Source organism: Strix uralensis, chromosome 1 (assembly GCF_047716275.1).
Source record: "Strix uralensis isolate ZFMK-TIS-50842 chromosome 1, bStrUra1, whole genome shotgun sequence".
NCBI classification, from domain to species: Eukaryota; Metazoa; Chordata; class Aves; order Strigiformes; family Strigidae; genus Strix; species Strix uralensis.
Genome location: NC_133972.1, coordinates 148,440,274 through 148,584,040, shown reverse-complemented (window position 1 = coordinate 148,584,040; position 143,767 = coordinate 148,440,274). Strand labels below are relative to the sequence as shown.

Below are 143,767 nucleotides of genomic sequence, written 5' to 3'. Positions count from 1 at the left end.
TTGCAGGTTTGTCACCTACTAATGTCTCTTACCTTTCCAGAGGTCTGTGATGGTTCAGGAGAGGGAGACCCTGGGGACAGCAGGACCTAAATGACCCCAAATTAGGGCATGTTACAATGTCCCTTCCCTGTGTCTCTTCTGTGTTGGTCACTTGTTTGCTTCACAGACACCAGCCCATGTGCTTGTCTCATTTTTTTTTAAAGCGTAGCTCCTGAAAGCTGTAAGCTGTAGTTACAAAAGCGATGTCTTCTCTGCCAGGTGCATGCCTCATCTGCAAAAGTCAGACCTGCTGAGAAATGCCTTTCAAGTCAACTCGTGGAATTTCATCACCTGCGCAGGGCTGTGGGCATCCCCTGGAGAGCTCTCTCTGGGTTGCCAGCTTGCTGGTGCTGCCACGACGCTGCCAGCTCAGGCAGACCCTGCCTCCTGCTCACTTGCAGGGCTGAAGCCACTAGCATCTCCTTTCATGCTGTTCACGTGGATGACGTAGCCAGCTCTGACAGCAAAAACAACTCTGTACAGATTAAGAGAATGCCTGAAATAAGTAGCAACAAGCAAAAGTGGCAGTGCGGTGGACCAGGGTGGGGTGGCCACCCCAGCAGAGCACCCTGGAGCAGCAAGGAGCCCTGTCTGGGAAAGCATTGATGCTGGAGAGGGAGGGAGCGTGGCCAGAGCCACCAAGACACCGAACAACTCACTGGGTGACACGCAAAATGTGTTCCATTTGCAGGGATGTGGAAAGAGCTGTTTTCCCAGGGTCTCGGGAAGGTGTTATCACAGCAGAGCTGTGACGATAGCCACTTTCCCAGAATATTTGGAGTGAAAGATATCCTGGACATTTAAATATTATTGATAATAGTAGTCTTCTTGCAAAGGCCTATCACACAGCCTCAGTCTGCCTTTGATGTGCATTCCTGCATACGCACAAAGCACATTCATTTCCTTTTGCAGTGTTTTCATTTGCTGCTAGAAAGCCTCTTAGCCTCTCAGACAAGTCTGTGGCTATTCAGACAGTGTCAGTAGTTTTCATATCACTGAGAGTCTTAAACAAACTAGTTTTCTGCTGCACTGCATACCAACGTTTTACCATGGTCCAGGGAGTTTTAAATTCTCACAGTAAGACCTATGGTTTCTCATCAGAAGTTACCCACTATCACCACCGCAATTGCCCAAAATGTTTGCCTGAAAATTGAGTTCTTGCCAACATCCCCTGTAGAGTCCACTTTCTAACACTATTGTATAAAACATGGCTTCCCTCTACAAAAGATGTATTGAAAGATGTCACCAGAACACACGACAGGAGGAATAAAATAAGGTACAACTCAATGATGCTCTTAAACTGTGCAGATTTGCATGTGACAGTGTTAGCTGTAGGTAGTCTTAAAAAAGAAGTGTTTCCATAAAACACTTCCACAAGAAACATCCCCATAAAACTTAACATATATGAGAGACAAAGCAGTTCTCCATCATCATGCTGTTCCCCATGCTGCTTCTACTTGTGCCATTTTTTGCTGTTATACTGTGCTCACAGCAGAATGACTATAATCAACCTGACATGGCATTAATTTTTCTCAGGATGCACCACTATGCCTTCAGAAGGTGGTGACATGAAAAGACAGGCAAACATGTTGCAACTGATGTACATTACCAAGGATGTAGGGTGGAGCAGTTGAAACTGGAGGAAAGCAGAAGTAATGGAAGTAGACAGTAGGGTTTTCACCAAAACAGGTTGGGACCAATGCCAGGGTGGAATTGTGGACAAGGCAGGACCATGGTTGAGGGCCAGGTCATGATTCAAAACATCAATGAGCCTTCAGCATGGTGCATCAAATGGGAATGCAGGGGTGCAGTCTGGAGTCACAAAAATGTCAGGAAACCTATAAAACAAGGAGGGTGAGGAAGACAGTGACTGGACCAGGTGTTTAGGAGATCAGACTGGACCAGACTGATCAGGAGCAGTCACCAATAAGCCTTAAGCCTGTGGTCAAGTCTTCTTCTGAGGAGCACTTGTGTATCTTGCCTGGCCTACAGATGCTGGACCAGGAGGGTACAGGTGTCCCACAGATCCTGGGTCATATCTGCAAGGTCCAGGCAGATGGCAATGGCATAACCCTTCCTAGCCTGTGAATATGGGAGCTTCTGGCATTGAAGAATGGGGTTCAAGATGGTTTTGATTACAGAGCTGTTATGACCACACATAATGGCTAATGGAGTGGAAAATGAGGATGATGTGAACAAACACAGAAGGCTTGAGCAGTGAAACATAAGAGTCTTTCCTGGACTCTTGCAGCATTGGCCAAGAAAACACAGCATGCATCAGTGCTTCAGCTGAAAATAGGTTCAGATAACAGTGACAAGTCACTGTTATCTGAACCTGTGGTTTGTGATTTGAGGACTTCTAATACTTAGCTGTCAGCTGAAAAATTAAGGGCTTTCAAGAAGAAGCAATGCAGATGTTCTTTCCAAACTTTCTTGACTGTGGTTGATCAGCTTTGCTGCACTGGAGATTCAAGCAGGCCCAGTAAGTGGAGAGTGGAAGCAGGGAGGTAACCCCCAGCTGACAAAGAAGCACCCTGGAAAGTGAAGGTATGGAGGGCATCATCCTGAGCAAGCGTGGGCAAGGGCCAAGGGTCAAGGTGTACACCACATCACTTCAACGAAGTTTGAGAAAGCAACAGTGTTAACTAACACTGATTTCCATTGCAGGGGACTAATTGACAGAGTGATGTAGAGGTATTTGAAAATTATGTTTAGAAGAGGGTCACTGACATCTGAAAGGAATGAAATACTGTGGGCCTCTGTGCATTGGTGTGATCTTAGGCACTATATGAGTTAATAGATATTCAGATCTTGGGTTCATATCTGGCCACCAGAACTTGTCCATGTTACAGTATTTCCAACCCAATTTGTACCTCCAGGATGAAATCTAAACTTTTTATGACAGAGCAGCCTTCAAATCTTAAGTTAAATCCAAAGTAGATGTTTTTGTCTGTCAAGGTAGGGCAGATCTGTATTAGGATTTTTACTGGAACTATCTTACTAGGATAATTCCAGGCAGAACAACCTCTATAAATTGCACATTTTTTCACTGTTGTAGCTGGGAAGTCTCAGAACAGTATAACTTGCATTTGCCCTTTCCTGGGTGTCTGCCTTGCTGTTTTGATTACTTGGCTGATAAATAAGTTACAGAAATCTAAACACTGAGGACAACAGGGACCATGCTGCCCATTGCTTCAATAGCACAGCCTTAACTACAGACTTAGAGGCATCTGCCTCCACAAAGTGGAGCTCTGCTGGGTTTCAGTGTGTACATGTAGGGATGAGGTGATCATCTGTTTCAGCTGCTCCAAAGCAAAATGGACTTCACTTGGACATTTAGTCTCTGTTTTGGAGAGTACAACTAGAGGGGCCACTCAATTGAAAAGCCTTTGATGAACCTGTAACATACAGCAACAAGGGAGCGTGCATTTTTTAATTAGTTGGAGCAGCCAAGCTCCCAGTGTTAAAACAACGATCCAGAAATGGGACACCTATGGTCTCTTGGAAGATGTTATGCAGAAATACCATGACTGTCACTTTGTTCTAGTTAGATAGACAGATTATCTTGACAGAGATGTCCCAGGGCAAAGGAAATATAAGGTTACTCTTACATTTCCTTTGCCCTGGGTAATTATTGAAAAGAGGTGATTATTGTATTGTGTCATTATACATCAATCCAGTGCTAAAACACTATGGATAAAATTCTGGAACATCATGGGAACATTTAAACACATTTGGGTATTTCAAGATCCCAAAGTATCCTTCTCAGCTGTAGAATATGGTCTTCCATTCACTGCTCTGATAGATGCAAGTGGGTTCCCTGAAAGTCAACTTAAATTTAAGATCAGTTCTTCCTGCTAACCTTGAAATTCTTAATTCCTGAAGAGTGGGGGATATAAATCTCCAGATTTGACTTGATTCAGAATCCTGTTGTCTACATTAATGACAAAAGGCTGGACTTGCACTTAGTATGAACTTCACCTTTCACTGGCAAGTTCCAGAGCATCACTAGATACACCAGCAAAGAGTTTTATGAGCTTGTTCATAGACAGAGGGGAAGAAAAATATACCTTTAGTGTTGCTAACTCAGTAGAACCACATGATGCTGTATACGGCAATGCATCAACTAGTAAAAGATTTGGCAGAATATGCTTCCCCACCCCTAAAAGAATGTTTTGGTTTGTGTTTCTAACTTTCTAAACCCAGGGCCAGGAGCATCCTAGATCAGTTACTGTATCAGGTGTCTTGACTATGACAGTGATATGGCAATAAATAATAACAGCAACAACTGTATCAGGAGAGGCTGCAAGGATGAAACTCCTCACATTTCAGGATCCATTTCTACCTGTAGGACATCTGAGGACACTGAGGGCAGTTCTAGGATCACACCACTTAACTACTGTACACGAGGAGTGGAAAGGATTTTTCCTTGGCTGACTAACCAGGCATAACAAAAACAAGAGGAAACCAATGAATAAAAGGCTATAAAAAGGGAGCTTAGAGTTCTCCACAACAACTATGAAGAAAAATGTCAAGGATGATGAAATTCAATGATGGCAATTTAAATTCGTTCTTTAGGCAGAAGTGGAAATATCTCCAGGAACGGATGTGATGACAAAGATGACAGAAGTTGCAAGGGGGGTTACCTGACAACAGCTATTTATGCATGAAGCCTCACCTGATGTGGTTGATAGAGCAGAATGTCCATGGGCAAGCGGTAGCACTGAAGGTGGACAAGACACACAAAAAAAGGCAGATTCTAGTGTGAGAAGGGGAGCAGGAAAAGTGTGTTATCAAGAGAAGGAGACAAACAGTGAGGAAGAAAGAGTAAAAGAAAAAGTTTATACAGGAGTTCAAAGAAGAAAAAAAGCCATAAAGAGGATGTGGTTGCACTGAAGAATAGAGGAACAACTATCTCCACCAAAAAAAAGAGTAGGATAGAAAAGATATGATCTCAAGAAATTAAGCTGAGAACTGGTAGCAGACCATTAGTGTATGTCTTAGTCATCAAACTGAAGCAGAACCTAAATATTTAGGATGTAGAGACCCAAATGGATGCAATCATGTGGAGATACTCTAACTTTCCAAGTTCAGTTTGAAGTAAAAACTCTAGTGGAGCTTAGGTGTTTCTAGATGTACTAGCCAGAAGATGCTTTCAAAAAGTTACTGAACAAGCAAAAGCTGTTTTAGATTTGACTTCAGTAAGTGGGAGGGAATTATAGAACACTTGATTATAAAATATAACTTCAGCAATAATATTAAAAACTTATATTTTCTGGAAAGACTGCCAAAGATAGGTCTATAAACAAAAATTACAAGTCCTAAAACATGAGCTTAGGTAAAATAAAGAAAAATGGTGAATCTGTCTGAACTGAAAAACTCAGGGAACTGAATGCAGAGTAATCTTGGTACTTCTTTAAGTCAAAGATACAAAAACTACTTGTAGGGAGAGGCAAACTTACAGAGAAGCACTCCAGACTTAATTGACTGAGTATCCTCTCAAACATGTTAGGAATAGCCCTTAAAGAATACAAACAAACCTTATGAGAATATAAAGCTATGGTCCTTAAAAAATACAAACAAATTCTCATGAGCAAATAAAACGATGTTTTGTACATCAAGATATGCAGAGATAAAGTAAGAATAAGCCAAAAATCAGATTAGTTTTAGATTCTGAGATGGAAATTAAAAATAAACATTTTTTCATCAGTATAATAAAGAAAAAGAACAACAGGGAAAGAAGTGGAGCCACAACAGAGCAAGGACTAAACAGCTGAAATGTTCAGTTCATACTTTGTCTTAGTTTACAATAAGAAAAATGAAATAAAGCATGGAAACAAACAAGGCAACTAAAGGAAATTATTGCATTTGAGGCATAAACAAAACTTCAGGTACTCTAATAATGAGCTTATATCTCCTAAATTCTAGAAGAACGAGTTACATGCAACCACAATTTGGGTAACCACAGTTTTGGTAGCAAGTTAAAAATAGTAAAATTCTGAGTAGACAATAGCAAATATGATGCCTCTGTGTCTGGAAGCAAAAACCAGTGTTCTGGCTATGACTTCAGGAGTAGGCATAGATTTAAAGAACAAGCATGACTGAGAAGAAATAATGATTAAAGACATTAAATAATTGCTGAATGGAATAAAAGGCACATGGGTTTACAAAGTTTAATTATCCCGGACTGACAGGAGAATGTATTTCCCCTGAAAAAGAAATACAACAGATCTAATCCCACTGAGTGTCAGCTGATATTTTGATACGCTGTCAAATGGGAAATGGTTAATATAACTGAGGAAGGTAGAGAATAGAAGTGGGATCAAAAATCATACCAGGGTTTCACAAAGAAAAGTCAAAACTAGACCATGTTGGAAAGGAAACTACTGGACTGAAGTACATTGTTAGAGTTTGTCAAAGACCAGCCTTGGTTTCATCTAATTAAATATTTTCCTTTGGGACATCAGCAAAAAAAGTAATTTTTCCAATGACATTTGCTAGAGACACAAGTAGTCTGCAATAGTCAACACAACGCAGAACCAGAGTACCACAAAGGAATAAAAGGTGACCTTGAGAAATAAGTAATAGTAATGGGCTGAAAGTTAATAATATGAAGGGCACCATCACTTGGGGATAAAAAATAATTTCTGATGTATCTGAAACAGATGGGAATGGCTGGGGGAGAAATCTACTATACTAGTGTGGTGTTGGACAAGCATAAACCACTGCTGTGACACAGTCATGAGAAAAGCAAATATATGCCTAGTGTCTATCAAAGGAAATAACTTCCACTGCAGACAGCAAATTATGAATATTGGTTTCCAAGACACTGTGAGACCTCATCTGAAACACTGTGGACACTCCTGGTCATCCCTGTCAAGAAGGATTAATTGAAATGGGAGCAGATGCAGACAATGATCAAACTGATGAACACTATCCTACAGGAGGAACCAAAGCCTGCTTAGCAGGGAAGAGAAAAGGAATACAAAGGATTTCTAGAAATACATCAGGAAAGAATAAATATCAGGGGAAGAAAAATAGCTATATAAGGGAGCATGGCATAAGATGGAAATCTAAACTACTTACAAACAGCATCAGTGTAGATGAGAGAATTTGGGTTTTATGACTCAGAAGAGCAAGACTGTGGCACATCCTCCCAGTAGAAGCAGTGAAACAAGAAATTTGCCTGGTATCAACATGCAGAAAGATCCCTGCATAGAAGGATTGTGCCCAACAGGGTTGCCTGAGAAGCACAGGACTGCACTTGGTGGTCCCATGTGCTCCTGAAGGAGGAGGAGGCAGGCCCCTGTTTCTGGTGGTATGGCTACCCACGGTTCCCTCATCTGAGCTGTCAGCTTGATTTGACCAGATCTCTGCAGTTCTCCCTAGTCCCTGAATTAAATTTTGTATGTGTGGAAATCTAAAAGTGCTCATCTTCTGCAGCCAGCAGTGCCTCTCACGCCTGTTCTGCTTTAGCAGTACAATTCATTCTTCCCATTTGAACAAGAAGCTCTCCACATCAATCTTGCTGTTAAGCTTTATGCATTATTATATATATTGTGTGATTATGCTATATCACTGCCAGATGTGCACCACTAACACCACTCCACAGTGGAGGAACACATACTGTGCTCCCTTTTCGGGACTGATATTTCTCTTGATTGCCAGGAACATGTATTCCCTTATAGACTATAGAGTACCAACTTCTTGTGGTGGAGGTTCTTTCTATTTAAGTTACAGAAAAACCATATTTCCACAAGCCATGCATTATATAATAAAACTATAAGCTGTGCATAGTTTTTCAACATATTTTACTTGTAACAGGAAATGTCTTCAGTAGTACAGTGAGTGAAGTATAACAAAAACAGCCTACAGTTAGTGTCTAAATGAAACAAAGCATAAAGCGGATTAAGTGCTACCATCATTTTATCATAGTCATGTGATTAGAACTGCTTTGTTTAAAAGTTGCAAAATCTTTTTGAAGCCTAAGCTTGGATGAAGCTCATCTGCACAGGAAGCAATCATTTTTCTTTCTTTGTATGTCACTGTTGTTCTTTCATTTCAGCTCCCTTAGAGTTTGTGCTGTTTTAAGCAAATACACTGCTTGGCTGCAGGGAACTGGGTAGCTGTATATCCCTTATCTTTCATAGTGATGGATGTGTCCAAAAGCCTCAGCTTTGCTCCAGTGCCCAGTCCAGAGCACAGGAGTTCAAGAGTCAGAAGTTCATATTTCGTGTTCACTGCAAGTGTGTGAATAACTTGGGATTCACTGGGCCCAGGATTTAGAATAAAAGAAGAGAAAATCAATGCTTGTGACAGAGAATATAGGACATGAGAGGAAGCAGGTGATTTGTAACTAGCAAGGAAAGCTTGGATAGCAACAGAAGGAAAAATAGCTGAAGATGCAGAGAGGAAGGGAAAACAGAGCGAGAAAGGCACATGGATACAGGAGGAGCTGGTGTAGTTATTCAAGGAGAAAAGCACTCACCCCCAGGAGCTGGATGGGAAGGGAAGCAAGAAGGCACAAAATTACAGAAATTTTCGGAAGTGGTTTGCAGACTGTGCGAAGCAGGTGCTAAACTTAAAGCATATAGGTGCATTCAGGATCACAGCATCATAGAATTGTTTAAGTTGAAAAAGATCTTTAAGATCATTGAGTCCAAGTGTTAACCTAGCACTGCGAAGTCCACCACTAAACCATGTCCCCAAGCACCGCATCTACATGTCTCTTAAATATCTCCAGGAATGGTGACTCCACCACTTCCCTGGGCAGACTGCTCCAATGCTTGACAACCCTTATCCAATCTAAAATTCCCCTGGTGCAACTTGAGGCCATTTCCTCTTGTTCTATCACTTGTTACTTGGGAGAAGAGATCCGCACCCATCTCACTACAACCTCCTAGTTGTAGAGAGTGATGAGGTCTCCCCTGAGCCTCCTCTTCTCCAGACTAAACAACCCCAGTTCCCTCAGCTGCTCCTCGTACGACATGTGCTCCAGACCCTTCACCAGCTTCGTTGCCCTTCTCTGGACACACTGGAGTAATTCAATGTCCTTTCTCTAGTGAGGGGCCCAAAACTGAACACAGTATTTGAGGTGTGGCCTCACCAGTGCCAAGTACAACAGGACAATCACTTCCTTAGTCCTGCTGGCCACACTACTTCTGATACAACCCAGGATGCTATTGGTCTTCTTGGTCACCTGGGCACAATGCTGGATAATAGATTAAAATTAAGGACAAATGTAATTTCTTTTATGATTCCAATCTTGGAACAGAAGGAAGATTAAGAACAGGAAAAGGTTATTACACCTTGAACACCCAGATGACCATCTGGTTTACAATGGAGTTTGTAACAGCAAACATCTTCAGAGTGGGAGCTCATTTACTCACTCCTCCACCTTTTCCCTTTCCATGAGCTCAGAAGGAAAAGGCAGTGTCAGGAGAAGGTACTCAGAGATGTCTGGTGTCCAGGGGCTAAGCAGGCACTTCAGGCATTCTGAGGATGTGACTCATGCTGATGCCTTTACTGCATTTTGTGATTTTCTCCTTCTCTGTGTTTTGATACTGGTCCTAGAGCAGTGTGGGAACCAGGATATCTGTTTTGGGGAATTTCTTTCTTTTTCTAGTTGGAACAGAGCACCAGGAAATTTTCACACAGCAAATGATACTGGTGAAAACCCACCATTTTCTGTCTGTAAGAATACTTCACATTGACTTTTCAATTTCCAATAAGAAAAAACCCAAATATTTTGAAAAATATTATCCTGAAATAAAAGAAAAAACATTGCATTTTCAAAACTGACTGTTGAAATTTTGAAATAATAATAAAAAACCAGACTGAAATATTCCATCCTCCTTAAAGGCTTCTGGAGATTTTCCTTTTCCAAAATAAAATGCTCTTGACATACCCATGTTTCCATGGAAAGTTTCAGTTTTGACATGAATGTCATTGTTTGACTGAAAACCCAGTCTTCCACTGGAAAAAATTTGACTAGTTCTTGTGTGGCCATCCACACCCTTTTCTTTCTCCTCAATATCTTTTTCCAGTCTTGATCAGTTAGTCGCCTTCTGAAAAAGCTCCACCTGCTAGAAAAAGGAGCAGGGAGAACGTTTGGTGCTTTTCTGATCATTGCTGTGTGTACCTTCTGCTTTTTCACATCAACCCTTTCCCCACCAATACCCTGCAGATAGCAGGTTTTCAGGGCAGCCACTGCCTCCCTCTCTGCAGGACTAGTATCGTGGGGCAGGATCAAACCACAGACTCCATCCTAACACCCTGTCAGAGAAGACACCCTGCTGCTGGCAATGGGAGTACCCTAGCTGGGGCAGGCAGGTTCTGGTCCTCAATAAACACAGTATGTTTTGTTGCGCTGGACATTTGCTCTCTTGTTCCCTCAGCTGCCTTAGAGTTCAGTAATATTGAATAAGTGCTGATTGCTGACAATTGAAGGAGTTCTGTGTGCAAGCAGCACTGATAATGCAGGTCTGAGGCAGGTGCTGGCATTTTTTTTAACTGCTTCTGCACCACATAAGCAGGATTTCTAGCCAAGGTGATTGAGTGCAAGCTCTGCACACTGGTATGTCAAGGAAAAGAGGTATTGCTCATAGTAGGTCTTGGTTTCCAGCACTCTGAGTGCATCATTAATTCCACATCGTCGCAAGACAGGTGGGTTCACAGCTCCGGTGGCACTGGTACAGGGCCCGAGAAAGATTTATTGCTGTTACTTGAGTTTCTTAACAGAGCACTTGGGCAGTGGTGGAGGATGGGGCCATTCCAGTAAACGCAGTGGAATAATTGCCCATAGCGCAGAGCCATGAGTGTCCCAAGGAGCTGAGTGATGGACAGGGGAGCGTGCCAGCCAGGTGCCCCTGTGTGACCCTTGAACCACGTTCAACTCTGCACTAAAAACAGGCACTTGTTTTAAAATGTCTATTATGGAAAAGTTAAACACAGCTAAACATCACTCAGAGCCCACCTACCATTTGGCTTCAGGTTATGATAACATTAAGAGGGGGATCAGGATTGGGGTGGGATGTCTCGCTGCAGTACCCAGATCAGCTCAGTGAGCCATCCCACAAACAGCCCCAGTTCCAGCATGGGATGGATGGTGGGTAGCCGCCCCAATGAGAGGACTGCTCTGCAGTGGGAGGAAGAAGCAGCAAGCTGTAAATCTCACTGAGTGGAAAGAGTAAACACTGTGACGTAGCTCCTTACTGGAGCTTGTCTGGAAGACGTAAACGCTGCCCTCACGAACCCTTGTGGAACTACTGCTAGTACAGTTGAACAGGGGCTAGAACTGCTGTGGAGATGACAAGCCTTGGCAGAAATATTTATGGATCTGTAGCTGCTTAAAAACAAAAAAAGCTGTTCAGCAATCGACTTGTGGGTGTATCTAAAAATATGATCAGAAGAGTCTCTTATCCCTCAAATATTTTAAAATTAGCAGATGTTAACTATGCCAAAATAAATCTTAAAAGCTTTATAATATTTATTCCTCATAATTTGAGTCTTTGATGTGGCATCTGTCCGTGTTTTGAAGACATGTCCAAGAAACATGTCTGAACAAAGCAAAGCTTCATAAAACACCATGTCATGCCAAGCAGTGTCACCACTCAAGGACCACTGTCACACCACAGGCACTCCTTTGAGGCATCGCTGTCCCTCCTCCAAGCACCAGAGGTACCATTCCCACCAGAGCTTTTGATTTCTGCAGAGGTCCCAGGGTCACCTTCCCTGAAAGTGTCCCTGGTCTGCACCCCAAGGATGCTACAACCCAACTATAGTGAGTGCGATCTTTCTTTGTCATTGATGGCCTCCTCCAAGAAGTGCTGGGCACTTGCACTGTGGGAAGTAGCTCAGTAGTTTTCCTTAACCATCCTCAAGACCTGGAAGGAGAAAAAGTTGTTGTTAGGACCTAAATGTGGCTGCTTAAGAGGTGGTATTCCTCTAGCTCCTGAGAGGCAATAATCAGAATCCATGAAAGGGACATCATCAACACCACAGAAGCAGAGCTCGAGGTGTTACAGACTGCTAGGGACACCTCAGCAGATGACACCGGATGTCTGAATCAGATTTCAAGCCTGAACCACGTGTGTCTGTCCCCATCACTTGTAATGACACAGAAGCAGCACAGCATGGAGGTAAAGCCTATAGGGTTTCTTTGCACTTGAAGCTGCTGGCAGGAACATTCAGCAGAGGAGAGGCAAGAAGCCTGCTGTGCAAATTGTTCTCTTTACACAAGTGTTACTTTCCTTGTGTCAATGGAAATGTCCATCACCGTTTATCCTGGCACTGGACAGCAACAGCAGCAAAGCCAGAGGTCTCTTTTGTTTGTAATCTCTGCTGAACAGATGAATCATTGTTGTGCATCATTGGATCATTTCTGTTTTATAACACCCTGTTCATTTAATTACAAAAACCCAGCTTTGAGTGAATTAATTTGTCTTTTTCTTGTCCTCACATTCCTTTTGATATTTAGAATGTGATTTCCATGGAAAAACAGAAATACTGATCTGTGCCTGGGGCCAGCTAACATCAGGCCATAGGCTGTGTCCAGCACAGCACTTTTCGGGCACCAGCCACCATTTTGTAGATGGGCTCCTTTGAAACAGACCCCTCTTAATTATCCAGTTCACATCTGTCATTACCAACTTGCTGTTTCATCCTTCTACAAAAACAAAATAGTTCTGAAAAGTTTATTAAGCCGAATCCTGTCTGTCTAATGTAAAGTTTAAAGCTTTCCTGGTTTTTTTTTGTGAGATTACCTGGGTACACCCTACCCAAACTAGCTCAGGCAGCTCAGCAGCTGCCTTCAAACCAGGAGATGACTATGTATCAGTAGTGCTGTGCTTCAAGTGTTCACCATACAAAAATCTCCAGAGAATACATTAAAATGAAAAGCATGTATTATCCATTGTATTGTCTAACTATACCAAACCCAAAAAGAGCAAAGAACCTCAGGCTCACCAAGATCAACAGGGATCCTCCCCAGACTTTGCAATGAGGCTGAAATTGTACCCATCCACCATGTGTGCAGTGTGTACAGTGGAAAGTATTCTCCATAAGAGCTGCAAACAAAGGGAAACTGTGGCTGGGATAAACCCAACGACCATGAAATAGCTCATCCTCAGTTGTGAGTCTTTGAAGATATTGCACTGCAGTATCTGCTGTCTTTCTAGTTTGCTTTTTTATTCATGGAACTTCTTGTATCAGCTGTGAATTTCTTTGGCTTAATGTAGTAGTAAGGAGTAATCCTCAACATGCAGCTGGTGAAAAAATAACAGTGGTAATGATGGCCTGGACAGAACTATAGAGTTGTAAAGCTAAACAGAAAGTAGCCAGTGGGGTAGAAAACTTCACTGATGCCCAAATATACATACTGATATTGGAACTAAGATGGTATTTTGTGTCCCTGCTCTGAGCTCCCAGGGACCAACACAGCATGTGCTCCTGCTACACTGGTGGATGCAGGTTATTGCACTACATCTCCCTCCCCTCCAAGCCTCCCTCTGAGCCATGACCCAGGCTCTCGCAACAGCAAAAGGGGAAGCAAGGACCATGGTGAGCTGCACTGCACCAGCTAGCCTGGGTTTTAGGAAGAACTCCTAACTGTCAGGGTGGCACTGAAGCTGTACACTTTGAGTACTGATTTCTGTGAGTGACATACACATGAAAAGAAGTATCTTCCAGCTGCTTCCCCACTGACTGCAATGTCCTGTGTTATCTACCAGGTCTGGGTTTCTTTGGGACTGATGTAGAGACCTTTCTGCTAAACTTCTGCAAAGCAGATCATCTCACTGACCAGCCCCATGGCCTCTATTCACAGGGCATTGCAGCTTAGAGAGGTTTGCTTGCTGATCCCCAGCCAGGGTTGGGACTCTACATTTTTCCATTAAAGAGAAAAAAATATTTTGAGTGTGGCTGATTTTTAACAGAGAAAACAAAACCCCAAGAAAATGTTGTATGTAAAAACTTTTGTAAACAAAATGTGTTTTGGAGTTTAATTGAGGCTTTGCATGCACATACTAATGTCAAGCTTAATTTACTGTGCTTTGTTGCTTGAAAAAACATGGGAGAAGCATCCTTCTGCATGTTAGCTATTATTTTAAACGGGGACTCTGTTAGTAGGGCATTGAACCTTAGCTCATTGCAGGCCAGGGGAAAATAAATCCCTTCACCTGTGTGTCTCTATTTTTATTCCTACCTTTGCAGGTCTACTTAAAGCAGGAGGTCCTGGGTCAGGCAGTGCCTAACTGCATGTCTGTACAGTACTTAAGTGTTTTATAATAACATGATTGATAACTCTATACATTTCAGAAGGAGCAATCAAGGTTGTTGAGTTCGTCTTTATGATTCAGCCACTGCCTTAACATTATTAACCAAAGTCATGCCTACCCCTGCACCAGGCAGTGGTGGAACAGCAACAAGGGAGTTCTCTCCTCTGGCTCTCCAGGACCGCGGTGGGGCTCCTCCTTTCCTGTGTCTCAAACAGCAGAAGATATTCATCTTGGGAAGTGATGTATCCTTCTGGATCCCATAACCAGGTGCCAGACCTTTCATGCTGTTTAGTGGGAAGTTTTGATTGCATGTTGCAAGAAATCACAAGGCAAGCTAGAAACGTCAGATCGTACAAGTCACCTTTACAGCTTTCCAGAACTTCGTACCACAGTGTGCCTCCAAGGAAAGACCAGAAGCGTAGTCAGACTAGTGAAGGACTTTATCTTTCATTCAAAGACAAACACCCAACTCTCTGAAATATGAACAGGTTTACACAGTCTTGCAAAAACCAAAACTGTAGGAAAAAAATGTCTAGCTTCATTGAGCCCTGTGGCCAATTTGCTGCTCTGGAGGAGGCTTTCCTGACCTCTTGAACCAGGTCATGCCTCATCCCACAGCAAATTGTACAGAGCTCCCTTGTACCTTGTGCCTGGGATGTGTCCCATCACTCTCCTTCACCCTGCCCATCATGACCCATGCTGGGCTCTGCACCGTGGAGAGGAGCCAGTGGTAAAGAAGTTGCTGTCTGTGGCCAAAACAGCCTTAGCCCTTGCAGTGTCTCTTTGCTTGCTTCTCTCCATCTCGGTCTCTTTTCATTTATCAACTCCTTTCTCGGAGTGTGGTAGGGAATCCCAGGGCAGCACCCTTGTCTGGGTAGCTCACTCCGACCTGCCTCCCCAGCCCCTCCATCACTCTGTTCCCTTTCTCCCAGGGGATGTGCTGTGGCTGAGGTGAAAAGTGCAAACGAAATCTTTGTTAACATTTTGGGAGCACATTACTCTATATGTTTGTACATAAACTCTTGGAGTTTCACCAAGTTAACTCTGTGTCCTGATTAACACAACCACTGCTGGGACTATTGCTTCATTTCACAGATAAGATCACTATTTACTAGTGAGTCTTCTTCTGATTTGTTTTTTGTTACATGTACTTATTCTGGATCAGTTTGTAATGTTACTTTATTTTTCCTTGTCAGGAGGTAAACACAGCTACAGACTCCAATTATGTGTGTCCTTGCCTACAGTCCAGGGACACTGTCATAAATGATACCCCACAGCTGGGGCAGGTCAGAATCCATAGCTCTGGATTTTGAGATTGCTCAACCACACAGATTTGGCAATGTGTTGTGGGAAGAGACCCCTTTTCTTAAGTCAATAAATACCATCAAACATGTATTGAGCTATGGCATTGAAAAAAATGCAAAGAAATGTGCCCGAGACCTCTGTGAACAGCAGCAAAACAGATCACTATCTCCCATGGAGAGAACAACAGCCATCTCCATACCTACCTGAATGTGTGGAAAGCACAATAGCAAGAAGTTTATTGAAAAAGCAGGCACTCGTAAGTACATTCTGCCTGATTTTGTGCTTTTGCCAATCCAACTAGTCAGTTCTTCAGTCATTTCTCATCTCTTCACATAGGACAATAAGGAAACAATGGTTTCTCTGTCTAGTCAGAAAATTTAATCTAATTAAGCATCTAGCATGCTCTGTCTTCAAAGGAGAGGTTTTCTGTCATTCAGATGTCCTTGGCCATATAAAGGAAAGATTTGACAGTGTACACCATAATACTGGCTGAATGTTATCAACCAGCTATTGTGGTGTCTAACATAAATCCATAGTGTTCCCCATTACCCATTAGGCACTCCCATTTAAAATGTTTGGCCACACTAGAGAGAACTGAAAGCCAGCAGGAGGTGTGTCTTCTTAAACATCATGCTTTCAGGCTGTAATAGCTAAGAAGTAGAGTCTGAAGTGCTGTGGAAAGGAGGCAGGAGCAGCCATGAAATGCTGAGTTCTCCCTACTATATTAGGTAACATGGAAGTGGAGAAAGCTGTGCAGGATTACTAGTAGGATGAAGAATGGTATGTTTCTCTCTTGCCTGCTTTGCTATATTTCTCTGTTGTACATATCCCAAGCAATTTATGACCAAGTTTTAAATTCTGTGTGGAAAGTGGTTAGCTCAAGGCTGATGACAAGATATAACACATCTGACCTCCACATCAATGGTTCTCTTACAGTTCAGGCTGGTGCTGAACAGAAGGTGTCGACCTGTGGTCTGTGCAGAGGAATTAGTGAACTGAGATGTGGCACCCTGAATATACTTTTTACAATACAGATGTCTACAGCTCAAAATCACTGCCCTCATCAAAGCCAACAAATCTGTAGGAAGAGATGCCAAAGAATAAATGAGAATGGGAAATTAATTATCCTCTAACCCTTAGAAACTAGTCTTGCTTCAAATAAATTACAGTACAGGCAAAGTTGGAGGTACTATGGTTCCCCATAGAATTCTCATAGAAAAACTGGCTGCTCATGGCCTGGACGAGTGAACGGTCCACTGGGTCAAGCACTGGCTGGATGGACGGTCCCAGAGAGTGGTGGTCAATGGAGCTAAACCCAGCTGGCGGCTGGTCACAAGTGGTGTTCCTCAGGGCTTGGTGTTGGGACCATTTCTGTTTAACATCTTTATTGATGATCTTGATAAGGACATAGAGTGTATCATCAGTAAGTTCACAGATGACACCAAGTTAAGCAGGAGTGTCGATCTGCATGAGGATAGGGAGGCTCTACAGAGAGACTTGGATAGATTGGATCAGTGGGCCAACGTTAACGGGCTGAGCTTCAACAAGGCCAAGTGCCAGGTCCTGCACTTGGGCCACAACAACCCCATGCATTGCTACAGGCTTGGGGAGGTGTGGCTGGAGAGCTGTGTGGAAGAGAAGGATCTGGGGGTTCTAACTGACAAGCAGCTGAACATGAGCCAGCAGTGTGCCCAGGTGGCCAAGAAAGCCAACGGCATCCTGGTTTGTATTAGAAATAGTGTGACCAGCAGAAGTAGGGAGGTGATAGTCCCCCTGTACTCTGCACTGGTGAGGCCACACCTGGAGTATTGTGTCCAGTTTTGGGCACCTCAATATGAGAGAGATATCGAGGTGCTGGAGCGAGTGCAGAGGAGGGCAATGAAGCTGGTGAAGGGCCTGGAGAATAAATCCTATGAGGAGAGATTGAAGGAGCTGGGACTGTTCAGTTTGAGGAAGAGAAGGCTGAGGGGAAACCTCATCACTCTCTAGAGCTACCTGGAAGGACATTGTAGAGAGGTTGGTGCTGATCTCTTCTCACAGGTGATTAGTGACAGAACAAGAGGGAATGGCTTTAAACTCCAACAGGGGAGGTTCAGACTGGACATTAGGAAAAAAATTTTCACAGAAGGAGTGGTCAAACAGTGGAATAGGCTGCCCAGGGAGGTGGTGGAGTCACCATCCCTGGATGTGTTTAAGGGTCGTTTAGATGAGATGTTGGGGGATATGGTGTAGGGGAGAACTTGTAGAGTAGGGCTGATGGCTGGACTCGATGATCCCAAGGGTCTTTTCCAACCTGAATGTTTCTATGATTCTATGATACTACAGCACCCTGAAAAGAATGATGACTGGATCTTGTTGCTGTCAGCCTCATCCTTATCTTGTAATCTGCCTGAAATCAGCATCACACCAACTATGAGAAGTAGCTTGTTAGTATGTCATTGATCACCATTTTCAATGGTGCTTTAACAGCTGCTGTGGAGAGGAACATAGCATGTGAAGGTACATTATCTGCTCATTATTAACACCAGGCAAATGAGCACTGTTTTCCTGCACGTGTAAATGCAAGGAGGTTCTCAGTGCTCTTCAACATGTAATATGTCTCTCTGCTGTCTCCAAATCCAGTGAGGCATATCTTTCCAGTGCCTCCAGCTGAATCAGAAAAAATGAGCAATAAAGTGTTGCTACAAAAGGTAGCAACAAGTAGCCCTTATTGCAGCTGTTGCCAACTGACGAGTCTTTAGAGACTGGCAATCCAGTGCTGTATCTTCAGTGTGCATTAGTCACTTGGCATGGCAGAAGTCTTGGACACTCTCCTTTTTTCTGAATGGTGCAAAAAAGATGGAGCTCCCCAGTTAGAAATTTTCAGCTCACTAGCATTAGGAAATGCCTCATCGTGTCCTTGACAGTGTTTGAATAAATAGCTGTTAATGTATGTTGGTGCCAGGATGAAATTTGGTCAGATGAGGAAAGAGACTGTATGTTTTGGTTGCTTGAAATATGAGGAAGCTGGATTAGGGTGAACTCAGGCAGACAAACCCAATCTTTCTGACAAAGCAGATCCACCCCATCAGGAGTCGAGATTTGCTTCCTTTGCCTGACTGGTTGAACAAAAATTTTTGTAAGATGACCTGAAGCACATATGTGGACCTCTGTGAAGAGAGTCCATTCAGCACACTGTCTCATGCTCTGTCATGTATGTAGTCATTCATGTATGCTGACATCTCAAAAGTGCTCACGAATGACTAAGGCAGGGAATGGACAGAGGCATTGCTCTAGCATAGATTTGTTTCAGTTCCCTAAATCTAGGCTTAATTGATGTGGGTTCATCTTTTCCTCCCAGCTGAGTTACACACACATGGCTACTCAGATACCTGCTGAAATACAAAGCCCCTTAAAATGTTCTTCTCACCATGGACTCACAAACTAACATGAAAAGTCCCCTCTTTACCAGTCTCTCCTTCCTTCTGACACTACCAAAACATAGAGTATGCTACCCATGTCTCTGGACAGTGGCAGTGTTGTGATGGAAAAACACTGGGAGGAAACATAGATCATCTTTCTCATACAGTAGGTCACTTTTCAAATAAGTTATATTTTCCTGAGGTCTCTTATGTTTGGAACAATAATTGTTTTTGTCTACACACAACGTTAAAATGAGCAGTAATATTCTCAAGTCATCAGCTGCATCAAAGCTTCCAAGTTGCGATTTTGGAATTGTCATTTATCTTACTTGTCCCATTAATCTTATTGCATGTATCTCTCTAGCAAGACATTTAACTTCGAAACTTGTTCATACATTAGTTATTTTAATAAATCAACTTATTTAACATATATCAAGCTGTGATATAGTTATTTCAATAACAATTCATTTAATGACACAATTTGCAGTTTCAACAGGAAATTAATAGCAAAACTGCTAAAAGTAAAAACAGAATCCTCATTACAAAATACCAGAACTGACAATAAATAAGTAGCTGGATGAAGAAAATATTGTGAAAGGGCAGGGCAATCCAAACCAGCTTTTTCCTTGATAAAATGTGTTGTGTCAAATTTGAGGAGATCATTGTGTCTAATCTTGTTCAGTGCTTTTCTGTATTAATGAACTTTTTCCAATGTGCAACACAAATTGTCGAGTCTTTGAGGATATTAAATTCTAATTGTCACAGGCTATTGTGCACTGCAGATTCAAAGCTGGACTCAAAAGTATCTGGTTATAGTAGTAACTTTTGTAAAGATCTTTTAGATCATTAACATTAACTTTCCAAAATACATAATGCATACAAAACAGGCAAGCACTACAGATGTGGCTGTGCTTTTACATAGTCCTAATAGGCAGAATTCCCTGTAATTTCATTAAATTTACACTGCAGAACTGAAGACAATGAGAATTTTGAGTGAAATGAAACTATGGGATGTGGACCATGGTAATTAGATAGAGGAATACCTCTTGGCCTTTTGATCATGCCTTTTATCTATCTGTTTTTTCCAAAATGATGAAAACCACCAAGCAGCATGCAATATTTCATAGTCAGGATATCTGAAATGTAGATATCTTTTCCTAGCATCAGTATTGTTTTTTTAAATTCTACTTTCTTAGCTATAGTTTGATCTACAAAGTACAATGAAATAATCACAGATTACAGATGTAACATTGAATTCTGTCAATACACCTCAACAACATGTTCAATGGCTTTATAAATTTTTCCTACATCAATGAATGACATTTTGTTAGCTAAAATTGTGTATTCAAGGAAAACATTGTGAATAGTCAGCATATATACAGCTGTGCATGAGTACTTGGGCATATTGTCAACAAAGTTACGCAGGTAGATGTCTTTGACGTCTCCTGTTTTGATGCCTTTGAGTTTACAGCATCAGACATCACGTGGATGTGCTTAAAGTTAAGTGTTGTCTGAGACTTACAGTTTCTATGATCTAATGATAAAGGAGTCTATCACAGAATCACAGAATCATCTAGGTTGGAAGGGACCTTGAAGATCATCTAGTCCAACCATTAACCTAGCACTGACAGTTCCCAACTACACCATATCCCTAAGCGCTATGTCGACCCGACTCTTAAACACCTCCAGGGATGGGGACTCCACCACCTCCCTGGGCAGCCCATTCCAACGCCTAACAACCCATTCTGTAAAGAAATACTTCCTAATATCTAGTCTAAACCTTCCCTGGCCTTGCAAAAATATTGAGTGGTCTAAAAAACCAACAATACTTTCAAAATAACAAATTTTGTGAGAGAAACAGCACACATGGATATAGCCCTTTTATAACTTATTTTTAGCACAAGCATTTTCTAACTTCTAGGCTTTAAAGGAAATTTCTGTTAGGAAGAAAAAGACATTTCCAATGAGCAGACGTTTGACCCATCCTCATGTTTGTAAATACAGAGATTACCATAAAATGTTCTTGTTTATCAAACAGTCACATCTTCCTGAGAGCTGTTTGACTTGCTTTTAATTCTGCAATGGCTCAGTGTTCACAAGCTGGGAAGAGTTTACTCCCTTGTCTTCTGTTTTACAGAACCTGAGGAGCCAAGTCATGTCAGGTGGTGACAGAAACCTTCTCCAGACCTCCTCACACAAACGACATCCATCCAGCTCCCTCACTTCCACCTCTTGATTTTTCATATTGTGTAGAGCAGTAACAGGGAATATGAAAATGAGAAACAATGCCAAATCCCCATCCCCAACCTTGCAGTCTGAAGAGGAATTTTTCCAAACCACCAGCCACACCTAGCATAGATCTGCCTGGCCCTGGTGGACCTGCACCCCTGTACCATCCACAGTGCAAATCAACCAATTTTACTGGTAAAATCCTCAGGCAGTTACAGTGTCCCTGATCTGTGATCCCATGAGGTGCACACCATGGCCATGACCCACATGGGAGCTCTCCAGTGCCTTTGGAAAAGTCACCACCACCCTCCTTCCGTCACACCATACTCAAGAGGGTCCAACTGTAAAAAACCTACATCTTCTTTTTGCCTGTTTCTAGTCACCTGTAGACCAGAATGTGCCGCCTATATTTAATGAAAAAATAAAACTGTCCTCATTATGCTACATTTAAAGTCCATGGGGAGCTTTGCTGCTGTAACATAGAAAGGACAGTGTTGCTTCTTTTCCTCTGTGTTGGAGTTGCCACCACTGCACTGCTGCCCTTGAAACCACAGCACTAAGTCAAAGCCTTTAAATCAGAAGGGTCTGTGCACTAGCAAACAAATACCAATGGGCACTAAAGGAAACACTTCTGAGCAGTCACAAGACCAAGGAAAATAAAGATAATATTGCAGATGAAAGGGAGGGCATCATTATGCTGCTGGGTGTTTTTTGGTGCCGATTTATATTTAGCCTACTTAAATAAACTGCAATGGTTGTTCTGCGAATGCAGAAATGGATTGAAAGTTTCCATCTGATTAAATAAGGAGAAGAAATTACCCTGTGGCTAGTCTGTACATTCACTGATCAACAATGAAATCTCAATGGAAACTAGTGACCTGCCACTGTCAACACAGAACCAATTTGAATTGAGCTTGAAGGGGGCAGTCATGCAAGCACCACTTTGGACATTTATTTAACACCACTTTAAACAGCTCTCTGTCCAGCTCGCACTGTTTTCTGTGTAGTTTTGGGTGTGTGGTGGTTTGACCTTGGCTAAATGCCAGGTACCCACCAAGTTGCTCTATCACTTCCCCCCCCTTCCCCTTTTTTCTCAACAGAGCAAAGAGGGGAAAGAATATAAGATAGCCAACCCTTGTGGGTAAAACAAAAGCAGTTTTAATATAAGCAAAGCGAAGCAAAGGTCCACGCATGGAAGCAAAAAAAAAAAGAAAGCAGATTTATTCTCTACTTCCCATTAACAGGCGATGTCGGGCCTTCTCAGGAAGCAGGGCTCCGATACCCGTAGTGGTTGCCTCGGAGGATCAAGGGTGACCCCACCCCCTTCCTCCTTTCTCCCAGCTTTATACTGAGCAGACGTCATATGGTATGGAATATCCCTTTGGTCAGTTCGGGTCAGCTGTCCTGGTTGTGTCCCCTCCCAAGATCTTGCCCACCCCGTCCCACTGTGGGGGGGGAAATGTCAGAAAGAGCCTTGGTGCTGTGTGAGCACTACTCAGCAGTAGCCACAACACCAGTGTGCTATCAACACCCTGCCAGCTCCCAACATAAAACACAGCACCATGAGGGCTGCTACAGGGGAAAACCAATTCCGGCTCAGCCAGACCCAGTACAGGGTGACACATGTTTGCTTTGGCTATATGTGTAGGTTGAACAGGACCAGTTTATGCTCAAACTGTTGTACAGCCAGGTGGATGCCCTGTGCCCTGGAGCTTGGATGAATAATCCCCCAAGGGGACATCAGGCAGGTTGGGAGATGGTATGGTTAGGGGGCATTTCCAGATTCAGGCAACCTGGATCTGGAGAGAAAAGGGGTTGGTAATGTGGACACCAGCCACTCCAGGCTAGCAGGCTCCAGCCTGGGAAAGCAGCCTGAGAAGCATGTCCTCTGGGTGCAAACACTCGCAACCACCTTGTGAGGCAGAGCCCAGCTCTGTGATGTTCTTCAGTCCCAGCTCAGTGCCAGCCACAACAGAACAGGGTAGGCTACTTCCACAGCCACCCCTGTGTCCAGCTGCTATCTCCCCTTGAAACCATTCACCTCTTTTTTTTCCCATCCAAGCACCTTGGGAAATGTGAAGCTGACAGCACTTCACCCACCTTAGGAAGACCCAGGGGACTTCTGTGTTTATCAGTGGGGCTCTTGGCATAAAAAGATAAGCTTCAGTCTAAGCCCTTCCAAGCTGGAATTCCTGACATGTGTTGTCTTGCATGTTGGGTTAAAAAGAGAGTTGAAAAAAATTAGGTAACTGCAGATTTAACATCTTGCTAAATTTTGCCCTCTTTTGCAACTTCTTTCCCTAAACAGAGCATTGGTAATGCTGAAAATACAGTCCCAGAAGAATTTACAGTATAATATTCCGCTCTCTGCTTCCCTCCAGGCAGAAACTGGACGGAGGGAGATGTATTTAACCCATACAAAAAATTTTAACATAAACAATATAAACAGCCAACTATCCTCCCACTGGTTGCTCAGAAACCATGAATTATCCCTTATTTCAAGATTCATTAACATGTGAAAAATGTTCAATACTGCTCGCTTAGTTTAGGAGGAAGTTTTTGTTGGTTCTGTCTTTTCTGGAAATGTAAGAATACTTTGTTTTCTCCTCCCAACATTTATTGGCTCTTTGAATTCCATTACTAGATTCAAAGGAAGACAGAAAAGCAAGGCTGCTCGGAGGTAACTTTTCCATGCCTTTTTGCAGGATCTGCATATTTTCCATGCTCTTAAATCTCTACATTTTCTCGTTAGAAACACAAAATCTTTCTCCTTTGGAGGTGATTGGCTGAAGAAGTCTCTGAGATCTCTCTCAGGCTGTTTCCTGCCTGATTAGGAACTGTGATTAAAAAAACCTAACAATCTCTTTGGTTCCAGATTTTCTTATTTAAGTTTCTTTACTTAAGATTTACTTTTTAAATTTCGTTATTTTGGTTGCCTTTTTTGGCCATCATTTTTATCAGCTTTGTAAACTCTCTGGACCATTTGAATCTCCTGACTTTTACAGTCATCTCCATCTCAGCTCAGTATCTGCATTATTTTTTGTATTTTTATCTGCATTTTTTCTACATTTACTGTTTGCAGGTGCAGAGCCTGGAGGTGCAGGGCTCTTGCTTCTAACCCTACTTTCTGCCATCAGCTGCTGGTGGCAGTACCAGCGCAGCTCCCTGTGCTTTGATATCTTCAAAATAAAGTCTGGTGCAGGGGTAATGCTGGATGTCACAAAATCAGAACTGTAGTAGCCATGTATGCAGCCAACACCCAGAGACCAAGGAAGGGAAAAAAAAAAAAAAATCAGCCTTTTTCTTCCTTTGTAGTATTGTGTGACAGTAGGAGTTGATTTACAAAATCTTTGGTTGCTCTGCCTCTGCCTTTCCCTAGCTGGAGAAGAGATGAGTGACAACCGGTGAGGGTACAAGGGAGGAGGGAGGAGAAGGCTTCTCTTCTTCACTATGACATCTGATTACTTCCGTTCACAAACACAAGTTTAGGGGAAAGCATGCTGAAGTTTGGGGAGCCTTAAATGTATCTTGGTTTGTGAATGCCGCTAAAGCTGGCATTATAGGTACAACATCTCCAGGAATCAGTGTGCATCAGATTCCTCTGGAGTTGCTTTTAATGCTGGATGAGTTTCAGGAGAAATTAGCATGTTTTATTCTACATCAGCAAGCTAAGACTGATGTTTTAACCACTGCAATTGCAAGTACTGTGGCAAAAGAAAAGCATCAAGTAAGAATATGCATTTATAGATCCTGTTTAGCAGCAAGGCTCCTCCTTAGTTGCTCTGGTGCTTTATTTAGCTTGCAGAAGCTAGGCTCAAACTTCTCCTTTCCCCTGCAATTTCCAGTGTTACTTAGAGACCCCGGGTTTTTTATGTCCTTTCCTCTGTTAAAGGTGGAGCTCCTTTGCCTTGGTTCTTTGATTCACTCTTCAAAGCCTTTCTTGTTTTTAGTTTCTTTCCATCGCTGACAACTGGGGAGAGGAGGATTGCTCCCCCCACTTTGGGGACTTCTCTGAATCTGCAGTTCCTGTGGATTTCTTAATTAGAACATTTCTGCCAGTCTGAGAAATTCACAAACCTTTCTAAATCATCATGTTATTTTAGAACTCATTAGACAGTGACAATACTTACATATTTTTAACTCATGCCTCCCAGTTTGGTATTAGCTTTACAGTGCCCACACGTGACAAACTAGTAGTAAAGATTATAGAAAATAACTGTCACAACCGAGATGGCTTTGAGAACTTTTTTTCTAAATTACCTTCTTCATCGTGGGAAAAACATTAAGCTACTTTGAGAGACTGGGTAATAACTCATAAATTGGCCTGTACATTGTCTGAAGAAGCTTTTGAGACAACGTCAAAGCATACGAGGTAGGAACAGTCTGTTCACTTCGAAAAAAAGCAGAGCTCTTTTTGCTAGCAGGTGAAGTGGAAATAGCTTCATACCATGGAAAATGAGGCCCTGACACTGTTGCGTTCCTGGAGTAAACTGCACTGTTATACTCATAAAAAAAAGGAACACAGGCTGTGAGTACAAGGAGCATGCTGACCTCATGGAATGCAACCCAGTTTGGCTGGGAGAGCTTGAAGAAATTATTAACTAAAACAAGAATGTTTTATTAGACTTTTTCTAACATCATCTGAAAAGACTGGATGAGGAGGCGTGTGGATTTACATTTCTGGGAGGCACCCATCCTCAGCAATGATGGGTTTAGTCCCAGTCCTTGGTAGGTTTTTTGCTTTTTTCTCTCATGTCCCACATTTTCTATGAAGTTTTTGTTACTAACATCATTTATTGTGCTTAGTACAACACTTTGTCCTCTCAGGGAATGTTGAAAAATGATCTGAAGCATGCCTTTGGTGCTCAGGGCTATAGATAACTAATATCTGATTATTGGTGTTCAAAACACAGGGCAACACTCAATAGACCAAATGGACAAGCTCAGAAGAAAAAAATTGAGGATGGTGCTGGTACTAAAGGAAAAGTAGTAACTTGTGGATTAAAGCTACTTGTTTGAGTTGCTTCCATGGGATTCAGCCCTCAAAGTATTACTATTCTACATGGAGCTATAAATCCACTTGTAAAATGGCCTCGGGACATTTTCACTGAGAAAAGATTATTGCCAATGGACTGAGTTTTTGGGAGGTGACTGAACACAGAGACCCTCCCAGATGCAGGGGTTTGAATTGCCCCATCCTTCTTTTTGTGGTTTTGAGTCATCAACATGTGGTAACGCAACTACCGTATTAAGGACAGCCTTGGGCAGCTGAACTTTGTTTTCCCATTGGTAACATGTTAGGTTGTTAGACTGGCTTGTGTCATGCCAATTACAGATATAGCGAGCTACAATAATGTTACAGCCCCAGATGTAATAACTAAGATCACCAAAGGGAATGTCTTACAAGACTCACCCACAGAAAGATCACTTAAGGCTGATGCTCCAAGTTTTGATTTAAAACGCAAGGGCTGAGGTCTGCAAGCATTAGCATTTGCGTGGAGTTACTCATATGTCTAACTTCAGGCCTGCACAGATTAGGGGCTGGCAAGACTCAGATCTCAGAAACAAAATACTGAAAAGAATACAGAAGAGATGGAGATATGAATATGATACTAATTTATGTCAAAATTAGAGATTTCTAGGTCAGCACAGACGTTTTTTGAGGACATAGTCTTTTCCCATAAGTATGAGGGTAAAATATAAGAGACAAGAAAATCAATGCCAACACCTCTGAAGTATCCACTGTAAAGGACTCCCACTGAAAATTGTTTAAACTCAGAACAGGAGAAAGAATGCAGCCATAAACTGTAAAAAGTGGGAGTTTCACAACCTTTGAGAAATACTGTGTAAAGTCCAGCTTCATGTCTTTTCTTTTAGTTAACTTCAGTTAGAACAAGTAGGCGAGGGTTTTGCACTGAACCTGTGCCTCTGTGTCATGTCCCCAGCGACCTTGCTTCTTCCCTTCTTCACTTGTATCTTCTGCAAGAAAATAGTTAGACAGAGAAGTAGGAAGAGTGGAAATTGAGTGAGACGTGTATCTCAACAAGACAGCTCTATGAAAGGGAATTACTCAGCAGCATTGGGAATACATCAGAAAAAAACAAATCCAGGATTTACTGCCTCTGTCAGCTGTAATCAGATCCAAAACCAAATCTGAGCTCTCGTGTCTGGAAGAAAGAACAGTACTTAGACATGTACCTTGGGACAGTAATGCTTTGGGCTGGGATGGTAGTGTGCCTCAACTACCTCCTTCTTTTGTGATCAGACCCTGTGCCAAGTCTATATATATTAAAGAAACACATTACCCTCAGTTGTTTGTTTTTTAGGGCCCATTCTACAGGGTTGCTGACCCTGGCTGGCCACCTGGGTTCCTGTAGCAGCAGAGAGGCAGCCACATGGCTCTGCAGTCACTGCCCTCCCTGAACACAAGGCTCTTATGATTCACGGACCATTTACGGTGGTCTTGATAATCACCACTGAGCTACATCATTGGGAATTCCTGCTGGGGGTGTCTGTGGTTTAATACTCACCAACACAGCATCCAGGTGGGTAACTTGAATAGAAACAGTCAGTAAGCACACTGTCATGTTCAGCCTTCATGCCATGCTGCAGAATAGCGGTATTTCCATCTAAATGCCAGGCAGGAAAGCAGTGTATTGAGCAGAGTACAGGATATGAGCCAATCATCTAGTTTGTTCAGTATTCTTGAGAGTTATTGTGGGCTAGGCAGAAAGAAAAATAGCCTACAGTTTCCAGTACTGTTCTCTTCCTAAATGATCCTGAAAGATTTTATTGATGTAAGCTACTCCCTCCATTTAGGCTGAGCTATGAATTCTTATGAACCCAGATGATGTGTCATGGTATGCATTCAACAATATCATGACATTTTGCAGTTGTGCATGATTTGTGAAGATGGTCTACTTGAACTAAATGTGTATCATTGCAACTGCAAGCTGAGGTCTAGCTAGTGTTTTCTCTTTCCTTGCACACACACCAAAGCCCCATTTCTAATTTAATGTCTAGATTAAATTCAACAATAAATCCATGCACCCATTTTAGGGACCAAGATCACTTGCAAGCTGAGTCAGCAAAGTAATACTGATAGCTAGTACCAGCCAGGTCACGAGAAATTTGCAACTTGGGGAAACCCAACTGACTAGCAGGAATCTTGAACAACAGGTTTCCTACGCAGGTAATATGTAGAGAGACGGTCACCTTCAGAGGGGAATTGAGCACCAGAGCCTGCTTAGGCATCCCAAATTACCCTCTGCAAGTGTCATCTTTCTCTAGTGACTAAACTCAAAGGGGTTTAGTTTCCCCTAAGAAAAACAGCTTTTATCTCCGGAGCCTTAGTTAGAAACTGAAATGCAGGCAGTCTGATTGCCACTGAAGAGAACAGCAGGATCAGCGGAACAGCAGAAACACACATTGATGTGCTGTGCCTGCTGCCAGGTCACCAGGGTAAAAGGAGACTTTTCAAGGTCAGAGACAGTTTATAGGTATTTTCTGGCTCCTCTGGTTCAACTGCAGGGAAAGTAGGATCAGGAGAGGCTCTGGGCAAAAGGGCAAGGGAATTGAGTAGAGTGTGAGTGAAAAAACTTGACCCACTCCTGGATTATAGCCTCTGATCCTGGATTCAGAGGCTTGTTGTACATGAAAGCACCATTTTTCAAATGTGCTTTGTCATGAAAAGGCTGTTACAGGAAGCTGGGAGAAAAAAACCCTGCAGTGAGTGGGACGCTGACTCCAGTCCAAAGATGGTCACACAGTCCCTCAGGTGCACACGTACAAACAACCTTGCCCAAAACAGAGAGAGGCAGTGGATGTGCAGCCGGCACTCGCTGCCTCCAGCTTCACTCATCCCAGCCTCCTGTTAACAACTGTTTTGGAACAGTTGCTTAGATACCGCAAGAGCCTGGCTTCAACTCCAGGCAAGTTAATTTGACTTTAAAACTTGACAATACCAAACGTATTCCAGGGTTGAGACACACTTGCAGCTGAAAACCACAACATTGGTAGGCATCAGTATTAAATCTAACTCGAATGAACAAACCTCATGTCAGAGATCTGGTCAAACCCCTCCTTTCCTTCTCCTCAGGCTCTCAAGGATAGTTGCAATAAGACCCACATGTGAAATTTCACATGCCCTCAGCTTGCTGGAGCTAGGCTGAGTGCCAGCTCCATCCATCCTTGGCCTCAACTCCTTGATGGGGGCTCCAGGTGCAACTTTACATTTGCCAGTCCTTGTAGTGACGAGGCCCTACAATTTAAATGCCATGGCTACAGATCTAATGACATCTCACCCCTGGTTCTTGCATCTTTTTTAGGAAGCCACCTGAGATGCAAGCTTTCTGGCTCAAGGTTTATTTCTGCAAGGACTTAGGTTAATGAAGGTACCACTATCAGACAGATACCACTTGAGGATATTCTGACTTAATTGCCTAAGGAAAAAAACCAAACCAAACAAAAATGGAATTGCATGAGGGAACCCCCCTTCCACTCTCTCTCCCATCCCATTTGGGGTCTGCTTCTGTCCAAGTTGTCAGGGTCCCTTGAATCTACAGATAATGGCCCTCTTAGCATCAAGCAGGTGAAAATGACTGAAAGATCAAGAATAAAACATTTCTTATTCTTTTGTAGCTTTCAGGGTTTTTTTGACAATTGGTCAACAATAATAAGCAGTCTCAGACCCCAATTATGCTGGATAAAAGGGCATTTATTTCTCATACTACTTACTCGTGCATCCAGAAATGAGTTCTATCATTTAGAAATTAATGGGACCTGGTCACTGTGCTGTTCTGAAGTGCTTTTGTGACTGATAACTCAGAAATGCTTCTGTGATTTTTCCCTTATCACTAATATATTGATGGTTGTGTAGGACTCTGCTGCAGCAACATTCCTTGCTGTAGCATGCTGACTTAATGACCATCTGGGGCTAGCACATATGGGCTGTTTGGATCCCTGTCAGAGCAGCCATGCAACGCTGGGCTACTCCTCCCATTAACTGGTTACATCCATGATTTGATACAGTCAGAAACGCAGATTTGAGTAGATTTCACTTTCTGTGGGAGCATTCATTAAATGGAAGTTGACTGGACTGAATCTTGCAGTCCTTAATCAAATATTATTCTCAAGAAGAATGAGGGAAGGGGGCCTTAGACCAATGAAAATCAAACCACTCTTTCATTGTTTTCTTATTAATATATCTCCCTTCATTTGGAATGCAATAGATTGTCTCTCTCAGCCCAACAGCTGAAAAACAGGGCCCTTATTTCCCTTGGGAATAATTTAAAGTGGTGTAACATGCCACTGAGAACAAATAACCTAAGAAAAGTGCTGTAGACAACATTTTAATGAGCTTTATCAGATGATGAAAAATATAATGTTTTCCTGTGCAGCCATGGGAGGAGCCATGAACCTGGATCTTGACAGTGGCCATGCAAGAGAATAAAGGCAAAACCGAGAAAGGATAAGGTTTTCCAGTGTCAGTTTTCACCCTTGAAAACCAGAATCTCTCTCTTATTTGGTCTGTATAAAAACTGTCTATGTCTACAGATATTTCTGATGCTCTTCTGTGTAATATCTCATTCTATAAGAAGTTGTAGTTTTGAGCCATATTACCATACTGAAGCAGCAATTTTTGCTGCCATATACTTCATAAGGAAATAACTTTTAATGAAATCTTGTCCAGAAATGTGTCCTAAAAAACAGTTGTAAAGAAGAATAAAATCCCTTTGCTAATTAAAAAAAAAATGCATTTTCTCTCTTAGGCATATTCAATTATCTTAATCAAAGGTATAAAGGACCTAAAGGGAGGTCTTAAACTGAAATTGAGAGTATTTCTTACTTGATATCTCTAAGCAAAGGGCGGATCATTAAAGCAGCTGGAAGAAGCGTGGGTTGGATCTCAGGAGGCTGCCTTACGGCTCTTTGCGTTTCCAGAGGCTCACTGGATCCAGTGAGGCATCTCCCCCCAGTTGGTAAGCCTTCCCCTGTGCATTCATGCTTGGCCAGTTTTACTGCCCACTCTTTTTTCAAGCTACCTCCTGTGCCATTGTGAAACATTGTGCAGTTAATGGACTCTGGAAAAACCTTTAGAAGAAAAAACAGGTAAAGCAAATTGATGAACTTGTGTGGGTTAATCATCATCACATACAGTTAAAAAAACCTGGTTGTTTTTCTAGATGAAAAACATATGGAAATGAAAATCTGCCATTTTATGTCCACCTCACACAAGATGTGTCTCTTAGCTTGACTCTGCCCCTCTTATCATGAGAAAAACCACAAAGTAGTTACTGTAAAAAGAAGATAAATTACCTTAAATGGACAGCAGATTTCCCTGCTGGTAATTCCCAAATGGAATAAAGCCAAGCAGTGTTGACAGTCCTGTGGTGGGGAAGGGAAGGGAAGGGAAGGGAAGGGAAGGGAAGGGAAGGGAAGGGAAGGGAAGGGAAGGGAAGGGAAGGGAAGGGAAGGGAAGGGAAGGGAAGGGAAGGGAAGGGAAGGGAAGGGAAGGGAAGGGAAGGGAAGGGAAGTCAGTATTTTAAGTGGAAATTCTATAACTGCAGTTTCCAAAAGTAAATTGAACAAGCAATGTGTATTTTATATATATTATACTGCTTCAACTGAATTTTTTTCTATTCTAGGGTGCCCTCAGTAGGGTATCAAAAAATCAATATGCTACAAGGGAAAATAAACAGAAGTTATAATTTTTTATCTAATATCAGAACAATGAACCTCAGGTAAGGATAAAATAAACAGACCATTTATAAGTTACTGTAAGAAGATTTGGAAAGACAAACTCATTGTTTATTAACTAGCAATAGTAAAGTCTGCATCTGTCAGGATACCTGCTGACAGATTTATTTCTGAGTGTAACTGGGAGAATATATTTTTAGACAAGGGTAGTATATTTTTCTTGTAATATGAAAGTTCAGCAGGAAGAAATAACTCAGTCTTGCAAAAAGTTCCTAGGGCAGTGCTGTATTTTTATGAGCACTAGATTTTACCAAGATTAGTGTCCATCAAAAGTTAAAAAAAGAGTGGTTTGCTTTTTAAAGAAAGGAATTGCTTAAAAAAAATGTTATTCTACTAAAGTTCCTGCAATCAGACTAGCAAAACAGGAGGTCTAGAGGCATACTGGGAGGGGAGTATTTTGTTCCCAGAGGAGAAAAGATTTTTAGTATCATTCAGACATCTGCATTCTTCTGTGATGTTAAAATCCCTTATCTAAAATGTGTTTCAGTTTTGTGTGGTGATCAGCAAATACAGAAAGGTCCAAACTCAAACTTTTAATTTAAAAATGTCTTTTTTATAGTGAGGATATGAGATACTGGCCCATGGATGAACACCGAGGCTGACTGGCTGGTAGCTCCATGGTAGAGCTAGAGTCCATGGTAGAGCTAGAGGATGACTGTGTCTAACCAGCAGCCCATGGTCTATGTCACAGTATTTGTGCTGAGTGGTTGTGAGAGAAGAAATCTGGTGGGAATATGGCAGCCCTCACCCAACCAATGAAGTAAATTCAAAATTTGATGGCCAAATATCTCATCCTTAAATTTAAGAAAGAGAACAAATGCGGTTCATAGTAAACAAATACAGCACGGTTAGGAATTTGTCTCCCACCTCCAAAAAAATACTGAGAATATTAGTGTTTTGTGTAAACAGATTTCTTCACAAAAAAATAGGTGACCACTGTGGAAACTGTTCATGCCATTAAACAAACAACAAAAACACATTTTGACCATAAATATTTTCTATTTTGAAATATCATTACAATATACCATTAGTTGCAGGAGCTGAAATTCAGTTGTTTTCCATACAGGCTCCTCTGTGGTCTGGCCTTCTTCATCACAGCACATCACCCTGAACGCACCTGAGAGCTCAGCGAGGGGAGAGGTACCACACCGCACAAGACAGGATGTGGCAAGAGACTCTGCCCATGAGAGGAGTGGGATGGGGAAGCAAGGATCCTGCTCTGTCTAGTGGGCATTAAGCAGAGGCAATTCAGAATTTATGATCTGGCTAGAAAGGTATTGATTGACTAGTAAAGTTTTTGAAACACCCCCAAGGTCTCCTTCTCTTTAACAGAAGTGGCTGATAAAGCCTCAAAACAGAATTGCTTTGCTGGAATAGCAGGCGGCTGAGAGACCATGCAGTGTTTGGGACTTAGGGGCGGGATGGGGGAGCACATCTGGAAAAGCACTGTAACTAGCCTTCAACTTCTCTAATGGTCTGCATCTTGAAACAGAGCTAAGAGTGTGGTCTGGCAGACAGGCAAGCTGGGAAACTTGGGATATCATGACCTCGTGTTGCTATTTGCAACAATGGTTATATGTGTTGCAAGATGCTCTGAAAACTAGCAATAATCAGGTGTGCTATTTCCTTATGTTGGATGCTTATTTTCTATTTCAGACAGGCAGAGAACAGGCAGAGGCAGCTGGGATTAGGAGTGGCATTACAATGCTCTTCGTGTTTATGTTATAAATGAATTTTTCAAACTGAGATTTAACAAGCAGGATTGTGCTTTAATCCTAAAAACAAAGAACAAAATTGTGTTTTGAATGTTTCCATATTTTCAAGGAGAGTAACAAACATTTCTATTGAAATGAAGACATTAAACTGGGAGGGAGAAAGGGCCTAAATTAAAATTGAGATATAGCAAAACATTGCATAATTCTCATCTACATGATTTAGGCACTCTAATGTATCTCTTACCTATCTGTAACACAAATCCTATGAACCTAAAGCAATCCTGAAATAAATTTACTTCTCAGGAGAATGTCAAGTATATTTCTTACAGGTTATAGTTTAAGTGGCTTTAATTACTACCCAGTGAAAAATCCTATGGATTTAAAATAACATTTTTTTCCTTTAAAAAAATGTACTGCACTGTAGTAAAGAACTCAATGTATCTGCCCAACAACATGAGCCATCCAATTGCGCTAAGGTCACTGATGTTGCAGAAAAGCTCACTTGTTCTTGTTCCCTCTCTCTTTGTCTCCTCATTATCCATCTTCTCCTATGTCAGATTTGGACCTTCAAGCAATGAAACCGTATTTCAGTTCTTTGACAGCAATTTTCTCCTTCTGTAGAGTCCATAGTTACCTGAGATTTCTGCTCAGTCCCTGAAATTCAAAAGGCTCTATGTGTTTGAGAAAGGCAAATTCAAACATAATCTTTGGCTCAGTTTAATTCAGGAGCTGCAAATTTACTACAAATTATATTGATACTCCTAAAAAACCTTTTTTTTTTTTTTTTTGTGAAAAATACTCACCAAATGTTCTGCTTTATACTGCTTGTCTATGTATGAATGAGCTGCTTACACCTTACTTGTCCTGATTATGGAAATGTTGTTGTTTGTCACAACTAAACCATATATCCCACCTCCAAACAGATTTGGGAGGAAGAGGAAGGGGTTCTTTGCTGAAGGGACTGCTGGTTGCAGCAGTTAGTTATTGGAAAGGCAGAAAGAAAAGAGGAGAAGGAAAGAATAGAGCAGAAGCAGAATAAAGTGAAGGGAAATAAATAAAAGAGAAGGAAAACATTTATGCCCAGTGCTGCAGCTCTATAACCTGGCCTAAGTGTCAGCCTTCAGAGTGGCATTTGAGGATTATTCATCCCTACTGAGAGCTGGAAGGACGATAAAACAATAGGAAAATAACAAGCAGATGCTTGCCAGAGAAATTTTTTCTATTTGTAGTGAGGTTAGAAACAAATAATCAAAACAAGATCCACTGCAACTTTTGCTTTTTCCACAAAGTTTTCCCTGCCAAAGACCTAACGTCACAAGGATCTGTTAAAGCTGCTGGCCTGGAGCAGCTACAGGGCTGCCGTGACAGCTCCCACCAGAAGAGACCTGTGCTATGAGCACACAGGGGCTGCATCATGGTGTCTTCTCCTGGGCTTCCTGTTGCCCCCCACCTCTGCCGTGAAGCCACTTTCCCTATCTAGTGCAAGACCTTGCTGTCACCACCTGCCACTGCTTTCAGGGTCCCCAGACCTCAAACCTAGGCTGTGTTCAGTCCTGCACCCACCCATTAAGAATCAGCCCACCCACAGCAACTCCCTAAACACCTCCATTAAGGAACTTTACAAGGGTTATAAACCTTTAAGGTGGCACAAGACGAGTACAGATCTAGGGAAAAGAGGAACTGCCTACATGCCATTCTCTGCTCCCTGGAACACAGCAGATGCCCCATCTACCTGCCACAATTGCCATGTCCTCCTGAATGGAGAGGGCATGTTCCTAACAGAGAAGAGTTATCCCTATGGCTTTGGTGTAACCGCCGGATTAAAGAACAAATCTGGGGTTTGGTAAGAAAACATAGAGAAAGTAACCTTTAAAACCACAGTATTTACATTGTAAAATTGCTTGTATATGTCACAAGACAAACAACTCAGAGCAGAGGCATGATCCTGATTGCAGAGCAAAAACTAAACAGACCACAGCTTAATTCTGGGTACCTTACAGGCTGCAGAGTCCATCGTGCTCCATTGTGTAGGCAGAAAAATTTTGCAAAAGGCATAATCTGGGACAGTTTGAATCTGGAGGTGATCATATAGTGGATCAGGGTGTTTAACCACATGAAGAACACAGCTATGGCTTAGGTTGTGGAAAGAAACCACTCCATGACAGTGGTGCTTAGACACCACAGCATACAAAACTGCAGCCCCGATCCTGCAGTGCATTAAGTGTAATCTGGGTGTCCCCAAGTTGTGGATTTCCACAATTCAGTTGCACTCTCAGAGGTAAATTGAGAGAGAGAAGCAGAGGGTAAAGGTCTCTATAAGAGATTGGAGACATCTTCATCAGCAACATTATGGTGAAAAAGATAATTATCATAATAGAAAGTATATCTTGAAGTTGGATTTTTGTTTTAACAGGTGAAGTTAACATTAACTCTTCCTGGGTATTCGACCTAAGTAAACTCAAGTGCTCAAAAGCTATTGTAAATGAAATGAAACAATTGCAAATGTGGTTCAGTCAACGTCCTATTTCAAATCAGATGAACATGTTTGCAGTGTTTGTTGCCCAATTACTAATCTAGAAAAAAACAGAGATAATCCTTCAAAAAGTACATGTGCATACCATGAATTTATCTTGATATAGTTTCCCATGGAATATTCTGCAGTATGAAATTATTATGAATAATCTTCATGTTTGCAGCTCTCTTTGTCTTATTAATGTCTGCATTGAACACAACTAGATTTCAGAAGACTTTCCCACCAGAGAATATGAAAAAAAGGTAAGTTGGTTTGATTGATTGCTCTGGTCATTGTGCTTAAAGATGTAGAACTGAGTTTGCTTAACAACTTTGATAAGCAAGATTTCACACTGAAAGTTTTTTCCTTCATAACTGGTATGAAATCAAAGAGACAACAAAGATATTAATAAGAATATGCAACATAATCCACACAAGATTTTTTCTTTCCTATTCTCCTGCAGGAGAGCATGGTGTGTCTCCAGCCTAGGAGTTTCTGTAAATCAAATGATCCTTGTAACTCGGAGCAATCCTTTTGCTTAAATTGTTGTCAACGTGATCTGCAAGGTGTAGGATGGAAAGCAGAAATGTAGCTGTACTGTATTTGCACTGCACTCCAAATTGAGAGAGAATGGAAAAATTAAGAGCAGACTGGAAAAATAAAATCCCTGTTTCTAAACAATAAGAGCTGTGAGATATCCACTGTTTTGGTTAATATTTTTTCCATGTTAAAAAAGCCTATTTATTTTAAGGTGTATTTATAGAAGGCATTCTCTTCCTTTGCATTTTACTATGCCTCTAATTTTAATTGATGCACTCCTGTGGCTATAGGCAGGGAGAAGCAGCAATTCAGAGGAGGGTTTGTGCTGAAGGGTGTTGGGTAGGTGACCAGCCCATTTCTTATGTAGACATCTGAGGCATGGCAGAGCTGGAGACTGGCTGTGCATGGGTGTCTCCAGTTGCTCTGTCCTGGAATTGCAGACTGCTTCTCTCTGGAAATCTGTACATTAAAGCCTGAACTTTCATTGAGCAGGAATAGCCCCCAGCTATAGATTGAGAGAGTCTCTTGACTTTGTGAAATGTCACACATTCATTGCCTCAAAAATTTGCACCAATAGATGGAAAATGTGGGAAATCTTCCCAACCTAATGAGCCCCTTCTTACTTCTTGTCCAGGAAAGCTGGCTATTTCCTCGCAGAGAGGACTGAGGATATAACACTCCAGCTATAAAAGACCATCTTTTTCCATCTTCAGAATGATTGAACTCCCATGAGGCCTTGGGATGTTTTCATAATCATTTCCAGTTTCTAAAACTTCTTGTAAATACAGACTCCTCAGCCCCACTGATATGAATAGACTAAACAGGACTTGAACACTGACACACAACTGGCACACATCTGTTTCCCTGACCAGCTCATCTGCCTGGTTCGATTTTGGGCCCAGCCATGAGGTCCCCTCATGGGCAATGCCTGGGTACCTTTGGGGGACTATACCCGGGATAACATGCATGGATAACACCGCTCCACTTGAGGGGGACAGTTGAGCTGCGAGGGCTTTGGCTGTGCCTGCCGTGCTGCGCAGACTGCCCTCGGGCTGGAAGGGCAATGCCTGGGGATTTCACTTACCAGCCCAGACACAGACCATTGAGCCACTGTAGTTCCCAATGACTGAATTTGGGCTTTGTTATTTCAGTTTAAAATGGCTGTGCTGCGGTCCAGCAATATGTTGAGTGTTTTTACAGCATGTAATGAAGGATAGATTTTGCATGTCCTGGGCTGCACAGGAGAGCAAGTGAGGCTGCTTGAGGGTGCAAAAGCTGACAGGCTACTGCCAGAGGGCTATGCCAGGTGGGGCAGCCAAACTGCATGAGCAGCATCCTTCCTGGCTACTGGGAAGGGTCTCAAGAGGGAGGAGAGACCTCCGGAACCACATGCACACTGTGTTTCAGAGGGAACCAGTTCCCTCAAAACAGGTGTAAGGGGTGAGTTCAAACTGGTGTCACGTGAACAGGCAGGAAACAAGGAGATAGACGTGAACTGCAGAGCTAAGCTTTTTGAAGTGTAGATGCCATCCTAAAGTGCAAGAGGTGATACTGCTGACTGATATTAGTAATATTATTTAATCCCTTGAATATTCAATAAAAATGCTGAATTCATACTGATTAATTGAATGCTCTCTATAAAACTGCCTACTTACACAGCCTCCCACAACCTCTCTTCCACATCTTCATTTAAAGAAAAGCCTCATTATCCTTGTGTGGCAGGGACTGGGTGTTAGATAAAAATGTGTGTGTGACACAAATATCTTTTGATTACACTATAAAAACTAGGAAAAAGATCCAGAGAGAGCTAGATGATTGGGTAAGGGGTTTTTCAAAGAAAGGGGAAGCAGTTTGAAAACAAAGAAACTAGGAAAAAATGGAGAAGCTAAGGCAAATCCGTTCTGCACAAAGCTGACCATCTGGAACATGTTACTGAAGAAAAGATGTGGGATCACATAGACTGTTTCTGGAAAAGGAGGGGCTTGAGGGGCATGGAAAAAAAAAAAACAAACTCCAACATGGTTGAATTTAGAGCCAGCCACAAACACTGAGCCAGATGGCTTTTTCTCTTCTTACAATGATGTATGTTCTCATCTTTCTATATCTTTGCTAATCACTTTAACACAGGAGAAGTACATGGAGCAACATGTTAAGGAGGAAGCAGAGGGACCTGGGTAAGATGGAAAGAACTTTAATTCTATTGTATGCCTTTCTGTACTATAAACTGAAATTCAAAACAGGGATGTCTCTCTTATGCAACAGTACATCTGCTGCTGTTCTGAAGTCTTTGGGCTCAGAAACCCTTTCCAGACAGTGCAGAGCAATCATTTGGGTGTTTTGACAGGTTTCCAGCTGTAAGCCATATATTTGTTTTATAGCAAATTTTAGGTTAGTTCCTAGGATTTAAAACATATTCAATCTGCTTTTGTTTTACAATCTGTAAACACTTTTAGAGCTCTATTCTTTATTTAATGATAGATAGGCACAACACAGCTGTTCTCCAGTGGCCTGTATTTTCAGTATAACCTTATTCTTTCCTACACGCACTGTTCAGAGTTTCAAACATGCTAGAAGAATATGGGCCAAAACATCAGCAGGCCAAAAGTGGTCTGAAATGAACAGAGGAGGTGAATGATTTAAATTCATATCTGCAAGATGGTGACACTGACCATCTCTCACAGTGCCCAGGGCCATAGAAGATGGGTTGGGTACAGCTGGTACAGGAATATGGTTCTATGGCTCAGCAGAAAATACTCAAGGTAATGTGAGGGGTACAAACAAAATAGGCATGTCAGCACAGAGCCTGTTGGACAACTGCACGTAGTTCTCAGAAAGGTCAATTGATGCAGGTCAAGCGTTGCATCAACACGATTATAACTGCTCCTAGTAGCCAAGGCAGCTTATTCAGAACTGATGTGTCGGCATGACACTGCCCCATGTCACATAATCCCACTGTGAGAAGAGCTGAGGGAGCAAGAGCCCTGAGCAGCACAGCGATTGTATGGAAAGCATCAGTGCAATTGCCCAGCTGAAGCTAAGTTTTGCTGCCTGCACAGCCATGTCAGAGGGCTGGATCTGTACCTCTGTTTAATGATGCCCTCAGCTGTGCCCTGAACTCTCGTTCGGCAGGGTACATTATGATCTCCCCATTAGCAATAAAAAAACATGTTTCTACTTTGGCTTCAGTTTATACTTCAGATGATCTCCCAGCACTAAGGAATGCAATGTGCCATTATAATGAACACCACAGGCCCCCAGAATTAGGCTGGCACCTATGCTACATTACAAATGCTTGCATATAATCTTCCTTTTAGAGAAACTATACTGACAAACTGTAACTCTCCTCTTTGGACGTGCCCAGCTCATGTTCCCCCTGTAAACACTGCACATTCACAAATCAGCCCCACGCTCCAGCAGGATAAGCAACAGCAATGAGTTCAAATTTACCTTCTGACACGTCAGTGCAAACACAGTGAATTTTTTCCTTGGTGTGAAGTTGCTCTTCAAGGAAAATAATTGTTTCCAGAAAGTCTTCTCCCCCCTTACTTACAAAGCTTTAAGACAGGAAATCCAATGAGTGGTGGACTTGACAAGCGTTTCTTTTTTATATACTCACATTAATAACTTTATCCTTCTCAGAAACTACTTGGCTGTTCAAAACATTCTGCCCACAAGGGACAGCTCTGCAGATGCTGGAGGGACCTTTCCCTTCTTCCTCTCAGGAATCCTGAATTCCTACCCCCAGACCTAAATCAGGTGGCTCAGCCTTTTGTGGACTTCAGTTAGGAAAGAAATGGCCAGATACACCATTTTAGGTGCCTCCCCTCCTGCTGTCAACTTTCCTTACCCTTTTGACACCTTCCATTTAACTCCTTTGGGACATACAGTGCTGGGAACAGCCACCCTGTTAGCTGTTTTGCAGCTGGAAAACCACCTGAGACAGGGTTACCAGAGCACTACCGGGTGGAGGGGGTGGTGGGCAGAGTAGTAGGAAACTGGGAGCATTGTGGCTTTTTAAAAAATTGTTTTTATTGTTGCTGTTGTTGCTATTGTCATTACGGTGGACCAAGAGACCACTGATGTGTAAACACAGAACACAAAATGGTCACTTCCCCCAGAAGTTTGCAATGTAAATATAAATATTCAGCATAGATGGAGTCTGAGCAGGAGACAATAAGTAGGGAAACAGTCACTCATGGGAGATGCTGTGAGTGAGGATCTAATTTATACTTGAAGAGAAGGCAAGAAAACTACACAACTACATGGTCAAACAACAGCAGCATTGTGGACAGGCATAAGAGTGCATTTGTCGACACAGATGATTTTGAAAGAAGATTCTGGTGCTAGAAGCAAGAGCATTGTAACCTTCTTGATCCCAGCTGTGCTCTGGGGAAAAAAGAGCTATTTACATTCTTCACAAATAAACACGGCTGCATCAAAGAAGATACTGGACCTACCACCGGTTTCTTCTCCTAACCTCCAAGACCCCAGATTTTAGCTCAACAGGGTGACCTTATTCCTCCAGCTAATCCTAGAAAAACTGAAATAAAGAATAGCATTATATCAAAACATGTCCTAGTAAGTTATAAGAACTGTAGGCATTATTAGGCTGCTCAAGGCAAGCTGGGATTTATAAAATAGCTTCCCACAGGCACTGATCCAAGGCCTGTTGAAGTTAATGGGAGCCCTTCCTCTGACTTCAGTGGGATTAGGAGGAGGCCTCCCACCCATCCCACCAAGGCTCCTATATAACTGACAACAAGTTTAAAAATTCCACCCTGCACAGATGGTCAACTTGCACCACAGAGGAGGTTCCATCAGAAACTCCCTTCAAAGAAAGGCCTGGAGAAAAGGGCTGATGTATTAGATGTGTGGCATATGTAAACACAGGAGGCCACCTACTTAAATATAAAATCTCAGAAGAGAAAGTTTTTTATGCATCTCACAGGATATTTCTAGCACTCCAAGAGTTAAAGAGTTCCTATAAATTTGCATGAAACTCACTTTGACACCTTGACAAAGGGGTCACCCTTGCAGAAAAAGCTGCCACTTACTGAACTTATTTCTGTATGTTGTATTCGAGACACTTGCACTAATAAAAGGTGACTTCTCTCACGTCTCCTCCTCCTCCCTGCAGAATGCCCCTCAGCCACACGGAAGTTCTTGCAGACTTTGGTGCTGTCTGCACTCTAGCAAGTCATGCTGGCAAAAACAACCAGGCAGAATTAATGAGAGGAGTTAGCTTGCAAAACAGCACAGCATATCAGCATCAACCAAGGAAGAAGAGCCATCCAGATAGCCCTGCACACAAGATTAATTGAGAAAAATAAAACTGATCTTCTGGTGAAGCAGTTTACAGTGAAGTGTTTAACTTTTACCATGGTAATAGTCCAATTTGTAAATGAACTGGGAAAAGATACAACAATCATGGTAGCAAGGAATTATTCTAGAGCAGAGGACTCTTGCACTGATCAGGAAGAGCTCGAAGTAGAAGGACACAGGACTGTGTTCTGTTCTCTGGAATTGCAACATCTTCTTCTGGTACATGCTTAGAAAAATGAATAAATTCTGTAAATTCTCTTAAAGATCAAGAAAAACCGTACATTACTGTCTTAGGTTGCCAACAAAACACTCCTATAAATATTGGAGCAAAAGATAATCCTGCAGCTCACTCCACTGCACGAGGCAATGACCGTACCAGAGACCATGGTGAAGGCAGTCTGTCCTTTCTGAACAGTTTCAATTCACTTACACTGACATGCACACTTTTTTTTATTAATGCAAAGCATCATTGTATATCATGCGTGTGACCACTTTAGGAATGTGGATAGAAGAAATTCTGATTTAAGAACCCATGTTGGGCAATGGCTGATGACATTCTTCTGGGCAGACGGGCACAGGATGGCATGTACCCAACTGTGCAATGGAGACACCCCCAGAGCTAATTTAGGGTCATTAATTCCCTTTTAGCAATTGTGGGTGGGAAGCGGCAGTCTTCTTCTAGTATGCACTTTCATGGCAGGGAAAGAGTCCTCCCTGTCTTTTTTTGTCTAAATCCCCATGTTGCACCTGGGTAAGAAATCAGAGAGATACCAAATATTTCACTTCAGTTGTTCACTTACATACCTACTAGCTAGAAAATTGCCATGCCTGAATGAGACCCATGTGTGTGTTTGTTTGTTTGTTTGTTTTACTAAGTAACAAAGACAACTTTGTTTTCTGAGGAGTATATTTGTATATTACTAATTATCTTTTCCATGAGTACACCAGTTAAAATTTGCATGGAAAAACAGACAAAAGGATGTCATTAAAATGGGTCCCAAGAACCTTTCAAATGATTCACAGTGGTCTTGTCTTAATTAAAATTGAATGTGAAAACAAACATGCCTGCAATTTGCTAATATCATATTGGGTATTTATGAATTTTGTCAACCTGGCCTGTATGTGAAAAATGAAGCACATGTAGTTGAAGTTTAAGATCCTAATCATGCAGTGTAAGCCACTTGAATTGAATTAACTTTGTAGAGAATGATATAAGCATTTGATTGTACAAATCCTTACTTACAGTAGCTTGTTAATTCACTGGAAAAAAATCTATTTGAGAATTTCACTGTGCCCCCATTACTGGAATAGATAAGCATCTAATGCACGTAAACTTCAGCCCTGAGTAACTCATAATGCTGCTTTGGGTTCCACTCTGCCTGCTCTCAGTGCTACTATGAACACTTTCAAATGTATGCAAGGAAAATAACAGGAAAGAGATATTTCTTTTTAATGTAATACATTTTCTTTCTATTTGAACATGAGCGTGGACTAACTGGAGGCCACCGAAAAGCTAGAGATAGGTGATGGGCCAGGAGGATGGCTGGAGAAACTGAGACATTGTATCTCTGTTACAAAACCATTGGCTTCACTTGGCTTAACCCTGTAAGATGTTTAGAACAGCTGCAGACTGGGTCTACAACCAACTAACAGTTTAAAACAGATAACCTATGAAAAAAATAAAATACATACAAATACTAACACAAACATCCAAATCCCTAGGAAACCAGTGAGGAATTTAGGCAATACTGAACTTGTTGAGTAGAACACAGGATTCCCTGTTACAAATTGGATGTCCATACACCACATGGGATGGGCCCAGGCAGTTCTGAGTGGGGGTTTCTGGATATTTCTTTGGAGATGTCTGACCCTATCCCACAAAGTGTATGGACATCTAACTTTTATTAATAAAAACCAAGGTGGAGGAAGGAGGCTACAATTCTGAGGATCTGACGAGATCAATTCAGGACTGCAGGTAGGTGCTTGCAACCCTGGGGGACGCAAATCCAGGAATCCTTCAGAGAAAAGGTACCTACATCACTTCTTTCAAAGAATGGAACAAGATTCACAGATTTCTTTCCAAGTGGCACCCACTTTTTACCTGTTTGACTTGTGATGAGTACTCCTTTGGGAAGCAAAAAGCCAGAGCTCAAAATACCTGTCAGCTTCCAGGAAGCTGCAATAACTGCTGAAGTGTGGGAGGGGAGAAGAGGAGACACAGGGACAAAGAGTCTCAGAGTTAGATGGGAGAGATATGGGACTTCAGAGAGAAAGGGACTGAGAAGACTCAGAGAAAACAAATGGTTTTGGTAAGGACATTTGACAAGGATGAGAGAACACTGTAGCTCCCTCTTGTGAGACTATAGCTGTTGTTTATATTAAGCAGTCACAGATAAGAGGCAGAAACAGTCCTGCAGCAGCAAGAAGGCAGCAGCAGCCCTGACAGCACTTTGTGCTGTCGTGTCCTTTGCCACAAACATGTATATTCTGTGTCCTCTGGGCTGGGTGCCTCAGTGAACTCAGCACCACTTCAGCTAATTCCCCTAATCTCACCTGGCTGTGAGGGAAGCCCTGTACCTGCTGTCCTGGACTGAGAATATCTCAGCAGGCAGCATAAGAGCTCAAGGGAAGTGTCTAGAAAGAGTAAGTAGTAAATTACTTCTGGACTAGATACCTTCAGTCTGTCTAAATTCATTTCTGAATATAGCCCTCAAGGACAAATCTCATTCTAATTTCAAGGAATGACAAACCTCCCCTGCTCCTCCAGTGGGCTATGGAAGGGACAATATCAGTTGTCCAACCCTGGCTGAGGAAACAGCTGGGCTGTAATGGTGTATTACATTATGAATCCCAGTGTGCTAACACAGGGGAAGAGGCACTAGTGGGCACAAGGCCATCATCTTAAAAAATTGCCGGAGAGCACCGCACTGTCCCTGCTGCAAGTCCATCAACGCCAGCCTAGCAGCCTGCCCTGGCTTCCCGGGAATCCCCTGTCCCTCCTTCTGAAGGTGTCCATGGCATAGACCAGGACCACAACACACCACACAAAGACGGAGACAGCAGCTGACACCTCTCTTCATTCTGGCACAGTGCAGACCATCCTGCAGCAGGCAATTGCTTTAACGCTGCAGGCAGCAACTTGCCAGGTTTCTCGACACCTGGCAGCCAGACGGATGAAGGTGTGCCCAAAGGCCCAGGGGCTGGCAAGGGAGGGTAGAGAGCTCACCTGGGTTCAAGGCTCCAGGTCTCTAGCCAGTGCTCATCTCTGCCACAGTCCCTCTTCCAGGAAGATGCAGGTAGTTCAGAGCTAGTACCTAACTTCACCCCAGTAAAAAGGCCACAGTAGACATACCCTGCACCTCTAACTCACCCGTAAGGAAAGCTGGGGCCTTAGAACTGATGGTGCTCATGGTCTAAAAAGGAGCTGTCGCTGTTTCCTTTTGTATAGTACTTATTATAGGAGGCTTAAGAATTGACTGAATTCTTTTTGCAATTCAAACCTTAATCTATGGCTTCCAGTGTCAGCAGCGGAAGAAAATAACTATATGGGCATTCAGTTACTCAGATTGTCACAGCAATCTGCAACTTTTTGTGTCCTTACATAAACAACTCTGTCTATAACCAGGAAAAAAAGGCCTATACATATATATAGGAAGAGGTAACTGTTGGATTAGCAGTAAACTGGACTAGCTGTTACTCTTTGATCTGCTTCAACTGAAATCAGCGCTCTAGATAATACGTGGTACTTACAAAGCCCACAGTCACATGTTCCATTTATTGTCCCCACTTCTTTTTTTAACAACTCGTTTTCTAGCCATGAACGCTACACCAATTATGCAGAGGTAGGTTTCATTCCACAGAACACTTTGATGTCTACATAAATATCTTCACCAGTGGGGCTGCCGTTACTTTGAACTGCCGCCATCACCGAAGCTACTGCAGTTTACGGAAAAGAATCAAACTTTCTTTCCTTTGCTTGCAAAACTGCCCAGGAAAACACAGCTGATGTTCTTACTCTGCAGGCTCCCCCACCCCAGCCGGAGGGCGGCCGCTCGCCGCTGGCTGAGCAGATGCTGCCCTCTGTCTGGCTTCTCCTTTCCTGGCCCCAGCCGAGCTCTAGTCAAGGCAAGGGAAATCGCACACAGTTTTTGCCTCTCCTTGCAGGATCACAACTCCCAAGCTGGCAGGTATGCCACAGGAGGACCTCCAACAATAAGCTAGTGGTGAAGGACAGGGGGGGAAAAAAAAAAGTTATTTCTCTGGGAAAATAATTTTCACAGGCACCAGATAGCCACTTTGAGTAAACAGTTGTCCAAATTGCTCAGCATCATTTACAAAAGGAGAGGAAGGACCTAAGTCCCTGTCACAAGACAGTGGTAACTTCAGATTATCCCAGATCTTTTGGGGCTGCACTACAGTGACTTTATAATACTTTTCTCATTTTTTGCATGTGTTGTTTTGAACGACAACCTTTCCAAAGTCTGTAGCATCTGTAGTCCCTTCCAACCTGGGCTGTTCTATGATTCCATGATTTATACGCCCATGTGCCCCACTGGGATATGGATAACAAGTCCAACACATCCCAGAAAATGTTAGGTACCCTATTTTCTTAGCACCTTGCTATGAAATAGCTCTTCACACAGGAACAAAGAACATTGTTCTTCAGGACTTCAGGAGATCAGGTAAGTCCCAGGAGAAATCTGCTGAAGTCAGTGGTGAGGGTTTTACTGCATGTGGCAGACAAGGGCTGTCCCTTTGCCCTCCCCAGCACAGCTTTCAGGGGCTGACCAGGGATGTGAGGAGACCACCGGGAAAAATATCTAAACCTCAGACAACCCCAGGGTTGTGGAGAGTCTGCTCAGTACTCCTGCACCGTGCTGGGACTGTGCAGGGCAGTAGCTCTGAATTGATGGGGACATGCAGGAGAGGATTAGGTCTGACTGTTTACAACAAGTGGTGACAGATTTTGCAGGAAGGATGGACCCAATCACTAAAACATGAATTAATGTAAATTAATGAAATTCGATACAATATAAGGTTTCAGAAAGTGCCAAATACTCACAAAAACAGGTCAATATACTGGGATAGGCCAATCCTAATATTAGCCTTTTAACATTTTAATAGTATTACCTTAAAACTGCTGCAAACAAATGGCTCTTCAAATAAATCATAAAAAAATATTCCTGCTTATTAAATAATGAAGGTATCGCTAACAGCATCTGCAGAACATCCTCTTCAGTCACAATTAACAACATCCAAGGCTACACTGGTGAAGTGACTTCTCTTACTCAGGGCTTGAGCCAAGCTGTGGCACGCTAAGGAAGGCTGACAGCAGATTAGGGGGCAGATGTGTACTGCAATATAACATCCACTTTAAATGTATAATTAAAAACAGAAGAAAAAAAATCTTGAGAGGACTCTTCCCTTTACAAGTGCTAATTTAAAATTATTAAGGCTATATTGATGCCACACCGAAGGATGCTCGAGCATATTAGCGTACCAAGCAAGTGCTTTGTTTTTGATATAAAAATTGCCTGTTTGAAACAAATTTCCTTACCCAAAGCTTGCAGTTTTCATTGTGGCATACCCTTCATCCTTCTCCCACCCTTTATTTTTTGTCATAGCTTATGTTATTCTTTTGTTCTTTATTTTATTTTGCTTCACTACATTTTTTTGTCCTTTGGAACTGCTTTCACTATAGAGAAAGAAGACACTTTTGGAGATTGAGGCCCGTACATCCTAGCTGCTAGCTGGTACACTTATTGGGATTTCCCTACTATAATTGAAAAAGTAATTTAGAATTTGTTTTGAACTTTTCATGTGCTGAGAAGGATGGAAGAACTAACAAAAGTTATCAGAGCTGCCAGCCCCTATGAGATCTGCTGCCCACCTAAGCTGCTGGGAGGTAGAAAATGAGAAAAAAATTAAGGTCTCACTTGTAAAGGCACAAGCCTTGGTCCTAGCAAAACGGCAATATTTACATTCAATACTGAGTAACAAGGTTTCCAATAATTCCCTCCAGAAAGATGTTTTAAAACATAACAAAGAATCCATCTTTTTAAGAGCATTTGTCTGCTTAAGTAAAGAGAGAAAAGGCCAATTAATGGAAGGAGGGACTTGAGAAGGACATGGCTGTTCAATGTGCGCCATGTAAGGAAAAACTTTTCTGGACACAAAATACTGTATTTGTTGCTCTGTGAAATGGAAACATGTGAGAATTCCAGTTTAAACAGAGGAAAATGCCTGGAGACAAAACCCCATCTATTTTAACACTCTTTGATGTCAGCTGAAAAGCAAAGGCCGAGTAATCTCAAGCTATAAAGCTAAACTGAATCTGGAGAGAGGCGTTCTTGACACATGAGTCATTTGGCTTGTGCCAGCCAGAGCACATCCACACTCAGGCTTGCAAGCTGGGTAAGCTTTTCCAGATAGTCCCTGCTAGTAACTGGGCCAAACATTATGACAGATGTAAGAAATAACAAGCAGAAATGCTTCAAGCAGTCACATGAAGTAAATTCAAATATCGCAGACGCTTTTTAAAAATTCAAAGCAGAATTCAAATGCTGCAACATGGCTCCCCCGTGACTTCAGTAGCTCAGCCCCTACCCCTTCCTTCCAGGAGCCAAGGACCTGAAGGGCAGCACACCAGGCATCACAGAAACCAATGTATTTTTTGTTCCAGAGAATGATGATGTGCATTTTGTTGCCAGCAAGAGGCTGAGTTTAGGTCTGTTCAGAAGGTACAGCAGCAAAACAAAGTGCTTCCTACGTGGTGGTATCTCTCTGGCCCTACATTTAGCACCTAGCATATGTATAAGGAAAAGCTGTGGCACCTCTGCTAAAACTGCAGTTATTGCTGATAGGCAGCTGGGTTTTTCAGGAACATAAACACTGCAAAATTAAGGTTTCGAAAAATTCAGGATGTGCTGGCTTATTTCCAAATTTGTGAACTCACATACAGTTTCGAAGATTTGAGATTTTTTTCAGTCTTGAAATAATTTAATTTCCTAGGCTACAGCAGTCTTGCCTTTCAGAGCCAGACTCTGTTGTTGAGGTGAAACTCTCCACACAAAACCTGGAAAGCACCCACCCCCCCAGGAACTCGATTCTGTACCTGGCAGGCAGTAGAGCACGCCATCAGTAAATTAAACACATTATTTGGCTTTCTTACAGGTGAACCTGATTCCCATAAGGCACCCAGAGGAAGGCTGACTTTTACTGACCGTATTTAGCAACATAATTTTTAGATAGCTCGGGTCAGAAGACCATTTAGTGCAGAACACTAGGGTAACCATCACTATCTGATTTACCAGAGGCACTAACAGTGCCTCTGCCCAGTTGTAGCCATCGCAATAAATTCCCTTTCCAAAGTCTGCCCCTATCACAGAGGAGCAGTATTTCTTTCTAGGCTGAGATCTGGGTTACAGACTGTGCCATTCACTTGAGCAGCTCTGACTGAATTTAGCACCAGCAGTTCTGTTCTTTTCAGGACAATGATGGAATTAGTGTTTCATAAATGTCAGGATCAAGCTCTCATGAAACACAGGACTAGTCACAGAGACAAAACCTAAACTATAAGAGAACATCTATGCATGTCTTGCCATGAAGTGCGTGTTCATTGTCTACATGGAGAAATGGGCAAGTTGGTCATAATTTCATGTTTATCCATTCAAATATCAGTATTTCTCTCCTAAATCAGATCTGTCAGTTCACATATTTTCCAATTCTTTATCTTGTTAGTTCTTTTCAAACATCTTACTCCCTAGTGTGCTCAAAATAGCTGTTATCTTAAAGGTATGGAAGTCATTCTAATTTCCAAATGCATTTATAAAATCCTGCAAGTACTTCAGCTGTTTATGACCTCCATTATTGTCGTAAAAAAAACCCCATTTAATATGAAAGAGGGGGAGATTTTTTCATAATCTCTATAAAGAATGTGTCAGTTTCCTTTTCAAGAGTGTGTGCCTTTCACAAATACTCAATTTTAAATTTAAAAAAACACACCTCCAAAAGGGTTGTATTGAGAAAAATCTCAGTTTTTATTTCAGGTGGACCTAATTTTATTTTGACCTTTCACATTTAGGTAGAGAACAGATGTTTTGTGACTGGAAATAAATATAAGGAGATAGAACTTCAAAGATAAACTGCATATAAGAAGGATCTATAATATTATATTAAGGTAAAAAATTGAATTTTTCAGACTTGAATGGACAGGGTTTCCACTTCAACGGGATCTTTCATTTCAGTATAACATTCAGATATGATATTTTAAGGGTTGAAAACACAGCACATTATTTCAGCTTTAGTGAAAATCTTTGACTGAAAAATCACCATGAAATAAACCTGTGGGAAGATTGGGTCACCGCCATTTCGCATTGATTCAGGACGCAGAGAAGTGTTTCCTCTCAGGGTTCTTGCTGCTGCCATGCCTGCTGCTGTTAGGAGAATCTCCAGCTAATGTAAAATTAATTCAAAATTGAAGGTTGGTGGGCAAACTTGCTCATATCAGCCATTGTGTTTTACAGCCACTGAAGCTTTGGCTGCTGCTTATTTTCTAACACCACAGCTATGAATAAAAGTCTTCCTGCTTTCTTCAAGAGAGCATCTCCTTTCACAGTACCTTGGTCTGGCTCTTTACAAAAACACCTGCGGAGCACATAACCTGCCTCTTGGGCTTGCACATGAACCTCAGGTGTGAAGTGGGTGTTGACACGTGACTGAAATTCTTTTTGTGTATTAATCGTTAATGATTTGCTGTTTCTAAATCTAGGCACCCTGCACAGATCACCCCGCGTTTGCTCAGCGGTGTGCTACAAACATTACCCACAAGGAGGAGCCCAATTTACAAGTAATTCATTATGAAAAAAGACTGCAGTTCCTGGCTAGCCCCTACCCAGGCTAAACAGATCAGTGAATAATTACTGCTTGATAAAAGAAACAGTGTTTCTTTCAGCTAAACTCCCACCAGGAAAGAGATTCACCAGCTAGGGGATGTTTGCCTAATTACATATCCCATCTTTTCCCAATTTACATAGAGAACAGATGTTTTGTGACTGGAAACGAACCCAAAGAGAGGGAACATCAAAGACCAACTGCCTACAACAAGTGCCTATAAAATCAAATAAAAGCACCTAACTAATTAAACAGGCCACTCACTGTATTATTGTAGTCTGGTTTGGCTTTTTCTTAAATGCAATTAGTTATGACACCAAACACGTGTTGCCCAGACAGGAGTGTGTGATTAAGCAAAACAGGTTCCCTGGGGACTACAGAATGATGCTGAAAGAAAACAGCAAATGTTAGTAGTAAGTTTTGCACAGTAAAATAAAGTTACTGTATGAATGCATGCACTGTATTAATGCAGTTCACATTTTGAATTTACTGTGCTAATTTCAGTATAACCTACAAAGCTTAATTTAACTTTATTTAACTTTGTAAATAGCCTCATCAGAATTTTACGGCTATAAAGATCTGTCAAGAGTAGAACTGGCACACTGAGGAAGAAGGGCAAGCAAAAGTGCTTGTTTGGTTGTGAGTCCTCTTGCTTGATTTTTAGATGTGCTGAGTCTTCAGACAGCCATTTGAAGTCAAAAGGGTGCGTGTGAACTCTGACTCTGTATGGGCATGGGCTTTGAAACTGTAATCCAAACCCTGAGGTTTGCAAATTAAGTGGCCATGTTCCTAAACTTGATCTTGGGCAACTTGCCTACAGTTACGCAGTCACGCCTGGCAGAATAAGGAACAAAATCTGTATCTGTCAAAGATGAGTAAAATGCTGCCAGATGTCTCATGAGAACCGGCAAGGATTTCTCTCAGATTCACTTGAGCTGGGATTTCATTCAAGATTTTTCATGTAAATGGGTGTTAGTTCAATTCTCAGCAGACTCACTTTCTCTAAAAGCAGCATGGCTTTTCCTTCTTGTTTAAACATTTATTTTACATTTCACTTACCTAGAATTCGGAGTAAGGTAAGTGGTTTCTCTCTTTTTATGTCTGTTGCTATCCTGATTACTCTTCTGTTTTCTTAATTTGCTGCCCACACTGCAAAATAAAATTACCTGAGCTGTTGGTTAAGACTTCAGAAAAAAAAAATCTCATGGCTATACTTCTTTTTTTTTTCTCTCTTTGCATTATTCAGAAACAAGTATTCACAAGAGCCAAGACTGTTTCAATAAAGTTGATTAAATGCTGAATTTTTACATTCTAACAAATCTCTACCTCACCATAATATTGGCTGGTAGGTCAACCCAGAAGGGCACAAGCAATCTGGCGGTTATTGGAGTGCATTGATGAGAACTTCCTAACAAAGGTGATCCCAGAGCCAACAAGGGCAAGCACTCCGCCGGACCCCACACTTACAACCAAGGAAGAACTCATCAGCGTGAAGGTCAGGGGCAGCCTTGGCTGCAGTGACCATGAAATGGTGGAGGATCCTGCAATGAGGGAACAAGGTAAATAGCAGGATCAAGCCCTGGACTTCACAGAGCAGATTGTGGCCTCTTAAAGTATCTACTTGGAAAAATCCTGTGGAATGCATCTCTAGAAAGACGAGGGGACCAGGAGAGCTAGTTGGTTTTCAATATCACCTCCTCTAGCTCCAGAATGTTCCATCTCAATGTGCAGGAAATCAAGCAAAGGCAGCAGGTGGCTGCAAGGATGAGCGATGAGACCCTGACAAAGCTCAAATATAAAAAAAGGAAACATACAAGAGGTAAAAGCAAGGACAGGTGACCTGTGAGGAATATAGAGAGACTATCTAAGCATGTAGGGACAGGGCTAGGAAAACCAAAACCCATCTGGAGTTGAATCTGGCAAGGGATGTGGAGGGCAGCAAGAAGGACTTCTACAAGTATATCAGCTGCAAAAAAAAGACCAGGGAAAATATGGGTCTGCTGCTAAATGTGGTAGGAAACCTGGTAACAAAGGATATGAAGAAAGCTGAGGTAGTGCCTTATTTGCTTTGTTTTTTACTGGCAATACCAGCCTTCAGGAATCCCACGCTCCTGAAACCTGTGAGAAAGTCTGGAGCAAGAGAAGTGGAGAAAGATCAAGTTAAGGAGCATGTTAAAAAAAAAAAAAAAAGGGACATAAAGTCTATGGGGCTTCATAGGATACATCCATGCCTCCTGAGAGTGCTGGTTGATGTCACTGTGAGGCCACTATCAATTATCTTTGAAAGGTTATGGTGACCAGGAGAGGTTCCTGAATAGTAGAAAAGAGCAAATGTCATGTCTGTCTTCAAGAAGGACAAGCAGGAGGACACAGGGAACTACAGGCTGGTCAGCCTCATTTCTTGTCCCCTGGGGGGTGATGGAGCAAGTATTCCTGGAGACCGCCTCCAAACATCTGAAGAACAAGGTGACTTGGAGGAGCCAGCATGGACTTTGTAACCATGCAGCCCTGTAATACAGCATACCCATTGCTAGTAACAGGCTGTAAGCTTTGTAGTGAGTTTGCAAGGCCTCAGGACTGAGGTTTGTCAGGCTTGTTCTGTCCAAACTTCTCTTGACCAGCCTGAAGCTTTGTTTCATTTGGTTTAGCTGTGACAGCAATTTCTCTAACTGACCAGGGGGGGTTGAGCAGGAGTTGGACTAGATGATCTCCAGAGGTGCCTGCCAACCTCAACCATCCTGCAATTCTATGAAAATAAAGTCTGATGAAATTCACCCAGAATTTGCCTCGCATTTAAGAACAGCACAGCCCTTTTTTTAATCATTTAAGAACATTTCAAACCACAATTTCCTCCTTATTCTAAGTCTCTTTTCTTTTACTCGACTAATTACAGATCATGAAGGAATAAATAGTAAACAGCTAATGTAAAGTGTTTGGGAGGAGTTTACAGATATAGAACGTTTTATTCAAATTCTTAAGTGACAAAATACTGGTTTAGTTTGACTGAAATTTTAAGGAAAAATGTAGCAACTAAAGAACTTGTACTATTGCTCTTCACTGCTTCTCTGAAGTAATTCAGAAAATTCATTTGTGTGAATGCTTGCAAATGGAATTAAGCATATGAAAATTAATACACATCTTGAATCCAGAATGCTTTTTGCAGCCATTGTAACTTACACTGCTTCTTTTTTTCTCCTACAAATACATCTGCAAAGACCTGTATCTTGGGTAGGTCTATTGGTTTTTAAAATCAGTAGATCAAAACTAGTATCAATTTGATCAAACATTTTCTCTGCCTTATTATTAACCATTATTTTTTTGTTTTACACCTCTTAGAAGAAAACTTTGAACTTACAATGGAAAAGATATTTTGTTGGGTTTTTTTCAGCTGGAACGGGATATTTTACTTCACATTTTACAAACTTGCATCCAGACCAATAATGTTTTTATTGTCATAGTATATATAGGATTGTCCATTAAATTATTATGCCTAAGATCTGAGTCCAGTTTTTTATTGTCTTTGGATTTTGCATTCCTGTCCTGCTTTGTTATCAGGTATGGATGTGTTATTGTCCCTGCTAATCTAATATTCTAGAATGTCATTTTTTCCTTAGCGCGGTCAATAATTGAACAATTCACTAATGCAAAGTCCAAATGTATGTTGGACTTATGTTCCTGGCAGGTTCTGCCCAAACAATCACATCATCAACACAGGCTTATTCACTGCTCTACCAAATTCCAACCAGCGGAATATTCTGGGAACTAAACATCTCAGAGGAAGTTTCTGAAAATCAAGTATGCCCAAAAGCCATCTTAAGACAAAAATTTTAGTTGCCTGTGAAGCTGTAGCTGCCAGGCATCACATGATGCTCTCAGTTTTGCAAACAACTCCATCATCTGATTATTTACTCACCTCTTGGTAGTAGTTGTCCCAGTTGTCTGATGGACTGGCAGGATCTCTGAGTGCCCTGAGCACATTTCATTTAAGGAATGCACATGGACACCATGCTTGTAGCATGCTCTTTTCTTGGGTGAGGTCAAGTTAAGATAGACAAAATGAATGTTGTCTTCAGGATAGCTGCATTCACCAGAGGTATGGAGAACTAGAAAAACTTGTTGAACAAATGAATGCTACAATGATTAGTACTCATTTGGGCAGCAACTGGTGGAATGCATGAGAGCAAAACTTCTGGTTTTGCATTTTAACAACCATGAAAACATCAGCATATAGCTGCTTTTAACTACATCATAAACCAAACATAACTTTTCATGGTCTACAAGCATTGCCTTAGGGCCCAAAAATCTCTGAAAAAACATACAGCCATCATTCAAATTAGAAGACTTTGATAGAAAAATTGACAAAAAGATAAAAGGGAACAGAGAAAAAACCCTCACCAGGCTGTGATACAAAAAAAAAAAAGGGCACACTTGATTGACTATGGGTTATCTTTGACAATGCATTAAAGCAACTAAATGAATTCTTGCGTGCCACTTCCTTTCCACTGGGTGCTCTTCAGCTCTGATTTTCTCTTAAGTCTTTCCGATCCTTTTTTTCTTCCTTACTCACAGCTTCCTTTCTCTCTTCTGCACTGAGGTATCATGGCAATGTAAAAATCAGAAAGGTCCTGTTTTGTAACATGCACAGTCCTTGGTTTTCAAAATTCTCTGCACCCATACATTTGTCTTAATGACTTCCGTCTGTTTTCGTGTTTGCACAAAAATGGTAAACCTCATTTAAAAAAATCAAAACAGTAGCACCTGTACTTCATTCAGCTTGCCTTTTTTTTTTAAGCAGCAGCTCTTTTGATCTTCAGTTTAGACATTCAGCCATTTCAGATCTCACATGCAGCCCAGGGTTTTTTTGGAGCAGGACCATGCCACCAACCATAACTGATACAAGATCTTTCTTTTTATAGCTATCTCTGACATCATTATAGTTTATTGTGCTGCCTTCTGCATGTGTTTTATGACACACATCAGTTTTCTTTCTTGTGTACAATTTCAACTTTAAAGACACATTAAGATCTTGATTATTTTTTCCCCCTTACATTTTCCTAATTTATCCTGATTCACTGTATTTGTGTGTTATTGAAAAACTGCACATTCTGTTGCTTTTCTGAACCCATCTCCTCCATCACTTGATCTCATATCAAAGGGACTTTCATGATTCCCTGACTTCAAAACTAAGCTTTTAATCTCACTGCTGTGACGTGCTTCAAAGGCTCCTGTGAGCTCCTGCCTCAGGAAACAGGGCCCACAGCACTCTGATACTTCTATTTTAATACAGGCTAGCAAATACAGCAGGCATCAAAATTGTCTGAATTATCTTTTACCAAATTCAAGAATATATTCCAACTGTTTGAACCATTGTCATAGCTCAGTCAATTGTAATTCATAAAATGTTGTTGCTACAGTTGCTTTAAAATGCAGTCATATCAGCTTGAATGCTTGCCAGCTACCAACCTGGAGGGTTTTTGTTATTTTGGGGCCTAATCTTGTATGACTTTTGCTCTGCCTTGTACTATTCTGTCTGTTGGATTTTCACAACAGTTCTTTACATACTCTTGACAAAGTACCAGGAGTAGTCAGTAGCCTCAGCTGTAAGAGGTATCTTGCACATTGGTTCTAGAGAATATAGATTCTTTTCACCTGCTTGAAGATTATTTGGCATTAAGTTATATAAACATGGCCCAAATGTAAAAAAAAAAAACAAAGACTGTCAAGTGTCTGTCAAAACACAATTTTTTTATGCTTATCTATCTGACATTGAGCTACACAGCTTCTCAGACTTTCATGTCGGTGCTTGCTAAACAGTGAATGACACCTCAGTGTCCATTTCTAGATCAGATTCACTGACTCAGTTTGGCAGAAGTCTGCCTTCCACTGCCACATTACAGCATTGCCAAGCCGCCTGCTAGAAGACTCTTCTCCCTTCTGTATTATCAACTACAAGTTAGGGTTGTTTTTTTCTTAATTATTAATATTTTAGTCTTTTACAAGCTGGACTATTTTGGTAAATAGTTGGGTTGTTTAGATAGAGTTGTTTAGTCTGGAGAAGAGGCTGAGGGGAGACCTCATCGCCCTCTACAACTACCTGAAAGGAGTCTCTTTAACCAAGTAACAAGCGATAGGACAAGAGGTAATGGCCTCAAGTTGCGCCAGGGAAGGTTTAGACTGGATATTAGGAAGTATTTCTTTACAGAACAGGTTGTTAGGCATTGGAATGGGCTGCCCAGGGAAGTGGTGGAATGTTAGGTTAATGGTTGGAGCGGATGATCTTCAAGGTCCTTTCCAACCTAGATGATTCTGTGATAAAAAGGCATTTTCTCCCCAGTTAGGAATTTTTATTTCTTTTTCAGATAAAGGACAATTATGTAAAGGCCTGGATCATTTTCCATAGAGCTGTGCTTACAATTGAGCTTTGTAGTAGAATGAATAGAAGAACAAAGATCCTGATCAGCTGTGTTGTGGGCTTTATAGATTCCTACTCCTTCAAGCTATAAGGAATGCTGAACACTGTCGCAAGTGCAGGCTTCAGAGGTTATGCAAAGGAAACCATACGTTGCCCACATAACTGTTAAAACATTGGCAGGGCTCTGTAACAGGCAAAATAAAGGGAGTCCTTGGGGTAACAGCAACATGTCATAGCTCATGACAGCCATATCCTACACTACCTGCATAAGCCAACACAAAAGACAACACTGGCCTTTGAGATGCACTTCCATATACCTAAAAGACCAAAGGGAAAGAACAGCCCTTAGAATAGGGCTATTTGCAAGTACATTAGGTACAACTAAAAAAACCTAGATATAGCCATTATACTGAAATGTCAGATGCAACAACTGCAGGATCACTGTATCTTTGAAGACATTGAAAAATATGGTTAAGATTTGCCTCCAGAGAACACCTATATGGAGCTGCCTGAATGTGGACAAGGTGACTAAGCTTCTATTATACTCAGTGGAGCTTAATGTAGGAGTGGAGTAGGCTGAATAGCTATTGAGACTCCACAGCATGCACTGAATACAGCTCCACCACCTGTAATAGGAACTTCAACACTCAGCATGCAGGCACACACACAGGTATCCAAGTTTAGGTGTCTTAAGATAAAGCTGGTAAGGTACCTGCCCAAACAGCGACTCTGTATACACAGGAAAACACTGAGCTTTGCAAGGACATTTGAACTACTTCCAGAGTAGCAGAGTAGTAGAGCTGTACTAATGTAGCATGCTGTACAGATTAATACACCTTACTTCTTAGAGTAATAAATCCCTGTCAAGCACTGCTGTGCTATAGCTTGGTCTTCTGTACAGCAGCCAGTTTTTGCTAAGAGATGAATATTTACCTTTTCCCTCTCTAGAAAAGGCTGCTATTAGGGAAGCACCATTCATCCTCTCCCAGCTGCCTAAAACTGGGAACACTGACTGATTACCATTAGCCATTTTAATCAACTTGCATATAATCCATAATATCCTGAAAAACAGTATTCTTGTATTAATTACCCCAGCTGTTGAGTGACCACAGTGGGCAAGGAAGTACTAGGGATGGGCAACAGGGAAGATCTACAGAATTAATGACTACAAGCTTGCAACAATTCCGACAAAGACCAAAGTCATAGCAGGCTGACTCATTTCATTAATACACAGAACCTTTGAATGAAACTGGGCTTAATGAATGGTTGTGTGTCAACTCATGTGGTGATTTCCTGTTAATGTCAATGATTTCCCTGTTTTTCATTAGGTGTTCTTCCTGTCTTTCAGCATCATGTGACAGTTACAGACCTAACTGTATTAATTTTGCAATTAAAATGTGAGGCTATATATCAAATGCTACCTTCAAGTACAGACACAGGATATTAAAACTGAGTAGTTTGTTCATGATACTATATAAAAATAGTTTGGCATTAGCAAGTTGTATTAAATAGGATTTCTTAGCTAGGAAATCTCTAATAGAAAGTCTATAAATGAAGGATAGATCTTCTGTTCAAAGAAGGATCCATCATGATGATAGCAAACGGCCTGCTGCTTAAAACATCCCCTGCAACCACTACAACCAATTAGAGTAGCAACCCTAAGAACAGATACACACTTTGTTGGTTTTTCACCTTCTCCCCCCCAACACAGAATCAGATGAAAGAATATTTAGGGAGAGCCACATACTTGGAAGGTTTCTTTCACTGAAACAACAGAGCATGTATAATTGACATGGGTTGTGCTTCGGCATTCACATGGATGGGATGCCAAATAAAAGGACCAGAATTCAAATTGGTTTGTCCACTTAAAGGATGCATTACTTACAAGACTTGGTCTATTTTTTCTTTCCCCTCCCTCTTGCTTCCATTGGCAAGAGCAACTCAGGAGCTTGTTCCAAGTTTTGGACTTTACAAGACAGCACTTAAAAATCAGTCATCGGTAATGTTTAATACCTAGCTATTTAGGATAGGAGAAAAGTAAAGCAAACCTGTGTTTCCTCCACTGCATGGGTATTTGATAATAGAACATTTACATTGTGTTTAACTTTAAACTACAGACTGTAATTAATACCATATTTTAAAAGACTAATCTAAAAGAAATAACTCCTTAATCAAGATTTGGTAAATCAGGCTAATGCTAAACTGAAAAACATTCTAGCACTGCGTTTGCATAGATTGTATTTGACAACACACTCCTGACAAAGGGACAATATCTACTTGTTTGCACAGCAATTAAATATGCTGTAGCTGTTGAATAAATAATTTAATCCAGAACACATTAACAAGCTCTTTACCTGCACAAATACTTGTGCTAGGAAAGGCATTAATACATCCTGCATTTGCTGCTTAACAAAAAGCAAAACCAGGAGGAGCAAGGATCCTGAAACTAGGCACTTGGCAATGGAGGACTTTCAAATAAAAATAGGGAAAAAGGACAAAACAGTTAACCTAGCATGAGAAACAATGAATGCATTCATTCTAAAGCCCACTTCATTTTAAGCACATTTGTTTTAACACAGGACCATATACACAATGAAGTACCTTACTTCCTTAACTTCTATACTTAAGCCTCTGAACATAACAGAAAACAGCATGTACCAAACAGTGCTTGGGGACTGCCATCATACCTGAAGCACCTCTCAGCAGCATACAGATAACCTCTGGAGACAGACACTTTGGACTTGCTCATTTTGGTAAGTTAAAGCTAGTTTCTTCATTGTACATATATCAAGATAATGACATCAAGCTGCAGTGTGCCATTTGGCCAGCTGGAAGAAAGCTACTTTTATTACCCACAGGATCTGCTTCAGTCTAAGCATCTCAAAATTAAAGATGGAGCATTTTGGCCAGATCTTCCAACTCCAGAGACTTCATTTCTATTTGTACATTACAGAACAACAATCAGGAGCTGCACAAGTTTCTTACATAGGATCAAACATATCAACACTGGCATCCCAAAACACCTTAGTGCTAGCACTGTTCTGGACTGCTGTGCAGCAGCATTGATTACACTGTTCAGCAGTTTGGGGTCATAATGGTCACTGGTGCAAATCAGATGGCACATTTATTGGCAGTCATAGAACCAGACGGACTGTCTGCATCAGGGAGCTTAGGACACTGCAGGTGGTTTGAACCAGAAACCTGAACTCTCTATCTATGACATGTAATCTCATTACAAATATGCCTCCCCACTGAGGAAGAACAGAGCAGCCTAGCCATTCTGCAGAGCTCTTATCAGAAATAGTTACCAGGCATCCTCTCACTCCAGAATCGTTCTAAGTACAGGGACCTGAGTTTAAAAGTCTAATTATAAACATTTCACAATGAGACTATGCTCCTTGCTGCACATGTCACATGTTTAGAGAGTCTGCTACATGCAAAACTCTGCCCTGCAATGAGGAAATAAGTAGAAAAGAAAAATATTTTAAGTTCTGTACTCACCAAGTCACACACATAGAAGCCAATGGAGAATATGGAAGTTATCACAGCAGTAGTTGTAAAATACAGACAAAAGCAAATATAATGCACATACCATTTTTAACACAAGGGAACAGAGTTAACAGCCTTAAGTTGGAAGCATGAACTAAGACAAGATCTCCCACTCTTCTCTTACCTAGTAAGACTCTTAAACAGTTCTGTGGACACATTCATCTGGAAGAGTTGGTAAGATTTAAGATTTAAAGGTGAACTTGAAGGCTTGTATTAACTGTCAAGATTCAGCCATCCTTCTGGGCTGAGCCATATATTTGCAGCTATGAAATCCTTATTTGGAGAAGTAATCACAGCATCCCCCTTACACATAAAGTAGCAGTATTTTCTGCTGCAACAAGTGGTGTAGACAACGCAACAGAACATGCCCTCTGCCTGTGGTAGGAGAGCTGCTTCTATTTAGTTTACCACCTATTCATTTTTATGCCACTTTAATCTGCAGATAAGAACTTTAGATTGTTTCTGAAATGTTGTACTGCCCTGTATAGGGTACAGCCCACAATTTAATAATTTAATAATCTCAAATTACACCACTTTATCTGCAGCACTGCCCCTGAAGGTAATCACGAGGTGATGGGAACTGAGACACACAGTGATACTGACAGAAAGATCTGAGCTTTGCTGCTGGGGGGGGGCAGCACCAGCATGCCTGAGGCAGGGGCTCAAGCCTCACAGCAGCATTTAAGAGCTCTGAAGTCCAGTTCTCAGTCTGTTTCTATTTATACTTTGCTTTATTTGGCCATCCAGTCTATTCATAACAGGGACTACACAACAGAACACATTCTTGAAATACACACAAGCTTCAGCCCTAGCAGAATAGCTATCGCATTCTGTATCAGTCCAATACACATGGATTTCTGCATCATTGATCATTTTATTGGAATCTTAGATGTTTGTTCAGATCACCTGTTCAGCAGGCAGTTATGCTGCTTCTGTTCACTGCATACATACTGAGCAAGTCTCCAAGCAATACATAAATATTATTTTGTCTGACCCCATACATACACATCTTTACTACAAAACAGCTTTTCCTCAATAAAAGTTGTATCCATGGGACCAATGTTCATTTCTAGCTACGACTTGTACCAAATCCATATCAATAATCATAGGTTAAATACATCAATACATGTAATAGAGCTTTAACAGTAAAAAAGTAAGAAAGTTAAAACACTGCAACAGCTTAGATACATACTGCATCTGAATGATAGAACGTAAAGTGTATTGACTTAGCTAATGACAGTCACCAAAACACAACATACAGAAACAATGTCAACAGCCAGTACTTGTCTAAGCATTTGACGAGTTCTCCTTTTCCCTTCAAATAAAGAAGGGTTGTGCACATCTTGAATGTGAACTTAGGTATCATTAACCTTACAGCAACACTGATCCTGATATGTAAGGCTGGGTAAAGAAACAAACATATTAAAGCTGCAGGCCACTAAGTACACATTGCATTTGTGAGTTTGAGGAGTTGATGTTTACTATAGCACAGGTTCATTGTTCAAACTAAGTGTACCCTATGTAACAGTAGCATTAATTGGCAATAGTTGTGTTTAGTAGAAAATGCCACATTACTCAAATTAATGAAAATAAGCAAGGTGTTTGAAGTGTTAATTAGCTATGATGAAGGCTAGGGAGGTATTTTAACTGAAACACCTTGGTAAAGTGAAATAAGCTGACCTATCATTGTTCTCTGGAACACAGGAATCAAGTTACATGTCTCAGCCATCAAGGGCTGGTATTTCAGCCAGCATTTGAGATTTTAACCTAATGGCAGGTTAAAATAAATCTGTATACAATGCAACATACCTAAAATAGATGCACTGATGAGCAATTAATTAGTTGTCAGTCCCTACTTTTTACAGTTACAAGCCCAACAACTTTAGGCACACAAGTTAGAGCCAATCTTTTAAGTTCAAATTCATACATTACAAGCCAGAAACACCCATTTCAGAGATTGCTCTGGGATAGCATTCTGGACTGTAAGAACATGCATACACCAGCTGTCCAGAAATACAGAGCTGCTAATAAAGAAGTTCCTAGAAAAAGCCTTTAAACATACACATGCATGCCAGTTAGTTTCCCAACTAAAACACTATTTACAAGTCATACTTCAATTTTTTTGTAATTTATAGTTTTTTAACCTGACTTACAAATATGAGTGCAAGACATCCAATATGTGACCATTTGAAATAGCCAAAGTGAAGATGAGTGCAAATTACAAAGCCACAAAGAGGTTAGCAATGATTTCCTGATCTTTTCAGGTGAAAATTTACCAGTAAGTAACACCAGACAGGGGTGGAGTTCATGAAGGACATAACCTTTAGGAAAGCCAACAGTCTTGACCAACAATGTTGACTTTTCAAAAAGTTTCTTCATACTGCAAACTGAAGTCCTCCACAAAGTTACCTGGTACCTTACTGCATGTTGTAACGTATTATTGCCCTACAAGTTGTGCAGAAACCCAGAGCCAAGAAACTATTAATGCACAAGAAGTTACCGTGCATAAGATACAACTAAGCTGTAACAGAATCTCAGGTATTGATTATGGCTTAGACCTGCATTGAAAGTCAACACTTAGACAAATATCCTTAAGTGAATGACACTGTCTATATGAAAGTGAGACAACTTTGTTACACTGAAGACTTACTTGGTTAAAGTGACCTTCTGCTTAGAAGAAACAGTAGACAATATATTCACAAATAATCATATCTACTTTGCAGGAATTAGCCCTGTAAGAATTCAGCAATACTCCTTTTTACCCATCTTTTCTTTAAGATAATGTGTAGGTATTTGCAAATATTTATGAACAGGCTTTGTTTCTTGAACAGCCAGATCTTTGATAGTTAATTCTTTAACCTCCTTCCCTCCCTCAAAGTCTGCCAAATTCAAGACATTGTTCTAGCAGCATTCACAAAATCAATAGTGCAAAGTTATTACAAAAACCTCTTTTCCCAAGCTGTGACATCCTCTTCAAGTTTGTATTAGGTCAACAGCACTTCCCATGTATTTAGAGCACCATGGGAAGGCAGAACAATAGATATGCTGAATCTAGCAAGCAGCCAATTTGTTTGCCAAGGATTTTTTGAGGGTTTTATTGTTGGGTGGGTGTTTTTTATTTGCTGCTCATACTGGCCATTGTTACAACTTTGGTAACTAGTTCACTACATTAAATTCACAGTTCCTCATTTTGACATGCACCTATAACATGCGAGTTAAACTGCACCACGATGATTGTAATGTCATCTCTATACATTCGAGCCAGCTCTTCTGGAAGACTCAGCATCTTGGACAGTCGCTCATGATCCACAGTGCCAAACTCATTGTTACCCACTGCATGACGTATCAGGTGAGTTGCTGCATTCTGATCTTCGAATACTGAAGAGATTCTTGCTCTCCTTTCTGTTAACAGACCATGCATCTGTCCCAGAGTTACCTTATAGCCACCAACAGCTATCGGCTGTTGATGGTGAACACCAGTGAGGTACTCCCCTACAATTCTAGCCACATCTTGCCTGTGCATTGTCTCCCACAGCCCGTCTGTGGCCAAAACCAGGAACTTATCCTGCGGTCGTAATTTGTGATATATGACTTCTGGCTCAGCTGTGAGGTATGGGGGAGTGTGATAGTTTGGAGGAATAAACTTTGTATATTCATTGTCATTCAGCTGATCTGGGCCTGATTCTACTACTCTCTTCTGTAGTTCAATACTCCATTTAAACTTCACATCACCAAAAGCTCTGAAAGGCATCAGGAGACCTAAGAGACGATCTTGTTTCACAAGACTTTTCTCTTCAGACTTTGGATGTTCCATTTTCACACGTTCCACTTCATGTTCATTTTGTGCATTGTGGTCATAGGACAGATTAACTGCAGACCAAGATCCATCTTCTTCCTGAACCCCAAGCATCGCCCTACTGTCACCTGTGTTTGCTATGTGCAAATCAACGCCATCCACATGGGCCACACAGGCAGTTGCACCAGAAAATGCTACTCGCAGTACTAGGTAGTTGAGAAAAGAATTTGGATCTCCTACTTGAGCTTCCAAAGAAATATCATTATCAAGCCTCTTAAAAGCATTAATTAAAGCTTCTTTCACATCAGTAGTCTCGCCACTGTTGAGATCAATCAGCTCCTGCCAGTAAGTTCTCAGACTATTGAAGTAAAGCTTGGAAGCTTCTTTGCTAAAATAATCGTTGGGATGCTTGTGCCACTGTAAAATGGGCAACAGAGCTCTGCCACTTTCCACAGCATTTTCTATTTCAAGTAAAGTCTCATGAGGTAACAAAGAGACAGCAATGTAGTAAAACAATCTTTCACTGACAGCTTGAGCACAAGCACAGCCTGCGTGGCCATCAAACACACCCAGAAGCATCCCTCTTGTCTGTAAGCAAGTGGCAGCACTCCTCCGGTCTTCTATAGGAGCATTAGCAGGCAACTGGTTGCTATCAAAGCCGAGAACAGAACTTACATTTTTACCATCAAATTCTGGGACTTTGAAACTGTATTCATTTGCCTTCAGAATGCTGTTGACCTGTGGAGGAGTGAGGTAAAATCTCTGTGGTGTAGAAGCATAATCCCTCACATGAATAAAGTGATTAAAGTTCTCCTTTGGCCTATAAAGTGCCGCAAATTTCTTCTGAGGTGCATATCTGAAGTGACTGTGAGCAAAATGAGATGATAAACAACACAGATGTTTATGGTGGCAGTAACACACAGTACTGCATATTCTGCTAATCTCACAGTTACGAATCAACGGAAAGAGATGAGCTGGTGCTGGCATGGCATCAGACAACAATGGTAGTCTGGAGCTTCGGACTGGAATTGCTGAAAGACAAGAGAACAACTAGGCTTAGGGGGACAGCTAACAAATTTTCCCAGAACTCTGTGTTAAGACATTTACAGCCCCTAACAAAGTTGCTTATTATATGGAGTTCATAGCTTCATAGGTCTTGAGAAAGAAAAGGCATTAAGAGGTGCTTGTTTATAGACACTACATTGGGCTACAACAAAAAAGCTATACCACGTTTTAGTTCAGCACAGGTATTTTAGCTCTTATGCCCACTCAGATAGCAGACAGGAAACGAAAACATCATCCAGACAGACAATGCAACTTCAAACAGAACTTAAGACAACAGTTAGCATGAAGCACTCTACAGTATTGCCACCTTTTACAAGACTTTTATGGAGATGTGTTTTCCTGCTAATTTTCTAACAGGCAGAGCTAGATGTGGCACACAGGGAGGACAACGGCAATCTTTCTATAAGGCTGAAAAGATAAAGCGTCTAACATTAAGATTCAAGAAACAACACTGAGATTACATACAACTGGGCTTAAAATGAAGATGGTTTAGATGCTAAAAGCAAGCAGTAGGACAGCAGATATTCTTTAGGCAATCACAAGTCAGTAGCAGGTTTTGTTTCTTCTCCCCCCTTTCACATGCAAAACTTCAAACTTGTGTGACACCATGGCATATATATATGAAATAGCCACAGCAGCCTATGCAGCAATTTCCTAGCTTATCAGATAAAAATACAAGAGGTAGAAAGCAGATGCATCTCTCCTACTAGCAGCTTATCTACCCCAGTAAATTTTAGGATTATAAATTGCTTAAAAACTACTCAATTGAAGGACTACATGCAAGCTGTGTTTGCTTCCATGATTAGAAGAGAGCCCTGCACAATAATCTAAAGCTAGTTCAGTGTTAAAATAAGCTATTAAGTTTAGCATCAAAGTATTCTACTTTTTGCCACATCTAAACATTTTCCTCAAAATTTTTTATTCTTCTGTAGAAAGATTATTCAGACATACTCTTCCTTGTCCCCATTTACATACCAAATCACAACGTTAGTGTGAATGTCTCTTAAATTCCTTGTTCACTATGCCTCATTATCCAGAAGTCTTTTACAATGTCATACTTGAGAAAAGAATTCCATAGCGGAAAAAGCTGAACTGTGCCTTGTGTGAAGTATACACAAATAAGGGGAATTCAGTTTTGTCTTTCCAACTTTTATGATAAAGTTTCATCATAAAAGCTTCCTCTTAAGAGAAGACCATTACAAATTATCTTGTACAAAGCTTACTGCAGTCATAAGTACTAGTCTATCAGCACCACTGTATCTTAGATTTAATTATTTTACTGAAAACCTGGATACTGCTGTGTTGTGCAAGATGCTTCGGTAACCAAATTGATTATTTTTTTTTAGCCAAGCAGTCATACCAGTATTTCAAATAGACACATCCCTTATAAAATATGCAGTAAGTCCTAATACTCAATCTAAAGGATCATGCAACATAGAAGGAACTGCATTCTGCTATCACCCTATTCTGTAAGCTTTCCATAGCTTATGCCATAGCATTCTGATCACCCAGACCAGCTGAGAAGTATCTGGAAATACATGAAGCTTTACCCCATTCTCTGTGTTGCAAGAGAAGGAAGCAAGTCACATTCTTCCCTCCAAGCTTGCTTGTTCTCCTTAAATAACCAGGACTGGAGCTCATTTCTGTTACAAGATACATAAGTGCTGAAAGCAAAGTAGAACTCATGTTTCTAACTCTCCACAGGCTTCCTCGTATTAATGAGTAACTGTCAGTCTTGACTTATACTGACAAAAATTCTTGTCCATTGACCTCTCCCAGGTCTCCCACTGACAGCTATTAAGACTGAATTGGCCAGTTTTCTGTTGTTCAGCTACCAGGAGGAGCTCTGGTTGTAGCCCTGGGGACCACAGCCAGCTGGCCACACATTCAGCAGCAGTATATTGGCTTGAACTTCCAGATCCATACTGAACTTATGTTAGCCATTTGCTTCCCAGAAAGTCTATCTCTCCAGCCCAGGCTCCACATGCATACAGCATGACAAAAGTAAACTGCAACTCCAAATACAGGTTTTAAAATCTATTTACTGCCTTCTAATTGTGAGGGAGCTATTTTGGTAAGTTATGTATATTTCTTCATATGATATTTAAAACACCAATTTTGCTTACAGAATAGGAACCTCAAGGTTCTACAGGAGTGCCTGGTCTACAGCAGCACCTCAGATTCGGTGCTGGTCTCCTGTTAGACTCTGACTCAAGCAAGTTCTCCTGACTGCTAAGCGTTTGTGTGCTGACCCATCCATGGTGCCACAACTGTTCTGACAGTTTCACTGTTGATCCATGATGAAGCAAAAATACAAATGTACTGCTGCTACAACAGCTCTGCAGTGCCACCAGAGGATATTTTGCTGATTTTTAATCATTAGTTTATCAAATATTACATGAAATCCAAGAGGAAGTAGTAAGAAGTTGGCCTCAAATTTTCCACAGCCTGTATCATTTACAGTAGATCCATACCAGCTTAAGATATCAGTCTGTTTCACATATCAGATTTAATAAATCCTAGTTGATTAAAAGAAATTCCAAGCTTGCCTGCCTGAAGTGAAATTACGCTAAATTTCTTCCATTTATCTCCACAATATGGACACCCCAAATATAACCAAACACTCCAGCTAGCCCTTAAATAAATTACTTTGATGCCAAATTCATTATGATTGATCAAGATATGGCAGAGAAAAGAGATTAAGTAGAAAATTTACAATCCAATCAAGATTTGTCAAGAGATTAGAAGCAAGTCAGTATTAAATACCTCTCCAAGTCCAGAACAGGGTATAATGCTACTTTTCAGGCTGTAATTATAATATGGCCAATAATGAGGCAGATGGTCAATTTACAGGTTTTGTAGTGCTACACTGATAAAATGGAAAAAATATTACCCCTTCCTTTAATAAAGGTTTAATGCCACACTGACAGGTTCCTCCAAAACACCTGCCTTAACTGTGCCAAAGACACCCATGGCTTCCGATAAAAACACTTACCCCAGGTGCCTTTCAGACACTCGACAGACCTGAATGAATTAGCCTGTTAGCGAGGATGGGGAGGCAGTGAGGAGGAACAAGAAACGTTCAACACAAGCAGAACCGTTAATCCTTCCCTCCGGCCAGGTTTTAGCCCTCGGCCTGGCAGTCCCTTCCCCGGGTCCCATCCGACCCCCGAGCCCAGCGCTCCTGCGAGTACCGGTGCGAGATACATACCGATCCGCCTGGGCCCAGGACACACACACATTCTCCTGTCACAACAAGAAGCCGCCAACATCCACAAAGCAGAAGCCCGGGGGGCGGGGGAGAAGCAAGGCAGAGAGTTTGTTAGAGAAGACGGAGAGCTCCGACACGAAGAGGGGGGACGACAGGAGAAGGAGACACGCACACACGCACGCAGCCCGTCTGCGGGCGCCCGCCGCCGCCCGCCCAGCGATGGGAGCGGGCCAGCCCCGCAGCGGCGCGCCCAGAGCAGCCCGCGGAGAGCTCGGCAGCCCGCGCCCACACCCGCCGCCCCGCCGGGCGCCGAGCCCCCCGCCCCGCTCCGCTCTCCCTTCCGGCAGAGGCGAGGCGCCGCTCCCGCTCGCAGGGCCCGCCCGCCGGCACTGGGCGTCGCCGCGGCCGAGACCGCTACCCCCTCAGGCGCCGCGCGGCCCCGATATGGCCGCCCCTCCCCAGCCGCCCGCCTCCAGCACGACCCCCTTCCTTCCGTCCTTCCCTCCACCCCGGGCCGCGCGGGCACAGACCTGGCCCCTTCCCGGACGGCTCGGCGCGGCCCCGCGGGCGGAACAGGGAAGCGGCTCCAGGGACCGAGCGGCCCGAGACACCCCCACACACCCGCCGCTGTCGGCCCCTCACCGCCGCCACAACCACCTCCTGCCCGCGGCCGCCGCGCTGCGCGGCGCCTTATAAAGGCCCTGGGGCGCGCGGCGCGCCGCCCATTGGCTGCCGGGGAGGGCAAGGAGGGCACGTGACACGGAGGCTCGGCGGTGGCTGCGGGAGCGCGGGGGGAGAAGAGGAGGGAGGCGCGGTGTGCGCGCGCACTGCGCAGGGGCGGGAAGGCGCGAACGCGGTGGCGGCGGCGACGCGCCCACCCCACCCCTCCCCCCGTTGTGCGTGAGGGAACACCCCGCCGCCCCTCAGCCCCGGCATCGCCGCGGGAGTGGGGCGAAGCTGCCCCGCCATGAGGGAACCGCCGGTGGGAGGGCGAGCCCCGCCGCACTCGGAGGGAGGAAGGGAGGAAGGGCGGGGGGCGATGCGCGCCGAGAGCGCGTTGCCCTGCGGCACCGCGCGTCCGGCCGCCCGCCTTTTCGTCGCCTCCTTCACCTCCTCCTCCTCCTCCTCCTCACCCTGGGACTGAGGCAGAGGTGAGGGCTGCCGTACCTGCTGCTGGCAGCTCCTCCCGGAGTGCAACGCGGATGTTACAGGTGATTACCCTTGATTTGTGGATAAAAACCGGCCAGGCGCTGTCCCCGGCCTCCTGCTGGTACGAAGTCGAGGAACTGAAGGGAAGGCCGGGGTGGCTCGTCCCGTTGTCCTCTACGTGTGGCCGTGCCACAGTCACCCTCCCAGCAACCTGCCCCCCACGCTCCTTTGGTCAGGAGTCAAAGCCTGTTAAGGAGACTGAAAATGGGAAAATGTCTAAAAACTTATGTAGGGCGTATTGAGTTTTACTCAGAATTAATACTAGAGAGTGGGAATTGTGGGGTTTTTCCCTTGAAATGTGTAACAGTCACAAGGCATGTTAACTCTGCAACTCTGCAGGAGACCACTGAAGCCTGTGCTGCAACATTTGGGTTTTTTTGTTTTTCATTTGCTCCCTGGTGTTTTGTCTTCACCAGAGTCACTCCAGGTAAAGCAGGCTGCCACAGAGTGCGAACAGACAGGGACACCTCTGCCCACTGCTTCTTGAGAAAGCCATGTTTGCTGCTGCTGCTGCCAGCAACGAATGGTTTGAGGGCAATGGCTACCGAGAGGGAATAGTCCTTCCCCAGAAGAGCAGCACCCATCCTTCCTACCAGTGTGGCAGGAGCAGTAGCCTCCTCTCCTTCCTTTCTCTCCCCTCCATTAGATATGATCCTGTCCCCATTCCACATCTCTAGGGCAACATTCAATTTTGCATATGCTTTCGAGATACTTTGATCCAGCCTTACTCTTCATGTAAATTTTTGAATACTGAAAGTATATACATTCAACAACGTTTTGATTTCTTTGATCATCTCTTTCTCTGTTTATAGATGCACGTGCTCTCATGCCTTTCTATTTTCAGGGTGGCCGGGATGCCCACTTTGCTGTGCACTGTTGGCAGCAGATGTTCGGCTAGCCTGTGGAGTGTTGCAATTAGCATTCCTTTAGCAGCTGTAGCAAAACAGATTTTGCCTATACTTGCATCTTTATCCAGTTGGTAGGATGTGTACAGCTGTATACTGAAATCAGTAGAGGAAACTAAGGAAAATGTGCACTTAGTGCCCAGAAGACTCAAGAGGTCTACTTGGGATATAAGAGAGTGGAAAGTACTGCCCTGTGACCTTATATGTGAAAGCCAGCTAGAAAGATAAAATGATGGCACCCTTAAAAATGCAAGTCTTCTACAGTAGTAGTTGAAAGCACAGAGTATCAAAATGTTCATTTATTTGCATTCTTGGTAGCTTTTATGACATTTATTTGTTTATCTAGAACGGTACACCATCATGTTCTCTTTGAGGCTTATTTTAGAATAAAATTTTAGAAAGGTATCTGACAGACACCATTGTACATTAAAGACTTCATTAAACAGCATGGAAGATGAATGATTTACATTCTTTTTTAAATGTAGCACACAGTTAGAAATAGATTGGCAGAGTGTGCTGTAACAACAACCATTTACATAATTTTCTACTTGCAGCAAGAGTGACTGTAAAGCATACAAGTTTAGAAATGTTCTTAAAGACTACGTAAGATGGAACAATTAAGGCATCCTCTTACCCCATCAGAAGGTAAAAGGCTGTGCGAAGACAGACCTGTGCTTGGGTGTATTTGAGTGATAGTCGTATGAGTCGATATACAGAAATGGATTGAGATGAAGTCACCACTGCATCTCCTATTTCTGTTGGAAGTATGGGGTTTGCAGAGTGGATTCATGTTTGACTTCTGAAGAGAATGTTGCTGTCTAGAGTTGCCTATCGAGAAAAAAAATCCACGAAATAATTAGCATTTAGCACTTTTGGTCTTCAGAACATCTTGTGACCATTAGTTTAATTTCCTGTAACACGCTGGGAAATTGAAAGGTATTTAAATTTAAATTATAGCTACCTGATTATCTATTTTATTCATCCCTTTCTCTTCCTGATTTAAGGCCACGAGAGGAGCTACTTTTAGGGCTGATATTGGAAGCTATGGCTCCGTGTCTCACAGTACCCTGTTGATAGCACATATCTCTTTGAACAAAAGACAGAATTTGAATTTCCAGATACTGAGTGAGAAGAGAATTTGGCCTTAGCAGCCACATATAGAAATCCCACAAATGAAAGACAAAATACTAAGACTTGGCTGACATTTTGCTCCTCAAGCTGATGAGAGTTTGCTGGTGTGCCAGAAGTTGGATGTTGTAATCCGACTGGAAAGTTAGGTTTTCCTTTTCTTCATCTTGCTGCTGCCAAGACCTTTTTCTGCACTTTGAGCAACAGTCCATTTTTGCTGATTCTAAATAAAAAAAAATAATTAATAAAAACATGTTGTTCCATGTTTAACATTTTACATCAAGGACTGATGGAAAAGCAAGTGCTTTTAACTGCTTCCAGGTATGTGAAGTCTCTCTGTTTCCCTGGACAGAAGGATTATCATCTGAGTGTAACAGAAGACATCAGCTCTCATCTACCGTGCCTGTTGCCAACAGTGGGTCATTCTGCATTGCAGAAGCGATGGGCAGCTATGCATTCTCACTGCAGCTGAAGTGCTGCAGTAGTTACCCTAAAGCTTTCTACATACATTTCCAGAGAAACCCCATTACAGATCATCAAAATCCATTTTCATTTTAAATCAGGTGTTTGTAATAACCTTCTAGTTTAGATAAGTTCTTGTGCCTAATGTACAAATATTTTATTGATTCAGTTTTACTGAAAGCCAGTTCAGGAACACAGGGTAATACTTCAACTGATTGTACATCCCCTGACTGCTGAACATTTTTACGATATCTTTGCACACAGTGTTTCAGAAGTGCCATTTTGCTCCGGTGCCTGTTGAAAAGAGCAGTCACTCATAAAACCTGTCTCAAAATTGCGTGCACAGATCAAACACTTCCACCTGGCATGCTGCCATACCAGCCTGGAACAGGAAAAAAAAAACCAAAACAGAAGTCGTACAAGTTTTGAAAGCAGAAAGAAAAACCTAACAACGGGGAAAATGAGGGAGAAAAACATACCACGTACTGAATAAATGGGAAGAATAGGGCAAATCTAAAGTGGATTCTTTCATTTCCTGAAAGCATTATAGAAGCAATGACAGCAATGTAAATCTGCTGTTCCACAGAGCTGCAATTTATTTTTAGCAGAAATCAGGAGCATTACATGGCAAAAATAAATGTGTCAGTAGAGCTCAAAGCAGACGGAGTACCTGCAAATAGCAATGGCCTGTGATCTTCAGTCTGCTTCAAAGGAAGATTTTGGTTGTACATTCATGTATTCTGCCTCCCTCTTGGGGAATGTTTGCTGTGGGTGGTGCATTCGTCCTCCTTTAACACAGCTGGGTTCTCGGGTACGGTGATTGCTTCTGAAGTTTTACAATGAGCCCTGCAGAAGGTGATTTTTTAAAAACATCTTACGTGTCAACCTTAGAGTAAGCCAGCAGTGCTGAGCCACATGACTTGTCTCTCCCCTGCCCTTTCTAAAGGGGAGCCCAGTGAGGAATCATAGAGACAATTGCTTTCAGTGGGTATTTTGCTGTCACCGTGGAACCCAGGGATAGTTTGATTTATTTTGTCCCCCCCGAGGCCCTTTGTATCTTCACTCTCAGTTCCTTTCCGAAACGAAGCACTGGGTCTGGTTTCGTTCAGCAGTTGGGATCCTGCTTCCTAGAATCACAGAGTAATTGAGGTTGGACGGGACCTCTGGAGGTCATATAGCCCAACTCCCTGCTCAAAGCTGAACCAACTTCAAAGCTAAGTCAGGTTGTTCATGACTTGGCCAGTGTCGTTCTGGACATCTCTGAGGACTGAGGTGCCCCAGCCTGCCTGCAGCCCTGTTCCAGTGCTTCACCACTTTCATTGTGAAGATTTTTTATTTTTAATTAGTCAGAATTTTCTTTGCTCAGCTTGTATCTGTTGCCTCTTGCCCCTCAGGACTTCTCTTCACCATCCTATTATATTCCTCAAGTCTCATTGGCAGAGAACTAAATGTGGTTTTTGCATTTGCTAGGAGTTGTACACTAGCTTGCACCCTTCACCTGGGTTGGTCTTTCAGGGTTTGGTATCCAGTTTCAGGAATACAGCATTCTGACAACTCGGTGAAGTAAAGGAAATTCTGTAGTAAAATGTTATTGGAAAATAGGGTTTTTTGGGAAGCTTCAATACTTACGACATTATCACTGTCTGTGCTATGAGGAGGCAGTTTCAGGATATCAGGAGGTTGGCTCCAACAATTATCTTGGCTCTGAAGGGGCTGATCCCTTTTCCAGCTGTAGCTCATCATGTGCATTTTTAAAATTTATTTGTTACAGTCATTTAAAAAAGTAACTACATTTGCAGTTATGGTTGCTGCCATGCAAAAGATTCAGTAAGCTCCAGGGGAAGTAGTGGAGATTAAAGCTGGGAGGGGAGAGGAATCTGCCTGCATTTTTCCAGAAAGATAATAGCTTATGCTTAGCAACAGACAAAATATTATTTACCTAATAGTGCTGGAACAATGATATCCCAGTTTAATTTTATCATATGTGATACTTCTGAAATCAAAGATTGATTAGAGATTTTTAATTGGATACGGCCTTTCATCTCTACTTGAGATCACTGGAGTCAAGATATGGAAAGCCAAAGGATGGTCTGTAGAAACAGCTGGCTGATTTGAGTTGAGATGTCACTAGGCAAATGTGAACACTAAGGAATAATAATTTCTCCAGCAAGGAGGAAGAGCAACCAGTGCCAATGACTAGAAGTACCGGTGTTATCTTCTTAGCATGAGGGTGTACCTTGGAGTGGGAAGTAGTTATGGAAGAGAAAATTAGAAATTTAGATTTAGAACCAAGAGCAGACACCGAACCAGTCTCTTAGGTGTCTCTGGGCCAGGGGTTACATCAGGTCCCATTTCCGCTTGTAACAAGGAAGTTTAGAAAGAACACCAGACAAAAGTGACCTCCTTCTCACTCCTGTTTACTTTCCTACGGTTTACCCTTGCCTAAATGCTGGGAAAATAAGACCCAGCTGTATCCTTTGGGGTTTGAAATTTGATGAAAAAATATAAGCATTTGTTATTTTTTCCTGTAGAAGATGAGTTAGGTTACTGTTTTCCTTTGTTAATAGAGTTATTATCTCAAGTGAACCCACCTACATGAATATTTACTGTTTGCTTTATACTGTATGTTTAGTTTATATTTTTAAACAACAAACCAAAAATGTATTTATTCTAGCCTCTTACCTTCAGTCTGGTTTGTCTGCCTGTCCCTAGACAGCGTGCTTCTCAAAACAAGGAAAATACTTTCCCAGGTGGCTTGGAAAGGAGTTAGCTTGGGTCTAGACACAGACAAATAACTGAGAATGTAGTCTAATATATAACTAATGTAATAGTTTTAAAAGATCTTAAGGTTTAGGGCTAGATCCAGTAAATTATTCTTTTCTTCCAGGTAGGTGCCTTAAGTGGAAGGTTACAGAGTCCCAGCTGCTGCCTCGGAGACAAGGAGTGGTAGATTCCTGTGTAACTCGGGACCAGTCTTCACTGCAGGGCGAAGGATTGCCCTCACCTCAGCTGACCTACAGCCGAACAGGAACAGTACCGCCTGGAAAACCAGGCAGTGTGGACTGAAGGTGAGAATTACACCGGTGTTTTCCAGTTACAGGGAGAAAGCTTTAGCCGCTAGGCTATTACACGGTAAGACAGGAACCAGCAGAAGGAGCAACAAGAGAAAGTGTCTTACAAGAGAAATTGGAGCTTTGTTCATGGTATTCAGGAACTGGAGGTAGACACCTCCCTCTGAGAGATCCTGTCGCTCTCAGCAGAACAAAGCTGTGCTCCTGTGCCAGGCTTTTAATCAAAAGAGAAGACTGGACTGCGACCGTTTCTAGCAGGCCTGCTTTAGGGGTGGCCTTCTTGTTCTGAGAAGTTTTTTAGAAGGTCATTCAGGGATCCTCACTCTAGTTTTGCCCTGGATTGGCACCTGGATGCCTTCCTTGGCTCTGGATTCCAGCCCGGGGCTGGATCTAGCTTGCAAGGCCAAATAACCTGCATGTTCAGTTGCACAGATCAATGATGTCCCGGTGGCACAGGCCAGGGAGGTGATGCAAGATCACAGATTTCTCCACAGAGGGGCTGTGCCTCTGAGGAACCTCCAGAAAGATCTGTGAGCATCGGGAAGACATTCAATAAGCGTAAGGTGACTGCTATCCTGCTTGTTGTCAGGAGCTCATGGCATATGTTTCCTGGGGATGATTTTGGGCCTGCAAGTTAGCAGTCCAGGCACCTTACTCTTTCCCCATGATCATTTTACTCAATGTGTTTCAAATGTCCTGGAACATGTCCAGATTGCAAGCTAAGTGTTTTAGAGTAGTATTTTGAGAGGAAGGATTATTTCTTCTACCAGCATTGATACCAAACACTGGGGCTAAACACCAGCCACATCAGGCCCTTTCTGTAAAACTTCTTTGAACTTCAGATGCATCTCTGCAGCCCACAGATTTGTGTAACTGCAGAGGTTTGTTCAATTTGGCTGGATGTTATATAATCAGTCTTTTATTTTCCTTTTGCTTGTGATCATGTTATGTAGGCTGCCTTCTTAAATTTCAGCAACCCTAAGGCAGCCTGAGTCATGTGTATGAGGCTCTTTTTTGCACTGTTGTGTAAGGTAGTGAGTTGCAAAGGTCATGGGAATGAGTTATTTAAAAACTGAAACATGCTGGGCTCTATCCAGCTTAGAATAGATGAGCTCAGAAAGGCATTTACGTTTTAAATTACAGCTTTGGTTATCAAGGACTGGTTGACTTCAAGTTAGTATTTCTGTTTCTTTAGCAAACTGCAGTAGCATACAATATTCCTGTTTCTTTTATATGTGTTGCTGACATAATCATGCATTTACATGAGACAATGAATAAAATATTTACTTTCAATCCTCAGAAAACAAATGCATTCACAAATACTGTCATCATAGGCACAGTCTTCATGCTCATTCGTTTTCAGTGCTCACAGCCATTAATCTCCTTTACCGTTTGTTCTCAATGGAAAACGTTCGATTCACGGTCGAAGTACGTACTTGAGTGCTTTGTTCCACCCGCTGGACAACCAGGTTGCGATGTGTCACTACGCTCTTGTGTAATCTGGCTCAGTCATACCAATGCCATTCAGGTAAAAGGTACAAGAACAGATAACTGTGGAGGTCCCTAGGGCAGGTCCATATATTTCCATTCACTCCGTCACCTGTCTGGTTTAAGCCATCCATCTGTACCCTCATTTTTAGGAAGCTATTTCTTGCTTCCTCCTTCATGTCCCCTCCCAGGCCCTTCAAGTCACCAGCCCTGCAAGAGTGTGTCCGGCCATACTTTAAAGTGCAAGTGCTCTGAACTACCCCAAAAGCACTTTTAAACTTGGATCATTTCACAGAGCAGACCAGGGCACAGCTCCACAGACCACTCTGCAGGCAGAGCAGGGCAGGCAGCAGTCTCTGGCAGAAGGGAAGGGCATTGCAGCAGGGCTGCGGAAGCAGAAGAGAATACAGAGCCACACCCTGGGAGTGATTTTTGTTCTCTCCATCAGTCTATGCAGCTATCCCAACATCATTCTGGCCATTTGTGAAATCCCGCATGTGTAATTCTCAATTACTTCCATTTTCATGCAGCAAAATGTAATCCAGCCTTTGATCACATCAACTCTTGTTGAAAATAGTAAGAGCAAGTTATGGAATGAGAAAAAAATACATTAAATTGGTTTGGTGTGAGAAAGCACTTAAATGTCTCTGATTACTGAAAACCAAAACAGTACAATCCACCTCCCAAAGTATCCAAAACTCCTCCCAACATAACAAAATTAAGTAATAGCGTGTCCCATACAGGCTGCCTAATACAGTATACTGGTAAATGATACAGACAGAAAGTGGTTAAGCCATGAGTTGTGGAGTCACATCTGTGCATGTCAGAGCGGCAAAAAAACCAGAAAACGAAGGGTAGAAATGCAAAGAGCACAGTAAAATGAGTTCAGGGACATGATACTGAAAGGAAAGAGAACACTGGGGCAAAGGACTTCCTGGGAAAGGCTTGGATGTGAGCACAGGTGGGCTCTTGCTCTTTGCCTGTCTGCTTTTTGCTGTGTTCAGAAAAACAAGAACTTAATACATGTCTTTTTAAATAAAGGAATTGTTCTATTGCAGTATACCCAGTACCAGCATCATGACTCAAGGTGATTGCTGGGATCAAACATGAACAGCTATAAAAGGGGAGCTGGAATAAGGAAGAGCAGTGGCTATGAAGCTGTAAGGGTTTAAAGATGTTAGCAAAAAGAAATCCCAGTGATTTTCCTCTATTCAAGTCTTTCTGTTTTGTATTTGCATGTATGAGTGGGTAAAATATAAAAGATTCAGAGGTTTGTGTGTTTCTTGCATGTTAATAATGGAAGGATACCCAGAGTCAAAAAGCAATGCCTTAGGTTAATTTGGAAACCCCTGCTTGAATCTGCCATCACCTGGAAACTGGCAACAAACTCTCTTTCCTCCGGAGGAGAGTTATAAAACCAGACAAGGGAAATCTGCAAAGAGAAAGTCTGTTCGCTTCTCTAGCACTGCTCTTATCCTCTTGAACTATCTCAGGTCGAGCAACTGGAAGACGGCATGTTCTGTAGGCAGATGGCTCCTGGCAAGCAGTCAGTACAGCTGCGAATATGACACTCCGTGCCAAACATGAGTCTGTAATTTCTACAACTGTCCAATTGTCAGCTTTTTGAGGATACCATTTAGTCATTTCCTGGGAAGACAAAGGATGTCCATCAGACCTAATGATACTTCACTTGCACACAGGTTGCTGTGTGGGAGGTGGCTATAACATGAACTTGGAAAATGAACATGACTGATTCAAAATTACAGCAATGGCGTTGATGCAGGAGTGTGCTGCCAGGCAGTTCTCAGAGTCCCTGCACCCTTTGTCAAACAAGGAGGAATTTTCTTTCAACTTACTTTGCTCAGCTGTCTAAATAAGAGAGCAAATGCGCCTCAGGAGAAATGAGAAGTGTGTTAGTTTTCATTAACTTTTAATTTGAAGTCTGCATAACTGAATGAAACCACTGTAGTAATCTGGAAAGGGTATCTGAAAGCCTTGTTGAATCAGAGATAATTCCTCCCTTCTCTCTGAAAAGTACATATTAAAAAGGTGCTTTGTTCAGAGGCACAGTATCCCCACCAGTGCTGGCAAAGAGTCTTCTCCAACTCAAGCAGTGGGAGCAGCTCTAGAAAGTAATTTCAGGCTGCTGCAGGATTCCCAGGGCTGTAGTAAAGGTCAGTGTGTTGTGTCCTTCAGCCGTGTGGAGTTTTGATTAGCAAATCTGCATCGTTGACAACTCTGAACTGCTTCCAGACAGCGATATATTAGGGCTCCCATGTGCACAAGAAGTGCATTCCCCATGCCCAGCTTGTGCTCAAAGGCATGGGACTTGCCACACAGCATTTAGGCTGTAACGCTTACTGCAGCAAGGCTCACACCCAAACATTCCAGTCATATCAGGAAAGAAAAGTTAAAAAATGTTGTTTTGCTGCCAGATCTTAAAAAAAAAAAAAAAGAAAAAAAAGAGGCTAGTTTCAAATACTTAAGGATGACCTATGAGAATAGAAAAACCTCTGGATCTCAAGTGCCTCCCTGCTTGTAACCAGTAATGCCAACCCTCTTGTGAACAGGGATTTTATATATGAAACAAGGAAAATTTGACTAAGGGAAAAGGGACTATAGCGTGACTGAATCTCTTCCTACGCCGTACCATTTTCCAGGGTCATTCCCTAAGGCCATCTTTACAGTACTCACAGTGCCAGACCCTCATGTTTTCAGCATTTTAGCATGCCGGCAGCAATCATAATTCCTTCAGGTGCCTTGCCACCCCTACCTTGTGTTTTGTGACCGTGGCTTAGGTCTGTTTGGCCTTTCTACCAAGGCCAAATCATCAGGTGTAGTGTGGTGTTGGGAAGCCACATGTCCCTGACCCCATTAGACCTTCAGTGATAAGAGTTCTGCCAGAAATCTTCCCACCCCTGTGAACTAGACATTCATTCTTTCTTGTGTCCAAGCGCCATTAATCAATCTTGTGTGGCTAAGGATTAGGTTAAAGGTTTGTCAAGTATAGCTATGGTGTGGTTGCTTCCATATAGTGCATTGGTGTAGCAAATACAGGGTCTGGAGCATTCTTCCGCTTCTTTTGGTCACCAATAAATAGCAAGTGAAAGTTCATTTACTAGATGCCTCAAACCAGGTAGCTACATCAAATATATAAAGAGGAGAGGTTTGGTTTTGGTGTTTGAAAATTATTATTTTTCTTCCTTTTGCTTTATCCTCTGTCAGCTACAGCCACTTTCTGCATCAGAAGAATAGAGAAAAATGCTGTATGAAGCAGAGCTGAATGACAGGCTTGTGCCACATGTCAGGGAGCAGCCAGGGAGGGAAGCACCTCCCTGGTAGCCCAGAACATCAGAGGAGCTGAATGTGCGGAGAAAATGTCACTATATTGATCCATTACTTCTGCTTTGTTTTGTTTTCTGTTAATTCCACACTACTCCCTTATTCAAGCTCACGTATGAGGAGCACTGGGGACTGTGACAACGCAGCAAGCTGAGGCTGCTGACGCCAACGAAGGTGGGAGGGAAAAACATACGTCTAAGTGAGAGAAGAATTTGGCCCAGTGTCACCTTTTGATTTGATACAATCAAGGAAAACTAAAATACTGTTGCTGAGAGTGCCAGCTTTTAACTAACTGCCCAATTACAGGACACTGTATTAGAATTTATGTTAATACCTAATTCTGGATTTCACCTCTTTTTTTTCCTTTGCCTGTCATCTTGAAATGTATCTCCCTTAACACCTGGCCACTCTGGAAATACATGTCCCTGTAGTCAACACGAACAGGGAATGCAGAGGTAATGTGAAATGATTTCTGCAAATATGAACTTCTTGAAAGTTTAATTTTTGTAAAAGTTCATGTCTTTGAGACATTTGTAAGCCAGTGATGTAGATAATTTATTCAGGCTTGCTGAGTGCACTATTTTTCTATACTCTCAGTTAAATACTGTGAATGAAGGTTGCCATAGTTACAGCTGAGTTCAGAAATTAGCTCTGTTGTATTGTAATTCTAGTTTCTTATCTCCTCCTCTTTCTATGGTACAATGAAAGACCCGTTTCCATCTCTGTAATTAACCATGATGCAAAAGATCTTGCTCATTCATTTAAAAATGCTTCAGCAAATGTGGGAGGAGGGACATTTTCCATTCTCTTGTTTTAACCAAAACCAGTGAGTGACAAGGTACTTCCTGCACCCAGTCGGCATACCTTCTGTGCATAATTTCAGCTTAGTCCTTGAAATTTAGTTTGGCATTTTAATTCATTGCAAAAATATACACCATAAAATAAACAGGTACACCCACAACTTCCTTTTATAAGGGATATATTGCATGTAAAAACCTGCATTACATTGGCATTTATTTTGAAAAAAAAGATCCCAACATGACTGGAGTCAGCAGGTCTTAATATTGGCTTCTGTGTGGTTTAGATTGAAACTTAAAATGGTGGCTGGTAAGCAGGAATCATCAATGACTTCATGCAATATCTACTGAAAAGCGAATGCCTTCTCCTCTAGATGAGGAACAAGGTGTCTGTCTTGCCGTCAGAACAACTTGTCTCCATGAGCTGTTTGCTAACACATGAAAAATGACACGTGAATGATCAGTAATGATTCAGGAGCTTTTTCAGGCTCCTGGGTCATTACAAAGCAGATTGGGAGCCGGGTCATACCGCCCTGCAGGCGAGGGCTTGGCACATCTGGGTCTGCCCCGTGCTCACTGGTGAGAGCAACAGCTGCTCTGGGCCAGGCGGCCACTTCTCAGGGGTCCAAGCGGGCAGCAGGGCAGCGGATCAGCAATACAGCTGCAATAATAAATCCTCACCATGCTCCTGCCTTCTGCTACCTGCATTTCTCACCCACAGCCCAGCCCCCTTCCTTGTTCTGGCTCTCACGCTTTGTGGACCCTTTGCCAGGACAGTGTAACTCCCAAAGCTAGAAATAGAGAACTATTAATTTTTTTTCTCATTGCGTTAGATACTGCTGTTTCAGTGAGTTGAATCTGCCCAGAGAGGGGTCAGAGGGCTGTGCGGGGAGTGATTGACTTCCAGGAAGAAGCAAGGGGGAGCGAGGGAAGCAGGTCTGCCTCTCCTCTTGGCTCCACTCTATCATCAAGCTTTGCCTTTTGAACTTAAAGTTGGGTGTTTCCATAGGATTTGTTAAAGAATCAGCATCTCTTCTCTAATACAATAGTGAGAATAAATATGCTTTATTCTCTGGAAAAGGTGGACGGGAGGGCACATCCACAGCAGCCGGGGCAGGCATGGCCAACCCTTGTCCTCTGAACATTTTCCTGGAATTTTTTTCCTGGACAGGAATAAGGCATGTGTGTAATTACAGAAGAGATCCACTGGCCATTTGGGACAGACCACCATAAACTGACATGAACAGGGTTTTGCTTTGAACATGGTATTTGATGCAACACTGGCATTTACCATGCTTTAATATTAAAATCAAGCTCTCTGAGATTACATGCATGTCACATCTACACAGTGGACATAATGAAATATGCGTTTCATACCCATAGTGAAATAAATCTTCGGTTTACTTGCAGCCCGTGATCTGTGATGGCATATGCTTGGCTGAGCACTGCTGCTGACGGATCGCTGTGCAAGGATGCCTTACGCTGGGGGCTGAGCCACTTGGTGAGTCACTGGAGTAGAACGCACGGTAGAAAAGCTCATTTCCCCAGTTACTCAGAGGTAAAATATTTTTGGATGCATGCCTGGTTTGTGCTAGGAATATTGAGGCTGTTTCTGTTTTTCTGATAAAGTTCAGTTAAAGGAGAGAGAGAGATCTCATTGCTGCAGTTAACACTGAATTCTCTCGGCCTACAGCTGAGTTTTCCTTTCCAAATCATTTTGCACAGCTCTGTCTGAAACATGCCTTGAAACGGTATGGTCAGCTTCTGTATCGAACACAGAGGACTGCATTTACTCTTTCATCTTTCCTTTCTATTTAATCCCCCGTAGCAAACTAGCATTGAGCCCTTATCTGAAACATGGACCATAGGAAATCTGTAATTTTTCAAGCCTTGATTAGAACATGAAAAGTCATATGATAAAAAAGAGATTTTAAATGAATAAATCCACTTTTATCTCAGTTAAAGCTATGTGAGTTCTTAAAATAATGAGTGTAATTAAAACCATGTTTTTAATTAAAACCAAAGCAGTGGAAGGAGTGCCCAAATTTTCCTGTAGTGAAAACCTGATGAGGCCAAGAGTGAAGGAGCGCTGGAGCTGGGGGTCAGCCAGTAAAACAGGGCATGTTCTGAACTCTGGTGTCTGAACACAGTGCTGATCAGCTCTCATGACATCTGGATGTGAGCAGCTGAGTGCAGAACTTCCTCTGCCAGCAGCAGACACGGCAAAAGCAGACAACCAAAGAGAGAGAAGTGAAGGATTGATCAGTCATGTGTCTCCAAGTTCAGTAAGTCCATGTCTATCAGGGTGGGAAAAGGATGGGCCATTTCCCAAGTCAAATTGTTTGTCTCTCCATTTATTGAATTCTAACCTCTTCTAAACATTTTATTTCTTGTGCCCATTCTGTTTCTGAGGGGGTGGCAGCCTGGTCACGGAGGGCAGCAAGGTCATCTGAGCTGCATATAGTTCTGATGGACCAAAAAAAGGCACCATGCTGAACACGGTGAGAATTTCTGGCCATTTCTGCTGGAGGCACAATACTACAGCCTTGTTGGCACATGCTTTTAATGCACTAAAGCAACAAAGTGGTCTGGTAATCAAGTAATGGTAGGGAAAATAGGGTAATCAGGCAAGGATATATTTGACATCAGAAGGCACCAAGCCTCAGTGGTGACAAGGGGAAACCTTTTCTCCCCATCGAGCCCCTCATCTTTTCTCATGTTCTCTTGTCTGTTGTACCCCATGTCACTTACTCCTTTTACTTTCCACAAGCAAAAGAAATGAGATGTATTTAATGCCTTTCCTCAAATTCTGCCAGAGCTATGGCAATTCTCCGCTTTTGGCTCAGGGTCTGCCACCCTTTGCAGCTGGTGTTCCTTTGCTCCACTCTGCATCAGGTGATGCTAAACCAGACCTTTGGAGGAACATGTCAGTGTCTGATGTGTTTGTTAATGCGGAATTCAAGCTGGTGCTTATAACTAAGCGAACACTTAACCACAGATAATCAACCAGAAACAGCAATGGAAGCTGGAGAGAAGTTATTATAAGTGTGTGCCTTGTCCCTTTTTGGGCTGGGAAGTGTGTCTGTCAGAGCTAGGTATCTGCAGTTCTGCAGAATGCCCCTGAATGTCACCTTCAGTGTGAGTCCTGCAGGCTGGGTCTCTCTGAGCTGCGGGTGCTCAGTGCTGGTAAGGCATCTGAACAGCTCAGTGTGGGAAAGGAAATGAGGGCTGTGGGCTTGTCACCTTGTACAAAAAGCCCTTGGACTGTGCAGAGTAGCCTTTGCTCCCTCCAGCAATGTTAAATGACCTACCCGATTGGACATCCAGTCTTGCCCTGGGTGGTGGAAGGAAAAGTCTATCCAGAAGAAGAGACTTGTAGCCGCAGACGAAGCAGTACATCTCTTGGTCTGCCCTATCTCTGGATCTCATAAAGGCAATTTCACTCTGGCATATGTAAGAGAAGCAACACCTGTCATTACGACACCTTGGAAATCATCATCAAATAGCTCTTATAAACATCAAACACAGGAGAGATAAGCACCTGGGTAAAAGAACAAATTGTGTGCCCTCAATACCGTGAAGCCAGCACTGAGGGAAATATATTTCCCATAAGAAATCCACAGGAAAACCTGCAGTTCCTGCAACAAGTGAGAGGAAAGGATGGAGAGTTACAAAGCCCAATCACTTTCCTTTCCCAGGGGTGGGAGGATGGGTGTTGGGTTTGTTCTTCACAGACCACAAAGCAGATGTCCAATTTCAAAATGAAGTTTGGATAGTATGAGACCTGAATAGAAATCCTGGGGTTTAGGTTGGTTGTTTAGAGCTTGGTGTTCCTGTAAACCTTTTTTTTCCGGGAATTTCCTTTTGCACTATCCAAGTCCTCTTCAGTGTGTCCAGGCTCCTTGTTTCCTGGGCATGGGCATGGGCATGGGAACCTTAATGTCCTTGGTGTGAAATGGTATTCTCCAGGATGCCAGGCTTTGTCCTGTGCTGCAGGGAGCTGTAAGCCCTGTTCCTCCTAGGCATTTCCAGGCTTCCCAGCTGTGGCAGGTGCATCCACCCAATGAAAGCAGAGCTTCTTGGCTACTGAGGTGTGGCAGCTCCTGGCTGCCTTTGTTCTCAGGGCTTCGCGGTAGTTGGGGCCTTTGGCCAATGGGAGCCGCTATTGACTACAGGTCAGATTTGGCCTGAGTATAAATGGAGTCCCCTGGGGAGCCATTTGGAGCTTGTCCCCTGGAGCAGCACGCTGCGGTCGAGGACTCTCCCCTTGGGTCAGGACGCTGCCCAAGGAAACTCCTCGAGGTGCCTTGGGTCGGATGCTGCCCTGAGAAGGTCTTTGAGGTTGAGAGCCCTCACTTGTCAGGTGAGTGATAAAGCGTTTTGGGTTGCCCTTAAACCCTATAGAGTTCTTTGTTATGGGTTTTGGGTTGCCGTTAAACTCTAGAAAGTTGTTCTGTTCTCCTCTCACAGACATTTGGACCTGTAATTTACAGAGAGCTAGTTAACTGTGTTAATAATAATAAATTTTTAATTTTTTTATTTTTTGGTGGTTGGTTGTTTATTTGAGAGCCTCCGTAACAACTGGCGTAGTCAGCAGGATGTCGATAGAGGAGTTATTACAGAAATATAGTTGTGCCCCTTCTCCCCCAGATGTACAATGGGCGAAGGAGAGGTGGTTTGATCCGGTGGAAGTTGTGAGAAAGTTGGAACAAAGCCAGGGAAGTTGGTGGATAAGCGGAAGTGAAGGAAAAATGGGCGCCATTTTAGGTGCCTGCTTGATTCAGGCGCAGGATTACTTTGTAGTAGTGGAGAAAGAGAATTTAGAGGAGCGGTTGGAAATCGATCATTTAAAGACAGAATTATTACAAGAAAGAGAGAGAAGGTGGTTATTAGAAAAAAAAATTGAAATTATGCTGGCACGAGCAAAAAAGCCTCCTAGCGTGCTCAGATTCGAAAGTTAATTACCAGTGTAGATCTTGAGGAGTGGGATGGAGATATTTGGGGAGAGTCTGATGAAAGTGGCTCGGAGGAAATAGAGGAATTGGAGGAAAGACACGTGCAACCTCTCATTAAAACAGAAAGGCATACAGGTCCACAAGGTGGGAACCCCCGAACCATGGTCCGTACAACCCCCTAGATAGGACCCGAGCTTAGTGAACTTCAGGTTAAATATTTGTGTAAACCGGGTGAAACTGAAACCGAGTATTTGTGGAGAGTTTCTTTAACCGGGGGGGATTAAATTTTGTTGAGTGATGATGAGACGGGAGGTTTCTGGGGTCCCGGAGTGTTTTTAAGTGATGGACCAGCGGGTAACCAGTTGATATCATCTCAAGTGGCTTACTGGGCTGGGGTGTGGACCCTAAGGAGAGGGGGGAACCTGTTACCATTAAAGTAAAGGGACTGTCGGAGGGAGTACAAAAGGCGGCTGGCATTCAGGTGATGCAGAATACTGCTTGCCATGCCGGTGGATCCCAGCCACCTTAGAGCTCTTATTAGAGGGCTCCCGGATGCCTTAAAGATCCATGTCCAGTCCCTCAGAGAAAGTGTGCAAAGAGCTATTGAATGCAACCAGCGAAACCCCTCCAACCCTCATGTGCACGTGTTAACGTGGGCAGAAGTGTTACATGATCTGGTTACTTATGGGCGAGAGATGGGCTGGACTGACCCGGGTGGGGGTGAAGATGGAAGCCGGAGGGTTCGGCAAGTCAGTCGGAAACCCCCCCCCCCAGCAGCCTCCTGGTAGAGAGTTAAGGGATAAGTCAGGTCGATTTTACGATTCAGGAAGGAATCATCTTTGGCGGAAGGCGTTGGCACTGGGGGTACCCCGGGCAATATTACATGGGCAATCTACTGGTAACATCTCGAAGTTGGTGCAATTGCTGGACGGCAGAACTCGAGAACAAAGGCAAAATATTAGGGTTTGATGTTTTGGCAGGTAAACAGTGGTGTTTACCAGACAGCAGTGTGGAGTTTTGGAGTTAGGGGGACAGAAATTACCTGTGTCTCTCAATATCCATTGCCAACTGCTGCCAAACCAGGGTATTTTTGAGGTGATTCATGATACTGAAAAAAGGTTATAAATCGTACACATTCCCCTTAGAATTCTCCGGTGTGACCAATCCCCAAACCAAACAAAAGGTGGCAATTAACAGCCGATTATGGGCGGCTGAATGCCCATCCAGGCCTTTTGTCAGCTGCAGGGCCTGGCTGGGCTGGGCGTGCCCTGCAGGAGCCTCCCGCCATGTCTGGGACCAGTTCTTTGTGGTTCCTTTGTCAGAAGCAGAGATGGCTTTGCTCCCATGTGGGAGGGCGGGCGGTTTACATTTGCATGTCAGACAATTGCTTGCTATGCACTGGCTCAAAAGCTCGCTAAAACCACTCCCGGAGTAGGGGTTAAGAGCTCTGGAACACACCCCCACACCCCCCCCCCCCTCCTGTGGGAGTCGGACAATGAGAAACTGCGAGGAAGCCCTATGTGCAGTGACATCATTATTGCCACACAGGGCAGATGATAGAGAAGGAAACACCCAAATCAATTTAATCAGGTAACAGGAGCCACTTTACTGCTGGGGTGGTCCGGGAGTGGGCACACAAGGCATCAAGTGGGTGTTTCATACACCATATTACCCTCAAGCTAATGGCATGGTTGAGCAAATTACTGGCTTGATCAAGAGACATGCCAATGTTTCACGACCTAACTGGGATATAAGGTTGGTACAAGCGGTTTTTATTGTTAATAAGCACTAGGGACATTATGTGAACCTAAAAGTACGAGCATTTTGTCCTACGGGATTATCAGGTGATGATGCTCCTATATTTGACAATCATAAGGGCCAATTCCCCCTGAAAATATATGCAGGCCAACCTGTCATGGTGAAGTTGCTCTCAGCTAGCATTGTGCCTATGACCTTGGTAAAATCTAGGGGGTTTGCACACCCCATACTATCCTCAGGCTAATGGGCATTGTCGACATGCTTGGGAAGCCTTAGGGAAAGATGGAAGAACTCACCATATTAGTGCCCAATAGATAATTACTAATTTTTAACTTGAGGCCCGGGTTCTGATGTGAGGCCTAGTTCTGTTTTTTTGTTAGGATCTTGGAGGAACAGATGACTTCGACATCCTGCTTGGCCATGGGGATCCATATGGACAATCAAGACTTGGATGACAACGTGGTGGCAAATGAATCTTGTGAAATTGGCAGCATTCAGAAGAATGTGATTGAACTTGGTGCTATTGTGTTAATGTCACTTTAGGTCAAAAAATGAAGAAAGTGGCAAGAGACTTGAGGCAATTGTTGCTATAGTAAGCATTAATTGGTTAATTGGATATGTTTGAATCTTCATTGTTAGAATGGTTAATCAGATTCCTTCAGTTTTGAGTGTAATACACTGTATGGTTGGAGGGTTGTTTTTTTAAGATTTGATTGTATGATCATCTAGGGATGACAATCCACAACGAGTATGGAGACTCACCAGGACCACACTCCCTTTTAACCTTGGAGGCAAGAGGTGACTGCTGCACCACTTCAAGGAAACCAGCTGAATCATGACTGTAGTCACGGGGTGGATTGTGGCAGGTGCATCCACCCAATGAAAGCAGAGCTTCTTGGCTACTGAGGTGTGGCAGCTCCTGGCTGCCTTTGTTCTCAGGGCTTCGCGGTAGTTGGGGCCTTTGGCTAGTGGGAGCCGCTATTGACTACAGGTCAGATTTGGCCTGAGTATAAATGGAGTCCCCTGGGGGAGCCATTTGGAGCTTGTCCCCTGGAGCAGCACGCTGCGGTCGAGGACTCTCCCCTTGGGTCAGGACACTGCCCAAGGAAACTCCTCGAGATGCCTTGGGTCGGGACACTGCCCTGAGCTGCCATTAAACCCTAGGGAGTGGGGCTTTGTTCTGCGTTTTGGGTTGCTGTTAAACCCTAGAAAGTTGTTCTGTTCTCCTCTCACAGACATTCGAACCTGTAATTTACAGAGAGCTTGTTAACTGTGTTAATAATAATAATTTTTTTTTTTTTTGGTGGTTGGTTGTTTATTTGAGAGCCTCCGTAACACCAGCCCTGGAAAATAAGAAGTCTGAAATATTAGGAGCTCCCCAGAGACACAGATGTGGGAGTCCTGGGCAACTGTGCAGCTCAAGAAACCAGCAAGGAATGAGGCAGGTCCTGAAAAAAATCTTTCTTTTTACTCAGAAGTTCATTTGAAACTGCTCTGCTGGTTCAAAGCCTGCTGATTTTGATGTACTGGCATTTTCTGATGAAAACCAGCTGTTTTGATGGAAAAACTCCCACCAGCTGTAGGACTTACATTACTGCCTGGCAGAGATGCAGTGGCCAGTGTCAGCCGGGCCATCAAGCTCTGAGCCCCCACGCCTGGGGAGCGTGGCCCGGCCAGGGTCCGTGAGCTGCCTGCAAGCCAAGCCAGGACCAGAGAAGAGCCGTGTTACAAGCAGGCAAGTCCTTCCTCACAGCCAGCTGCTGGAAGAGCCTGGCCCTCCCCTTCTTTGCCTGTTGATGCAACAGGGCTACCACAGCTCATGTATCTCCAGAGCAGTTTCTACTTTGTTTATTGACAATGACAAAAGCCCACTTTTACTTCTGTCAGCAGAGGTGATGTGACTGTAAACGAGCAGGCTGCTCTTACTCCTGCATTATCAGCAAAATTGCTAGCTAAGCACTAACTCCTGGACCCTTTTGTGGCTGATACTCAGCAATGATATATGGAGCAGAGCAGCAAAACAAGTTGCCTATTTACATTTCGCTATGCTGGGGGTGAGAAAAATGTTATTTTAACACTGAATTGACTGAGTACATAAACAGGAAATGTATGTGTATGCAGGTGGGTATATGGCCCCAGCATATGATTTCATAGAAGTATATTTCTGATCATAATTGATCTAAAATAACTGGGGTTTTGGTAATGTCTAGCTGTTTTGCCTCAATTCATACTTTCTGAGTGAATATAAGATGTAGATGGCAGTGATAAGAAGCTGATGGCCCTGGAGTGGTTTGCATGTTGTTCCATATAACAATACATATAATGTATACATATAACAATATGATATAACAGCTTTAACCCAGATTATGTAGGCATAACATTACACAACAAACATTAACTTGAGATAATTACAGGGAGATTGGGTTTATTTGATTAAGACCATACTTTCTCCATTAGAAACACCAGTTCTGCTGTTTTGTCCCTTTAACCTCCTCACTTGGCACGGAGAGCAGGGACAACACGGGGTGGAGTTACAGGCAGCACAGGAGGACGTAAGACAGACACAAGAATAAGGCACACCAAAGACGCAGCATGGAGCAGGCTTAAGCAAATAAGCATAAGAAAATTCCTGATAACAAATAAAATAGTGAATATTTAAGGTCACTTCCTGGCAAGGGGAAGTTTTATAACCTGATATTTTGCAGTGTTTAATATATATTTTAATCTACTGTTCTCTGGCCACACAGATATATATATATATTCATGTAATCTTTCACATTTACCCCTCTCCCTCTATGAGGTCCTATTCCATGCATGTTGTTTTGAAGTTCCTTTAAGACATATTTTGTGCTTTTGTAGGACACTTAAAAACCCAACTGGATTTAACACAGAGGTTGTCACAAGCAGAAGTGGAAGGCTTTTCCTTTGGCTTCTACCTCAAAATCACCCCCTCAGCAGTAAGCAGCGGCAGAATCTGATAGGCAGTTGATGGACAGGGCAGTTGGAGGAGGTCATGGTTTTGTTCACTTTGAAGAAGCCTCAGCACTGAAACCCAGCTGGCAGCACTGGGGTCACCTCTGGAAAGGCAGTGTTTGGGCCAGAGTCTGTCCCTGTGCAAGAGCAGGCTGTGCAGAGCAGGCTTGGAGCAGTGGAGATTTGATGGCAAAGTGCCGATATAACAGTTTGCAAAGTATCTGGGGAGCTTGGAGCGTTTCAGCCACTGTTCTCAGTGGGCATTCCCAACTCTCTGTGCTGTGGTGGCATCATGCAAGTTTAATTGCCACACCAATGCTTTCAGCCTTCAGCCCAGGTATGTTTAGAAAACAACAGCGTATTTCATCAAGAGGCATTTGTCCTGTGTTCACAGAGGTTTTTACCCTCCTCCCCCCAGCCCCTCTATCCCAGGAACGAAACAAAATCCTGTATCAGTCCTGGATGCAGAATTTCCCTGGGCTAATGGTGATACTGTAGTTGCTTTCTGTTCAAGAAAAAGACTGGCTTTGTCTGACCTGACTTCTGTCAGCAGCCAAGCGTGGGAGTAACCGCACAGGATGGTGGTTGCCAGAGCTGCCTGGCAGCACCTGTTCCTGGTGGCAGCCCGGTCCCTGTGGAGAGACTGTAGGGCTGGCATCCATCCTGCTGCAGGACATGCAGGCAGGGGCACACTCAGTGTCTTGCAGTATGGTGGTAGACAGGGATGTAACATTTGGGATAGGCAGGTGCATAAGGTGGGGAAATGTCCTCAGGGAGGACGGCAGAATGGACTTGTGGGCTTAGAAGGGAAAAGGGGTTTGGGGCAACAGTCAAGCAACCTCCAGCGACGTGTCCAAGAGTGGCATGACAACTGCTTCTTGTCCCTTGGGCACCAGGCTGGCAGCACAGAACCTCTCTGGCTCCTTGTCCTGCGGTGGCAAGGAGGAGTTTCCTGCTGAGGAGAGCTTGACCTGACAGGAGAGCCTGCTGCTGTGCAGTGGCCTTGATCCTAACATGCCACCTCGATACCAAAAGGGCCATTTTGGAGGCAGGTGGGCAGCTCAGGGGTGTGGGAACACTGCCGGAGCTGCGCTGGAAACAGGGGCTGGAGAGAGAAAGGGGCGCCAGAAAACACCCTTCCTCCCTCAGCCACCACAGTTTATAGAAGTGTGTCTTTTGTCCTGCTTTTTCACACGCTCCCAAAGATACTGGCCGCAATGAAATCACCTCTGCCAGCTCTCTGCTGCCTTTTGGGAGTGCAGCCCTCTGACACAGGAGCCCGCCCAACCCCAGCAGGGCTCCACCACTTCAGACAAGTGATTCCAAAATCACTTCTCTGAAACTGTATCTCATTTAAAACTGCATGTTCAGGCATAGGCAAATGGGGAATTATCAGCTGTGTGGCTTCATGCTTTTCCAGAGCCCTCCTGTTTTGCCTACAGCAGGCCAGAGCAGCCTTCCAGCAGAATTAATGGGCACAGCTGGCTGCTTGCGGAGCAGGAGCCCAGCACAAACTCCTGCTACTGCCAGGAAAGGGCTTCACTGAGGGGCCCCCTTTTCTCTCGAGATTACAAAAGAAATTTAAACTTTTGTAACAGGTCACTGGCAAGACAATATTCTTAAGTCGATACAGCTCCAGGACTGAGCAAACAAGGAAGCAAACCATGCAAGAACCTGTGCTATGAGGCAGCAAGGGGGAGCAGGCCACTAGTGGGGTTGCAGCACGTGGTTGATGGGCTTTTTTGAGAAAAGCATTTACAGGCACCAGCGTCATGGGCCAAAGCAAACAGGGCAATTTCCCCTTTCCTTTAGCTAAAAATAATCCTTGGCAACAGGAGAGGCAGAGAGCTGCAGCATCACCAGACTTTGGACGGGGATGTGAGCTTTGGGGCAGTTTTATATTTGTTTACAGCCTTCCTTTAAACTCTTAAGCAATGCCTCGGGCCAGGAGGGTAACTGGACCCTACTTGGGCTAATGGTTACAAACACGTGGGGGCCTGGGGAGCTAACTTTTAAGCTGCCAGCGTGGCCACCCTGCTGGGAACCATCAGGTTTGTTTGCAGAGGTGGTTCGGGGGAGGAAGGTGCACTTTGGGGATACCCAGACCCGGTGTCAGGAGCTCTACAGGAAGGTGCTCTCTACTCCCCACTTTGCTGATGGTGTAGGTGCTCCCACAGAGAATTTAATTTGTGCATGCCACTGACTCCCAGTGGCCTTACTGGTCCTGGCTGCCTCCCAGCAGGAACAGGCTGGGAAGCAGGGGAGGGGACATCTCCCGGGGACTCTCTGGGAAGGAAAATGAGATTTTCTCTTCCAGCAGGCAGCTTGTCTGGCAGGATCAGGCTTTGTCCCTGGCCATCCCCAGGGCTTACACTTCTGGAAAAATCCCACAACAGCCATTCATGCGGAGCAAGGACTTGACTTGGCCTGAGGCTACGAAGACACTATGGGGATTGCCTCTGGTCCCAAGGGGCAACCTGGGCTGAAGCCATAAACCTGGAGTGGAAGAGACAAGTCCTCTCAGGGATGGGTTTTGGGCTCATCAGTGACAAACCCACCCAGCAGGCTGGGCATTGTTGTATTATTTAGATGCACATACCCTCTAATCTCTTCTGTTCTTAAATTAAAATTACATCTTCTCTCAATAAACACATGTTTCCTTAAACTCTGCTTCAGAGTGCTTGTAACTAAGGAGATTTGGCCTGTTAAGATGTCCCATGGAGAGGCGGCTGAATTTCCTTGTTTCTTAGCAGGAGCTCCAGATGGTTTTGCTGTTTATCGGGAGGGACCACAGATACACCATCTTCCCTCAACCCAACACGCGCACACACTTTCTCTTGCTGTTTACCACATCATTGGAGGCTTTTCACTCTGTGTGTGCAATTTTTGCTCGTTTCACCCCGAGTGAAAAATTCAGCCTAAATTGCTCTTGAAGCAGATGCTCTGCCATTTAACTGGTATTCAGCAGAGAGGAGCTTGGCAGGAGCAACTTGTTTAGAAAGCATTTTTTCTCACGCAGGAGTAAAACCAGGTGCAGAGTTACAAGTCAGAGTCAGAGTGTGAGACACTGGAACAGGTTGCCCAGAGTAGCTGTGGCTGCCCCCTCCCTGGCAGTGTTCAAGGCCAGGTTGGACGGGGCTTTGAGCAACCTGGTCTAGTGGAAGGTGTCCCTGACCATGGGCTGGGAGGTTGGAACTAGATGATCTTTAAGGTCCCTTCCAACCCAAACCTATAGTTCTATGACTGTTTACAAAATGGGAGGGTTGATGGTTCACCAAAGGTCTCTCTTTCACTCTGGGGGGTGACTGCAGAGAGCCCAGAGCTCCCTGGGGAAGCACATCAGGTGCCTTGACTGGGCACACACAGGTAGCCAAGCACGTGGCCACACCCAGGAGGGAGCCCAGGGATCAAACAGGAGTATCAGTGGGTCTAATCTCGAGAAACCAGACCTGCAGGTCCCAGTCACATGTGTACCATGGGTCTCCTGAGCCTTTGTCACACGGGGAAAAGCTTGAAGATGGCAATATCCAGGACTGTAGGGACCTTTCTCAAGAAATGCTGTATTTTCTGGGACAAGGGAATCTGTCTGGTGATTCTCAGGTAAGGTCTGAATACAAAACTGTGTGAGAAGGTGTCATCACAGGTGAGTGTCCCTGCTGCATCAGCTTTGGGTCTCTCACTTTCGTCCCAGCTCGGTGCATGTCAGGCGGGCAGACTGCAGGCAGCTGGGGATGACGTTCACATTTACTGCATGCTTGTCTTGTGGCAAAGGGGCTGCAGAGAGGGAGCACACCAGAACGGTCTGTCTTGTACTTCCTGTGTGATGCAAAAAACCAGCCAAAAGACCTGAGCTGACGCTGTGCTTTGCTCCAGTCAGTGCCTGTGGGCCAGGCTGGGCCCCGCTGCCTGGGGCACCTCTTCCCAGACCTGGCTCTTCCACTTGTTCCTCTCCTCCCCTGGTGCCACCAGCATTGTCCTGGCCCTGCAGGGCAGCAAACCCTGCCCTGGCTCCTTGCTTACCAACAACCCTCTGAGCCGCTTGCCCATTTAGATCCATTTCAGTGAGATTGCAGTCGGTGTTAGGGGCCAGGGGCCAGCTGATTTCTAGGGGTGATTATTACCAAGCTCATGGACCCGCAAAGCTGGCTCGCTCTCCTTGCAGACTCCTATCATACCATCCCTGAGCTGAGAGGCTGACAAGGGGTGTGAAAAGCAGCTAGGATTTTGCACTCCAGCATGTACACAGGCACAGAATGTGAAAACATCCACCTCCTCTAATTATACACTGTTGCTTCTAGAACAGCTTTTATAACTACCGGTGACATGACAATGACTGGGGGGGGGGGTGTTTAAGCTTCCCAAATTCTCTAACTGCTGCTTTCACCTGCTGCACCCATTTCAAGCTCTCCCCATTAAAGCAGCTGCAATCGAGCAGTGCTGGAGAGAAAGGGGAAGCTGAGAAAGCTAAAAGCCTCTGGAAACAAAGGCCATTCCGCAGAGGGTATTAACTAATTTCTGTTCCTCCATCTAGATACATTTTAATGTGTCTGCTACTTAATTGCATCTGTAAGAGTCCCAGCCCTTCCCTGGTAATGGTTGCTGAGGCTGCAGGGTTGCCCTTGATTGGGCGGGCTGGGTCAGAGGAGCCAACAGCCATGGAAGGGGCACCACCAAGAGAGGCTCCATCGCCTCATGGTCTCTTCTGGCTTGACATCTGGTGAGTATGGGAAATGAATATTATTATTTCCAAGAAGTGTGTCATTGAAGCATTGCTCTGCATTTATTCATACTGTCAGGAATAAGCCAGTGGAGAGCAGTGCTGGCTCTAAACAATGAAAGAGGTTGAGGAAATTGAGGTTTGCTTGCAGTATTTGGGGAGAGGAAGCAAAACTTCCCTGTGGAGAGCAGCCATCCCTCCCTTATACCAACCTGTATAACAGGGGTGTCGCAGCTGCACATCTGCAGCTGCAAACCAGACAGCATCCCTGTAGGGTCCTGTTCTTTCTGTTGACAGATGAGATAGTCCTGATCCACAGGTCTCAGATCCAGCTCTTTCCTGTCACCATGCTCACAAATCCCTGGAACCCACCACAGCATCTCCAGCCTCTGAAGGCATTCAGTATTCTGCCTTCCAAACAGTATACTGCTGGGCTCTCTGCAAATGCAAAGGCAGAATGCCACTTAAGAGAAATAACGTGCAATAAGATCAGCGTTAGTCAGAAATAAGAGCTGTAGTTGCCTGTGCAAACCAGGCAGTCATATTCTTTTTCTTTTTTATATATATATTTTTGAGAACTGTAATCGTGCCTACACAGAGAAATTTGTCAGGCTTCGTGGCTTTGTCTCCATCCATATGGAGAGGAATGTCTCCCTGCCTCTGCGGGTTTGGGATGCTGCAGGCAGAACCTGGAGTGTCATCGAGTTCTGCACTGAGCTTGGGTGCCCCATGACACCACCCATCTCTGCACAGCAATCTCAACAGAAAAGAGTCTGCATGTCTTATTGTGTCTGACCATGCAGTAATATTTTCCAGTGTTTGTAGACAGAAATACTGCATACAAGGTACAGATGAGCAACTTCAGCATTTTCAACAGTGAAGCTCAGATCTTTATATCCACACACAAAAAGAAAGAAAATGTTGAAAATGGAAAATGCAGCCTTCTCCTTTCCAGCAAAAAGTGCACTCTGTCTCAAACTATGAAACAAACAAAAACTAATATCTGACTGTACACTGTAGGAGAAATGAACAGCTGAGAGGTTCCTCTCCTGGCATCATCTCTGCTCTGACCTACCCAGATAATGTAATAAATACTGAGCTTTCAGCACAGCTGTTATTAAACATAAAGATATCAATGTAACTCCTGCATCCCCTTGCCAAGATTTCCAGGGGTTTGGCTCTCTGCAGGCCCAGGCGAACCTGGAAATGAAGAAGTGAGGGGAAGGGCCGGTGCAGGTGGGGCAGCAGCTTGGGTGTGTGCCCCAAAGCCAGTGCCTGGATCCGTCCTCCGAGACCCCACGGATGGAGGTGCTGGCCCCCATGGTACCCCAGCAGCTCCACAGCACGTGGAAAGGATTCAGGGGAAACTGCAGCACATGAAAGAGCAAAATCCATTTGTCCCAGCTCGGCTGCCCCCGACAAGGCATGGATGGAATGGGGGATCAGGCCAGGCCCTGGGAGATACCGAGCTGTTTGCTCAAGAGGTTGGTTGGTGCAACATTTCTTTTGCCAGGGATCAGGCAAAGCCAAAAGCAAATATCTCTGTTCAGCATTTTCGGGAAGAACTGGAGACTTATTTTTTGCATGATTTGAAGGGGATTATTTTCCTGCAGTTGTAAACCAGGGTGAAAAGGTCATGGAGACCATGGGGTTATAGGCTGTTTTTTTCATTCCAGTTTCTTCCATACTGCATGAGCCTTTCTGCCACCCTGACGCAGAGAGGGTGGAAATTCAATAACTGCTGTAATAGCAGCCACTTATGCAAAAAAAAAAACCCAAAGCCAAGCACAGAAAGACACCATCTAGATCTGTCTCTTAATTGCTTCATGTTTTCTAGGCATAACTGTTTTAGTGCTATGACAAGTACATTTCCTTCTCACTGCTTACATATAGCCTTTGCCTTTGATACCGTGATCACCACAGGTTGTGAGGAGATTGTCTGGTGTGGGCTGAGCTTTCATAGATTAAGTAAAGAATGATTCTGAACACTCAAAGGGAAATTCTCAATGTGGTGCTGCCTCCTGATCTCTGCAGAGCCACCAGGCTGCAGAGCTATTCCACAGGTGAGCTTTGAAGATCGAATATTTCCTAATTAACCTCAAGGGCTGCCTCACCTCTCCCCAGCTGCCAGGCTTACAGCTGCTCCTGCTGTGACGGAGATCACCTGGGAAAACTAAAGGGCTGACACGTCTTGAGTAGCACCAGTAGGTTGGTAAAGCAGTCTGCATCAGAGAGGGATACAGTTGGTCAGGGCTCTGGACCATCAAGGTTTACTGAAGCTTTACCAGGATAAGAAGGAAACATTCATCTTAGAGAGAGGCAAATGCATCTCCCGTGGTGTTTCCTGGGGAACGTCCCTCAGGCTCTGTGATTCCCAGCCCAATCTGTGAATCCAGGTCCTCCCCATGGGCACGGGAGCGCAGAACCGCCCGCGCAGTCCTGCCCACGGGGGCTAGCGGCAGCTCAACCATCCTGCTGGCGGGGTGGCTGCCACAGTCCTGCTCCCTTTGGCAGCCAGCGGTGAGCCAGTGAGGATGGTGGCTTTTCCAAGCCACCTGTGGCAGGTGTCATCTGTGCTGTGGCGTGGTAAGAGCCACACAGGAAGCTGGGAGTGCTGGGGTGGAGACGGTATGTAAGGAGGCAAAGGTGGAGGAAGCCAGTGCTCAAAGAGCAGTTTGTTTAGAGGTGTCTTGGTTTCATTCCTTCTTCCTTTCAGACATAAGTGGAGGTTGGGACTTCATGCTTTTAAACTGATCCCTAATGCTACGTTTGGATTTTCATTCTTCTCACCAAAGAACCTGCGCTGCTACCCTGCGGCGCACCTTGGCACACAGTTCATTGCTACCCAGCTTGGCAGCGTTCTCCTGCAAAGGCCTCCTTCCCTCAGCTTCTGGCCTGCCAGACTGTGTGTCCCTCATTTGCCCAGGGAAGTGGGGACAGGCAGCAACTGCCCCAGCACAGAGCCCTGCTGCCAGACCCTCAGGCAGGAAGGCAGGGGCAGGATCTGGCCTCAGCTGAGGGCGGTGGGGCGGAGTGGGAGGCTGTGGCAGGCACCACCTGGAGGCGCTGGCTTTGAGGCACAGGGGATTGGTGCTTTTAAATGGTGAAAAGGTACAGAAGGAAAGGGCGCGATACTGGGATCCTGGCTACAGAAAAGAGACGTAGGGGAAAGCGGGTGTTGTTGAGGGAGACTGGTTTTGAGAGGTTGATAGTTACCTCCTTCTACCATCCCAGTTTACTCCTGATTTTCATAGGAGCATATCACAATGTCACCCTTCCCTAGTCACCTACTGCTCATACTCTCCCTTTCAGACTGAAAACAAACAGAAAATCACATAAGCTTGGCTTGGATGGCATCAACGTGCCATCGGTGGGGTGAAATTTTGAGCATGGTGCCAGTTCCACTTCGATTCACAATTTACCTCAATCACACACCCATCCCTACCATGAAAATGAATGCTGTAGTAAAATACAAATCAATCAAGTCCTCATTAGTAAATGAAACCTGTGAATTTTAAACACATTCTTGAAATAACTGTACTTGGTCTATATATGAGTTATAATTATTTGTGGAATGAACTGTTCTGGTATCTAACCCCTAAGACACTCAGCAAAAAGCAGCCTGCTCATTCCATTAGTTGTGGCTGTCCAAAACCACACCCTCCATTGCTGCACTGACTGCAAAATCCCTTTCTTACGCCTGTCCTGACAGAGCTGCTCTGGACTGCAGAGCCAGTAGCAGCCTCCTGCCCTACTCTGAAACCTCTCATGTTCATGGAAGGAAAAGTGTGTTGTAAGCTGGGGACAACTGATTTAACAAGTGCAAAAAAACTTCTCCAATCCTTGAAAAAATTTTTTATTGCTCAAAGGGACAGATACGAGAGTTTGAAATGCCATGTGATTAAATAAACATTTAAGAAACTTGAAAGACACTCATCACATGAACAACACATTGTAGCTGCATATTAATTTTAAAAAAGGAAAAACATTAAGTTGGAAATACAATCACAAGAGCTATTTCTTGAACAAATATCAAGCAATGGGAGAAAAAGCGCAGTCAACCTGTTTCAAGTGTTGGACAGCAAGAATGAAGAAAAGCTTCTATGAATTCCAGGCGCTTTTGACTCCTATAATTATTTCCTAAATCATGGAGAGTGCCTATGTTAGCTATACTAACATTTTAGATAAATGACCCGGAAAAATAAAACACAACAGAGTAGTGTGTGCACTGAAGAGAAAGAGGGGGATAAGCGACTGAACAGTTTTGACAGGACATTTTTAGATTAATTCAACATTTATCTGTAACAGGAGTTGCCTTTAGTGGTAGTTTTTGCAAGGTCATTAAAGCTTTCACATGCCCTTCTGAGCAGCAGATAATTAAAGGCATATCTAAAGCAAACTCAAAGCACAATTTTTGCATGCAAAGGTGCACCTGGTTAGCAAAAGCATCGAGAACAGGGTACAGAGTGAGAGCCCACATGCTGAAACGTCTCAATTTCTACTGATACTGGACAAACTAAAAACTAAACGTCCATGTCTACAGATGGCACAAACACATCTTCATTTTGCATTCCCCGTTTACCCAGGTCTGGTTACTACACTTTAGTTATTCTGACTGAAGTTGGTCATAAATCAGACCATCCTGGAGGAGGTATGTTTGTAGTGTGGTTCTTTTCCCTAGAATAACTTCATGACTATAACACATGAGAATTCACACCGAGAAAAAGCTTGTGCCTGTTAGCATTGACAGGGACGCACAGTACTATTGCTGGAAAGTGACAGTAATAAAAGATCTGTATTAGGGTAATTCATTAGGGTCAATTTATTCACTTATGGACCACAGCAACTCTCTACACTCCTTCAGTCACATCGGTCATTTTCAGTAAATATGGTCACATGAAAGAGATTGTATCTCCTCTTGTACACTGACATTTCAGTAGGGCTTGTAAGATCTGGAAAGTTTAGTTAAGTTTAGTTAAGCTATGCAAAGATATCAAGCAAAGAAATACACAGATGTCATGTGAGCCTAACTTTGCCTTGCAAATGTCCTGCTGCAGACCATTTCTCAGATGGCTCCTTAGCTTAGTTTACAGTTTTGGCACTCAGTAGATCACTGACAAGAAATATGACAGGAACCTCACAACTAATGAAGTCATATATTCATGGTACTCAGTGGAAATACAATTTTTGGCTGTTTTAACAGATTCAGAACCTAATGGACACCTTAATAACTACACTCACTATAAAGCCAACAGCCTTAATTTTATTTACACTGGACATTTCACTCTCTTGGAAGTTTTGTATTCACACCTTTTTTGAGGCAAAGTGTGCACCAACAAACTAAGAATTGTGCACATAAGCAGACAAAAGTAAGGAAAGCATGACACGCTAAACTGCATATTAATAAACGGACATCCTGCTAAAAATCAACTCTACACTTATCTACCCTGTTATAGCCTTACTGGCAGACACATTCTACCAGTTAATAGCAACTATATTGGCCTAGCAAGCTACACAGGTTTTGCAACACCAAAAGCAAATGCATTAGAGCAATAGTGACCCTGAGATTTATGTCCATGCTATTGTAAGTTTAATATCATGATATGATATGGTATCAACATGAGAACATGTTCCTCTTTATGAAGCCAAGAAACACCTGAAATACAAAGCTGCTTCAACTCAGATAAGCATGTCTGCACTGGAAATCTGTGAGGTCCAACAAACCACGTCCTCAGCCTCTGTTTTGGAATAAACATGCTAACCTCGACTTACGTTTTTATGGTGGTTTTGCTGGTGAAAGTCCCTTGTTGAGTAATCTAAAGACAAGTAACAGCTATAAAAACAGCAAACACTATTCATATTTAACCATTTACTGAAAAACATAATTCTAAAAAAGAGACTTTTCAGAGATAAAAATGGGAGGTAGACACCTCACCTTAAGGTGTTTTGAAGGCCATTCATAATCTCCCTTAACACTTAATAAGTGGCACTTGAATAATTATTAACTTGCTTAAATTCCAAAAATATGCTGACAGTAAAATGATTATGGTCTCTGTGCTATATCTAAAGATAATAAAGCCAGAAAATTAAGAGAGACAGAGGTACATGAGCATATAGAGGCACCTGTGAGAACACTTCCGAAAAGATAAGAACAATTGCTTCTACTTCACTTGTGTGGAAACAGCACAGAAGAATTACTGTATTTTCTTGGTCATCTCGCATCAGATGACAGAAGATCAGGAACAAACCCCAAACACCTATAACCATCTCCTCTGCACTATTGTAACTAGCCTGTTCTTCTGCATCGCTGTAACACTACTGTATCTCAAACACAAGGAAACTTTGTCATGTGTAGTCCACACCCAAGAAAAACAATTACAAACTCCAAGAGAAGAGACAAAAGCATACAATACTATGACACAATAAAGAAAAGTTAAAATTTCAAGTTGGAGTTACTGTAAATAAGTGATCTGTAAAAAGTCCTCTTGAAATATTAACTTAATTCAGAACAAATCCTGTGCTGTGTAAAACTGGAAATATGTCTGCTAAACATTATACCTCAAAATAAATGTTTGTTAAAAAATAAAAAAAATTAAGGGATTTTCAGAAAACTTATGAGTTGACAACCTCTCTTGCCAACCAGAATGCTCAAATTATTGCCTCAAAGTGAGCAGTCCATATCTCACCAAAAGCCATTAAATAGTTTTTATCTTATTCTAACAACAGTAAGCTTACTGTCTTATTTTCATGTACCTTTCCTTTTAAAGGCCTATGGCTTAGTGTTCACATACTTGAAAAATATTTGTAAATGAACAAAAATAAAGCTTAATAGCACACAATATAAAAAATGATACATTTCAAAACCATTACATTATTATTACTGAAAAGTGCACTACAATTAATCTGCAGGTCAGAGATGCTTTGATCTTGGACATCATTTCCATAATTAACTCCTCAATAAAGTTTTTCATCTTCTTAATTAAATGAGAAATCTTTCATCCACCAAGGTTTTGGATGCCAAATTCTTCTGCCCAAGTGTATTACGAATAAACCTAAATATCTAAGAACATTTTAGAAAAAATGTATTAACAAAGAAATACTTAAAACAGTATGTTTCAGTACTTAACATAAAATAGTAACTTCATATTATCTTTAAATCATAAATAACATGAGTGAATTAGGTGCTTAACACCCTTTAGCATTTTGAAAACATTTTCCAACATCTTTCCACCCTGAAATATCATATAATTATGTGTGATTAATTTTAACAGGTATCTGTGTTTTCTACTGAGTTACTTGTAGCCTCTTTATTCATGACAGGCATGTGAATAAAATTAATTGCTCACAAGCCTATTTGACAAAAAAACCCCAAACTAAAAAGCTATTTTATAAGCTCTCAGTATAATCTTTTGTCACCGCATACTGCTAACTTACTGCTTTAATTATCTAGCTAACTCTATAAACTTCTATACTAACCAACATTTAAAAAAGATTACTTTGTTCTTAAATTTAAATTTACCTCTTGTTGCAAATATGTTAGAACAGCTGCTAAAACAAAACTTTGGGAAGCCAGATCCACAACAGAGAAAAACAGGATATCAAAGATGAGCAATGTTGTCTCATTGCCATAATAGAGAACATCACTGAAAGAGTGTCCTTCATCTACAGAAAGAAAAGAATTTTTGAGAAATTATCATTTCTGTGAAGTACAAGTTTGTGGAGTTTATCATCCCATGCTGAGAAAGCTGGTAAGAAAAAGGGAAATCAGAGCAAAAGCTAGTTATGGCATTCTATGGCATCATAAGAGCTAGTTATGCCATTCTATTTAAGCAAAATACAAACCTTTTCACTTATAAAATGGCTTAATACTGACTGAACACAATAGGGAAAGCTCATGTGCCACACACAACTTTATTCACTCCTGAAATCTCAATCAGTTTGTTTAAAAAAAGCTGCTTTGAACAAGACACAGACATAACTTCCTTGTCACTGAAATATTTAGCAGGTGTTAACTCTGGTCCCAACTCAACAAAATAATAAAAACATATGCTTAAAGCCTTACTTAGGAGGAGTTTCAGAGCTTAACATTATCTTTGTTCATTGGTTAACAGTTTCCCAGAAAATGGGTCTTTTAAGCTTAAAATACCTTTTTCATAGCTGAAGTAGTCTAGACCACTTATCCACTTTATTTTATCAAAAAGCACCACTTTCAAAAGAGAAAATAACACTTAAAATAAACAATTACATAAAACAGATTCTTGCCCCTCTTTCTACTTTTTCAGAAAAATGTCTAATGCAACTTTTACAAGAAACAGCTTATTTTCATTACAAATTGTTTATGTCCTACTGCCATGAAATCCTAATTTGTGTCCAGACTTCTAGAAAACATGGCAGTCTAAACCATCAAACAATTTATTTATATCAACGCTTATGATTATCAACTGTGAAACAATGGCAGTCAAAAGACCAAACCTTTGTTGAATACTGCACAATTTGGAGACATCACATCATGTTTATACACTTAATTCTAATTCAGACATTGCATACACGACAATATTTATGGCTAAATAGACCTGGGGTTTAGAACAGGGTTTTGGAATGACTGATATTGCAAGGTGTGGAATCACAGACAGGCTGAAGAAAGCCCTAGTTATAGTTTTAAGGCAGATACTGGCTATCTGGCCACAATTATCCCTAAAGATAGCGCTTCACCATGACAGGGGAGGAGAGTCCATGCCTTTAATGAATTAGGTGTAGCTCAGACATCTAGACTGAGCAAAAATGTCAGACTACAACCACGGCTAGTTGGAAAGCATATGCTGCATTCCTGATCATATAGCAAGGTTTCAGATTCACACTAGGCTTCAGCTTTTGCGGCCTCGGAGTCATAGAGCAGGACAAGTTCTGCACAGCTCAATGATGTAATCTGCAGATTGCTACTATAGAAGAATAATGACATATTTAGGATGTGCAATGGTCATGTGATAATATCTATGGATTGGATTATGGTTGTCATAAGGTTTAGTTTCAGCTTAGAATAGTGAGGTGGGAGACCCAAGTACTTGGGGCACTCAAAATGAGGGCTTGCATCATCTTGGATCACTAGTTAATGTTTAGTTTTCATGCAGGTGATGGCCATATTTATGGCTAGGGGTGGAATCAGAGTCTGAACTATGGTTTTCAAGGATAATTTCTGATGTATTCCGTACAGCTCAGGGACTGAGGAAACAGACTGGTATCAGGCCTAAGTTCACAGCTCATATTTCATTGCAGTGTGGATACTGATCCCCAGACCACATTTGTTAATAGGAGGAGACCAGGATTCAGGGTTTCACAAACCTTGGAAATGGAGGACCTAACACTGGATGAGGATTCCAGTGAAGCAGGTATTGGTCACCTGGCAGTAATTATGAATAGGTTAAGGTTTTAGAGCCTTGGTGTTTCACAGCATCAATCTTCCAGGGATTCTGATTTAGGAACCTAGGTTGAAGGTTGAGATGTGGTCAAGAACTTTCACTAAATCTATTCTTAACACATGTACTGGTCACTTGGAAATACTTATGGCTAGGTTTAGCATGGGCTTGGGATTCAGGATGATGCACTGAAGAACCCAAGTCTGACTGATTTTGCATAGCTCCAGGGACCAGAATCAGAACTGGTGTCATTCCTGTTTCTGCTGGAATACTCATTTTTGCTATGGGTATTGGCAATGCTTAAAAAGCTTCAAACTAAAATAGTCAAGAATCCAAATTACTTAGTGGTGTCTGCAAAGGTGAGTGGTGTATTAATATCAAGTATTCCACTAAAACATCCTCACTCTGAACATCCTCTTTAAAGAAATTGACTTTCTGTACTTTTAGTTATTTCATAAGAAATTTGGTTCTATATAAAAAAAATAGCAGGGAGCTATTTAAATATTGTGAGTCTTCTTTCTGTTTACAAAGTGGATATTGGATCTACATAGCAAGTCAAAGGAGCACTTCATAAACACGTGCAACTCTCTACACAGTATCCTTTCAGTTGCCTAAAAGGGAAAACATTGCAGTTGAGTGACAAATTATAAATAGGATTTCTATAACCTGAAAAACTTCTCCTGAATACCTCCCTCAAAAGTGGTCATTTAATGACCACTCCTGCTGTAAAGTCCAGTTTAGATTGTAAATCCTGGGAAACAGATCTCCACAGAAACCTGCATACTTATAAATATGGTACAAATAACAAGTCACAAATCTTTTTACCATTGTAAAAGAGACTCTTCTCTATTGGTTCCATGAACTCCATGCCAAGAATTCGTTCAAGCAGCAACTTATCTTTAACAATATAATCCATTTCTTTATGAACCTATAAGAAAAGGAAAAACAATAATTCTTGTTTTATGATTTCAAAGAAAAAGTACTTGTTACAAAGTGAAGTACAGCTACTTAGACCTTTATGAATGGAAAAAAGCACTGGTCTATTCCAAGACAAAAATAAGTACATAATAAAAAAGGATTTGTCTTTTTTAAGAGCAGGCTGCACTGTTGGACAGCACTCTTTTTTTTTTTTTTTTCTGAATGAAGCGCTGTTCCAGTTGCCATAAAGTCTTTAACAACAAGTCTTTAAGCACATACACTTAAAGAGAAATTAGTCCTTCAGATTTACAATTTTTAGTCTCTACTTACTATAATTATGTTTTCTTTAATATAGTAATGTCAATATACATACGTGATCAATAAAAGAACTGAGAAATTTGTTCATGGTGTTGTATGCCCTTGTGCTTTGTTCAAAAGTATTTGTAGATGAGTCCAAAAGCCTAGCAGGACCACGTTTCTGAAATATAACATGACCATGACTTCAGCAGAAAAATTACCTATTTTAAATAACATCTACAAAATACAAATATCTCACTTACTCTTGTTAGGTTTTCATGAATCCTGTCATAGTGCAGTCGCATTTTTCTTGAAATGGAAATCTGAAATGTCTGGCCATCTGTGTTCGGTAACAAACCTCTCTGACTACATAGATTTTCCTATACAATTAAACCAATTGTAAATTAACATTATTAATGTGATTCATAGACCCCAAAAAAGTAAAAATATTTTAATTTCCTCTCTTTCATGTACACATAGTACTTAATATCTCTAAATATTTGAATCCACTGCACTCTTGGTTCTATTATAGCAAGATTTTCTTAGGACATGAAATCCTGACCCCTGCTGTCACAAAGTCATATTCCTCTTTTTCACCTGTGTTCAGTTCATTACCTTCTAATACATCTTTTGACATTCACTCTGAAGCCCTTTCTTTTATGTTTATCATTTATTCTATACTTGTCCTGGTTTTTTTGTGCTTTGGATTCCTGACTTTTGCCATATGTTTTTCGGGTCACATTTAATAAATCTCAAAAACCCCAAGAAAACAGAAAATTCAACATCTTCATAGGGAAAAAACTGCTTTTTCCAAAATTATATTAAAATAAACAATTAGGAAAAAAATATAGGAACAGACAAGTCAAAAATATTATTAAAAAGATTCCTCTACATTTCAGTGTTTGAGATTTAATTTTCATGTGTTTATGTTTTTTTCTGTCCACTTATCATTGAAATAGCAATATCCTTCATCTAAGGTACTTTCTTCCTACTTGTCCCTACAAAGGTGCAAAATGTCATGAAATTTAGTGCAAAGTGTTCCAATCTTGTATTAGACATTTTACATTTGCCTGATCTTGCAGCAAAGATACAACATACAATAAACTAGATAAAATACTTATTCAAATTAATTTCTGTAAAAAATAGGTTATATCACCACAGAAGAAGAGATGGAACAAAAGAATTTATTGGAAGAGCAGATGTTTCTTTACCAGGAGTTTTTCAGATTTGTCTCTTTATGAAAGTATTTTGGTATGCATCTTTTTGAATGTGGCCATGAGCTTATAAAAAGCTTCAATATCAAAAAGAAGGTTCTTAAATACACAAAAAAATTTTTTAGAAAAACAGGAATTTTAGATCTATGAAATCTGAAGAAGTAATAGAGAAGAAGAGATACTGAAGAAGAAGAAAGATGAAGAGCTAGTTAAAAGAACTATTGAGTCATATATTTACACACCAACAGCTGGTATCTTTTAATTATCATAACTTGGTGCAATGTAATGCACAAGAGCAGATGCATAATGCAAAGATGTGGGAGTTTTCAATAAAATAAATAATTAGAGCAGGTGTAAACTTTAATACTTTTACTTACTGCTTCTCTTTTTAGGTTCATATTCATTTCTTCCATATTAGTATCTGCCTGTCCATGCACAGAGCGACCATGAATATAATAACCAAAGCAGCTGTGTGACAAGAGAAACACTGAAATCTAAAAGAGATGGGGGAAGAGAAGAATAATTTAATTAAACATTATAATTTTATTTTTGAACTTTTGAATTCACAGTGGAGATCAGCAAGACCAGCCCTTCTACAAATGCAAAGTAGGCAGGTACCAAAATAAATATGGCAGAAAAATATTTACTAACTCTTTTACTGATTAGTTTTATCTATGTTTAACTAGAAATACACACCAGCTTCAAGTTTAGTTTATCAACAGCAAGGATCACTACTTAATTCCACAGAGCCAAAAAATTAAAGCAAAGTTATTAGCTTTTGATTCAAAAATTATTTCTGTGATACATAATACATATGCATGATCCCAGTTGAGCTCCTAGGAGACTATTTAACTGAATTTCATTCTGTATGATACAATGCTTATCTATCACATAGAACCCAAAATTAACTCTTTCTACAACCTATGCACTACATGTAAAGAAATGCTTCCTAATATCTAGTCTAAACCTTCCCTGGTGCAACTTGAGGCCATTCCCTCTTGTCCTATCACTCATTACTTGGTTAAAGAGACTCATCCCCAGCTCTCTGCAACCTCCTTTCAGGTAGTTGTAGAGGGCGATGAGGTCTCCCCTCAGCCTCCTCTTCTCCAGACTAAACAACCCCAGTTCCCTCAGCCGCTCCTCGTACGACATGTGCTCCAGACCCTTCACCAGCTTCGTTGCCCTTCTCTGGACACGCTCGAGTAATTCAATGTCCTTTTTGTAGTGAGGGGCCCAAAACTGAACACAGGAATCGAGGTGCGGCCTCACCAATTTGTTACTTATAATTCTGTGTGAGCATATGTAACCAATTAACTTTAAAAAGCAACCTAAAAATCACAAATCTAGAAGAACATATTGATACCTATGGTTCCAGAATCTTTTTCCAATTAAAGCTTAACTGAAATTTTCTTGTAGATTGCACCAATAAAGTGAGCTGAAAGAAACATTGACTTTGGCTGTTAGCTAGTAATCTCTGATTAAATTCAATGAATAAATATTATTTAATATTCTTAAAACTATCTTCTGTATTATTCTATTTAAAATGCCACTGTACAAATGAGACAAAGAAATACTTACATTGCTCATGCAACACAAATCAACAAATTGGCTTATCTTATCTTCAACAAATCTTTCATAAAACACAGAAAAAAATATAATCTGAAATAAATCAACCAAATTTTCTTTTATTAGTTCATCAGATTTGACTTTATTAAGCAATTATCTTCACAGTTTAACACCTACAAATTACAGACTTCTGTAGTGGCCACCATTGCATTGGACTCTATGAAATGGGATTGACATCCTTCCTCTAAGAATTAAAGTTGTAGCAATAACCCGTTTTTCATTTTGAACTTGGAGATACTTCAAAGTTGTTTAAAACAAAACAAACATGGTGCATAAATTCACATCTTTGAGAGGATTAAAATTCTGACTACAAAGTAAGATGTCTCATAGCTCAGAAGATTAATTTTGAGTTCTAAGGTGTAACCATGCTAAAGCAGCTAAAAGTCTAGATCAAGCAAAACAGTTAAGAATATACCCAATGCTATGATACATAGTATGGATGGCCTAGTAATATATTCTAGCTTCCAAGAACCAACCTGAAAATGATAATTCAGTATGTCATGTGTTTCACATACCTGTAAGAAGGCAATGGCTAACCAGAGTGCAGCAGATACACCAAATCTTAAAATGCGGCTCCAAGGAGCTATGTAACTCTCACTGCTTCTTGTAAGACTGGAAGAAGAATCCATTAAGGCCAGGTTTGAAAATCCCACCACCTGAAGAGATAAGACGGTCAATATAACAACATGAGGCAATGAATAGTATTAATTATGACCCATCATAACAGGAAATAGAAGAAAAAACTAGGAAAAATGGACGTGGGAATAGTAGCATGTTCACTATGATAGAGCCCAATTGTGTGATCCAGTGTTATTACATTAACATAATTAAAAGCATAAACTGTTCATATATGTGTTGATATGTAAATTCAGAAACATACGCAGCTAAATCTCATGAAAAGTCAACATTGATTTTTACTGAAAAAAACCCAAAAGATTCTACTGTTAGACTGCATAGAGATATTATTTCTGTCAAATTTCAGCTTTTTGGTCCTATATATTCCAGTGTTTAAATATTTTTTTTATCTGTTTTGCAACTGTAAGAAACTGATTTTTTTCTTTTTTGTTGACCAGAAATGTATTTCCCTCCACTGTTTTCATGGCTGAATCTACTTTAAACAAACAATCTAGAAAAAGTTCCCAAATAAAAAAGGAAACACTATGTCTTGAAACACTTAAGAGGGGAAAATTTGGTGAAAATCATTCAGAACTGAAGCTGCACCAGAAACATATTTGTGGTGGGTTGACCCCCACCACAGCAGGACAGGGAACAGGAAAAACAAAAGCAAGAAAAACTTGTGGATCAAGATAAAGACAGTTTAACGAGCAAAGGAAAGGGAAGAAGAAGGTGAAATAAAAACTCCATGACAAGTGATGCAAAGGCAATCACTAACTACCTCCTACAAGTAGACTGATGACCAGCCAGTCCCCAGAAAATCCCTCCCCTCCATTTTTATTGCTGAGCAAGATGGTATATGGTACAGAATACCCTTTGGTGAGTTGGGGCCTGCTGTCCTGGTTACGTTCTCCTCCCAGCTTCTTAGGCAGCCCCAGCCTCATCGCTGTTCAGCAATAGCCAAAGCACTGGTGTGTTATCAGCCCTGTTTTAGCCACAAATCCAAAACAGAGCACCCTATGGGCTGCTATGAAGAAAATTAACTCCAAGCTCAGTTTTGCTGCCAGAGTGCTATCTGCACTAGCCATGTAGCCAACAATGCCACAGCGACCCAGTGCCAACCAGAGGTTGCTGTGGTGCCAGACATGAGGCCTGAGGGGAGGGAGACTCCTTCTTCTACACTTTCCAACTTCCTCCAACTATTACTTTTCCTGGGCTGTTTTCTACTACTGTACAGCCTGTCACCATGATTTATGAGAACTGAACAGTCACTTTATCGAAATTGCTAACCCAGGAAGACAGGTTTTGAGCAATCCAGAAGTTTCCCCTTGTAGCAAGCAGGTGATGGTCGTATCTACCCCGTGCATTATACTTCTAGGGAAACTATGTTCCAAACTCCAGCATGACAATGAAAGTTATGAAGATTATCTGAGGTTTTCACAAACACCAATTTTAGCCTATTTAGGTATTTTTCACTACTTCCTCCACCACCAGTGGCAAGAAATGGATTCTCCAGTGGGAAATTCATAGCAGGAGTTGTAGAGCAAGATGTTAATCACTCTCTACTAAGAGTAGCCTCTCCCTTCTAGTAATACCAGGAACCTACAAAGAGTAACCTAAAGAGATTGTTAGTTTTGGGAATAAGTGCTCGCTTTTCTCCCATTTCTTCCTTGTAACATGGTACCTAAGTTGGTCCTGGCCTGTATTTACCAACAGCAAAACCACTGATGTAGTGAATGAGGAAAGTTTGGGTTGTTTTACTGTATTTAATTTAAAAGAAAAATAGGAAACTTAAAAACAGAAATATAAAAATGAATAAAAGTATTTAAAATATGTAAAAGAACCTCACAAAACAACTATATGCTATGTGCTTTAAGAATACTTCCCAAAATAAAAGTATTTACCAAACTACAGAACAAACAAACCAGAATGTTTTTGAAAGGCTAAAGCACAGTTTCTCACCTGTCCTTAAGCTGTAACTGAAGGCATACTGCCTTGTGTTATGCCATCAAAAAGAGAACTGGCACATTTAATTTCCTGCTTTATAAAAGGTCACTATAGCAAATTAGCAGGAAGGAAGCTCAGTTCAGATAAATATGAAACCAGAAATAAAGGTGTAGACTGTGGCAGGAGGGACCCAGTAGGCAAATAAAGAACTGAGTGTGTACTCAGATTTATCAGTCTCTTAAGCCATTTATGGTAATTCATTACCTTGAAAAAAACAAACAAACCTAACAAAGGTCTCTGAGGTAATTAAGGGTTGGTTTTGGGGTTTTTTTTAAGTCTTCCTTAATAAAATATTGCAATGACCTATACATACACACATATACATTTTAAAAATGTATTAAAATAATTGCTTTACTAAGGTACATGTTTTCAAGTGAACTTGAAGGTCATCCACTATTACCACAGAGAATGCAAGAATTAAAAACCAGACCCTTATGTTACACTCTGGTTATGAATCATAAAAAATTAGTAACATTAACAATAATAATTATAGTAATAATACCTCCAGAAAAAAAAGAACCGCAAGCACTTGAAAGAGGGGATTTATCTTCCTCACTGTCTGAATTTCATTCCATTCATTTGCTATAAAATATGTCCTCCATATGCTCACAGGTGCAGCAGCACTCCTAATAACACCTTCACCTAAAAAGAATACATATGATAGCTCTGAAATTTAATACTTGAGAGTAATATCCGAATTTAACGGAAGATGTTTATACAGACAAGCATAGTTTGAGTTACCTTCAACTGCTTTAAGAACTTTGCCCTTAGGTCTTTCCCAGTCAATAAAGAAAATATCTATAGTAAGTTGTGAAACCAGCAATTGTAAGAATTGCAGAGCCTAAGAAAAAAAAAGGAGAAATATAACAAGTAAGGACAGCAACAGAATATAGACAAAGATGAAGAAACAGTCACTGCACATGTCATTCATTAAACACAAGTAATATACTTGACTATACTTGAGACTGCAACTCGGTTACCAACTTTTGATACATCTTTTTTTTTTTAATTTAAAAGTTTAGAATAATGGTAAGTCATGTGATGATGTCCAAAATTATGAACAAAATACAGCAAAGTAAGAAATTTTTAAAAAATTACTATTTTCATATAACATATTAACCTGTATTATGAATTCAAATTCAATACCCATCATTAATAAAATACTTGCATGTCCCATGAAGACAGAATACCACTCTCTGAATTCTACAAGCATGTCTGAACACAATTATTTTAATATTTTCTTTTTAATCAAGAACTAACAGCACTTATATTCTGCTTCAAAAGAGCACTTGCTTTCTTGATATGGTGTTATTTTATGTGGGTTGCTTTACACCTTTACCCTTGGAAGAATAATTTTCCATAGATCATCTTCCTTAGATATTTTTTTCTCTATAAAGACTCCACAAAATAAATTTCTATGGAAAAATGATTTAATTCTTAGAATAATTGTTTATGTCTATACACTAATAAAATGAACTGTACAACATGTTTAAAAACAAGCTTTCTGAAAATATACAGAAGCATATGTTGAAATGTCTTTAATGCCAGAGGAAAAAAATATTTACCTTTAAACTAAATGCACATGCTATGTATGTAACAAAACCTTCTTCTTGAGATGGAAGTGGTAAGAGGACGGAGACAAACTGCTGAGCCTATAATTGAGAAGTTACACTGAAATAGTACGGATGGCATATGTAACAACATACTAAGTGCTTAAGAGTGAATAATGTTTTGCAGAAAAAGATCAATATTTAATGTGCAATCATTTTGAATTTATAAAATATTTTAAGTGACTATTAAGCAGACTGCAAGTACAATGAATCCTAAGGAAAAGAAACAGGTGAACGCAAAAATTTAAGCACACAAACCAGAATATGATATTGAACTTGCCTCAACAGTCTGACCAGAAAGGCAAAAAAAAAAAAAAAAAGAAAATGAATTTGTGTAAAAATATATGTAGTATTAATAGGCTTTCACAACACCCAAATCTGGAAGAACACTTACCTTGAAGAACACAAGCCAATAAATGCCTGTGCCCACTGTGATGATAAAGAAAACGTTGGCAAGGTCTCCCGCATAAAACAGTAAGAACTTCAAAACTGTCTGCAATTATAAAAACACACCATAGAGATCTGTAAAACTAATTAAGTAATGCATATGTACATTCATATAAAACATGCAGCTCACACTACAGGAAACTCTAGTACTGAAAAGTACCCTCGAACAAAATTTCTCTACTGCAGTCATATATTGATGGTATATTCAGTATCTGAAACTCCTACATGCTAGTCTTTGTTTGGAGAAGGATTAATCTGAAAACTAAGCCCACTAAACTGATTAGAACAGCTCTGTAAATACCTTTATTTTTAGGAAAAGTATTTCCTAATTGACAACATCAGAATCTAAAAAAATGCAAAAACCCTACTTCCTCAAGTGAGCCTAACTCCAGATCACAGTTCTATGCAGGTAGGCTAGAAATTATTTCAGTTACCTTAAGAAACAGAATAGTTATATCACAGAGAATAACAGCAAAAGTCTCCTCAAAGACAAGAAGATGTGTCTCTTTCTAGGTTGCCAGCTGTTTATACCTGCAGATCAATTATAGAGCTTCCTGTACGCCTCTTCCAGCCTGCAGTCTTGAGAAGGGACCATAACACTGCGAGCCCACCCAACACACCCAGCGTAATCTGAAGAGAAAGAAAAAATATTGGCAGATATTTTTAAAAACCAAAAAATAGAAGTATATCCTTATATTGACAAATTAAAGTGAAATACAACTTACGTCAGTCTGAATCTGAGCCTCTGACTGATTCATCTCATAACTGACTGAGAAGGAAACCTGAACATTAAGATACAAAAAGTAAATATGCATAGAAATTCTGAAATACTACAACCATTATAGACAGTGGTAGTTTTCACACTTTTAGTTGGTGGGAACTCCCATCTAGGGCTACTATACAATCTTCTTTTATTGTATACATCTGATCTGGTGTGCTACAGTGCCAGTCTTAGTACTAGCATGTGCTCTGTTACACTTAGTGCAGATTTTACCAACAGTAATGCTGGGGATAGATGCCTGCTATCTGCAAGTTACTAGCTGTACCTAATTATAATCCTTTCAAATGTGAATAATTTTTTTCATTCTGAAAGGAGACACCAAAGGTTTGATACTTTCCCTTTTATCAGTGTTGATTAAAAGTAACTTTAATGTAATGACACCAATATGCAAAATCATGAAGTGAGCTCTTATACATGGCTCAGACATGAATTATTTTCTTCCAGCTTGAATGAAATAAAAATTGTCATGCAGCATCAAAAGTGCTCCCTCCAACTTAAATATTTATCTAAACTACGACTTATTTTGACTTTGGTCTGAAAGATTTGTACAAGGAAGAAAAAAACATTTGTGTTGGTTTTATAGCATTCTCGCCTGAGTCTTTGTCACTGCAAAGCTACAGTTAACATAGGTATGATAATGAACAGTATTTTTAATTCAGTTTAAAAAAAAAAGGACAACCCCCTCCCAAACCAATCCTTTCTCCCTCTTCACCTTGGCTTCCCAAAACATTTGTTCCTGTCAGAACTCATTCTTATCACCCCACTTGAATTTAAGTCTAAATATGCTCAGTTACTAGAAGCTCAGTGTTTATAGAACTTGGAATGAAATTCAATGTATCTTTTTTCTTGCATAAAAATTGTTAAATGCAACAAAACATCCAAAATTGACAACACCTAAGTACATCAGATGTAGATGTAAGGGTAAAATAGTATAAGAGAAAATAGAGGAACTGAGAACAATTGCTTCTGCCATGGCCATTTGAATGAATTATTTTCTAAAAACAGTGCTGTTTCTGTGATTAAATGAAGACATAATTTAGGCAGAGAAGAATGTCTGACTATTTTTTCGATCTTCTAATTCCCTGTCTCTCCTTTCATGCAGCTAATATGGAATGCAAGGAATGATTCTAGCACCTGAAATTTCTAGCTAGATGTCTATCTGTACTGGAAACCTGAACTGTCAAAGGTTGATAAGCAAAAAATGTTAATATTATAATTTTTTTAAATAGCAGAATTATTTGACTATATTAAGCTCAACATTTTCAGTTTTTAAAGCAGTGTGATCTAAAAAACAAGGGACAGGAATGGGACATCTGAGCTGCTGCCCATCATGAGAAGTAAAAGGGCAAGTAGGAAATGCCCCTCCTGCATCTGCTACAGCAGAAGTCAGTGGCTTTCAGTAGAGAAAGATCCCCCAAACTGATCTCCAACCATTCTGGCTAGATTTTTGGATTATTTTACTTTAATTCTTAGAGATGTGCTGTAAAATAATACACAGCAGACAAAACACTAAAGGATGTTTTAGATATATTATCAGTATTTTAACTTAAAGTACAGGTGACTTGAAATGTCTGTGTCATAACAACCTTCTCTTAATGCATTGCTTTAAATAAAAATATTCAATTTCTTGCATAAATTGCTGGTTTCAGTGCATTGCATGAAGAGTACTCTTCTTGTTATTTTCTGTGCGTAATTTATTTGAACTGTAGCATACTCTAGCATTATCCAACCAACTGTAAAATTCTAAGTACTTCAAGTTAAAAAAGACTCAAAATAAATAAAAAATACTTTGAACTGCTTTGTTTTAAAAGCTTTACATTTTAGTGAAAACTTGCAACTTCAAAACTGAGCAGAACCAGAAAGTGCTTATTAGATTTTTATAACACCACCCAAAATGTTCACTCAACTGGAATTCCAACAGAACTAAAAGTATAATTAACAGATCAGTTCAATTAAGATAGCACAAAGATCTCACCATCACACTCTGGGTTTCAGGGTTTTGGACAAGCACATCTGTATAAGCAATAGTAATTAGAGGAGGGTAGATAGTTCCTCTCTGAGTATGGGATACCAGACGAATACTGCAGAAATACAGAGTATTATTTTTAATACAGAAAATGAATGAGTTGCTTGGAAAGCATTAATTGAAACTTGTACTAATAAGAAAAAACTAAATGAACAGAACAACCTGATCAATAAAATGAGAGTTTCAAACCCAATGACATGGCAATTCACATTTTAAAAGCAACTGGAGTGTACAAAAGCATGTACACAAATATATAAAAAAAGAAGCTGGGAAGGTTGGTTTATTTGTAAGAAAACAGCTGAATCAATCTTTACCTACTGCTCACATTACAACAGCCGCAACTGAAGCCAATTCCAAAAGTTAACTTTTCTCGAAACTTTACAGAAAGACCTTTTTCATGTGCATTTTGAATTTTTGGCCTCATCCTTTTTTCAAAGCTAGGGGTGGGAGGGGGTTCTCCTAAAATACGTAAGCTAATCCTTATTTTTCCAAATAACGTAGTATGCAATTCTCAGCAAACTGAGTTAGTTCTTAATCTTCAGGATGATTACTTGTATGGATCAGTACACAGTACTACTCAGCAATCTTTTAAACTCATAAATTGTGAAGAAGAGCTGAAGGAAAAGGGAGATCTCAATTTTTAGACAGTCTTCTCAGAGGAAGACATTATATAAAGAAGGAAAAAAAAAAGAGGTTCTTTCAAAACATATTCCAGCTGAGATTAACCATCAGTAATGACCCTAACAGGCAGTCTCACAATTTCAGTTAAATAACTACAAGCCTATTCTGGATTGTACAACGGAACAGGCAACAGTCTTTAAAAACACTGCAAAAAATAATACTGAGTATGAAATAGCATCCCTGTATAGTCAGCACATACACATCGAAAAAGAATCAACAGAGGAGCTTCTAGGTCTTTCTAGACGACACCTGCTTCTAAGAGGTGACTGAATGTCTGCTAAGGTGCATTATGTATACATAGTCTGATCTATCCTACCTGCAAAGTAATCACAGTAGTTTTAGCCCCCACAAGTCCATGTTTGTGTTTTCTCACTCACTCATCAGAACAACCTATGGAAACCCTTGCTATTTCCAAGTGTGCAATGGAAAAAGCAGCACAGGACATACTAGAAACAACATAATAAACAACTTTCTTTTAAGATAATAAAATGCAGACTGCAGAAAACTGGCTTTATTTGCTATGTATTATATATTACATGCAATTAATCACCTTATTGTTATTTTGCTAGCAATCCGAATTACTCTTGGTAGTTTTCCCAAGTCATTCTCTTTTCCACTTAGCGCATCCACCAAAAAAAATCGACGAGTCAAAAGCCAGTTGTTCATATTACTGCCTTTGAAAAAACATGACAGTCACTTAATATTTAAAAAGAATGAAATCTACTAGAAACGATACCTATAACTGTTTAATACATATAACTGTATAATACATATAACTGTATTCAGGATGTAAAATTATTTTCAACTTAAACAAATACATAACAAAATTAGATTACTTTATTTGTTCATATTATTTATTGGGCTGGTGTATGCAATCAATGGTTGCACTTAACACTATCAGAACGTGCCCATAAAATAGTAAATTCTTAAAACAGAAACAAGTTATGGTGTGTTGTGGTATCTCTAAAAACAACTCAGTAACAGTAATTAATACAAATTACTTCTATCTGAAGCTACACAGATTATTTAAACTCACAGAAATGTTACTGACAGTCTTACCTTGATTAACAAACATTTCACTGTATTGAAGATTCAAGTTTAAAACTGGCACAGCCCAAAGATATTGTTGTCCATTGTCACCATTATATTCAATGAATAGGTCATAAAAGATTGGATTAGCAAAATCCAATAAAATCTTGGAAACTGAAACTTTGCACTACAAGAAAAAGAAGTTAAAATAAAAAGATCACTTTAGCCATTTAATGCTTTTATCAAGTTGTGGATTCTTCCCTTACAAAATTATTGTGGAATCCCTTTGACTTCTTCACAAAAGACAAGGCATTCCAGCTATTTGCAAGCAATTACAAAGTGCTAACGACTTTATACAAACCTCTTAGAAATTAGTGCAATTGACTAGAATGACTAATGTGGAGAATGAAGCTCTGCTAACATTTTTCAACAGATTAGGAAAAAATATCCTAGCAAATTTCACAGACATAAAATTTGAAACAGCATAAACACTAAAGTCAAGAAACATCAATGCTGAAGTCATGGAGTACTGTGTTTGGTTCTGAGGTCACCAGTACAAGAGAGAAATGGACTACTTGATGTAGTCCAGTATAGGCCACTAAGATGATGAAGGGACTGGACCATCTCTCCTACGAGGAAAGGCTGAGGGAGCTGGGACTGCTTAGCCTGGAGCTGAGAAGGCTCAGAATCTTATCAATGTGTACAAATATCTGAAGGAGGGCATACAAGACAGCCAGTGGTGCCCAGTGACAGGAGGCAATGGGCACACACTGAAACAAGAGGCTCCCCCTGAGCATCAGGAAGCACTTTTTGACTGTGAGGGTGACTGAACACTGGCAGAGGTTGCCCAGAGAGGTTGTAGAGTCTTGCTCCTTGGAAATATTCAGAAATTGTCTGAATGATGTCCTGACAACAGGTTCTACAGACTCAATATATCAAAAAAAGAATAACCATACTTGACTAGTTCAATGATCCTGAAATACTGAAATAGGATTCAACAACATCAAACAATATGGAAAAGTGAAAATATTTAACAAAGATTTGTCAAAATTATTTGGTAAATACTTTAGTTTTCAAGGACTAAAGCTTTAACAGCTATTATGCTACAGGACTTTCACACTGCCCAGGTAGCAACCAGAGTTTATACATTTTTATACTGCAACACATAATGTGGGGAATGGTTTTGAATGTAGATGAGTTAATAAATAATATTATTTGAAATCTAATGATGCTGCGCACACATATGGAGTTTTATAAAAATAAAGATGTTATTTCTCCACCCATCTGCCAAAGAGACTACCACCTCCCCATTTAACATGTAAGTGACAAAAATTAATGATGCTTATTGCTGGCAGAACCACGTCTGTGGCTGATTGAATTTAGCACCTAAGTATACACAAGCTCAAGTGTTCTATCTCCTTTTCCTTTCCTGGTGTTTAGCAAGGTGCAAAAACTCCGATAGTTTTTTCCATAGTTAAGACAGCTAAAGAATCTCTCCTCTGATGAGTTATCTGTTTGATTAAAACTTGCCTTCAATCTCTTTATTGAACTCACTGAAATCAGGGCATACTTTAAAGAGTTAACGGACATGGCATGATTGCATATGCCTTCTTTCCATATGAAACTTGGCCAAAGATGGAGACAGGAAAATTAGAAGTTACGACAGAAAGTATATGACTGTCAGAATTCAGGCACTGTGTGCTTCCACTGAGAAGTCAGCAACCTCACTAATACAAATGCTAGTTCAATTTATTTTGATTATCCTTTGTAATAAACAAGTTTTGTGATGTATAAATATTCTTTAAAAATATATTATATCACTCAATAATAAAGAAATTAAAATAAGCAACAGTTTCACAAGAAAGAAGTCCACATTGCATCTTATAGCTAAACTCCAGAGGTCCTTCAATATGCACTGAATTACTGAACATGTATAAAGCAACTAAATTAAAATTCAGAATAGCATCTTATCTCTTACTTACACTTTGTTGATAAGTTGTTCCAAATGTGTAAGCTGCATTCAATTTAGTTTGGGTATCAGGACAAAGCTGAACAAAACATAATTATAATTAGGTTAATTCAAAAGGTATAATTTTCTCACATTAAATATTTACAGGTACCCCAAGCAGTTTATGTGTTCACAGTTCTCACAAAAGATATTTTGTTCTATTTTTTAAGAAGAGAGGGATTGAGTTTGAAGAGTAAACACGATTATTTATTTTACTAATACTGGTGTTCTTAAAATGCTGTTTTAGCTTATTCATACTGGCATAGTATTTTTCATTTCCATTACTGAAGTTGAAATCTGTGGACAGCAGCATCCAACCAGGCAAGATAATCTTTTTGGGGACTGAATGTTCAATGCACTGTGCTGCCTCAAGCTTTATTAGTGGCTTCTGCTAAATCCAAGAATCCCAGGAGAAAAGAGCTCCACATTCATATTGCCCCCCTTTCTCTTGAGCTAGCATTCTCACAGGATCAAAGTTACAAAGGCAAGTAACAGATTTTTTTTTTTCCTTTTTCAGTGTAACTGTTACATTTTATGCAAAGAACAAATCATTCTAATCAGAACCCAGGAAAATGGACCAAATTCTAACTAAATGAGCATGGCACTTAGTGGAGGGCGTAGCCATTTTCCCAACATGAAAATCAAGTCTAAATTTACATAAAACACAATTCTATTACTGTGCAACTGAAATCCTGGGAATTGTTACTATTATGCATTGAGATTGCTTTAGCACTGTGATGTCTTATCAACATGCACAATCTATTACATTAAAAGAGGCTGTGAGTGGAAAAGCTATTCCTTTCCAATTGATTTTGATAGCTACTAAAAGCTCTGCATTTAGGAAATTAATGTCTCCCAATAAACCTTAAAATCTATGTCAAAATATATAATTTTCTATGCACAGTAATTGGCTTAGCAACCTGTTTTCTCAGACACTAGTTTTCTTTACAATTTGAGAGGCAGATGTAAGACAGTTCATCCTGAGACAATAACAAAAGAAATAGCAGTCACTATCTAAATCCTGAATGTCAGCTGTTCCTCTGTAGATACTGAAGCATTTGAAGTGACATGCTCCATGAATAGCCTGAAAAAGGGGGCAGACAATTCCCAATTGTTCTTGCTAGTTTTCCTATTGTTGCCTGCCTAGGGAATTGCTGAGTGCCTAGATCACCACTGGACTGCTAAACAAATTCTACTCTGTAATGTGTTTCACAGCTGCCAATTTCTGTTAACTGTTAGGCTAATTACTTGCTACTTGCCGCTTACTTGCGTTTTTCATACCCTATCTATAGAGCATGGTACTGCCGAAGTAGGTGTGTGTGCAACTGAAATCTGAGGGTAGAATGTTCAAGGGTACTGTGAATCTTCTAGCCAATGTTCCCCATTTCTATTTAAAGCCTCCAAGTGAGTTTTTAAAACTTTCTGTTTTGAAAAAGCCAGGCAGATCCTGGCCAAAGTGTATATTTTTATATTTAAACCCAAAAGAAATAAGCAAACAAAAAATCCCAAGAGAACCTAAAGAAAATGGGGTGGTAGATCAGTTTTCCTACCTCTCTTGACAACGACATAAGGACTGATTTGCTTTGGCATCCCCATAAGGTGTGAAAACAGGTGACAGCACCTAATAGGGACATACTCATAGAATCATCTGTAAATGTATGTGGACTGAGAGCTAAAGAATATGCTTTTCTTGACAAGAAAAAGAGGGCTAATAATAAATTATGTACATGGGTAACTGCATGCTGAGTGGAAGAAAGAGATGGTTGGTTCCAAACGACTGGTGCTGTTTCTCAGAAATTTCCAAAATTCAAAATTTATATTGGTCCAATGGATGAAGGCAATGTTGCTGAATTTATACTTCTGATTTTGTAGAGATCATCTCGAGCAAGAATCAAGGGCTATTTTCCCCTAATCTAGCTCTATAGTTATTTTATGAACTGTCACTAGTATAGTAACCAAACTCTTGACTTCTGTTTTAATTTGGCTAAAGGCAATCAGAATGTTATAGTATCAACAAAAGATAATTAAAATCAAACATACCTGTAAGATGCCTCCTTCCAAGCTTTGCCATTTAAGGAAATTTCCTGCTGCATCAAATGAGGCTGCAATAAACTGCAGCTTTACATCCTGATGATGAAAAAAGATAAAGAAACAATGAAACTGCCATGAAGTGGACATACACATTTTAGGGACTGCTGTCTCATCATTTGATGCTTCCCTAAAACTTTCATCACAAAGCTTCATTTTTTTCCCCCCTTTGATTTTATGTTTTTAATCTTGGTTTTGGTAGTTTACTTTTTTTAAAAAGCATACATTACCATTCTTCTACAGCTTCACTGGTGATGTGGAAAAAGTTCCAAATACTTCTACACAGGTAGATGTGCCCTAAACTAATCAGAAATCTATGCAGATTTCTAATGTATACCAGGCTGGGATCTTGAGGGCTTCAAGGACCTTCAGTGTTAGGAAAAATAGTGAGTATTTTAGTTGTTAAAACAACTGCTGCATTGCAACGTTGTTTAATTTAAAACACAACATTTTAGAATATGGCTGAAAAAACCTAATATTTTAGAGTCAGTAAGAAAACAAGATAAATTTGGCAGCATAACTGACAAACAGGTTATCACTATCACTACTTACTTTCTGTGATTAGTGTAACTTGAATAAGCTATTACAATTATTCTAATTTTACAATGAATCTGTAAAATAACACACTTTACTGTTTGATTTACTGTTTGATTCCTTCTTAAAACTGTGCCAGTTAACAAACTACTTCAGCAGTCCATCCCTTCCAGGGATGGATACCTGGCTTTGTTAACACTGAAATGATTGTTTTTCCTCACCTCTTTTTTTTTTTTTTTTTTTTTTCCTCTAATTCACTGTAGGAAAAGGAAAAGGCTGCAGTAATAGACCGAATCCATCTCTGATACAACTCAGCTTGTAGAGATTTGTAACAGAAATATTAAGGTTGATATAAATGAAGTAGGGATAGAAATGCATGTGTAAGCATCAGAAGCAACAAAATGAAAGGGTTAAACACCACATAGCAATAATGAGGAACACTGTTCCCAGCAATAAAGCTAGAGAAATGGGTTGTGATGAATCCATGGCACAGACAACTTGTCAGTATAAGACCCTGCACTGTACCAGAATAGCAGCAAAGTTACAGCACATCACATATACCCCTCTTCTTCCAATGAGGTCACTAGGAAAACTGACAAAAGGATGCATATATTTCAAACAAGGGAAAAAGACAAAGCCCAATTTTGCCTCAGATTTACAGAGATTAAAGTAAACAAGATTCTGAAGGAGAGTGCCAAAAAAACTAGTAACTCCTAAGGGGTATAAAAGATTTGTCTAATTACTAGTTCATCGCTGCCAATCCAGAGTAACCTTGGGGACACAATAAGGACTTAACAGCTGGCATCCCTTATTCCTTGTGTCACACACAATTGATCCTGGTCAGACCACCCAGGCAAGCACATGAGAATGTAGGTATGAGAGTGTGAGCAAAACAAATGCGTGAGCGAGTGAATGTAAGTCAGTAAAATCATCTTACATAGAGATTTTTTACATAAATACTGCCTTCCTCTTCTGTAAGATCTCACGCTGAGTTTTGTTACACTAACTGCCTAAAAATTATCTTTAGTGGAGCCACATCTGTAATAAATCTAACCCTCTTTATGTGATGACGTCCTCTTCCTAATGTCTGCTTCCCCATGTCTACCACCCAACACCTACCTTATCTGTTCCTTTAAAACTGAAGATTGTAGGGAAATGATTTGCCTCAAGCACTTGGGATGCTAATCCTGGTTGATCACCGTAATATAGCCATGGAAGATTATGCCGCCTGAAAAATTACAATGTTTTCTCTAAAGAAACAATGTTTTGCACCAAAGAACATTTAGAATAACAATTTCAATAAAACATTATTAAAGACCAAAAGTTATGGAAAAGGCAACTTACCAGAAGGCTATCGAATGAACTATGCCTAGCCTTGCTGTATTGACATAAATATACTGAAATAAACCACAGGCATCAGTACCTGAAGAACTCAATGAGTTCATATTCATCACACACATATTTCCAAGAGCTTGGCATGCTGTTAGATTAGAGTACAACTGCAGTGGAGAAACACAAGAACACAAAAAAGTATTTATTTACCCCTCCTCTTGGTGAGGCAGTCATAAAATTAATGTTACCTTTAATAAGCCACTCCTAAACTGTCATTTTTACTTGAAAGTAATTTTGTTTTGTCAACACCTAATATTTTCTCCCAGCTATTCAGGTTCCATATTTTTATAGGTCTGCAGATGGCAGCATGAAATCAATCCTCTTATTTTTACAGTTTGTTTTAGTTGCATCAGCTAGATGGTATGATGTGACAGAAATGTCAAAATCTGCATTTAGAAAATGAAGTAAGAATCAAAATGTTTAACACCACTTAGGCGGTACGACAAAGATGACTCCATCAAAGACCTAAGACTGACAACTACCATTGCATGTATCGCAAATATCTTCTTTTGAGTTTTAGTACTTTTTCTATTCTGCTGTTCCTAAACTATGTTGTATTTATACCATTGCTCAATTCTGGTAAACAAACCACTGCCATGATAGACAAAAGTAGTGCCTGGCATCTGTGCAGCCATCACTGCACTAGTATTAACTTGCCACTGCCTATTGCCTTTGTGCGGGTCAGATCGGCAGCTGCACGTTACAGTCAGGCACTACCTCTGAAGAGCTGAGCAGGCTGAGGCAGATAAACAGGATAAACTTAGGTAAGTGATGAGGACAGTCTCACTTTGTAAAAAAGAATAGGATAAGTAGGACAATACATCTCAGAGCTGTGTGTATGAGATGGTGATGGGAGCAGCCACAAAAGTGATTGGGGAAAGTACTGAGCAGAAGTCTGCTGAAATACTGACAGAGAGAATGCCTGCCAGCCTGGGAACCAGGCCTGGGAATCAGAAAGATCCTTGAGAAGTACAGCTGGGTACCTAAACACCAGAGACATCTTGAAATGTCATCAATAAGCACAAAACCAAGGAACTGTAACAGCTGCTTATCATCTGGAAAGGTGAAAAATAGTCTGGAAAAGAGGGAAAAAATTCTAAAAAAGTAGCCATTGGCAACTGCTATTGGCTGTTCTAGCTGAAAGAGCAGAAAAACAGTCTGGAAAAATACAAACTGGTTTGAGAGAATATAAAATATCATCATCTATTGGCTGCTTCAGGTGGTGCTGTCCAATGCTGCCTTATGTCTCTGTGATATAGAAATTACTTACTTTATACCCAAAATGAAGAGTGAATCTGTCCCTGTCAGTCTGTCTGTCTCTCTCTCTCACACACTCACACACACACACACACACACACACACACACACATAGAACTTCCCCTGCACAACCTTTTCTATGAGCTCTCCTAGGCAAGTTATGGCCTAGGACCACTGCTGGGGACAGCTGGCCGACTCCAGACTCGTGATGTGGGTCATCTTCGAAGTGAGACTTCATCTGTCATCAATTTCAAGGCACCACTCCTGGGAGTGGTTTGGTGAGCACTGCACTGGCACTATTTTGAATAATATATATATATAGGTGTGGATATAGGTAATTGATGATAAGTGTATTTGCTGCTTTACTAGTGATAATTTTGTAGTAACTTGTAATATTGAAATATATGCTTGCTGCTACTATTGATTGCTGCTTCCATTAGAATACATATATACTTGCTTTATTAATCATAAGTATACTTAATTTACTAATAGTAATTTGTAGTAATCTGTAATAAAGAAATGTAGGAAATAAAGACTCCGCGTGCTTGTGTGTTATGGAATTCTGCAAATCCACTGTTGTGATCTTTATATACCTGTAGGCCAGGTAACTCTTTGCGTTGTGACAGATTAGGAGAAAAAGTAGGGCCTGAGAAGTTAAAATCTGATTTTGAGGAGAGGAAATGAGGATGTGTGATAATTGGTAAAAAGGAGGCAGGGGCATATCCCCTTCACAAGTGTGCATGATTCTGTTGCTGCAGCCACTCTTCCACCCATGGCTACTGCCACTCGGAGCAACATAATGGTAAATAACACTTGCATACATAAAGGAAAGCAAAGCTAAAAAGGATGGTTCTATGATCATCCTTCTCCATCACAAAAAAAATTGAGTAACTGAAAGCCAAATAAGAGGTAAGGACCAATTGCCGATCAATACCAAATATGTAAGAAGTTAATTTTCTGAGCAATCCCTTACTGGGTATACTCAAGAACAGTTCACATACCTACTGACTATTGCAGGATTTTTTCTTTAACCCCATTTACCTTGTGAAGATTCCAACCCTGGAGACTTGCATTAACATTGACTAGTGCTCAATATTCTTTCTAAACATTCTATATGTGTATTTCTTTCTTATTTACTGTCATCTCAAAATAAGATTCTTTAAAAATAAGCAAGCTAACTTCCAAAAATTACAAGTTCCATGGTTTTATACAGAGTATCACTTCTGTATAAAAAAGCAAACTGCAAACATTAATGAAACTCACCCAACAGGCAGAGGCTGAGGACTGCAGGTTTTTCAGAAACCATACTGATGTCAGTGTTATACCCTGTAAATAAGGAACTACTTCACTGCCTTTGTTCAGAATAATTTATCCATAATATAAGAGTCTGGAAAACTGTCAGCTAAAAGATGCTACTTATTTTTTCTAAGAGCTTTCTGTCCTTTGTAAATGTCTCAGTCAAACCAGCTCAGTTCAAAACACAACCATAATGCAATAATTTCTTTCGCTTCACTAAATTTGACAAAATATACAGAACAAGAGCAGAAATATTTAAATCTGGAATATGGATTCTGTGACAAGGTAGTTTTCTTTACTGTACAAGGGAAGTACTAATGATTTCAAGGGTAAGGTGTTGACTGGGTTGTAAATTTAACTCAGGACTAAATTTGCCAAATTAATTATTTGAAACCTGCTTTTTATAACTACTCATACTTGAACTAAACATAGCTTTCGTACATACTGTAAGCAACTGAAAAGGCATGTTTTCAATAAAATGTTATTTAGAAGATGACATTTTCAGAAAGCAAGACTGATATTTGCTGTCAGGAAAATTGAAGACTGCTTTTTGCTTTCTTTCAAGCAGTGGCCTTTAACATTAACTCAGTTAAGAACAAAATACATCTATTAGCCACATAGCATTTCCTGAATTCAAAACTACTTGGAAAATGGTCCTAACTTTGAGATTTCACAACTAATAAAAGTTCATTAGCTAAAACACTTAAAACACCTTCTTCTCAATAGAACATATTTTCATCCATTAGCCAATTCAAGGAGTTGAACAATTTCATACACAATCTCAAATTGCATAGGTGTCCATTTTCTTCTACCAGCTCTAATCGTCTGACAACTAAAAATGCCCTTTCAATCCTTATATCTCCTTTCAAATATTTTATATAAATATCAACTACATATTAAAAAAAAAAAAAGGAAAGAAAAAGCCCAGAGGCCCTCATAGACTCTTCAGAATGTTTTTGTGATACAAGAGTGTGTTTTAAATACATATAATTAATACAACAGACCACTTGCTACTTATTTTGATACTTAATCCATGTAAATTACTTCCTTTCTTCAGTTTCCAAGAGGGCATGAATTTTCTTAAACATATTCCATTACAACAATGTTTGTCTGGTCTACATGTCTACAGTCTATCTTGATGCATATCACCTTGCAATCACCTTGATCAGACAACAAACCACCACCTTTGTTTTTCAGGAATGGAATTTAAAAGACTTAATTAAACTAAAGAATGAGATAGCATGAGAATATTTTAGAATAAACACTTACCAGCTGCCCAAAACGAACAGTTGCAACTCCCTTTGGAGGTAAGCTTTCACTGGCACTGAAACACAATCCCCCAGTCTGGGGAAAAAAAAAAAAAAAAAAAAGACATTTATACACTTATCAACATATCTTTTTCTGAGCTTCAATAGAATAAGCATTCTTGTACTTACTAAAATGTTTGGGCTGCTGCAGTCACAAGACTTGCTTACATTGATGAATGTTTGTTCACATCTTACACACCTATGGATCACAAACATGAAGAATTCACTTAAAATGTAGTTAAATATGAGATTTAGTATTTAGCGAAAGCCAATTTCATAGTATGCCCAAGAACACTATCAGCACCTTCACTAGTTCGAACTGAAATCAAAAGACATTATCGATTTGTTTCTATTGTCATTGAAGTAGAAAATAAATGAAACAGTTAATTATCAAAATAACAATTCTGTTTCTGCTTCCAATCCAAAACCGGCTTTTCAGTCACACTAAAGCAAAACTAAGAAACAAACTAAGCGGCTGGTCATATAAGGACTTCAGTGAACACAAAACATGGGGTTGAGGATTTCCAATTCACTGCTTTTAAAACTGTCATGCCAAAATACAGAAGTGACACGTTTAAATTTATCATCACAAAAGGCAAAATACTCACCTATTTCCTGATGCATCTGAAGCAGAGAACGATTGCTCACTTCCATTACAATGTATGCACAATGCTTCATTAAGCAAGATGCCATCGATAGCTCTTTCCACTAAGTGGAAAAGAAAAGCAACTGTGATAAAATTGCATGATGCACAGTATGTCACACAAGCTCAGCAAAGTGTGAAAAAATAGTGCCTATGCAGATCTAAAATAAATGCAAAAACTTTATTTAAAAAAAAAAAATCAAGAGTACAACTTGCATATAACATTCACTATAAATGCACATTCATGTATGTATATGTGTATTGTTTATAGCTATGTACATGCAGTTTAGTTTTCATGAGAAATGCAATATTTCATGTCCAGTTTTGCTGTTCCTTTGTTATTTATTCTGAACCAAATTTCAAACCAAGGCTTCATTGCAAAGCTAAAACTCAAAACATAAAGTTTACAAATTAAGGGAAAAAAAATTTTCATTTTTGTCTGAAATTATTCGTGCAAATGTCACAAATTCAAAGTTTCAAAACTGCATCTTCCAGCAATTAAATAATTTCACAAGAGATTTTGAGTCTAATTATATTAAAAAAAAAAAAAGATACAAAGAGAATCAAAAGAATTACAATACTAACGTTCTTTCTGCATGTTAATTTATAGAATCAGCTTTGCTGTCAATATTTTGCCATAAAGGCTCGTAATGTATTTTGTAACTCTCATAAAGTTTAAGGGAGATGATTGGTATTCACTCTTTTACAGATTCCTATGAAAATTTTAAATTAATGATCTGGAAAACCAAAATGGACATTAGTAATACTTACTCAAAGAATTGTAGGCACACGGAAAGTCTTCTCCATCCTGTGTCTTTGAAAATAAAGAAAACTAGAGCTCCCAAGAATTTTTCTGTTTTACACCCTTGATGAAAATTGTACTTTGCTCTTAGTTTTTTACTATGCAAGATAAGCAAAACTGTAGTTAACACAGACACTAAAGTTAACATTAAAATTAATTTTCTGTGTTTACTGAAATTCATCTGCAACTGAGAGCATCAAGTAAGAGGCACAGATGTAGGGAAGCACATCACAGGAAATCACAGATACAGGCATATCTGTGCCTATATCCACGTAATCCACTGATATTAATGCACAGTAGTCTGCTTTGCTTGATCAAGCTGTTCTGTTCCACCTACTCACACATGTATAATTCCTGTACTGCGAAGTACCTATGCATTATATACTTCAAAATATTTTAATGTTTTCTTAGTCTATATTGACATTGTTTTATTCCCATTTTAATGTCTCCACCCAGTGTCAACCAGCTTAAAGGAAGTGATATACCAGTATTCATTTTTTGAATGTTTGCGTAATAGTTTTTATTGCAGTGAACAACGGTACAGACTTAACTGTTTTCTTTCAGGAATGAGGTTTAAGATCAAGAGGAAGGTTGAATTTTTACATTAGAAATGTAAACATGTTAAATTTCCTTTCTTATTTAACAGTAGAGCATGTCTTACTGAAGTCAAATATCTAAAACAAGCACTAATATAACTTCCACATATTTCTTACCTAATATTTCATTATTGAGGCATTTACATTTTCCTTCTGAAGTTAGGCCTTTAGGACAAATAATACAATTCCACCCATCTTGAGTAACGCCGCTCTAAAATAAAATGTAAAACTATTAAAATTTTCAAAAATATAGACATCACCCAATATCTGTGAAGAATGCCTGATTCGGATGTTACTAACTAGAAAATGTGTTCAGATACATTAATAACATTCATGAAGCTTTTCAAGATAAAAAAAGGGTAAACAATCTAGAAAAAGTCATTCCTATGCAGACATAGACTAAAAAAAGTGTTCTTAAGTTTTTCTGAACCCATTACTTAACATCCTTTAGAGAAGATAAGAGTTGATTAAAAGTGGAAGGTTTAAAAAAAGATATAGAGGTTCTACACTGGAAAGAAGTAACCAATAAACGTAACAATGCATATTTATATTTATAAATATGCAGAGGTAATGGAAGTGGAGGATTTTAAGGGAAGCAGCTAATGTAACTGCATGAAATTTTGCACGTACCCAAACAGTTCACATCCATGCTTATTTTGCACTATGAAGTAGCTGTACTACATATCAAAACCAGTGAGGAAAATGAAGATCCTCAAGTGATACTGATGTTATTCCCTTCTGCACTATCGTTTTACCTTTGCATAAGCCTTGCCATAGGATCAAAGACAAATGCCACCATTACAGGAAGGAGAAAGAAACAGCAGCATGATCAAAACAGCAATGGATATTTGTCAATGTCTTTGTCTAATGTAGCAAGAAGATGGAAACAAGAGGGAAATACTCTACCTTACCCATTAGCCACTGAACACCTAACTTGCACAACTAAGCTGGTCTCTTGAGAGTTCTTCTACAGTTACTGGAGAGAAAGAAGTACTCAGGAAGGCTTTCACCCTGAAAAGTTGTTTTTGCTGGAGAAAAATTACTTCTCTATTTATTATAGTGGGAAAAAGCTGGTTGAGCCTGGTGCCTCTGCTTCAATGCTGTGAATATGACCCAAAATTATAGCTTAATTTGTCAAGAAAGGTAGAAAGCACTGACCAAACGACAAAGATATATATAATTAAAGTAACATAATACCAGCAGCTTATATTGAAGTAAAAAATCAAAGTATGAGGGACTATGAAGATACGGCCTAAATATTACAATTTTATATAATAATCATAAGTTACCTATGAGCTGAAAAGCATCTTTGGCATTCTATAAAACAGTCATCTCTGGACAAGGATAACATAACAGGAAGCAGAAAAGAAACGCAGCAGAAGGAAATGAAACATTTAAAATACTTTGTCTGTCAAATTTACAACAAAAAAATGCCTACAAAATAGTAAAAAACATTTTTAAAGAGAAAAAAATTACTACCTATAAGCATGGTCTTAAAAATTCCCAAGCAAAGACTATTATGCAAAACGATTTTAAATTAATGAAACGTAACTTGCAGTCAGGAGGAAATTTCAAATTAAAAAAGCATTCTTTTTATGGCAAAGTATGGAAAGTTCAATACTTACCATATTTTCTGGGCATTTTTCACAAGTAATGGAGGATCCACCATTACTAGAAACCATTCTGTATCCTGGCTGACATACACATGAACTACCTGGAAAAAAAAAACAAATTCACTTTTAAATTTTTTTTTCACAGAATACTGGGAACAACTGCTATTGTTCTCAAGAGATCAATATAGATTATTAGATGGACAAATAAAACACCTGAGTGAGAAGTGCATGAAAATCGTCTTGCTTTTTAAAAAATGTTCATGTGATAGTTTGTACAAAGATGTTTTGGGAAAATGTTACTAGGCTGACTGATACACCCTGGTGGAACCAGAGCTTGTGCTTTTGTGAGTTTTTTTAAACTAAACTTTGTCAGTTGGTCTAATAACAGATATAATCTCTCCCTCTAAATCTTGCCACAGTGTCATTCTTAGCCCATTCTCTCTACAACACCAGCATTATATATTTGTACACAGTTTTTATCCTTTGAATAGGCAGTCAGTCCTAAAAACGAAATACGTTTATATGCAAAGGTTCTTCAAAATACAACTGTCATTTGTAAAGCTATTTTAAGCCCAAAGCTTTTAAAATTGTGCATGGGGATCAAGCTTTATATTGAATGTTTTTCAGCAAATAACAGAACGTACTTAACATTTAGTATGAAATTAAATTAACCACTACTTTCATGGCACATCATAGTGCATACCTGCTAGTGCTCAACAACTTTTTTTTCAGAAACTTTTTCAGTCTCACTATCATGGACCTCTCTCTGTATTTTTAAACACATACTACAAACCAAAACTGATCCTATGTACTAATAAACTGTATTTATTATTAAAGCTTATTGACTTGTGCATGTAAAAATCATGTACAATTCTGTGAAAAGTTTTATAACCTTAAAGTACATTCTCATGAGACCAGTTTTACAGGAATATGATTTGCCAAAATGATCAACCATTCATACTTAACTGTGAAGAAGAAAAAGCCTGATAGGATTAGATCAATGAAGAGACTTGAGTTGTGACATTCACTATGACAATACTTAAATTTTTAGGTATGTTGCTTCAAAGCAGAATCCACAGTGATGAGCCAGACGTGGAGTGCATGGGCAGACCTGTGCAATCCCAAGTGGAATTCAGACAAGATGCAAACAGCTGACTGAATGACAGCTACCTACACTGCTCCAAGTCAGATGCTGCAGAAAAAAATAAAGCCTTGACCTACCCCTGGAATTTATGTCTCCTTGAAGCCCTTGAGTTAGAAGAAGATTCAAGCCTAAAAGGGAGTTATGGATTTAGACACCCACATTATCAGGTCTGAAAACTATTAAAGTGCATTTTTTCTGCAAGTAAACTGTGGTGTTACTCTTTTAAGATACCATGAAGGCGGTAGAACCAGATTTTACAGAGGAGTTGTGAACAGAGCCATCCAGATCACTTGTACCTGACTGAGGTACCAGTCCTGAAGAGAGATGCTGTTGGGTCTTAGTCGTGAATTTGTTTCTGTACACTAAACACTGAACTCCAACTTCTCTAGGACTGTGTATTTATAAAAGATGGTCACTATCACACCATCTTATCTCCTAAAGAAAGTGAACTACCATCTGTATTTTTCATTTAGTACTGTCAAGGTGTGTTGTGTATGCTCCAAATTCCCACATGGGACTTGGATTAGCGTGCGCACAGCCTTAACATCTCAGGCATTCAAGATTTGACAAGTAGTTTCAAGTTACGGAAGTGTTCGAGAACATAAATTCAGGGCCCTATGGAATTTTACTGATGAAAATGTGAATACCTATAACCTTACAAATGCCTGAGGAAAGAAGGATCATTAAAAAAAGGCCTACAGACGTTTCTCCGGGATATATCTCAAACACAGGTATCAAAGTTGTACTGTGGCCACCTGTGTCTTTGCGGGACCCTGGCCCTTTTAGCTGCCTTTTCAGACTTGCCCCGAAGGACCGCCGCTTTACCGCCAAAACCCGAGCCCAGGTTTTGCATCTCCCGCGGCCGGCGGGCAGATTTCAGCGCGGAGCTGCCTGAGCTCCGCCGCCCCCCGGCCCCAGCACGGCCCCCGGACCCGGGCAGCGCCGCCTCCCCCCGCGCCGCAGGGCCGGGTCGCTCACCGCCGGCGCTCTGTCGCTGGTGGGCTCCGCAGGGCCCGCAGGCCAGGCGGGAGATGTCGAAGTAGCGGGCGTCGCCGCAGTCGGCGGGCCGCTGCAGCGGGAGGGAGAAGCCGCGGGCGGGCGGCAGCGCCGCCGCCATCGCCAGGAGCAGCGCGGCGGCGGCCCAGCGCCCCGGCGTCGCCATGGCTACCCGCGGCCTCCTCTCGTACGGCAAGCGCGAGGGGCCCGCCCCGGGAGGCAAAGCGTTCGGGGCGGGGGGGCGCGGGCGCAGGGGACGAGCGCGGCGGAGGATTTGGGGTATCGGCTACGGAGGGGCAGGGAAGTGGGGGGGGGGGGGGCGAGCGGGGCGGGGGAGCGGCAGGCACCGAGCAGCTGCAAACGGAGCAGTGGAGGTAGGAGGATTCTGTTTGGCTTGTTTTAGAACATGGAGCTGGATGAGATCAGTGGGAAGAAACAATCCAGAGAAGACAGAGGCCTGGTTTGCGTTTTCTGGTACCTCATCTCTAAAACTGCCACACAATGTATAATACAGATGTAATATTTGTGTTATTTCCCCGTGAGGAGAAACTGGTAACAGGGCAAACACACAAAATGCCTAGAGGAGCGCTCCCCTTTTTCACCTGCCAGGATGCTCTTGTTTGTTACCAGAACTTTGCAGGGCACTTCATGTCCTGAATTTTAATTATTCCTCACTGCTCCTTTCCAGTGTGCTAACTGCCAACTACCGTGATTCTCTGTTAGCATTTCTTGAAAGCTTTCCCACCAGATGCTTTATTCCTCACCAGTTTTCTTCTGCTGGGTTCAAAAAGTTTTTAAAGGCTGAGTTACTAGGTGAATCTACCATATATAATAGATTTTGTCTATAAAAAAAATGAAGCAGACAAGTACAGAACAAGCCTAAATACAGGGGAGAATACATAAAAGATAGGGAAAGGCAGGCAGGATAAACACTAGAATGAAATACCTCACCTGCACAACCAAAGTAGTCTGCCTCTCCCCTTCCCTGCACGTGGCCTTACACCTTTCCTCTTCCCCTGCTCTGTCCCTGCCTGCTTTTCCTCCCAAAACCCAGACTTGAGCCAACCCTGAGTTAGGTTAGAAATCCCGCCTGTAGCCATTGAAGAAGCGCAACCTCCCACTTGGTGCCTGAGGCATCCACAGAATCACAGACTCATCTAGGTTGGAAGGGACCTTGAAGATCATCTAGTCCAACCATTAACCTAGCACTGACAGTTCCCAACTACACCATATCCCTAAGTGCTATGTCAACCCGACTCTTAAACACCTCCAGGGATGGGGACTCCACCACCTCCCTGGGCAGCCCATTCCAACGCCTAACAACCCATTCTGTAAAGAAATGCTTCCTAATATCCAGTCTAAACCTTCCCTGGCACAACTTGAGGCCATTACCTCTTGTCCTATCACTTATTACTTGGTTAAAGAGACTCATCCCCAGCTCTCTGCAACCTCCTTTCAGGTAGTTGTAGAGGGCGATGAGGTCTCCCCTCAGCCTCCTCTTCTCCAGACTAAACAACCCCAGTTCCCTCAGCCGCTCCCTATCAGACCTGTGCTCCAGACCCTTCACCAGTTTCGTTGCCCTTCTCTGGACACGCTCGAGTAATTCAATGTCCTTTTTGTAGTGAGGGGCCCAAAACTGAACACAGGAATCGAGGTGCGGCCTCACCAGTGCTGAGTACAGGGGCAAGATCACTTCCCTGTCAAAAATAACCATCTGGCTCAGGCCAGTCAGCCCTGGGCCCCACCGGGCCTGCCTTCCTCCCTGCCCCTCTTCTTTGGCTGGGCAGCCACTGGGCCTAATGGAAACAAGAGACAACGTTTAACGCGCCAAAGCAACGGTGCTTTAAGTGACGCTGTCCCCTATATAAACCTTGGGTGTACACGGGGATGCCAAACAGACGGCCAGCAGGCCGAAGGCGCATGCGCACTAGTAGCAGAGCGACTCCCCTCACCCCCCACACCCAGCCCCTCCGCGCGCCAAGGGAACGCGCATGCGTATTGACACGCACTGGGCGCGAGGCCGCGCACGTGCAGTCATGGCAGCGAGGGTTGCAGCAGCGGCCTCTTCCGCCCTGCCTCCCGGCGGCCTTCCGAGGTGCCGCGCGCTCGGGGCATGCGCGTGCAGGGTGGCGCTCGGCGGCGCGCCGCGGGGCGCGAGAGGGCCGGAAGGACTAGTGTGGGGTCAGCCGTGGGGGCGAGGGGAGGGGCTCGCGCAGGCGCAGTTCGGCTTCTCCGCAGAGCGTTGGGGGGGGCGGGGGCGGCGGAGGACGCCATCTTGGCGGTGCTGTGCCGGGAGCTGCGGAGAGCGGGGCTCGGCGCGGAGCCTGGCCTGCTGGCGTGTCCGGTGGGTGGATGGCGTGAGGGCGAGCGCCCGGCTTACTGGGGCACTGCGTGTAACCAAGGGCGCGGGGTTCGCGCCCTGAGCCGGTTCTCGGCAGCCCAACCCTCGCGGAATTGCTGCGCGGTTCCCTGAGCCGTGGCCTCCTCATGCTGCCTGGCTGCCCATCACCCTTACACCCCCCACCCCCCCCCCCCCTCCTCTCCGGTGCCTCCCTTGAGCCCTGTCCCGGTGCCCCGTGGGGAGGCCGGGCTTCTCCGCGGGCTCGCATCACAAGCAGCCTCTGGCGGGCCGGAGCGTATGTACTGCGGGGCGGCCACCGCCTCACCCCGTTCCCTTCACTCTCTGTTGCCCATCCCGCCGCCCGCGGCCCTGGCCTTGGGCTTCGGCCCGCTCGCCCCTTCCGGGCTTGTGCTGCGCCGTCTGTGCTCGGAGCGGTGTAAGGGCCGCTACGGGCCGGCCCTCGAGGGGTGCTGCTGCTGGCGGGCGTCTCGCTGGCTTTCTCCAGCTCCCAGCGCTCCGAAGCGGCCCCGTGCTCAAGCCGGCCGTGTTGCGGGCCCAGCTGCAGAGCGCTCCCTCGCATCTCCCTTCAGCGATGTGAAAACTCACTAGCAACAGCTTACTTTGACTGTTAAGGCTTATTTTGAAGAATATTAGTCTAAGAAATCATTCTCTGATCCACCAGTTATTCTCATATTGGCCCAGTTTATAGTTGGGGTATTTATGTGGGTGTTCTTTCTAGCTCACCTGCTCACTGCATGCAGACTATGTAAACTCACAACGTTGTGGTAAAAATACTAGTCTAGTGCAGACTTAGTTTCCTACAATGTTTACAGGTTGGTTTTTTAGTGAAGTTTTAATGGTATTTGGAATTTGCTGAGGCTTTGGAAGTATAGGTGTTGAACTGTTTTCTAATTAACTCAGTTCAAATACAAAATTTCTTAAAATGGTGTGCACACTTCTGTGCTTTTAAATTGGTGGCATGAAGTTGTCAATCTATTTATTATCTAAATCTTTGCTGTCTGAAGTCCTTCCTCAGTTAATGAATTGGTCTGAGTTTTGCGTGGCACTTTTCATCCCAAAAGTCACTCTTTTTGGTCATTCACTTAAAATTGTTGGATGGCTTGTCTACACTTTCTACCAGTGCTTGATTGTTTAATATGCAGTCAGTAAAAGCTTATTATTTGAACTTGCGTTTCTCTTTGTGGACTTCTTAAATACCGCATTATGATCTGGAATCGCTGTGTATAGTTTTCACCACTGAAAGTTGTATGTTGTATCCATGGTACATCGTGGACAACGTTACGTTTATCACCGAAGAAGTACTGAGGAGATCTGTTCTGAATGCTGTTTAAAAGTTGGGATAAGAATGCAGAGTTGTGAAATTCAGAAATGCTACAGATTAAATACATCATGAAGTAGCAGGGCAGCGGATTTGATTTTTCAAGACATGAAGGTCCTATGAGAAAATTCTGCCTCCAATTCTCCTTGCTTTTGGGCATTGCCGTCACATCTGGTGGGAAGATACATTATAAAGTATACTGGGTCTGGCTGGGATGGAGTTAACGTTCTTCATAGCAGCTAGTAATGGTTCTGTGTTTTGGATTTGTGGCTAAAAGAGTGTTGACAACACATCAGTGTTTTGGCTATGACTGAACAGCACTTGCACAGTGTCAAGGCTTTCTCTTTTCTTCCCCCACTCTGCCACCCCATCGAATATGCTGGGCGTAGGCAAGAAGCTGGGAGGGGACACATCTGGGACAGCTGACCCAGGCTGACCAAAGGGATATTCCATGCCATGTAACATCATGCTCAGCAAAAATTGAGGTAGAGGAAGAAGGTGGTCTTTGTTTGATAGCTTTGTTTTTTTGGGGGAGATTTTTTTTTATTGGCTTCCAAGGTGGTGGCTATTCGGAGTCAGGCTGGACATCAATCAGCCTGTGGGAGGTGGTGAGTGATCTCCTTTGTTTCACTTTTTTCTCTTCACTGATTAAACTGTCTTTATCTTGACCCACAAGTTTTCTTGACTTTGTTCTTCTTATTTTCTTCCCCATCTCACTGGTGGGAACAAGGAGCGAATGATCAGCTGTGTGGATGCTTGGCTGCTGGCCAGGGTCAAGCCACCACAGAAGTACGGAGAACAGATGATCTTTAGTGAAGTTACTAAATAGGCAGTTGTTTTCAGTTGTGTTTACAAAGTGCTGGTGTAGAAGTGATGTGGAATCCATTATTTACAGAATTTGGGCTTTGCTCTTTTTTGTTAAGGTCAGGTGGAGTGATAGTTACTGTTATCAATAGATAACTTGGCATCAGGATCTAGTGCTTTACGTTTGTTATTGAGAATATCCCTTGTACAAACCCCTTGCTCAAACACTTGTCATTGGAGCATTGGGCTCTTTTTTTTAAAGGGATGTATCATTTGCTACAGAAGCTTGTGTTTGTTCTGAGAGTACTGTTGCTATGTCGTGCTATGTTAGATAATGTTGAAAATCAGGGTATGTTTCAGTCAGTGTGTTGAAGTGATTCTTGTTCTTATGTTTGAAAGGCAGTAAACATAGAGGGAAAATCCTGAAGTTCGCTTTGTAAATTGAAGTACTCCCTGAAGTTTCTCCTGTTGGGATATTTCTGCTCATTCATTTGATTGTCTTCACTGTGTACATTAAGTGTAGTGCTGGACTGGTGAGTAGCATACTCTTGTGGTGAACTTTGAAAGCAGGTGGATTTCAGAAGAATGGACATGTCCTCTAATCTTGAGATGGACTTATGCATCTTTCAAGGACTCAAAAGAATTGAAGTGAGAGTTTTTCCCTCGATATACTGTCAGTCTGTTTCATTTCAACAGTTCAGTGTGGCGCAATTGATGACCAAGTAATCTCATCGTGTTTTCATCATTTCCAGAAGTCAACTTAAATTTTTAATTTCTTTTGCTTCTAAAATGGAGACACAAAGATGCAGTGCATGGCATCTTGGAACATGGAAGGAGTTCTTCATAGTGTCCCGAATTGTGGGTTCATTACATGCTTGGCTTTAATATTAGCCACTGCTATGGATGAGCTGCAGCAGTTGTAGCACAGTATGTAAAGTGAAGTACAGATATCAGCCATTAATTATGTTTCGTTTTCTTTCCACAGTTAAGTTGATTTTACAGAATTTATCAGGTCTTCAAAGCAGAAACAGGTAAGCTGCCAAAAGCTTAACACTTCTCACTGAGTATTGTGACAAGATCGTACGTGGCCTTTTTTTCTCACAGACTTGTGGCTGGGAAGTAGGATATGCTCTCCTGAGTGCATGTGGCTGCTGCAGTTAATGCTCTGACTACATGAAAGAGCCAACAGTTTTGAACGCTGAGAAAACGTACATTATTGAACAGAACTGATCACTGGGTAGAGCAACTTGTCAAAGCAGTAAAGTCATCACTGCTGGTGAATTACTTCATTTTCCAGCGACACAGTTATCCTTTTTCCTTTCTCCTTTTATCATCTAGTATTTTCTGTGTTACGATCACAAGTGTCCTGTTCAAAAGTACACAGGATTTTTTTTGATCCTTAGGACTGGGCAGAGATCTCTGGCATACAGTAACTATGCTGTGAAAGACTTTAGGTGCTTCTAGGTATTGTGGATGGTGAGGAGTGACTTAGGTGGATTTTGTTGCCCTTAGGATAGGGAATATTGATAGACTTGTGCACGTGTGCCGGTGGAGTAGCTAATTGTTCTGACTAATCAACTTTCAGTGAATCTTGTTTTAATCTTGTTCTTGTGAACTTGTGGGTTTTTTTTGATACCTTCTGTTTAGATTGAGACAAGGACATTCATTAAAAAGGCTCTAGCTTCTTAAGTGTTAAGATACTGTAATAGCTGAGTACTAAAGACGTGCTATCATGTGTACCTTTTTGTCTGCAGGTGATTTTTGCTGTGGGTTGAGCTCAGCATGGCTGTAGTCATCCGTTTACAGGGGCTTCCTGTTGTTGCGGGTCCTGCAGATATTCGTCGTTTCTTCTTGGGATTGAATATTCCTGATGGAGGTGTGCATATTATTGGAGGAGAGATTGGGGAGGCTTTTATTATATTTGCAACAGATGAAGATGCACGGCGTGCCATGAGCTGTTCAGGAGGGTTTATCAAGGACTCGCGCATAGAGCTCTTTCTCAGCAGCAAGGCAGAAATGCAGAATACCATAGAAATGAGCCGGAAGCGATTTGACCGTGGGGGACGAGAAACTATGTCTGGTTCTAGAAGAACAGGTACTAATGGTTCTGGTGCATCAGGTGTTGGAGACATTCCACATTTAGTCACGCCTTTTCCAAAAGGAATAAGTAAACCTGGTTATGGTCCACCAAATCATCCAGAGGCTGGTTTCCATACCAACGGCACAAGACATGGTGATATAGGTATACCTAAATCAAACTATCAGTCGAGAAAGGATTCTCATCCATTTAACCCAGATGATCTTTACTTATTTCTACGTGGTATACCTTACTCTGCAACAGAAGTTGAAGTACGTGCTTTCCTTTCTGGGATACGAGTGGATGGAGTGATTCTGATAAAGCATCGCAATGGTTTAAACAATGGTGATTGCTTGGTAAAATTTGCTACGCCTGGTGATGCCTTAGAAGGACTTAAACGTCATAGACAGTACATGGGTCAGAGGTTTATAGAAATTAGCCCATCTACAGAGGAACGGTGGATCGAATATGGTGGGAGGGTAGACATGCCAAATGAAATAGATCACTTCTTGTGCGAAGATCGTTCTCCAAGAAGTTCGGGCTACATGCATTCAAGGAAGCATTCTCATTCAAGATCGCCAAGGAGACGAACACGTTCTCGTTCATCTCCCAACCATGAATATTACATACACTTAAGAAATCTGTCTGCTAATGTGGAGAAGAGAGATTTGAGAGCTTTTTTCCCCGATGTGGATATAGGCAGCAAACAGATAAAGATTCTAACGGATAAGCATCAGAGGAGGACTAGAGATGCCTTTGTGGTGATAAGGAGTGAGAGAGATTATCAGGCTGCTTTGGAATGTCATAGAAAGGTTCTTCTCAATCGTCCCGTTTACATTTTTCCAATTTCAAGAAAGTCAATGTTGAAAATAATTGATTCTTGTGAGAGGAAAAGATCACAGGACAGAGATCATCCTGGACAGGCCATACCGGAAAAAAGTTACCGGGAAGGTCATTCTGGACCTAAGATTTGTGTTTATGTAAGGAATTTTCCATTTGATGTGTCAAAAATTGAAGTGCAAAAGTTCTTTGCGAGATTTGATATTGATGAAGATGACATTTACTTGCTCTATGATGACAAAGGAGTTGGGCTCGGAGAAGCATTAGTGAAGTTTAAATCTGAAGAACAAGCCATGAAAGCAGAGAATTTAAATCGTCGAAGATTCTTGGGAACAGAGGTATTAATAAGACTTATATCTGAAGAGCAGATGCAGAAATTTGGTGTAACTGTACCATTGTCTGCACCAAATGAAATGCAGGGTCATTCACATCCATATGACAGGGGTGAGCTTTCTCGTCCAGTTGGTTCACCATCTGGGCCACCACAAGGGCCACCCATGCATTCATTTGGTCCCCCTGGGAACTTCAGGCATCCTTCTGAATTTAGGCACCCCCCTGAGGACTTCATGTGCCCTCCTAAGGATTTTAGAGGTCCGCCACCCCTCATGGATTTTGGTGGTGACAGTGAACCTTTTGGCAGAATGGAGTTTGGGAATAATAAAATGGGAAGTTTTCCTGAAGGAAGATTTATGCCAGATCCGAATTTCAGTGGTGGTTCTGAACGTGTTGTTCCTATTCGATTGAAAAATTTACCTTTTAAAGCCACTCCTAATGAGATTCTGGATTTTTTCTATGGCTACCGAGTGATACCAGAGTCAGTTTCTGTACAGTACAACGAACAAGGATTACCTTCGGGTGATGCCATCGTTGCTATGACAAACTATGAGGAGGCTATGGCTGCTATTAATGAACTGAATGATAGGCCAATTGGTCCACGGAAAGTGAAGTTGAGCTTGCTGTAAAGGAGGAAAAGATGCTCTAGAATAAAATGTTCTAGATTTGACAGTATTGACAGTTATTTTCACTTTTTTAATTACTGGAAGATGCAGAAGAAAGTTCCCATCAACGGTTGTAAATATCTAGTTCAGTTGTTTAGCTCTTGGTTGAAATATCTGTATGGTTAAGATATGAGAACTGTATTGTGCCTACTTCTTGTGGCAGAGAAGAGCCCAGAGATTCTGGAGGACACTGAATGTCTTACATCAAGGTATAAAGGCATGGAGTTGCAATGCTTTGGGTTGGTTTGGTTTTTTTTTAGTTTGCTTTAATTCCATGTCCCATGACTTTGCATCAAATAAAAATATGCTGGTTGACCACACAAACGGTTCAAATAGAAGAACTTCAGTGCTACCTGCATTAGTAAATAACACTTCTTACTGAGGTTAGCATAGTAAAACTAAAAAATGACTGATTTTTTTTTTTTGTATAAACTGTTCAGGTTTTGTTCGGTTTCATGTGTTTGCAGGCATTCCTATTAAAAGAAGAAAAAAGAGCTTCTGTTCACATTAGCTGGCTTTGCAACTTTTTTTAAATAAAAAAGAAATTGCCATTAAATGCGTGTCTTATATTTAAAACTTGTATAGTTAATGGTCTCAACTATTAACGCTCAGCATACGTAGATCTTGGTGAGAATGATGCTGGCTACCTCCTCTGGAAAGAGTGAACTATTACAGTTTGTCAACACAGAAATAAATAGGTAGTTTACAAAGACTGCAAAATCTGTATTAATCCATTGGATAGGCCTCCTTGTTCTCCCCACTCACTGTAGTACTTTGAGGCAGAAAATCAATGTTGGAATTAGATCAAGAATTCTGACTTTAGCCTGAGCTTTCACAGTGTGTTTTATCTTCACATGCTCATAATATGGATATTATATTAACTTACTAATGATGTCTGGATGCATTCCAGGTCAATCTCTGATTAGTTTTTAACTAACACCTGTCACTGGCAACCAAGCTGACAACCAACTATGTTATTTTCTTATGTCATTATTTAGAATGCTTTGATTGGTTTGGTACCAGCATATTTAACTTGCAGGAAGAAATAAAAGCTAGCCTGTTTTGAGGAAAAAGTGTATCTTCAACATTCAGGCTTAGTAGGAAATTTTGGTTGTGTGGATAAGGACTTTGTTGATATTGCACCTGGAGTACTAAGGAATTTAATGAAGTTTTAGTCCCCTCTCAGACTAAGACAACAAAG

At 41.4% G+C, this 143,767-nt stretch overlaps 3 protein-coding genes and 1 long non-coding RNA gene across 13 annotated transcripts; 2 read left to right on the top strand and 2 right to left on the bottom strand.

The window, feature by feature from the left end:
• Positions 1 to 22,306: 22,306 nt before the first annotated feature.
• On the bottom strand, positions 22,307 to 69,683 carry PDP1 (pyruvate dehydrogenase phosphatase catalytic subunit 1). Of its 8 annotated transcripts, XR_012630921.1 has the most exons (5): positions 69,553 to 69,675; positions 52,049 to 52,138; positions 31,568 to 31,636; positions 27,781 to 27,879; positions 26,852 to 27,229 (listed from the first exon to the last, which is right to left on the bottom strand). XR_012630921.1 is itself a non-coding variant. In XM_074884489.1 (3 exons), exons 2-3 carry the CDS (start codon positions 69,051 to 69,053, stop codon positions 64,126 to 64,128), a joined length of 1,683 nt encoding a protein of 560 aa, XP_074740590.1. In that variant the 5' UTR covers positions 69,054 to 69,057; positions 69,553 to 69,675; the 3' UTR covers positions 61,805 to 64,125. The 8 variants fall into 8 exon arrangements, 3 of the variants coding, with proteins under 3 accessions (XP_074740590.1, XP_074740597.1, XP_074740583.1); XR_012630920.1 differs by lacking the exon at positions 52,049 to 52,138 and having other exon boundaries at positions 69,553 to 69,683; XR_012630922.1 differs by lacking the exon at positions 31,568 to 31,636 and having other exon boundaries at positions 27,781 to 27,972.
• Positions 69,684 to 70,055: 372 nt separating this feature from the next.
• Positions 70,056 to 89,438, top strand: LOC141954542 (uncharacterized). 2 transcript variants are annotated; one of them, XR_012632202.1, is made up of 4 exons: positions 70,056 to 70,233; positions 75,614 to 75,794; positions 82,835 to 82,925; positions 88,518 to 89,438. It is a non-coding gene; the product is annotated as an uncharacterized LOC141954542 (long non-coding RNA). The 2 variants fall into 2 exon arrangements; XR_012632203.1 differs by lacking the exon at positions 82,835 to 82,925.
• Positions 89,439 to 99,666: 10,228 nt separating this feature from the next.
• On the bottom strand, positions 99,667 to 134,276 carry TMEM67 (transmembrane protein 67). Its single transcript, XM_074884471.1, has 28 exons — positions 134,150 to 134,276; positions 132,040 to 132,128; positions 130,532 to 130,625; positions 128,982 to 129,081; positions 128,503 to 128,572; positions 128,336 to 128,410; positions 127,034 to 127,096; positions 124,466 to 124,620; positions 124,241 to 124,349; positions 122,540 to 122,626; positions 120,474 to 120,539; positions 118,522 to 118,678; positions 118,013 to 118,136; positions 116,731 to 116,836; positions 114,700 to 114,756; positions 114,506 to 114,604; positions 113,922 to 114,020; positions 113,483 to 113,569; positions 112,659 to 112,758; positions 112,420 to 112,559; positions 109,811 to 109,951; positions 109,248 to 109,328; positions 108,047 to 108,163; positions 106,719 to 106,835; positions 106,532 to 106,636; positions 106,066 to 106,168; positions 103,347 to 103,489; positions 99,667 to 102,887 (listed from the first exon to the last, which is right to left on the bottom strand). Exons 2-28 carry the CDS (start codon positions 132,094 to 132,096, stop codon positions 102,807 to 102,809), a joined length of 2,733 nt encoding a protein of 910 aa, XP_074740572.1. The 5' UTR covers positions 132,097 to 132,128; positions 134,150 to 134,276; the 3' UTR covers positions 99,667 to 102,806.
• Positions 134,277 to 136,417: 2,141 nt separating this feature from the next.
• RBM12B (RNA binding motif protein 12B) lies at positions 136,418 to 143,122 on the top strand. 2 transcript variants are annotated; one of them, XM_074884448.1, is made up of 3 exons: positions 136,418 to 136,511; positions 139,637 to 139,682; positions 140,406 to 143,122. In XM_074884448.1, exon 3 carries the CDS (start codon positions 140,434 to 140,436, stop codon positions 142,528 to 142,530), a length of 2,097 nt encoding a protein of 698 aa, XP_074740549.1. In that variant the 5' UTR covers positions 136,418 to 136,511; positions 139,637 to 139,682; positions 140,406 to 140,433; the 3' UTR covers positions 142,531 to 143,122. The 2 variants fall into 2 exon arrangements, with proteins under 2 accessions (XP_074740549.1, XP_074740559.1); XM_074884458.1 differs by lacking the exon at positions 139,637 to 139,682.
• The last annotated feature ends 645 nt before the right edge of the window (positions 143,123 to 143,767 follow it).

What these genes read in the sequence shown, in the direction of transcription:
- PDP1 (XM_074884482.1), bottom strand. Translation starts at nt 69,083, where the DNA reads ATGTTGGCGGCTTCTTGTTGTGACAGGAGAATGTGTGTGTGTCCTGGG. An exon ending in TCCTGGGCCCAGGCGGATCG is followed by an intron (nt 65,778 to 69,022) that starts GTATGTATCTCG and finishes CTTGTCTTTCAG; the next exon opens with CAATTCCAGTCCGAAGCTCC.
- RBM12B (XM_074884458.1), top strand. Translation starts at nt 140,434, where the DNA reads ATGGCTGTAGTCATCCGTTTACAGGGGCTTCCTGTTGTTGCGGGTCCT.
- TMEM67 (XM_074884471.1), bottom strand. Translation starts at nt 132,096, where the DNA reads ATGGTTTCTAGTAATGGTGGATCCTCCATTACTTGTGAAAAATGCCCA. An exon ending in TGAAATGTTTGTTAATCAAG is followed by an intron (nt 118,137 to 118,521) that starts GTAAGACTGTCA and finishes GTTTTTTCAAAG; the next exon opens with GCAGTAATATGAACAACTGG. An exon ending in TTCATGAAAACCTAACAAGA is followed by an intron (nt 106,637 to 106,718) that starts GTAAGTGAGATA and finishes GTTATATTTCAG; the next exon opens with AAACGTGGTCCTGCTAGGCT.